This window comes from Struthio camelus, chromosome 24, assembly GCF_040807025.1.
Source record: "Struthio camelus isolate bStrCam1 chromosome 24, bStrCam1.hap1, whole genome shotgun sequence".
Classification (NCBI taxonomy): Eukaryota; Metazoa; Chordata; class Aves; order Struthioniformes; family Struthionidae; genus Struthio; species Struthio camelus.
Genome location: NC_090965.1, coordinates 9,720,727 through 9,838,285, shown reverse-complemented (window position 1 = coordinate 9,838,285; position 117,559 = coordinate 9,720,727). Strand labels below are relative to the sequence as shown.

Sequence of the window (117,559 nt, the reverse complement as noted above, 5' to 3'; positions counted from 1 at the left end):
GTCCTGCTGTTTCAGTTAGTAGCATCCTTTTTCAAAGAGCTCTGGTGCTGTACTCACATTTTTCAAATTTGCGCAGCTGTCTTCAGAGCTCTTTTCGGAGAGATCATCATCATACATTGATGCATTTATCTGAATGGACTGAAGAATCTTTCTCTACTTAAAAAGCTCAATGTGCTTTAGGCTTTGCCTCTTTATCCTGAGCTACTGAAGGATGCAGTGAAATTCACTCTGCATGAGATGAACATTGCCTCCATGTTGACAGCTAAGCTTGCAGCTGCATAGCAGCAGTGTAACAGATTCATGCTGAATGGCTTTATGTTAGGTCTGCAAATAAATGGTCATTATTTTTGAAAAACACTAGTTATATGAAAATAACCTTACAACACAGACTACAAGTAATGCATCTCTCAAATAGAGAATATTGTTGTTTTCATTCCTGTAACTCCTCAGCTATGTTTATACTGATGATGCTTTTTAGGTTTTTCATTCAACGGGCAGTTAATAGCTTGTGCTAGGTACAAAGGGCATCCTGTCATAACCTCTTCTGAGAAGCAGCTTAACTCAGCGTTGTGAAAAGCTGTTGCAGCTTTGCACTGCAATAGTGCCTCACATTGGAATAACAAAGAAAAAGATCTGTCACGGGGATCAGGTAAGTGGAAGAGCCAGGACAAAGAATGTCTTCCTTAAAAAGTAGATTATTGTTTAGAAATGGCACAGGAGATAAAATGTTTTAGTATGTTAAACATGTTTTCTTCAGTTTTGGTAACTGCTATCTTGTAGTATATTAGTAGTGGGGAAAAAAGAAAAAACAGGACCTTTTTATAGCTTCATTCTTTCACATAGGGGGGTAAGACAGAAGAGGAGATTTGGTAGTAAATTGTTTACAATTATTTTCTGCACAAGGAAAGGTTGTAAGTTGTAAAAGGAAGTGACAATTTTGGATATCAAAATGTACAAATAAACCTACGGTACAAGTATTTCATCATACACAATTTATACTACATGATTTGATGTTTTTTATAATACCTTTGTTGAACAATTGTTATCTGAACAAGGAGGCAAGGAAACTTCCAATAATAAATTGCATTTGTTTTCCAGAAGAGTATTAATGTTTATGGGTAAAACCTGGGTCATATAGTTAGCTGTTTAAATGCAGGTATCACACCACTGAAAGTCAACAATGAATATATGTTATACAGTGCAGAACCAACAGACTATGAACTGGAGTTTCTTTTTAATATCTATATAAAAAATAATGAGCGATTTACAGGTCTTTCTCTAGTCAGAACCTCAGAAGTATATATAAAGGTGCTGTACAATATATAAACATTTACACCCAGTACATCCATACATTGCTTAGCATTCCAAGGCCACATTGCTAAGTCATCTGATACAGTAAGTACAGACACAAGTCCTCTGGAAGGAAGAATCACAGACAGGTAAGACACTAAATCAAGTCACATTAACAATTAGAAAAAATATAGTGGTAGTTTATGACAGGGAAATCATTTCAGTGGTGCTAATTCATCTTTATATTAAACTTCTGAATTTGTTACTGTACTCAATGGTAGGGCAGGGGTGTGCAACAACATAAAAACAGTCTTCTGTCAAGAATACATGGTTAATATCTACATAGGCTACTTCGAAGTATTAAATATTTTCACAGTCATACTCCACAACATGGAGCATTTGTACATACGCTACATCAAATCAATGGATCATCCACTGTGAAGCAGCAGAGTGCAGTTCAGATCTGCCTTAAAGCCTATTTAATTTTCAAAAATGTTTGTTTAAAAAGCTGCTTGAGTAGTCTTCTGTACCTCTAAAGAATTGTCCAAGTCAGAACTCATCCACTGTGCTTCATTAAACTTTAAAACCATTAAACATTTCAAAGCCAAACAAGATGCTCAATCACTTTCAATTAGCAAGTTGTATTAGTTTGGATTTTAACATAAGTAAAGCTTGACTGTCTGTACTTCCTTCTGCTTCTGCAAACTGGACCAAAGAGCTGCTTTTACCACTTTTTTTTTTTTTTTTTTGCAATCATTAAAAAAAACACCTAATACATCAGGAAGTCATCACTAAAATTTCAAAGAAAATAAATCCCTTCAATTTTTTCAGTTCACTGTACTTAAAGCTAATTATGTGACTGGTGTGTAAGTAGATTCTGATGGTAACAGTCCTCAAAATTACTTTAAAAATATGTACTATAGCCCAAACAATAGATATTACATCTCATGTACCCCGTATTAGCATTCTATTTAGCACTCTTAGATCACACACTTACTTAAAATATGGGAGACTTCTTCTAATATGCACAGGTAAGATGAACTTCATTCAAAAGCTGACTACAGTAGTTGGTTCTGTCCTAAAGACCAACCATTATCTTTAGAGAGGAGAAAAAAAAAAAAAAGAAAATCCAATTCTTAAAAAAAAAAAAAGAAAAAGAAAAAGCCAGTTCTTAATTAACATTGAATAATGAACAAAGAATTTCAGTACACAGCACCAGAAAGAGGCGGAAAATAAATACACGCTTGCTGCATATACTTACAAAGAAAGCCTGCCACAAGTGAAGCCAAAGGAATTATGCTATTTAACAAAAACCCAGACTTTTCTCTCTCTTCAAACAGCTGTTTGTCAACAACAACTGTCTAAAGCATCCTCATGAATCAAAACAATAAAGCAGGTTTGCTGTGTTCTTAAAAAAGCAAAAGTTGCATCATGTCAAATATAATTTTTTTTTTTTTTAAATCTACATGCTTTTAATATTAGGTTTTAAAAAAAAAAAACAAAAACAAAACCCACATCTGTTGGACCAGCATTAGTGGCTCATTTGCTAGCCTAGAATTGATAGAACCAATCTACCCATCTTCTTACAGCAACAGTAAGAACATGGGTATTTCCTTATGTAAACATGCAACACGCTCTTGAGCGACTACTCATTTCAAACAAAACCTTGTCTTTTCTGTGACTGGAATATATATGAAAAGGATTAGAGTGGCTGGATACAGTAGATAACTTGGCACAAGAACAAGTGAGTCATGATCACATTGGCAATATAGGCATTAAATAATTTTGTTCAGAAACTCACAATACTATCTGAGAAAGCCGTAGCAGTGCAATGTTGAGAGCAGCAGAACACCGCCTTCAAAAGGACAAGGGGACAGCAGCTTATGGAGGAGTTTCATTTAAGCAATCCAAAAGGTCCTTCATGCAGCTTAGATAATTTAAGACTAACTCAAATACTTTCCACCCTCAAATCAGTTTCTGAAAAAAAAAAAAAGACAGCTTTATGAAAAGAAATGATGCTTTGAAAGGGCCATCATTAGAAATTTGATTAAAACTTTTTTTTTTTTTAAAAAAGTGTCTGTCAGTCAGTCAAACCTGTTTTTCAGCCATACTTGCTGTTTTGGTGACTTTACATGCACTTGGTACCTTCCAAGGTCCAGGAGTTATTGGTGCTTTCTTGACTGGTGAACTGTTCTCAGATTTTGAAATTCCAGCATCTTTGGTTTCAGCAGGTGGCTCCATGTGTGTGTCTCTGTGGTGTCTGTTCAGAGTAACAGTCTCCTGGATTTCTAGCCGCCTTTGTTTCTCCATGGAAAGCAGTGGAATATTGGAAAGACTTGACGTTTTGAATTTGATGGAACTTGGCTCTCCAGAGTTTGAGTTCTTTATTTTTACATCTTTGGATGTGTTTGTCCTAGAGTTACTGGCCTTACTGAACGGAAGTGTATTTTCATCAAATGCTGGGTATTTCCTCTCTGGAGCCCACCCTCCTTTCGTTTCAGAACTTTTTTGTTTTGCATCTTTACTTGTGACTCCTATTTTACTGTTTCCACCTTTCACTTGCTCAACAATCTTAACGTCACCACCAGTTGGTCTGTCTTGGTATTCTTGTAACTTGGCTAACATTTCTGTGTTTCCTAGCTTACTGAGGTACTTCTGGGGACTGGCAGACCTTTCTTGTTTTTCTCTGGAATACTCTCTCTTATTACTGTTGTTCATCCCTATTTCTGTGTGTTTATTCTCATCTTTTCTGGAACTGTCAGATTTATGTGAGAGGTTGCCATGGATTTTTTTAGGATCCCTCATTCTAGGGCTGTGGAATCCTGTTTGATGGTATCCCTCTGCTGTCCCTACCTTTTCTGGACTTGCAGATGTGTCTCTTCTGGTAAGACCACCAGTCCCTAATTCCAAACTACCTTTTGTCATTTCAAACCCAGGACTGGAAGGATGACCACGTCTGTTCTTCAGTCTCTGGGGAGAAGACATAGGCTTAATCTCAGACTTGTTTTCAGTTAAAGTGCTTATCTTTTCAGGCACAGTGTTCTTTGCTTGTTCCAGTTTCTCAGACAGCTGAACTTTCATTAAAGCTTCTCCTGATATTGGTAAATAACATACTTCGGATGGGGAAGCAGAATGTGAAGATGAAGATACCGGTGACTGTTCTTCATATATTACATTTGACGAAGACGGATTATAACTATCCCAATCACCTGGAAGTGAACAGGGAGAGATTTGACTAAGTCATTACAGAAAAATCAGCTTAAATATTTTTAAAATGTGTTTACTACTGAGGTTCCAGGCTGTTATGTGAAATTTTCAACTTCAAAAAGATTACATAGTGACGTATTCTCAAAGTCTGCTTAACCAGTTTTCTGTACTGCATTGTTCTACAATGCTACAATCATAAGGATGTGATTTTTTTGGAAAAAAATTTGTGCTTAGAATGCTGGCATGATCTCTGCAGGACTGACGGGTCTTGCATCAGCATAACTTTAGAGCCTACATAGCACAACTGCAAAATAAAAATTTCCCTGACCCCACATTGTTATGCTTTATGCTAAAGAAAACTGAAACAATGAAAAGCTGAGGTTATTGATAGCTTTGCACTTTAATAGAAAGAGATGAATCACAAGACATGCAGATTTACCAAGTCTTTAAGGAAAAACCAAGAAAAGCACTGAAAGCCCTTAATGTTGCTCAGGTTTCACGTAGGGACACAGACTGGAAGGAGCCAAACCTGAAGGAGGAAGAGAAAAAGCCCAGAACTACATACCAAAATCACAAGAGTACAGCAAGCAAGATTTCAATCAGAAATGTACAATTAACACCAAGACAAGAGGCAACACAGCCCTTCCCCTTCTCCCCAGCTGCTGATCTAATCTAAGTTGCTTAACCTAATCTAAGACCTTGCTTTTGACAGAAGGCTGGACCAGATGATCTCTAGAGGTCCCATCTGACTTTTCTATGATTCTGTTTTTCTGTCTTGGGTTCAGGAGATTTCAGTGAACAAGACATGCCAGGAGTGATTCCAGATAACTATTGCACTTCTTGGTGAATGTTAAACACTATTTATCACAGCTGAAATTATGCTGACCTTAAATAGCTGTTAGTAAGGAGAAAATTGGAGCTGCGCACACACCAGCTCCTTCTGTTCCAGCTAGTATATGCTAATTTTGAAGTGACAACAACCTCTCTGAGAACTTCAACAGAAACTCATCAGAACACAAAGGGAACTCTATCCTTCAGCCTTAATGACCAGGTAATTCAGTGTGAAACACACAGTCAGCTAGCTAGGGATCTAGCGAGATGGCATAGAACAGATTTTGTAGTTTACAGATAGACTGTTTCCATGCTATGTGCTAATTCTGATTTTACTGTGCTGTGCAATTTGAACCAGATGATGTTAAGTTGTATCTTCTAGTTCTCTGGACAAAAAAAATGGAGAAACTTCTGAGAAGATTTCATCTCCTGGTGGATGTCAGTTGCTGCCTGTAAACAACTGAATGTGACAAACTACCTGAAAGTTCAAACTGTGTGTTTTGAATTTGATTTTCAAAGTGTAAATCTATAGGTCATTACTATTTTTGAAGAGTTCTTTATTGGAAAAAACAACCTTAAAATTTAAGAACTTTGCCATCAAAATCTTGTTGTCAGCATCAAGGATTAAAAGATCAAAATGCTTACTTTAAGAAAGAACGTTCTCTGCTTTAAAATACTGCCACAGCCACAAAACTCTTTGATTTGTAATTTTGGAGCATGTCCTAATAAGACTCAAAATAATTAGTTCTGTGCTCTGCTTTGTAGGTGAACTCAGAGGTCTTGTAAGCATTTGCTTTTTTCTGCCCTCCTTCCCCCCTTCCCCCCCCCTTTTTTTTTTTTTGCTTATAAAGTTGTGCTTTCCTGTCATAAATGTAGAAGTCATGACTATAAACACACAAAATCTTATACTTTGTGAGCAAAGCTTTCTCCCTTGTTTCAAAAATTTTCGCTTTGAAAAAACAAAAACCAAACACGCTAGAATTTAGAAGGCTAAAAACAGGGTATTACATCTGTATAGAAACAACATACTTGCAGAAGCATTTTGAGCTGAGCACTGTATCATATAGAATCTTAAATTAAATTAAAAAGCAAACAGTGATAATTATCATATTTGCATAGGAGAATATAGGAGATTAGTTTGGACAGAGCAAAGAAACTGATTCCAACTGCAAATATGCAATAATTTCACACTTCATGTAATTTTCTTAGGTACTTGTCATGTATTAATTTTTACCAAAAACATTCCTTATATCTGAAAAGATATATGAGCAGCTTGTATGGCTATCCAAAAGGGAACTGCTAACTATTTCAGTGAATCAGCATAAAAGTGTCTTTATTAGACTCTATTCCATTGTCTTGGACCCTTAAAATGAATATTTTAGATGACGTACTGTGATCTGGTATCAAGCCAGTCCCTGGTCTCAGCAGCAGCAAAACTTTATTCCCGCCAGCCTGAATCAGCTCAATGGCTCGTGTGTGAGTGATTCCTTGGGTGGGTTCTCCATTTATTTCAACAATTTGGTCACCAACCTGACAAGAAAATAGCAACCAGCTTAATCGTTATGAATGACTGCCACCAGAAATTGTTTTTAATTTAGATAGAAAAATTATAGAGGCAGATGAGTCTATTTTTTTCTCTCACACTAAATCTACTCAGCAATAACAATACCATTCCATCATTGCTGACTAATACAATACAACATTGTGGCTGTTCAGAGTTCTTCACATAGGTCTTCTACTTAGCCAGCTCAGTAAAAGACCCCAAATTACTTAAAACACATCCTCCATTTATTTACTAGTGAGTACACAGATATAGCCATGTTCTTGAATACCTTTTCATCCTGTATCGTCTTATAAAGGGAGCTTATTGATGAATCATGTAAAACCTTGCAACATGCATCTGTTTAAAATCATGTGAAATTAGGTAAGTAACACAATCACTTCTCTACGTTTAATAAAAGCTGAATACTATTATGGCAGAACGGGCTTCATATAAAGGAAAAGACTTTTTATTCTAGCTAAGAAAGATCACAAATATTATGCAGTTAACAGTAATGAGGTCTCTGAGGCCAATTAGCAAATTAAAGAGATAATGGGCATGTAATTACAATTCACGATAACTTTCTGCTACCAGAAAGTGGGTGAAATAGAACTCTTGCAAAAAGTGTCATGAAATCTATTTTGCAATACGTGGATCAGCCAATGGATGTCACTAGTGCATAAAATTAGCTGCTTAAAGAGACTATCTATCTGGGCTCTGTTAAATAAAATGTCTCTGCCAAAGAAAGTCACTAGTTGGTTACTCATCTGATAGGACAGGAAGCTCCACACCACACTAGGTGCACCACGTTGTCCTCAGCTGCCATTAAGTGGGTGAGAAATTCCTCTTAGTTATTTAAAAGTATAGCCATGAAATGACAGCATTTTACAGCTGAAGAAGGAGAAACTGAATGTCATAAAAATAATGAATAATCTCATACTGGGTAAGTACATACTCTCTGTCCTCACTGGGACCTGTTGGGGCACATGGCACTAAACCCCTCCCCTGGTTCTGCTCCACCACTCCCACTAGTGCCTCATTTGTGGCTGTTCCAACACTTGCTCCATCTACCATCCACATCCACCAGCATCATTGCAGCGAATACATTCACTAATGAAATAATAAAAGCACTAAGATAGCTGGGGCTGGTGTCCAGTGTGCTGCAACAACCATGGGAGAAGTAGTGCCGACAGCAGCACATTTTACCTACTTTCTCACATTATACTAACATTTTTCCTGCTATTGCCACTCATAGATCTGCATTAAGCAATATTTTATTCACACAGATGCACCACCAGAAATGAAACGATGATGAAAAACAAGTCAGGCCTTTCAAACACTGGTGGGACAGGCAGCTGTCTCCGCTCCAAATCCCTTTTCTGATGCGATTGCACTAATTTTACACACAATTTCAGCATCCAAACAGCATGAATTTGTAGTTGAACCCCGCTATATTGTACGGTGTAGGTATCTATTAGTCAAAAGTAAGGCCTCTGGGAAACAGTAAGCCAAGAACTGAGCCTGTTGCTCATACATGGTTGAATCTTGCTCAACATGTTTGCCACCTACAATTAGAAGGCACCCCTAGTTTACTGGCCAGAAAGTGATCAGTAACTAATGGATAACAAAAAAGAACTGGATGAGACCTCATGAGAAGACCCACAAAAATAACTCCAGGTTTGCTTTTATTATTTACTTTTTAATCTATCTGTTAGGATAGGATTTCTTTTTATTAAGAGAGGAGACTGGAGAACCCAGGAATATGCAACAAGAATGTACTTTATTGTACCAAGACTGGATGGAGGAGGAAGAGACTGTGAGCATTTGAGGAACCTCCTGCAGGCGTTAACACATATTCCCTGCACAGTAAGGTACTCCCCAATAAGTGATGGGAGTGGGCTTTGCAGAAGACTGCTGAGGAAGCTGCCCAGGGTCCCTCCCCCTGACCCTAGGGATCTATTTTTGGACTCTTACTTGAACACAGCTGTGCTAGGAGAGACCATTAGCCCCATCAGGCCTGTCCTGTCCCCTGGAGGAAGACGACATGCACATGGAAGACAGTGAGTCAATATCTACGACAGTGTGAAAGCAAACACTTGGGAAATAGAGTGTTTTCAGTAATATCTTGCCATCACATTCCCCACAAATAATCTATGCCTTGGCACAGATGATCCATGTTAAGTAGAATACAGCCAAAGCACATCTGAAAACAGAGACTAAATGCTGCTGCTACACTCCAGAGCGTAACAGGAGCAGAGACAGGGGAGTATCTCCAGAGATAGAAATCCATAAAGCTGAATGGTGCCAGAGTTAGGGAACTGTATATTTTTGGTGATGTTTATCGTTGTTAAGTTTCTCCAAGCAAAGACCCATTTTCACAGCTGGGAACCTTTTGGTTGCTGCCGCCTGGAAAGCAAAGCTCTGGAGCTTAGTATAACACCACTTAAAGGAGAAAATATTAGTACTAAAACACTCACTTAGTCTCTCAAGCTTTAGAGAAAAAGTTAATTATTGTAAAGAGTTAGGATAATAGAAGTTAACAATATTTAGAATTTCTCGTCCAGATAAGCCTCACAGTAGCCCCAACAAGTATCTGCATACTGTAGTACAAGTGGAGGCAGAGTTGTGTCATTGGCCAGTATAGCAGAATGGCCACAGTATAACTGCAGGAGTTTAAGTGGGACGGCATCTCACAGGTACCTGGACTCTCAGTTCCATGCTCTCGTCTGTGAAAATTCAGCTTTGAACACTCGCTACAGATTCTCACACACCATCATTCTTTGCCATTGCACCCATGTGTTTTGCTTTTAACATAATACTTGAAAGTAAATTCCTTACACAAACGTAAGACTTAATATAGCAATCTTTGAAAAAAATTAGGCTTAGATCTTCAAACAGTGCACAGAACAGCAATAACATAGCATGCACAAAACTTTTTTTTTTTTTTTTAAATAAGTTCACTGACTTGGATGGTGACTCTTCTTTCAGTTTTCTGCTTCACTGTGCAATTTCTTTTCAGGGCTTCTAAAATATCATCCATCTTAAGTAACTGTTGCTCACAGCCTGGGACATGTACATTACCATAACTCAAGCATGTGGATGGACGGACAGTTTATTTTGGAGGGGCAGAGCTGCTCATATATTTTCTTCTTTGAAAACCAAGCCTACCACCATAGAATTTGCTATCACTGTACAATAATAGCTGAAAGACTGGCAGCTGTCCAGATACTGTTCTGCCTGCTGGGACCCCACACTCAAAAACACAAGATTGTTACCATTACAGGTAATTAAATACATCCAAAGGCCAACTTCTGTACTAACAAATTGATCAGAGAAGACAAACTCACATGTATTCTCCCATCCTTGATTGCTGGCCCGTCTTCAGCAAGTCGAAGGATGAATAAGCCCATGTTGTATTCCTTTCCTCCACGAAGACTAAATCCAAACCCTCGTGGGCCTCTTTCCAATTCTACTGGATAGCAGCCAAGATTCTGTGTAGGAAGTGACACACAAAAAAAGATGAGGAACTGTAGGCAGATTTAAACTTCTATTTTTCTGGAAAAATGTTTCATACTTTATGAAGAATGTGCAATACACAATTTAACTTGAATTCATCACAAATCATGTATGATTAGGTATAGTAGTGTCATGCTAAGTCAAAAAGTATAGAACATTTTTCCGTCTAAGTTTTAGATATACATGGAATTTCTTTACAAAATCTTGGCAAAGAGTCTGTAGTAGCCCAGTTCCAAAGATTTGCTGTTTGTTTTATAATGAGTATTAAACTACACTAAGAAGATAATCAAATTTAAAACATTAGCAAAAACATTCCCTCTAACGCTTTAGTCCATTTTTATAAGCAACTTTTATACTCATGTCTGACAGGAAAACATTTTACTATCCTGCTCTTGAATACTCAGTCGTAACTCCTCTGTCTTGACAAACCAGTATTTTGCATGCGTCTGAATCCTCTGGATTGTTACCTGTACCTGCGAATGACGGCTACCAATTACTGAAGCAACACCAGCATCAGATTGTGTCAAGTGCTTATGCTCGGGCCACGAAAGCCTGTAACTATTTGATACTTCTTTTCCAGCTTCACCTTCCATGGCTGCCCTACAGAGGTAAAAGGAAGTGGATGTTACCTTTGCATTTAAAGAATTATCATCATAAGTTTTATAATAGATTTAGTGTGGGATCCAACACACAGTAGTTCAGCTGACAGTACAGGCTTCTTACATATTGAGCATATAAATGACTTCATGTAAGGCTGCTTCTTGATCATCTACAGCTTATAAACAAAATCAGTATAAGCACACTAATGACACGTAATGTCAGACTCCTGGTGCAATGGCAGAGTTATAATACTTGCTTCATTCAGAGTATGGAGACTTCAATCATATTATCTGAGAAACCAAAGGAGAGTAAAACAAACAAACAAACAAACAAACAAACAAAGAAGAATACAGACTTATTCTCTGTAGCTCAGCCTCAATCATTTCCTGGGAAAACTTCTTCCCAAGTCCTCTTTCATAAAGACCTGCTTCATGTTGAGTTCAGAGCATCCCCAGTTCATTCACAGAACATGATGAAGTATTTCTGAATAATGCCTCAAACTTCCAATTTCTAGGAAGTCAACTCACATTTTTAATTTAATCCCATGCCATGTCACCACCACAATGCTGAAAGAACCTCCCTACTGATTTTCCAGAAACAAGGACTCACTCACAGAACTGCCATACTGCAGTGACCACTCCATTCTGACACTGCTCAAAGGCAGCTTTCTGTTTTAATATTAAAATAAGTGTTATGCGATTATTCTTACAAGCTGCAACAACCCCACTGGTCGAACTTTTCTTGTTCTCGGTACCTTTTACCAAACAAACAAACACACACACACTCTGTACCTCTCTGCACTGTTCTGTGCTGTTTCCAGAGGCCTGTGCTGTGGAGCTGGACTCTGTTTGGCGGAGTTTGTTCCTGACGGAGGACCACGATGTTCTAATGAATTCAAACAAAATCAACAGTCAGAGACCTTCCTATATATAAAAGTAGGTCACTGTGGTCTCACGATAGTCTCCCCTCAGCGCTGTCTCCTGTTCTCAGCTGCCTAGAACAAGGTGGCAGGTGTGCATTTCAGGAAAAACGGTCGGTTTTCTGAGAATGAGCTGAAAGGCAGGTCTGTGTAACAGCTGATACATTGTTCATAATGAATGCTACCGCTACAGCATCTTAGATTAAGTCTAACTCACACCAATTAAAAAGGGGAAGAGGATTTTCCTAGGTCTAATGCCATAAGCCAGGAACTATAGCGGAGTTCATTGCTTCCCCTGAAATACCATTCCTATGAATTTTATTCTTACCTACATTTTTTTTTCCTCAAACAACTTATTTTTAACTGAACCAGACATGAACAGAAGCATTTCAGATTGTATGCACATAGAATAAAACTAGAAGCTACTGCAGCTAGTCAGATCCACAAAGCTGGTTCACATATTCACTACAACAAAAATACATAAGAGAGGAAGAATAATTTGAGAATATATCCCTTTTTGAAAGTAAGAGAAATTTGAGTATCTGCAGGGGCCATCAGGATTCACAGGTGAAGATGGTAATGATCGGAAGGAAACTGTCAACTCTTCTAAGACACAATGGAGAGTGCCACAGGAAAGCTGCAGGAAAGGCTATGAACTATTCCCACAGTGAAATCCATGTGACTTGTTTACTGGCATATTATCAACAGGAATTTTAGGGCATTTTGCCTTCTCCCAAAGGCTAACTAAAAATTAAAGTGTAATGGCATTTTATGAAAATCTTGTAAAGCAGTTTTTAAGACGATTTTTTCCCTTCCACACAAAATACAGTGATTGGACACTTACAGTAAATCCATTGCATTTATGGAAAAACCTGTTTCCAAATACAAAACGTCTCTGTCACTTAAAAGAGCAATGAATCATACTCTATGCAGAAAGCTGCCTGTTAGCTAGAACCTTAAATGGTAAGTTGTAGCCCAAGATGGACTTATGTACTGAATTATAAACTAATGAACTCCTTTTCCTTTCAATGTTTTGAAAAGGCATCCCGAAGAGCCAAATTAGAGATGCTCCAGTCTTCTGTTAAGCGCATCACAGTAATCCATTTTTGAGTCAAAACAAACAAACAAGCAAACCTCACTAAAACATACAAAGTACACATGCACCTTAAGGTAAAGAAAACATAATGCAACTTTGTCTGTTGCACATTATTAGACTGAATTTCTCAGGTGTGCCAGACCTCAGAAGTCCTTCAGAGGACTGCTTGGCGCTACTACTATGACATGCCTTAAAGAGATTTTTTTTCTCTAGAGATGAAATGTCAACTTTTACTCCTGCTTTATACTCAGAATTTTAATTTATAAGCACAGCAAGGAAAAGGCCATCTGTTTGCATGAATTCTCCAGTCCTCTATTCAGTCTGCTCTCTTGCATTTCTAGCTAATACATGACAGAAGCTGACAGGCTCCTGCTTTTGTGAAAAATGTTAAAGAATGTCCTCTGGAGCACGAAGTGGAATTCGTTTATTCATATGAAAAGCAAAGATCTAACATCTGTGAAAGCTAGGAGGAAGGAAGGGATAGGTAGAAGGGATACATGGTAGTATTTTCATTGCCAGTCTCTGAGGATAGCACTAAAGATGAGGCACTGGGGAACAGTAAACTCCATTAGCGTTTACATTTTGTGATGCTGAAGAGCTTCTGGCAAAATAGGCATTTTTCTCATTGGAGTTGCATATCATACTCTTCCTAAGGGTTATCCGCTATCTTGTGAACAATCTCAGTAAAGCTCAACTCTTTCCCCAGCACCCCAGTAGGGGAAAATGATTGAAGCCCTGACTAATTTACATCCACTCTGGCTTCCTTCCCTAAGGGATTTTGCTGCATTGTGGGTTGTGTTGTGAGATGAACTATATTCTCCAGCTTTATAAAACAATGAGAATTTTGAAACAGTAACATACTCTTGTTTCTGTGGAATAGGCTCTGCTTATATTTCCTCCATTGTCCCAAAATTCTCTACAGCCAAAACATGCCAACTTCAGCTCCTTTAAGTCATGCCGTTTTTCTGACTGTGCTTTTCAGCTTAGTTTTATCAGCTGCTACTGCCTTTTTTTTCTCTCATCGTTGATTCTCACTCAGATTGGTATTTTATCTCTACATTCTGGCTACAAATCTGTAAATGAGGAAATGGAAAAAGCTAAAGTTCTTATACAGAGTCCAGGTAGGGTCAGGAAAAAATAAAGGACAAAAAGGTTATATTAGGAAAGTTTATTCCAAAGACAAAGCCGATTAAGAGCCCCAGAGAAATAGATCTAATGCAACCAACTCAGACTTCAATTGCATTACGAACGTTGCCACGGGCAACAGCTTTGAGGTGTGTCCCTTTTCTCTGGAATGAATTTGATTTGAAAAAATGAAAATTTTCATAGAAAAATAACAATTTATAGAAGTCTATCTGTTTCAAGCATTAGAAAGGGAAAGCAAGTCTTTAGTATTCTATATTGCAGGGTGAGCTAGTGTGTTAAATATTTGCAACGAATCTGAAATTAGAGAATGATCTGTTTGCTTTACTCACATTCTGGCTTTAGGTATTTATTATTTAAAAGGTGAGAAAAGCCAAATTTCTGGCACAATAACGATAGCCAGTTTAATTAAACTCACAAGCAGCAACCCAGAAAAATGCAATGGTAAGCAGGGTTGGAAAACAGTTTTTTCTCATCAAACGATTGGATTTTACATATTTATAGCAAATTGTTTGTGTAGGAACAATATCGTGTTGAAAGCAATGTTGCATGAGAGCTTTCATTAGAAAAAATAATCTCTGAAGATGTAACTTTGCAGTCACAAATATCCATTTTGCTGTTCAGAGGCTATGACTGCTGTGTGCGAAGAACTTGCTAGCAGCCTGGAAGGCTCTGCAGGAAAATAGCTGAATAGGATTTTTATGGTGGGACGTGACCATTTTTCAAAATGCATTTTTAGAAGACACAAGAACTACAGAATGTTTCTGTTGTATCCTAGGGATGTGGTACTAGGCAATTTGTATATTTTCACATAGCAATAAAAAAAGACACAGAGTGCCTAACTGGAGAGGATCTAAAAAGTAGATGTTCACAGGCTTAGGTGTTCATAGCACCTAACTTCTGCGCAGCAGCAGAGTTCCTGAAGGACAGCAGTCTGGCAGAGTTGCATCAGCCTGCTCCACAGTGTCCTGACAGACTACCTCGTACCCTTGGAACGGAGCCTTCCTGACAATGACTACAGCAGCGAGACATATGTGTTGCCCAGGAAGGTGAGAAAATTCTCTCTCCTAATGTAGTCTTGCTCATCTGCTGTAGTTCCCCCAGAAGAGATAACTTCTCTTTAGCTGAAGAATATGAGGTCTGGATAGGACATGTTTCCCCATTAGCAGCAGTCCCCTTCTCTCATGTGAGAAACCATGAGAATTTCTCTTCCCCTACATCACATCCTCCATACATCTTATTTTTCAATATAACCATTTCAGCACCTGTCTCCTTCTGTCCCACTTGTGCTCAGTTCCTACTGTGCAAATGAATGAGCTTCACTTTCTTTCATTCAATGGGAGAATATGTTCTTTAAATCCCAAACATCTCGCAATACTCCATTTTGTGTATTAACTTTAGAAACTATTAAACGTTAGACTGCCAATTTGGTAGGACATATTCACTCAGCTGTGTTATGCATCTTCCTTACCTTCCTCAGCAACGACAGTCAGAGTTACCACATTGCCTGCATCTTTAATCAGCTGTACTATACTGTCATGTGAGAGCTCAATGATTGATTGACCATTCACTGCCGAGATGCGGTCTCCCACTTTCAGCTTCCCACACTGTTCAGCTGGACTCCCATCTATAACACGCCCAATCTTGTGAGGAATCACTAGGAAACCAAGAACAGGCATATCAGCTTTTTCAGAACACAATTAATATTCATTTAAGTTAGGAATCTTACAGACCCAGAAGCACCTCACAGGCTGTTCCTGCTCTAAAGGGTAGCATTTTAAAATGAATTAAGTATTGGGGGGGGGGGGGGGGATGGTCACCAAGAAGCTGATGTGTATAATCAATAGAATAGTTCTCCTGACAGTCAGAGTACCTAAGCTAGGCTCCTGCTTTGAATCTGCACTAGAAAACCAAATCTCTCTCCCTCTGTTCTAACCATACGAGGAACCTTGATGTCCTGCACCTAAAACTAGTGGAGGAATAGTCTGCTGCAGTGCCACTTGTCTGCATGGCTAACTAGTGCTACAGAGAGGTGAGGAAGGTAAAGCATGGGTGGTCAACCTATTGCTTCTGGGCTGCAAGCAGCTCCTACAGGGCCATGTCATACCATGTCATGTCATTTTGGCACAGGGACTGCTTGGTGATCCAAATCTCTATCTGAGAAAGGGAACAAACCAGACCTGGCTGCTGAGGTCCCTCAACATCCAGCTACACCTCACCTGGCCTCTGCAGGGAAGGGAAAGCAGTTAGCTCACCAAGAGTGCCCCTCTTCCTGAAACATGATATATCTTGTGGTTTTAGGTGTTATGAAGACTTTTATACGTGTTGGTGTTATTAGCCATATCCTAGGATTAGTACCTGAAGATAATAATAAGATAGCACTGCCTCCCAGTGTCCCTCCTGTATACGTTGCTCCATGGAGCATTCAAAGGTGCTGAACCATGAACCCAAAGAAAGTTCACTGAGTACCAAAGAGAGGGATGCGCCTCTTAAATATACTTTCCTTCAGGCTTCTCTTCAGCTGGAAGTGCATCTCCACACTCTACCAGCTAAGAGCTGTACTAGTGCTTGTGGAGAGCTGTCATCAACCAGTGAGAAGCCATTGCAACAGGAGGAACATACCAAAACCTTGGGCAAAAGAAAGAGGCTCATTGTGTGCTTGCATACTGATACTGAAGGACATTGCATTAAATCAAAGCACATCACCATGCTTTCCCATGCATCTAGAGCAATCTTTCATTCGAGTCCCTAAAGCATAGCAAAACCAGATCCTGTCCTTACAGAATCTCATTAGGGCTCTTCTGCCCACTGTGCAGACTTCTTAGTAACTCCATTTCCAAGCAGAACTGTTACTTCTCTCCACTGACCTCTATACTTTTTCATGAATGCTCTTCCTGTTACTTCATGTAAAAACCTGTTCGTAGATCCAATGCTTGAAGTGGGTTTGACATGTACCTGTTTTATTAAGTTTATTAGTCCTGTTCTAAACATGCTTCCTTTTGAGGGATCAAAGAGGTGAGGAACATTATGCACTTTTCAAGATTATTATGAGCTAACATTTCAAAATCATGTCAGCAAATCTGAAACACTTTCAGAAAGAGACATCAGCTGAGATCATCATTCAAGATTAAAAAAAACATCAAGGTTTGTTTTAATGAGCAAACACACACAGCAGTTACTGCAGAGGAACAGACATTAAAGTCTTTCAGCATTTACCATGAGTTTAAATTTTAATTACGCTTCCTTTAAAAGACTGCTTTTTTAGTATTATATAAACCTAAGAGCCAACTGTGAAGAGAAAAACAGTGCAGGGTTGCAGACTCGCAACTGCTGATTATTTGCTTTAAAATATCCCAGCTTTACAAGAACACAGTGGCTTCACTTTAAACTGTGGCAAAGAAAAGTTCTGCATAACGCAGCACATTCACGTACCTATGTCTCCTATTTCTGTGTGTTACAAACAGCCCAGGACCACAGTGCTTATATTCCCAGTGCTGAAGTAAGCTTCAATTATCTTCTACTATTTCCAATTGTAATATCAAGCAAACATGGATTTGCAGCAGACTCTCTGACAAAAATGTTGTCTATAACAGCTTTACAGCAATATAATACCAGTATGTTACAGCAGAATTCTGTTTATAATATATTTTCTTAGTATCCAACCGATTAGACAACAAACACATCAACCCACAGTAATTCTAACACAGGACACAAATACTTGCACAGCGTCAGAGGGTGACAGTTCCAGGCCCGAATGTTACCATGGGAACTGCTTTTATGAAAAAAGTCTGCAGCTCTGCATATTGACCTCGTATGGCAGCAACAACTCACCGCTCTGCTGAAGCTCTGTCTTTCATAGCCTAGGCTGACACTGGGCGCTTTCCAAAATGGTTGGTTTTAGAATTCTTAAAAAAGGTATTATCTAAACCAAGACTGCATCACATTCAAAATACGTATCATATGAATTCAGCACAATGTTATTTAGAAGAACTATTTTTAGTGTGCTTCTGCTGTTTTTCATTGTACAGTAAAATGAAATGGAAAAGCAGAAGAAAGTGTCTGAGTTTATAAAAAAGGGACACTCAAGCCATCGTCATTGTATCAGCCTGGAACCACTTGAGCAGGTTTCAGAAATGTGATTTACATCAAGGAACTATGGGAATTGGGTAAGGAGTTCAGGAAATACTCAATTCACTGCTATTAAAAAATGGGTTAGTTGTGGGTGAATTCACAGAGCTGGTTTGTATTTTAAGGGCTGACACAGATAACTAACTCAATTGACAAAGGGAACGAATCTCAACAGGATGATCCTACTCATCAACTCATGCAGAAAATGTTCAGTAGTTTATACTTGGCACTGCTAGATAACTAGTAGCTATCAGCACATAGAATACAAAATGCATTTGATTACACAGAACAAAACTGCTTTTGTGTAGGGGGGCACAAATCTTTCCATTAATGGAGTTGAATTCCAGAGCTTCCTGCATGCAGCTTCTCTTATTCATTTCTGCTCACAACCTATCTTTTTATTTTTGCTTTTAACCTTGGTTATTTTGCTGTTTATCTCTACAATTATGCCTGAATCCAAATCTATATATCAGAACTGTAATACAAGACTGTGCTACCTTTTCATTTTGAGGATCTTTCCAGGCAAACACCCTATCTTCCTGACAATAACAACTTCCTTGCTTTCTTCCGAGTGCTGCAGTTTCTACTTTCTCAAATCCCCAAAATAAGAAAGTTCTTCCCGAATAGGGCATACAAAACCAAGACTGACGCTATACTTCAATTAAAATGCCTATGAATTAATGAAGTGTACAGAATTTACAACACTGCCACAGCCTGAAAACTGTCCAAGTCCTGACGACTACCCTGTCACAAATGCTTCACACTCCCATGCACGGACTGGTTGAGTATGATTCATTTTCTCCCTGCTCCCCACTCCTCATCCACAGTTGGGTGAAAGAGAGCATAGACATGAAGCAAGACAGAGTAAACTTCAGCTGTTTGGATTGTAAAAGTACTGCGGGTGAAACAAGACTATACCTACACAGACTGCTGTGTATGTAACATAACCACATCCTAAGGAAAGATCAATGAAGAACCTACAACCCTGAGTACACTTGCTAATGACAACAGCAGCACTGGTACAAACATCACACTATAACACTCAAGCATCGATGAAGCCAGGCGCCGAAAACATTGGCCAGAATATAGCACTTACCACCAGGTGGAGGTTTGTTTTTTGAGGTGAGAATGACAAAGCCAAATCCTTCATTCTCCTTCCGCTGTAGGCGGACATCATAGACCTCTGGGGACTGCTGGCTTGCAAACTCAACCCGATTCAGTCGGGGAGATCCATTTTGGGCTGAGATAGGCTGTGACTCTTCCTCCTCTAGTTGCTTTTCTCCTTACAGGTAACAGACAAACACCAAATAGGAAAAAATAATACTGCTGGTTTATTATTATTACAGCAAAAGCGTACATATCAGTACCAGCACAAAGAAACTGCCTGCCTGGGAAAGCACTGGGCAAATTTAGTAGCAATATAATTAAGATCACATAGAAATCAGATGCAGGATAAAGCATTCAAAAGCCTGATGATTTAAAGGTTCAATTTATCAAGATGTACTTGCTTTCATTTCATTTCACATATATACATTTCTCTACAGTCTTATGAATCATGTAAACCTCTCATTTCTCCCCTTCAGTCACCTTTTTGCTACAACTGGTGAGTCCTAGTCCAGTCAGTTTTTCCTAACATGAAAGCTTTTGTATAGCTCTTATCACCCTTCTAACCTCTGTCTGAACTTTCCTAGCTCTATTATACTCTTCTGAGATGGGGCAATCAGAATTGCATGAAGCATTCAAAACGTGGGTGCACCATGGAGTTCTGTAACAACGTGTTAAAATTTAAGTTCTAACGTCTATTTGACGTTAAGATTTCCCCTAAGCATTGAAATGTTGTTTCCAGAGAGCTATCAAGACTGGCTTATTGGTTTTTCTTGTGCATTAATAACCACTTTAGAGCTTATCAATTGTAAATGAACAGGTTATGTTATATTTTCCCTTGAATGCATTACTTTGTGTTTATTAACACAATTCCATCTGCAATTTTATCATGTACTCAGTAATAAGGAATCTTTTGGTAACTCTGGGCCAAAGTATGAGCCTGCATTGGGACTGAGCCTGTAGCTCACGCGTTCTTTCATCTACCTGAAAATGAAGAGACGCTTATGAGAATTTCACAGTTAGTGTTTTCATAGTTTAGAAAGGAATGTTATTCTACTTATACAAATTTGGAATTTATGGCTGAATGATGCAATGGAAAAGCAATACTAGTTCAGGGGACACTGTATCAGGACTTTGGTTTTCTGTCCTAGATCTGTCACTTATGTGATCAGTGCTATCAAATCAAGGATAAACACTCTTCTGTACACTGCAGATCTGGACACCATTGTAAAATTGTAGAATACAAAATGCTGCACTGAATTATCTCTGTTTTGAACAGACTTATTCTTGCTACACATAGATCCCAACAGACTTCAGAATATAACATGTTCTACAGAAATCAGGTTGTGTTATTATTCAATTTATATATATAGCATGAGTGACTGTTCTAACTAGTATCTGTGAAAAGGTTTGAGGAAAACATCAACCTCACATTAACTTTCAGAGCCTTTACCTGTGCGAGCAGTGCAAACTAGTAAGCACCAAAAGCATCAGCTTATTAAATTCTGCTTTTCCCCACCTACTCAGAATTACAGGTGACAGCCTTTAATCTCAGAAGTCACTCAGTTCTACTATGATAATTGATATGTTTCAGTGCAGCTTTAGTTGATATGTTTATAAAACTGAAGTATTCCTTTAGCCAGGCTCCATTTCCCACAGTACACTCTCCTGACAGACAGACACATACCACCAAAGAAGATCTTCCTCCGGACTGTGAGCAGCACTTGACCATTCCGTGCAGCACTGGTCATTAAGTCCAAAACTTGTTTGTGTGATTTCCCTTTTACAGGCACTCCATCAATGCACATCAGTTCATCAGCAGCTCGAAGCCTGCCGTCTTTTTCTGCTGCTCCCAGTGGGATTATGGCTCCAATATAAATCTATCAATAAAACATAGTGGGTTTGAACTGTAGAATATGAATATATCAAAATACTTAATGTTTGCAATCCATATGAACTCAGATAGATAAGTGCTTTTGGGAAGACATTTTTAAAGATTATCTGTTTATCATATTCTAGCAGAAACCATACATAGTCAGTGAGTATAGCTTATGCAAGCTGAATGAATGGATACAATTTGGGACTCAAAGCTACAATCACATTAAGGTTACATGAAAGATTAAGAACAATTATGGCCAATAGCTGTTTGAGGTTAAGCACTGGAGAGCAGATCACTGTACACAGCATTCATGACATTAGCCTGACACCTACCAACAGCTACTGTTGTTATAGAAACAAAAGACGATAAATACTATAAAGTGCAACAGAATTAAAATTGCTTGTTCTTCCTCAACAGGAGAAACATTGCTCTTCCTTTTCTTTTAACTGCATGTTAGAAAAAGGCTGGCACTGGATCACAGCTGTGAATGGAAAAAAACATCTTCCTTCAATTGCAATCAGAAGGCAATCTACCAGTGTATCTATTCCAAAAGCTTTTTCTCTTAACTTGACAGTTAAGGAATCAGTCTCTGACAATATGGTATAAGTTTAACAACTTCTTTCTAGGGAAATTGTTTGGCCTTTTAGGAAACAGAGTGAATCCCTCTTAAAGCCTGCCATAACAGGAACGGACCACCCAGGAGTTTCCACACAAGCATTTACCAGTCTACCTCCATCTTTGCCATTCCCTCACAAGGACTTAAATGATATCTCTGCTTGAGTGCTCAAACTATGCAGCAGCTCTGTAGGCTTAAATCAGGAAACGCTGTTACACTGAAGACTTAAAACTGTAACTGAATTCTAGTCATTGACCAGATTAAAACAAACCAGCTTCTAACCAGTGCTCTTCCTCTTGTACAAATGTTAGAACCACAGTCTGATGACAGTTATGGATGCAAAACACTACGAACATCCATCTACAGAAGGCATCCAGTCTAAATAGCTTCTGCTTCAAGGCTGTCACGAAAATCCTGAAGTACCACATTTTCTATTTTCCCAAGATGAGAGAGAAAAACACAAGGCAAGTAACAGCCTGAAAGAATGCACCGAAAGGCCATTCTCACATCCCTGAGTGGAACCCACTAGGAGGCAGTCTGACAGACAAAACAGAGCGTGCTTTTGAATATTTTCAGGTGAAGGGAAGGACACAAAACCCCCAGATTTGCCTCATTTTATATGGCTGCTTTTGAAAGTGAAACTTGATGGAATTTTTCCAGGGTAAGCAGAAGATTCCCTCCATGCATCTGCTTCCCAGTAAGAACTGGCACGCTCGCTAATACTGAGCATCATCATTGCTCATTCTGTGCCAAGACCCTAACAAGATTAGGTGGTATAATGTGCAAAGGCTTAGTGCCAACACTATCCTTTAAAGTGTTCCCAAGATACAGCAACAATTATAGAAACATAGATGAGTATTATAAGCTTGATGGAGAACTACTGATGCCAAAGAAAGTATCTAGACAAACACAAAGTGAATTGGAGTCTCTTGGACCGAAGTCAACCATGAAGAGGAAAGGAAAGAAAGGTAACTAACCATTTTCTTCCTTTCATTTGAATTTGAATAGGACAAGAGCTTAAACACTGTGTTTATTTAGAGCTGTTTCCCTTGTCTGCTCTCCCACAACTCGTATGAAAACCTAAATCCATCCTTTAGCTCTTCAACTGTTGGTTTCTCACAGATGCTCAAAATGATTACAGAGACTAAGGACACCTTTTGGAGTCCTTGGGTTATGATCAATGCATTTGTGCTCCCCAAGAAGGTACAATGCTAGACATGACACTAAAGGTCTTTGCTGCCTAAAGTAAAATACCATGCAAAAAATACCAAAGTGCATGCTTTGACCAAAAAAAAAAAAAACTACAACTCATCACTGAATACATATTAAGAACAGCCAGCTTGCTTGCTTAGACTAAGCACTGTTTACGTTACCTAGCTTTAACCAGAGCTGATTACATCTTCCAGCTTTAACTGGATTACTCGGGAATCTTTCACTGACAAAAGATGAGGCAATTTTCCTCTCAAGAACTGGACTATCAAACCAATTCTTAAATTCAGTATGAAGCTGGTAATTTGAATCTCCAATTCTTGATCTTTAAAAGGCAGTTGCTGAATTGATAAATTTTTCCATCTCAAAGCTTTATAAGCTATGCTGTGCTTGTTTCTGAATACAGAGCATGAAGAATAATTTCACAGTTCTCACACTGCGAAAATAAAAAGGTTTTTTATTCTAAGTTTCTGCAAACAAAATGTTTCCCCATGTCATTATGAAGGTTCAGCTGAGCCATACATGTTACTTTCCACAGCAACAAGCCAATGTTCTGCACCATTTTTTTCAGCTGTTACAAAATTGTAGTTTGAACACTGTTCCTCTCATGCTTAAATAAGAAACTAATTATATGATTACCTTCTAGTATATTGTTTAGTTTAACCTGCCAGTATGTAATTCACTCTGAAAAGACTCTGGGAAATCACTGTGAATAGGAGTGAAGCTGTGTAAACACATACTGGGTTAGATAATTGTAAAAAAAAAAAAAAAAAAAAAAGGTACTAAGATAGTCCTTTTCTGATTCTGACAGAAACATCACTGAATCATTTTGAATGGGAGAGAAATGAGAATGACAGAGCATGAGTCATTCTAAGAATAGTATTGTAAGATGATATGTAGGCAAAGGTAAACAATTTCACTTACTGGTTGATCTGGTCCATCTCCTCCAAGCACCCGGAAACCAAAGCCTGATTCTTGTTTTCGCAGGAAAACATCCAGATCTCTTGTGTTTGGAGCTAAGATAAAATAACATTTCAAAAACACTTAAAGAACTACCTTTGATTTTTGAAAGATTTCTTTTGTTGTGCTTTCTGATTCTTTTTACTGACAGAACACAGTAACCAAAAACAGTAAATAATTTGAACTGTTAAATCCTCAGTGGTTCTCCTCTCAACATGAGAAAAGTTTTATTTCAAGAAAAAGCTGAAAAAGGAAAGGATAGGCTGATGAATGCCAAAGGACAAATCAGAGCTGCTTTCATAAGCAGCACTTGGACAAAATTCAGACTGTAATACAGCTCAGAACTATACCGTATGAACACTGAAATTATCAAGTTTCCTTCAGATATGTGAAAATTAAAGCAACTTGAGCTTGAAGAGTGGTCAAATTGCTGTAAAAATGGTGCAGGTTCCTTTTTTCATGATCTCATACTAAGATATAAGAAACACAAATTTCCTACTGTGTTCCAATGCAGCTACTGTAACTGACTTTTGGCATGCTAAATTATTTGACATGTCAAGTTTGTTTAGTTTTATTTTTCTCTGATCTCTGATGTTACAGTCTTTAATGACTTAGCTTAGTTTGTTATAAACAGTATTTTTTTTTTTAAACTGTCTGTACAGTTTTGCTATGGAGTCATTTACACAAGTCTATCTGTAGCAAAACTCAAAACACTAAGAAAGAGTTCTTTCAGAAAATATCCCAAGGAATACTATCAGCCTCTTCTGGCCTGTCACTAGAACCTGTACTTACAAAGCTATGAAAAAGTGCTGCTAAAAGCATTGAACTTCTTTAACAAAACGATGTTAATATCAGCAAAACAGACTGTTTATGTTCTACTTCTTATAATCTTTATTGCTGGCTAATAAATGTTGCTCGGGAGAATACTAATATCTGGCTCTTGTCAGATATATTGAGATCAAGTAAAAGTAGTTTGATGAAATTCACTTAAGTAAAGATGAGGCTAAAATAGGCTATGTCTCCCAAATGGAAAGGGAGACATTTTGGAAAGGAAGTCACATTTACTTTTATCAGGCCCTCAAAGTAACCAATTCGTTCAGAACTTTCTGGATAGCAAACTATTTTTAGAACATTACATTATTTCTATAAATAATCATTTTATTGCAAGTATGGTTGGGGAATATGTTGGAATATGCACAGAGGAATACATTGGCTGATGATCAGACATTTAGAAGCAACGTATCATTTGCTGATAGGGGTCTCTTATGTACATTGTAATGACTCCTTTGTAAGTCTGCTTACCTTTTATACCTCCCTTGTTGTAACATCAGCCCTCTATCTTAGCAAGGTAGCCCATATTATTGATTATTCATATCAGGGAGTAGCTGTCCTACTGGCTCTTCCAGGATACTTATGGAACAGGTTTGGCTGGCACTCTTGGCACAACAAAAGGTTTTTGTTTATCCTATGTATTGTATTACATTTGATTTAATGAGTCAGTAGTTTGTATAAAATGTACTTGTTTTCATTAACTGATTATATATCTTTGTTAGTAAAACCAGATAATGTTATAAATATAATGCTGAACTATAATTTCCAATGCAGCTGTATGAACCACATTGTACAGTGTTCTTCCCAAGTGTGCCTTGAATAGTCACAAGGTTAAAGACCTGCAGTCATAACTGGACAAAAACAAACATGTATTTTAGCAAGGCTAATGGACAAAGCAAAACTTTTTTTTTAAAGGGTTCCATTTTTTTTTTTTAATTTCTGTATGAATTATTTCTCAAACATTCTCAAAATGTTATCTACATACAAGATAAATGACTAAGATGAAAGTCACAGTAGTTTTATCACATATATGACTTACAGGAAACATTATTTCATAACTGAATATTTCTGAGTTGAAGTTGAAATACTCACGCTTGTCCTCATACATAGTCTTAGACTTCAGGTAGACTTCTGAAGGGTCTAGTTTAGGAGAACCTGATCTCACAGCAGTGGGTGGAAAAGGCATAGGCTGTGGAATGGGGTCGCTGATAGCTTCTAAACTCCCTGAATTGTCCTGCTTATCTTTCTGAAACAGATCCCCCCATCCCCACAAGATCCATATTAAACTGAAAGCAGTAACTCACTTGTTTACATGTGTGTGCAAAGGCAATAAACATCAGATAGAGTTGAAATGCATAGCAAACCAAGGGAATAAGGAAAAAATATTACAATTTCACTTAGCTTTTTCAACATATAAGCTATGTTCACAGCACGGGTCTAACCAGACTACTAAAGGCTTCCAAACATGTCATAGAACTCTACTGAAGTCTGGGCTTAGAAAGATAAAGTGACTGATGCTCACAGACAAGTAAACCTATGTGATTCCTCATGATTACAAGTTTACTCTTCCCTCAGCTAACAATAAGAAATTGAGGGATCTCCTAGACCATCTCTTTGGTGGACACCTGCTGAATCCTTGCTTGTGATTCACTCATGCTGGCTACAGGGTGCTAGCAGCTCAATATGCAGATGCCTCCTCCCAACTGCAAACTGCTGAATTATATCAAAACAACAGAGAAAATATGAGGTATGCCCAATAACAGGATGTTTGCTGCAGATATCACAATAACATTATAAAATACTGAACAAGAAGAATATACTGGAGTATTATGAGGCATAAATACAATTAGAAATAAAAATTCAGTATTTGCATTTTTCTTTTATGATGTGATATTTGCTGCAGCACTCCTTATACTATTTCAAGAAGAAGGACACCAAATATCCTGGTAGTCTCCCATCGTAATTTGCAATGGTTTATGCAATAAAGTAATTCTGAATATTGATTCTGGGCTGAAACCCAAACTGGAAAATTGGAGCACGGTAGTCTGCAAGCCTCTGCACATGTTAAACAAAAACACAGTTAGAATAGACTTAGATGCCCTTTTAAGAAGGGTGGAAGAAAATTCCCCCAAGAGATTTAGTAGTTTGACACTTCTTGTATGTTTATAAACATAAGAACTCGCCCTTTTTAACTGAATTAGTTTGCCATACTGCTTAATGCCACTGAACATTGAGTGCTCTGTGGGAAAATTGCTATTGCATGTATGCTAGAATGTGAGACCTTAAGTCATAAGTATTTTTAGCATGCCTGCATAGAGTACATTGACATAGGAGCTTTGCTGACAAGATTTGTGTTCTCAAACTACACAGATTTATGCAGTGATTTATTTGGTTTAGGCAGCTGTATTCTCACAAGGAACTGAACCTGCACATTTTATAGAGTGCGGTCTGTTTTTTAAGCATAGTGAACTTGTATGCTCAGACTGCTGGGATATGACTTCAGTACTTGCACAACAGGACCAAAATAGAGAAAGAACTTGCACCTGCACCCAGATAATGGGGGTTTTCCTAAAATTAAATAATTTGTGGTGTCCAAGAAATAGTCTTAAAACATATCTGCTCTTGGGGAGATGAGCACCGACTAGCCTACTTCATAATAGACGTGTTCGTGACAAAAATATGAACACTATTACTATGAACATTATTCAATCTCAGGGTATTTTATTGATCCCAAGGATTCTTTACAGAGCTAATATATATCAAAGATACCCCAATAGATCAAACTTCCAAGAATAACGAACATCAAAACCAGAAATGTATAGCTACATAGAGATTTTTTCAACATATGGATTCCAGATAAGGAAGCGTTTTAAGAAGGGGGTACTAACCAGTTCATTAATTTTATGTTAGGATTGAGAAACAAAGTATCTTAAGTATCATTTAGAAATCCCATTTTACTTTAATACAGGATAAAGGTAATTAGCAAAGCAAAAAATGAGATGCTTTATTTTGTTTCCCCTTCAATGGGTACTCTGATAGCAGTTACTTAGACAATTAATTTGTGCCAGCTAAACAGAGATGGTTTTGCTAAATCATCCTTGCAGATTACCACAGGAACTAAAATCCAGAGGTGAGATTACAAAAGCAAGCCAAAGTATGCACACAGATAAATATCAAGTTACATATTTCTACTAGTAGCAATTTCAAGCATAGTGCAAAAAAAAGGGAATCATGAAAGAACTGGCATAGCAGTGTCATATTTACAATCATGGCAAATCAACAATACTAGATGCATTCTCATAATCAAGACCTTTGCTGCATTCTTCGTATTTCAGTAGTAAGAAAAGAGAAATTCACCCCCACTAAACAACTCAAAAAACTCACATGACTCTATGGAAGAACTATGTTAAGTAGACCATACTTTTGAGTCTGTTTTGCAACCAAAAACCCCTGAAATTCTTCTGTCAGAAATAGGCATAAACACATCATTAATACTCACCACTTTGGCAGTTTTAGTAGGAGAGGGTGGACCTAGAGGACAAAGAAGGAAATATTTATGTGAGAATGAAATTTGAAATACTAGATCATCATAACCGCAACAGCACTAAGCCAGTATAATTAGCTCCGCTTGGGTTGAAACTGACTCCTGCTCATTCACTATTCTTTTAAAAGGCAAAGTGAACATGCAGTTGACCAAAAATATCATTTAGAGGATAGCTCGAGTTAGAACCGCTAGTTGTACAATCATGAAAAAACATCTATTTCTCTGTTACTAGACACCAATCAATTGAATCACACATCAGTTCATGGAATAGTGAATTTGGCTGGTGGAACTTCACTTATTACCAAAGGTTAATTTTACTCCTTAGCTGATTAAACAATAGTAGCATTTATATAGAAAAAGATCTGGGGATTTTTGCAAATCTGACTGAAATGACACACTCAGGGTTGTAATACAAGCTTAAAGGGACACTAAGCAGTCACGTGCTGATTTATAATTCAGTTCCTTCTTGGCAAATGCACATTCAATTACTAGTCAGACTATTGGGAGAGGACGGCTAGTCTGTAAATGACAGCCAATACAGAAGTATAAATATGTAAATGTGAAAATAAGAATTTTATTAGCAATTTCCAGTGATCAGTTCCAACATACTGCTGATGCTTCCTCCTGTCATTTGTAGTCACCTGACCATTACAGTTGAGGTTACTGGAATACATTTACAAAGCCTCAGAAAACCCCACCCAATCATGCTGTTTGCATTACGCTAGAGACTACATTTTTGCTTTAACGTTCCCCAGATGTTTGGAAGGGATAGTGCATAAACACCTCATAATAAAATATTTGTAAAAACAAAACAAGCTGCATGCTCCCCTCCAAATACTCAGGGGTGTAAATTAAACTTAGAGTATGACATCTTAGAGACATAATAAACTGTTATTTAACTTTAAAAACTGGACAGAATTAATGTATCACACTGAAAAGGGACTTCTAAAGAGCATGTACCTGTATATGATAAATGAAAATTTACATATGTACCTCCTCTAAAGATAAGCAGTGGCACCTCTGTTCCTACTGGAAACTGCTTCAGCACCTCTACCACCTGCAGATGTGTCAAGTTCTGTACATTCTGATGGCAAATCTCTTTGATTACATCTCCTTTCTGAAGGCCTTGGCACCACTGGCTGTCTAAAATCATTTTCACCTTCTGTCCTGTAGGACTGTCTGCAATGGCAAACCCAAAGCCTTTAGGACCTTTGACTAGAGGAATGGTGACCAGCTCTGGCTGAGAGCCTCCTGAAGATGCAACAGAGACCCTCTGCTCATTTGTATCCATGGAAGGGCCATTCAGACGACCGTTGACTAACATAGGACTCGGCTTTCCATTCTGGTCCAAGACAACTGTGCCTCGTATTAAATCTTGGCTGGCCACACAAACATCTCCTTTGGTCACAGGTAGTCCATTGATAAGAGGTGTAGCTGTCACTATATCTACAACAGGGTCTTCATTGTCATCAGGAAGAGGATAACCACGACACAAAGTCATGTTCACATACTGGTTGACAGGAACTAGTTGAAACATCTGGACAACATCTGCATGAGTATGGCCAAGGACACAATTGCCATTTATGTCTACAATGACATCACCTGTTAGAAAAAGGAAATTCAAAAGCATCAAACTCACAAATTAAACTAGTCACATCTTTGCAATGTTCCGAGGCTCAGAACAAAAGCCTAACTGGAGAAAATCATTGTACACGCTTTAAAAATAACGAACAGTGGTTGTGCTATTACCTCTTGGCTATCTGTTGCCAAAAAAGCCTAAAGGATTCCCTCTTTGTATTTATTCTATCTCAGAACACAGTGTGCTAAATACATAGTTTAATCTGCAGCAGATTTAGTAAGTGATACTATACAGATACAGAAGATAAAACAGTGCATACACACTACTGCAAGCAGATGTCTTATGCTTTAATTCATATTGTACAGCATTCTAAACTCAATCCAGAATAAATCAGATTTTTTTTTGTTCCTATAATTATGTTAGGACTGGCTGAATTTAAGCTAGGGCCCACACATATTCCACGTTCTTATACTGTTGCTATACATGGTTAAAGATGTATTTTCAGTATGAAGTGGAAGTAGGTATCAGATCCTGAAACCTTATTTCATAATGATAAAGTGTATTGTTTTGATGATGGAACTTTACACATGTGCACTACAATATTCCCAGGGAACAAAGTGCCTTTTCACTTTAATCCCTGGACATCAGTAAAACAGTAACTCTCCTACAGCATTAACTATAACATGAATAGATATGCATCTTTTTACTTGAGCATGTCACTATAAAAGTGTGCAGTATTGTGTCCATTTCTATTCAGATGGAAGATGAACTGCGTACAAAAAAGATCAAACAATAGACCAACACAATTATTGTTTCATTTTGTAAGTAAATAGTATTAAATCATCAAAAGCATAAACTGTTTTCTTACCAGAAGAGTAAGAGAGCATGTCTGATATGCAAACGAGTATTTTGCCTTCTCTAGTATGTAAACCATATGTTACAGCAAGCATATAAATAATTAAATTAAACCTATAACAGTGAAAATGTGTTTTAATTCATGGATTACAGTTTCTCTCATCTCTCTTGCTTCCCCACTTGCCTAATTCATATAGCTTTGCTTGTTCTTTCTTACTGCAGTTTTGACATTTGGTATTGCGCTTTTTTGGCAGCAACCAGGAAAACACAGACAAGGTTTCAAATGTACTATTTTTACTTTACATATACAGTGAACAGAGACTATTAAGTAAATGACACCAAGTTCTAAAGTTCTGACATTCCCTCTATTAGAATTAATCAAGTAAATATTTATGTACTACACAAAAACGTTTAAAAGACCTGAAAAAAAAGAAAAAAGAGTCAATTATGAATACGTGTTAATGAATAAACAAAAGCTGTAGCTTCAAAGCACTTTTAACCTGAATGCCTCTTGCAAGGTCTGTTGCAAGGCTTATTGAAAGCTTTGGTACTGCAATAGTATGCAACCAGAACAACCACCCCTCTCCCCCTACAACACTAAAGGAAACAACGAAACCTGACAACGTTGGTACAGCAAGATTTCAAGCGCTCTATACAGTCCTCATACGTGAGAATCTAACATACTCAAAACAATATGTAGTATCACATAAGCCTACTACCTGAATCTAAAATTATAATATCTTGTGAGAACGAGGAAAAGCTGTGACTTATCCCACTCAGGAGCTGAAAATTGAGCAACCCCCCTTCCCCAAACCCAAACCAACCTCCCAAAGCAAAACAAGAAAAGGTATTAGTCTCAAGAGACACACTCATCCTCTTCACATACCAGACATATTTCTTTTTTCCAATGCAAAGGTCCCAGAGGGGCCCCCAGAAGGGCCTTATCCTCCGCTCTCTCATCTAATTGTCATTTATTAATCTCCTCTCACAGAAGCCTGAAGCAAAATTGTATCTCCTTGTGGAATACTCTTCCAGGAAAGGCAGGATTACTCATTTGCATGGCTGTTCTCAAACTTCCAGGTGCATGTGCATGAAATATTTTGTAATTAGAAGGTATCCCAGAAAGCTAGGTAGCTGATGACAAATTCTTTCTATTAAGAAAAACCCCTTTTCCTTGTTCATACAGGACAAAACAACACAGACTTACAAGGGCTGTAGCATATTTATAAATACATAAGCACACAGCTAGATGATAAATCAAAGCATTTTTCACTTGGCTGTAGTTTTAGCTTGCAAACCTTTCCACGAGCCAAAAGTCTCCACTGAAGCAGAACTACTGAAATCTTCAGAAGTGTCCTCAAAGTGGATTTGTATCTAGAACATTGTTTTCCATTTCAGACACTGACTTTCAGACATTGCTCTCTCAGATGTTTCATAACTCTGAAACAGCTTCACTTAGTCAGGTATTTCATATTCAAAGTCAGTGGATGAAGGCATCTAACTTCCTGTGTTTCAAAAACTGCATTGCTCTTAGGTCTGACAGCACCACAGGAAATGGAAGTTGAGAGAAATACTACTTTACCTGGTGCAATTTTCCCGTCTTGTGCAGCAGGTCCATCTTTTAACACATTCTTCACCTGCAGAAACTCATCAGGCCTGTCCCCTCCAATGATTGTAAAGCCAAATCCCATTGTACTTTTCTTTAGCGATGTCTGTATGAGGGCTCCAGTCAGCTGGGCTGGATCTCTAGTAAACAGAGACTTCTCTGGTCCTGCGCATGGTAAGATTCAACATAAGCCACCATCAACAATGCTGCTAGGAGGTGGGCACTAAATCCCCAATGGATGTTGACTACAGACATGTAGTATTGATAATCAGAGAAAGAAGGAAAACAATGTTTTAAAGGCTGAGGAGAAAATCTCTTCAGGAGTTTCCTAAATTATTGAATAAAAAGACCTGAAGATAGAAAACCAAGGTGGGTTTTGATAAGTTGGTTTTTTTTTTTAAGATATCATAAGGGTTAATGCTTTCTTTTGAATAAGAAGTTGCCTTTTATGTCTAAGGAGTAATTAAAGATGGTGTTAGGCATGCAGCATTCTTATTAAAAACATAGGTCTGAACTCAGCCATCTGTATATGCCTGGATGTCTACTAAACATGCAGGAAAAGTAATTTCATGATATTTTACATGCTCAAAAGACACACATTAGTTAACCTCTGCAGCACTGTTATGGAATAAAGCAGACAAGATATTGCTGCCCTTATTTCACAGTTGAGCTGAGTGAGTGGAAAATTATATGATTTTTCAAGACAACAGTCAGATTACAACAGAGATGGAATTAAAGCTCCCACCTATAATCTCCAGTTTCACGCTCTAACCTTTGAATACCAAATTCAAAGTAGGTGAAAAGCAAATAAAATTTAAGGTGTAGCTTTACCTGCTTCTTCCAACTAGCTCTTGCAACCTTCACATTTTCAAAAGCTGCTTATGACAGCCAGCTTTAGAAAGATCAAAATGCTTTTAAATCAGTCTTAGGTTCTCAGTTCAATTTTAACATCAAAAAATAAACCCAAACACCATACAGATTTCGGAGGGCAACACACAATGGCCAGCAGAAAGATAAGGCTACAGTCTTGATGAATTCTAAATTCAGATAATTACTATGTACAATTTCACACAGAGAATGCTGCATATTTAACCTATAGTATAAGCAGACGTTATCCGAGATGTGATCAAAAATGCTGATGATATGCAAGTGTTTTATCGATAACACCGAGAAATAAAAGCTGATGAAATGATTACGACACAGTGAGCCACCTATTCTGAAAAAATATATATTATGACTTTAGGCTGCAGAATTATGTACTAAAAATTCTCCAAATATGAAAATGATTAAGTGGATTTTTCCAACTTAACTTCTGCAGTTATTATACATATTGCTTTAAGCAAAACAAAACAAAACCATCATTTTAAGCATCAGGACAAACACTAACTAGAATATTTAGAACTACTAGCAAAAAAAGCCAGACTTATTTGAACTGATAGTCACCAAACCCTTCAATTTCCAAGCTATTTTTCATTGTTTACCTACAGATATCGGTAACAAAGAACAAAATATTAAGTGATACCTGATTTTGAAGTGCCAACATCAGTCTGTCCTAACTGTTTTTTTCTTTTGGCTTCCAACACTGGGTTTTCAAACTGAGTTTTCTGGTTAATATGACTGTAAACACAAAAGAGAGAACAGAATTTCATAAGAAAGCATTCTGGCTATTTCATAAGAAAGACAACCACAAAAAACACATGTACAATACTGTTTCTCTTTACCTCTGATTGATGCTCTGGAGAAATGAGCACTGAAGTATCACAATCAACATTTAAAGCCTTTTTTTTTTTTTCCTTTTCTATCATCAACTTGATTTACTTTAAAAGCCAATGCAATTTTACTTTCTGGAAGCTGTCTAAATGTAACAATGAACGTTGGTCTGAAACTTTAATGTTTCATAAAGCAAAGAAAAGAAATTGGCATTTTTTTAAAGCAACATTTATGATTTAACTTAATTTTAAGAGGGCAGTACAATGACTGAAAGATTCCATTTATCATCAAATGCCTAAGTTCAAGAGCTTCTTGAAACATACAGGATTGTTTGTCCTTAGGTGGGTTAAATACAAACTCAACTCCCTCTATAAAAAAATCAACCAGAAAAAGACTATGTGAACATTAACTGTTCTGTAAAAGTCTCTACATAAATATATGCAATCTGAGCACTGGATCAGCCTTCCCCTTGTTTGAGCTGTAAATTAAATTCTTAAGATGAGAAGCTTCAGAACCCAGATTCTTGGCAGCACACCTACAAGTGCTTACATTACTTATTTCTGCTTGAAATACTGACCTAGAAGGAAACTATGCAGTTTTGTTCTGGTTTGTTATTTTATATAAAGTTTCCAAGACACTCTCCCCTATGCTGTTCATTCTTGATTTCTATAACTGCCCTTGAAGTGACAGGATAAATTGAATTATTAGGTAGGGTAAACCTTAACTCCACTCTGCAAATGTTTAAAAGGCTCGAATAGGGAGATTAAAAAAAAAGGGGGGGGGGGCAGGAAAACCTGCTTTTTCTCTTGATGCCAACTATGTGTGGCCTCCATCCACCTATGATGTTCATAAAATCAGTCTTTATCTTTTCCTACCAAGTGCTAGAGTAGTATAGCAGAGCCAAAAATCAGTAAGTTTGGACAGGATTTAAATGCCTGTGTTGGCTTTGCAAAGCCAAAGTTTACTAGCTTGTTCTCTGAAGCTATCATTTTCAGCTTTGCTAATTTTCTTCTCCATGGTTTAAGACAGATTTCATTTACCCTGACTTGAAGAAGGTTGAGAAAAGCTGCTGCAGCAGATTAGTAGTTATTTATTTGTGATAGTTTTTTAGAGACAGCAAGGAGATATAAGTTACTCTTGCTCTTTCACATTTAACAGGAGCCACTCCTAAATCAAGCCACCGCATTTTTATTAGAGCTGAGAAAAATGAAATTATTTGCATTAACTAATTACTGTGACTGATATTCTCCCCCTCCCCCATAAGAGAAATACACTCAAATAACTCAGTAGGGTCACGCCATGGGTATTACTTCAGAATTGGGCACCATGTATTCACTGTCTCTAGAAGTATTTCTGCTGAGCATGTTTAGTACTTATATTGCATTCCAACCTATACATACGGACTGCTTCATTATTTTCTGCTCAAGTTAGCAGTTACCACTTACTCAACATAATATGTTCCATATTGAGGGTCTTCTATTTTTTCCCATCCATAAGGAAGTTCTGCAATCAGAGAGAACAAAATTCTCCATTACAGTGGGAAACTATCTGCAAATATCAGAGTTCTTATGAAATAATGAGATATTACAGACTCATGAAAAAAATGGAGAAAATGCAGATCTTTTTTCTTTCCTTTATTTCTTTGAGGTTGGTCCTTCTAAATAAAAGACTGTTAGCCTGTTGCAAGGAATTTGGAGCCCTATAGTTCTAGCTCTTTGTTCTACTAGATTAGGAGACTTACATTTAACGAAATCACATCACTTCAGACATATTACAGACAAGGCACAAACTAATCTCTTTAGAGAGGAAGAACATATAAAGAGGGAAGAAAAATATATTATTTAAAACTAATCTACCTATCAATCATCAGTTTGGTTTGATAGATGTTGATTCTTTTAACTACATGGCATGAATACAATCACACTGCCTGTGTCCCCAAATACATCACAAAAAGAGAGCTATAAATACCTCACTACATCAAATCCCAAACTTGAAACATCATGTGTCTCCATTCCTCTTTTACTTTGAATTCAAGACCACCTGGCAGGGGTAATGCCACCTTTATTCATTCTCTCAAAAACACCAGCATATTTCACCGCATTCTGATAACGTTTCAGTTTTCAGTCAACTCAAAAAGGCTTCAGTCAGAAGTATGACAAGCATAAGTGATGAATAAGATGACAGCCCCCATCACAGTAGGCTATTTTAATGTGATTATTCTGATGTTTACAATATAGTGCAGACATTCCAAAACTAGCTAGCATGCGTTTAGCTCTGGCAGCATCAAATTCAGCACTAGCACATCCTGCTGAGAAGACTAAATGTGGTTCTGTGCAGCTATAGTTTGACTGTTCTCTCAGCCCAGAGCAAGTTAGCTTATAGTGACCAGTACTCAGATCTTTAAGACATCCTAAATTAGGGGTCTAAGATTAAAAAAAAGTTACATGTGAAATAAAACTAAATGCTACAATCCCCCTCCCCCTGCAACATTTAAACTGACTGCAGATTTCAGAAAGCTTCTTTTTGTGACAAATTCACGTTCTAGTTTGATGATGCCCAGAAGCAGATCATTATTGACTGCAGGTGATAAGCAGTTAACCCAGAGGGCAGATTATTCTAGCTTTACTGTTCTAGTTACCTTGACCACGGAAATTTAAATATTAGAATAATGGATACAGTTAGCTAGCTAGACATTTTGAAGGATAAAATTTCTACATAATCTTGTTTAAGGCTGCTCTAAGTTTGAGGGTAAGAGCAATTTTCCCAGCATATAACAGCATGTCACCAATTATTAATACCAACATCACCCCACATAATTTGACAAGAGACCCAGGGGGACTATTCATTTAAGTACTGTTCATTTGGATATCCTGCATCTCTCTGTTTAAAGTACTCTTTTTATCCCGTGGTGAGCTCTACATATGTTTAATAAGCAGCAGTACAAGGCAGTTGCTCCAGCTGGCTTCATTATGAATACATGATTGTTAGGCTATGCAGTTTAGAAAGATGATAGGCCATTCTGAGTTTGCCTCAGCTTTTGTAACGTGTCAGATGTTTGCAGGAGATGGAGCTATTTGTTACTATTTTTTAGCTGACTAAATTGCGTGACTATGTGGGAATTGCCTGTAGGCCAACCATGAACATTCTGATTATGAACGTGACCTGTACGTAAGGGGATGAAGATTTGAAGGGAATCAGATTTTTCCCTTTATTTACATAATCACTTATTATGTCACATGCATTATGTATTATTATGTATACTGTGCCGTATCTTCTTTCATTATTTTTAAATTCCAGTACTTATGGACTCTTCCCTACTGCTGTATCCCACCTGCACAACAAGTTCCAGTGAGATCTTCACTAATATATCCAGCTCTCTCCTTAGCAATGACATTTGATTAGAACAAAATATGTCATTTTCTTCTCTGGAATGTAGATATATCCACAATTCAGTCCAATTCCTCCACTCCAGGTAAAATACTCTATGGCTCTTTCCAGTCTTTGATAACCTCTCATTACCACCAAACCATGGACACTCAACACTATACTCTGTTCACTCCAGAGAGTCATGCGTATCAGGAAGAAGCTCCCATTCACCACTAATGCATCTTATCCAACTGTGATGAGCTCAGATACTTATCAGTCATGGGTGACAAGTGAATTCTGAACATCTCACCTCCATCTTCACAATCTTCAGGAGCTTTGGCTTTCTTACAGAGCCGAGGATCAAGCCACGTGGTTGTCTTGGTGTTATGACTGTGGAGCAAAACATAGGCCATTAAAAGAAGAGAATTTCCTCTGACTGAAGAAACTTTATTGTACTTTACCTTCTAAATATTTCCTACCACGGGCAAACTGTAGCCTTTAGATAATTTAACCTCTATTTGCACCTCAGTCACATAACAAAACGCTAAAAAGGCAACCATGATGCTCAAAAGTATCAGCACACTGGAGACTCTCTAGCACAGATATGAAAAGAAATGTGAGAGGTACAAACACTCTCCTCTGCCCTCAAAACCATTTGAGGGAACATCAGCTGTTTCTACCTGAAAGGAAAAAAATTTTGAGCTTCTACTTATGCTTAACTCTCAGTAGGATTTTTTTTTTTGCCTTACAATTCCTAAAAGAGGCTATTTCACATTTGCACATATGAACTGCTTTCCTATCTTGGGCTTTAAACTGTGGTATGTATATTTTTAAGCATGCATTCCAAGTCAAAGAACACATGTAGAGAAGAAAGAATAAGCAAGTTCTCATATTTCAGAGAAATTTCACACAATAAAAGCTTATATGATGCTATACCTTACCAAGCAATATCCACACCCAGCTGTGTATTTTGTGAAATAACACCTTCGAAATAAACTGACTTTGCACATAGAATCATAGTGCTTTCCTGCATCACAGATTCATAGAAAACTATCCAAAAATATATTATTCACTGTATTTACATGGATTATACAGATGACATTCAGCACACAAGAAAATATAATATTGAAATCCTCCCGTACAGTAACTAAGAACCATCAATAAAGAATAGTAAGAGCTGCTTAGATGAAAACACAGTGAAGAGGTTTGAAACCTGTCTTACCCCTGAAATTATTTATCTTCTCGGAGACATACTAGTAAAATTGCTGCTCTATGGAAATTAAATCAGGTACATAGAATAAATGATTATCAGCAAAGAACAAAACAGCAGGAATACATGAAATGTCATACAAATATCAAAATAAGAACAGATAAAATGGAGCATAACAACAGCAGACAGATAAAATGGAGCATAACAACAGCAGACATCATCTTAGACTGCAGATTCTCTGGACTTGTTACTTTCAGAAAGGTGCATTAACTCTTCAAGAGATGTCAGTCTACTCACTCTATGAAGTAGATCATGCCAGTGTCTGTGTAGGCCATCTCCCAGTTCTTGGGTAGAGGTTCCAGCGTTTCGTCCCTTGACAAATAATTTCTGAAATCCATGGAGCTGCTTGTCTGGTTGTAACTGGGAACAGGTTTCATCCAGTCAGAAGAATCTGAATGTTTTTCTTTGTTTTCTGCAGTTGTTCAGGGAAAGTGTTACTATTTGTCAGATGTTTGTGTTGTTTCTCATTAAGAACCACCCTCTTATTCTGGCTATGAGTGAAGTCAAACATACCCCTTCATTTGATGTGCATTTTTCTATTTTTGTTTTTAAACTATGAACTTTTAAAAGCTAACATGAACACTGAACTCTGTTTTGCCCTTGCCAAACAGAATTAATTTTGTATTATTTGTCTGAACCTGGGCTGCAAAATCAACACTGCCAGAAATCCAAATTGAGTACTTCATTGCACTTCCTACATAGAGAACAGTGTTTGTAATACTATTGGAAAAATCCCACTAGCACTTCTCAAAGCACCAGAATCAAAATGTGGAAAAGACCCAAACTGCCAGAAGAATAAACAACCCCCACCACCCCTCTCTGCAAGCAACAACCAAAAAAAAGCTCAAAAAAAGCCACTGCAGAAAACTTTAAATGCAAACCTTAGCCCTTTAGTTTGGAGGATATGCTTAGTATCCTCAATCACATGATGATATCTGTGACATTAACATAACCACCAGCCAGGCCACGAGGGCAACTTGCACCACGGTGTGTCAGTCCTGAAGCCCAAGATTAGGCCCAGTCGGGTCAATATAAGTCTTTATTAAACACTCATACATAGGATCTTCTGCAAACGTAACGTGACTGTTTCTCTTCACTATCAGTTCTTCTCCCTCCCTTGAGATGAGTAACAACGACAGCAAAAAGAAATGGGCATCATGCCAGTCTTTAAAACATCCTACTGGACACTGGTCCAGCCTCAGTGCACTGTGCAATTTTTTAATTCCCTGCAGTTAGACCCCTGCATGCACCACTGCAGTTAGTTTCAGGTTTCTGATAGTTCATTTAACCAAAATAATCTGAAAATTCTTCAGTAAGAGTTAGTGTTCTCCCTTAAACCAATTGCTTCATTAAAATCTCCTACACACGAAGGTTATCTTATCAAAATTAAATGGTAACATTTACAGGGTATGAATTATACTCTGCAAAGGGATTCCATTACTTGCAGAGTGGAAAAATTTTTTCCTTCCTCTTCATGTAACTGGCTGATACCCAGCACTCCATGTTCTCTATTGAGTAATGCCTTTTATGATGCAATTGCACATCTGGCTGGGAGAACAGCTGTTTCTTTTTAAACATCATTTCAAAATAGAGTAAAAACACATTCAAAATCCTGTCTGAATGGAAAATCATCTTCAAACTTCACCAAAATTAAGGGTACAGTTCAAACTAGCACGAATGCTATCTGTATACTTTTTATTCATTCATAAAATACTTCAGGGAATTTCTCCCCTTGTCAACCAACCTATCCCTCCACTGCCATTAACTGCTTCCTTTTCCTCCTCTTCCTCTTCTTCAGGGAGAGAACTGTCCATCCTTTGCATTTTGCTGACTGATGTGGTTCTTTTCCTCTGTGATTCAGTATCAAAATCATTGTCAAAAAGAACTTGATCCACTGGATCGGGCTGAAAGGGACTGGGCTCTGCTGGAGGCTTTGGAGTACCATAGAAATTACCTGACCAGGAAATAAAAATCAAGATAATTAAAAGCATATATACCTGCTGAAAGTGCTGGCAGTTGTTGTGAACATTTCATTGCCTATGTAATGTTGCCTATGTTTATTGGTGAAACACCTGAACTGTAATTTAACTTTTTAAAGACAACACTAGTACTATAAAAAAAAAAAACAATGCTCAAGAATTATCTATTCCTACAGCATATTTTTTCTAACAGTGCTATTGTACATCAGAAAATAACAGGCTTGATTCAACATTTCTATCCTGCCACAGGTCTCCAGAGAAAAAGATTGATTTGGTTTTTTGACTTGTATTTACTAATGCACCAGAAACGAACTTAGAGAACAGTTCGAGAGAAGTAAAACAGTGAAAATCACCTGCTCCTATTGTATTGTACAACATGTACTGATTATCTGGAATAACATGCAGCAATAGAAACACACTAAAGTCAAAAAGCAAATTGATTTTGCGCAGAGACATAAAATATCTATTTACATAAACACAACTAGAAATAATTGATTTAAAAACTATAGTCCCACATTGTCAGCTGGCAACACACTTGCCAAAGCGAGCTGCTCATATCACTTGGTCTCAAAATGATTTATACCTGAGAAAAATGAACAGATTTTTACTTCAATATTTTAATCTAAACCACAAAGGTTAGGAATCATCTGTTGTTCTCTGGAAAAGAATTTGGGCAAATGAATTCTCTGACTGCTCATGTGATTTTTATTAGGGAGTTCACTATGGAGCAACAGAGCTTCCCAAAATTCCTGCTTAGTTAATGTTTGGTGGCTAGACTTTGTTTTGACCATAAAAATAATAAAAAAACCCTTCTGAAAATATCACTGAAGGCCAGGCTCAAAGTGATAAAATCCAGATAAAAGGGAGCTAAGAAAAAAGAAGTGCTAGTTTACTCTAAATTTGCTTAGGAGATTTCCAGAGACAGGGTGATTCTGCAGACTGTATGAGACACATAAAGTAGTACAGAGCCTTTCACAAAATTTTTACTGTGGGTTCTACCCATTTTAAAAATTTTGGTTTTTTTCTTTTTTGTGAACTAATTTCATTCACATGCCAGATAAAACCAACACCTAAGAAAGAAGTCCTGGATATGTATGTTTTTTGTTTGTAATATATTTCGAAATCATGCTGGATCATAATCCGGTAAATGACTTCAGTTTAACATCAACAAAAGCTGCATATGCTCAGCATTTCTGAAAATATGGCTGTAATTTAGTTGATCTCCAGTCAACTACATATTTAAAAAAATAGCTAGCTAAATCATATTTCAGATTTTATAACCTTACACACAAAAAGTAACATGAGAAATCTGCAATGAGTTCTATTCAAAAGGTAAGTTGTATAATAGTAAAAGACAACAGAAAACAAGCAACTGTTATTTGAAACATATTTGCAACCACAGTATGCTCTACAGTAGTGCAAGACATCTGAGAGTTCAATCAAACTTGTCTCTCCTCTCTCCCATTTTAAAAAAGGTGGGTTTGGGGTTTTGCTTCAGGGATGTGAGTTATCTAACCCTTTAAAACAAAACAAAACAAAGCAAAAACCCAGGGTAAGACCGGTTGGCAGAACTGCTCATGATTTAGTGGCAGAAGTGATAAAGAGCCCAAATAAAGCTTAAAAACAAGACTGCTACTTCTCTTCACAGATACTCCAACTACAACACAGACATAACATTGCTTCTCTACTCCTGTAATAACCATCAATGGACAGGAAACGTGGCACCTCCTGGATTCACAGAGCTACACTTAGGCAAAGGTATTAGACATGAGTCCTAGATGTATTCTCATTCTTATAAACATGATCAACATACCATCGTATGTCCCACTTTCTAGCAAGGCTCCACTTTCTTCCAGTGCTTTGAACTGCTCAACAGGAATGAAGTTATAGTCTACTCCAGGGACCTCCCCATCTCTGGGAGCCCTCGTAGTGCCTGAAAAGACAGAGAAAAAACACACTGTCAATACTTAAATGCTGCCTGTTTATCAAATGCTGCCTGTAAAATTCAGTAAAAAGAGTAGATGTTTGAAGCTTTATGCAACGATGGTATCTATCCAGGAAGATAAGAGAATACTTGCAAGCAAGCAAACAGTAATGTATAAAAACTAGGGCAATAAATTATGTAGGAATGACAGTTACAGTATCAAGGGAGGAGGAGAAAGAAAAGCAGGATGAAGTGGTAATAAGAGAGATTTTTTTCATCTACTTTGTGAACCAAATACTAATTCAGTGGAAGCTGGTGGTGACCTGGACTAGGCAATGCTAGTTCGTGATTTTGGGGAACTGTTTAACAGCTACCGTATTTTAACACAGTTGTGTGGGTGCTTTATCTTTTGCCATTTCTTGAGCACCCATACCAATTCAGTAATTTGCAAAGAAGTCAGCGTGACTACAAACATTTGATTTTTGAGTCACCAAATCCATAACTAGGCACAGAAACCATTCTTAACCTCACAGTTTAGAGTGCAATTCATCTATACTTCAAACCCTGGTTATAGGTAAGCTTTTTTCTGAAGGAAAAAAGCCACTAGCTGTCATAAAACAAAACTTCAAAGCAACTAGTAAACCGCTGCGTCAATGTAGAAGTTCTCCAAGAGTTTAAGTCTATGAATTAGGGTCTCCCATAGTTGTAACAGCTTAATTAAAGCTCTCCTAGAAAGGACTTTAGCACTGATTATAACCTAATAGCATTTTAAAGGTACGTGTCAGTTTTTTTAGGGAGTAGCCTGAAAAAGAAGAGCTGTTAGTAAGCAAACTGCATTTCAATATTATTATTTTTTAAGAAAGTCACAAACTCCTGGGCATGCTCAATATTATAATGTTGCTAAATTGAGAGTGGAATTTCTGTAGTTATAAAAATGTTAGCTGACAAGCTGTTCTAAATTTGTTATTCAATGAATATGTAAACACAATAGGTAATGAGTCTTTTTAATCAGTAAACTTGCAAGACAAAGTAAAGGATGATTTTATGATAATTCAGAAAATAAATGGGGCAGAAGGGCAAAAAGCACAGACAGGATGTTTGGTAGCTGTCATTGTCCTTGAAAGGGGCTTTCTGTAAACTGAAAGAAATGTTTTTTTATCTATGCAAACAGTTTGAGATGCTTTTAGAAGCTATAATTACTCCACCAGAACGGCCCAACCTCCCAGTAGAGTAAGCAAAACCCTTTATACTATATACATATAACAAGGGAAAATTCCATCTAATTCCATATTCAATTTTAAAAAAAAGATGGGTGTACTTTAGACTTCATGCTCAGAATTGTCCTAGGTCAATCATTTAGTAAGTGCCATCTACAAACCACACACGGGATTCACCATCACCAGAAGTTTATTCTCTTCACTGGAAATTTCCCCTCAGCCTATCTGTAAAGTAAATGGTAAATTTTCTCGCATAGAAGGCACACGGAATGCTTTAAGGAGGTCTGGTAATTAAATAGAAGAATGATCTTAAGCACACTTGCTCCAATGAACAGTTTTAGAGTGAGAAAAGTCTAAAATCATTAACAGTCTGATACTGATAGGCACTCAGAGTGAAAGGTTTCAAACCTCTTTATAAGAGCCTTTGAAGCTAATCAGTGATGAGCAACTTAAAAAAAAAAAAAAAAAAAAAAAAAAGACTGACAAAATGACTTTTCATTCTCAGAAGTGGTACCTTCAGGTACCTAGTTAACACCCGCCTTGGCTGAACTGAGAGATGCTGACAGATGCTCAGCGTAGAAGGGCTGGCATAACAGATGAGATAGGTCCATCCAGAATCTCTAATTCCTGTTATGACACTTACATTTGTCCATACCCTGCTTCTTCCTCCTCTTCCTGGGCCACAGATTCAGTCTCCCTCTTGCCACTGCCAACTCCTACTTTTTTCAGGATTAATCAGCAACAGTTCCCCTGTATCTTGTGTCATTGCAGCAGTTGGGTCTCCTTTTTTGTATATAATCCCTCCTGCGCCTCCCCCTTCCAGCTGCGCTGCTCTGTCTAGCTCTATGTGACAGCCTGAGGGATCTTAATCTCCTCTTTGTGCAAAAAACAATACATTGACCAAAATCATGATGTGTTCACTCTGCTTAATCATGCTGAGGAAGATGTATTTCCCATGGTGACTATGGTTATTCTAACGTCAATAATAAATTACAAACTTCCAATGAGTTAAAAACTGATATTGTGAAGGTACTGAAATACTCTGAGCTTTGAATTCTGAAGCTTTTGCTGTTTTGTCAGACCATATTGGTAGTAACTTTCCATTGCAACTTAAGATACGAGACTGTTCTGACAAAGCCGTTTACAGAAACTTCTACTGTGAAAAGGTAAAAATATAAACCAGACTAAGAGAGAAAGAATTTAAAGCTCTTGAATTATGTGACGTTTAGCACATACAGACCAAATGAGGCTGACCTTTATATACTTACACGGGATGGTTCTCAAATAGAGATTGTCTCTGATCACTTGCTGTAGTTTATGGTCTATTGAGCCTTTCTGGAACTGAAGGCTCAAGTAGTGACGCAAATCTTTGTTGATGACTTTTCCTAAAACAAACAAACAAGCAAGCAAGCAAATAAAACAAAAGCTGTGCAGGTGGAATTCCTGTGGCAAAAAGATTCATTCTTTCTAATGATAAAATTTTAATACTTCAAAAATAGCAATATGGAGGCAAAAGTATTTTTAACCACCTCACAGCCTCACAGTTATATGTTAAAATCTATTTAAGCTGAGGAAAAACATTTTGACGTTGATCAAGTTTCCTGCCGTAAGGAAAAAAATAGATGGAGTTACTAAACAAAGAGCTTTCTAGTTACAGAGTATTAACAGGTCTCAACTCTCTTTGTGGAAATTGATGATATAGGACAAAATCAGTATAACAGAAGAAGACTGAACGATAACACAGTGCACGGTCTAGTAAGCAAACACAGGCAGCAAAGCTAAATCGTGTTACAGAGTATAATATTATCTTATTGGTTTTATAACTACTTCATAGCTGCAAAGAAAATGTCTAAAATTTCGATATCTTGACTATAAATATGGTCATTCATTTATGTATTCACCATTAAAAAAAAAAAGAGGCACTTTTTGCTTAACTATGATCTTAAATCCAGACCTTTTGTTTCAAATTCTGTTCAGATGCTTTTTCCCCCTCGAGTGTTGTTATGCAAGCTTTAACCTAACTTCAGATTTGTGATCCTAATTACTAAAATATTCAACTTGCTCATGCAGGGAGAAACTGGATATATAATATTTAACTACAATTTACAAGTCCGAATATGGATCTGTAAATTTTTCTTGTTCAATGGGCTTAGTTTTTTTTTTTTTTTTTCTACAGTAGGAGATAAACTATTGCCTGTCAACAGGGTTCTGTACTAAGATATACCATGTTTATATAAGTGTACAAACTACATACCCACTATTCCGTTTTTGTAGAACACCATTCTGCAAAGCATTAAAATGTGAGTGCTGCATTCTTGATGTACCTTAAGTGAACATTTCACAAGATTTTTATTGAATCTTTTTCAAAGGAAATATATGAAAATGTACCGCTAATATACTTATTCTGACTATGAAAAGAAAAATCAGCAGGCAGGTCCCATCTTCCAGTAAGAGAACAGACCGTACAACCGAGTAGAGTAGTTCTACGCTGAACTACTGTAAAGACAATCAATCTGTAACTTCAAACATCTAAATGTTTATGACTATTCTCTTTTCCAGCACTCACATATGCATGCACTGGAAATTTCACAGCCATTTGCGTACCTCATATCTGTGGTTTTAGTTGTTAAATGCCCATAACTGAACAGTAAAAAAATAGTAATATTATAACAATACTCCATGATCTGTGCCTTGTAAAGTATTTCCTATGGAAACAGTTAATCTATTGTAAACTACCTAAAAACTGATGGAGATCCTTCAGAAAAGCAAAGGTATAGTTCATGTTTCAGGCTTGCAGAAACTAAAATACTATTTACAAAGCTTTCCTCATATCACACAAGTAAAAACTACACACCAACTGGAAGACTAAATACTGAGAGTTACCACTGGTAGAAAAACATGCATGCATTAAACTATCTGCAGGCAAGAAAACAAAGTAAAATCTACTCCTCTTATATAAAAGGATATTATGTCGATATTTTGAAAATACAGATCTTTTTGTATCCACATAGTCATACTCTTGCAATAAAACAAGCCGAATCATTAACTACGTTTAGAATTAAGCTAACTCTTTTTTCTATAGGAAAAGAGACAATTACAGCCACGTTTTGTAGAGACAACTATAGCTTAATAGGGAGAACAGAGCAATAAAAAGTGAATTTATGCGCAACAACCTATCTCAGTATCCTCCAAGATAGACAGTGACAATATTCCTGAAGTGTTCTGAAATGAATAAATAGTTAAAATACAAAATCTATTACCAAATTAAATGTCCGCTCAGATAGAACATTGCTTCAAAACATGCATGACATAACGGTAATACTTTCTATTCAATTTTACATCTATCAATTAGGCACCTGAATTCAGTCTTTTGTCACATTGGAGTCTACATTCTTGATCTTATAAGAAGAAAATATTTTCTTTTTTAGAAATACTGCATTATAGAGGAGTTCTTTACAATTATTTGTTTGCAATACTTCTGTCAGGTATCATTAGCAAATCTGTCATATCACTAGATCACCATTGCCCCTTTAGCACACAAATAACTGAGCTCTTGTATTACTTCTACATCCTTCTGACAGAAGGGTACAAAACAATCTTTTGTACCCTGTCATCTTCCCAGAAAGCACATTACATAGGGTTCAGTGACCTTGATAAAGTTACGTACTTTAGCAGAACACTCAGGGCTTTAGGGAGAAAGACTTTTAGTCTTTGTCTCTAAACAACAACGTAGGAGATGGCCAATAGCGTGCTTATGCTGGTACATCACAGCGAGCTGACGCAAAATTGTAACAGACAACAGCTCATTTTAAGTTAAGTCTGCAACAGGCTATGAAGCACCCAGTGCAATGATAATTTGACTTATTTTTGAACTCAGAGAACTGGAAGAGCTCCATCTATATAAGCAAGGGCATATCTAACACGATTCTCTGAAGTATTTTTCCAAACTAGGGATTTTTTTTGCAGGAAAAGGTAATAGGTTGACCACATAACGGTCAATTTAGAAAGGAAATTTAACGAAATCGTCATATGAGCAATTCTAACAGGAGTCTGTGAAGTTTGCTGAGACCCAGCCCTAGAAGAGACTATCTCAAAATGCCTAAGGGAATGAAATAGGGTATCAGACCCACATTAGTCTTAATACAAAGGTCATCCACACCTTAAAATCAAGGTAACTGTACTATTATGAAACGTCAAATTTGTAAAAGATAATATTTTTTCCACCACTATTAACCAGTGCTAGCAGCACAGGTGAGTTTGATTTTCCAAAATCATGTGGCACTACTGCAAAGTGGGCTGTGTGTTTGGCAGGTCTATGCTTCCCTTCTTGACAGGCAATAAATTAGTAATTCTATGCATTACCTACTAATGCCAGCATTATAGGGTTTGTTGTTGCATTAAAAAAAAAAAGAAAAAAGAGAGATACCAAATCTTTAACAGGTTAACTACATAAGATGGGCCAGGGAGCAGAGACTATTGTGATCTGTTCTTCAGAAGGAGTATAACTGAACACCAAAAAATACAATGTGTATAAAATAACATATATATTTATGTTGCTGAGCTGCAAATAAAAGGATGAAAAAATATGGTAAAGATAATTCTTAATCGTAGAAGCTTGCTCAGCAAAGAGGAATTTCTGATTTAAAAAAAAGCTAAAATTGGCTCTCAAGAACTGATATCAGACTATATATGTAAAGTGTGGGGAAAATTGAAATATTCACACACCTATTCATTTAACAAAATACCTTGCCCCAAGAACGGAAAACCAAATTTTCAATTTTGAAACAATTCTGTGTTGAAAACAATCTTCAGCATTTTCCTATTCCATTTCCCTTTATTTTATAATGTGCTTGCAAGGCTAAGAAGATACAGGCAATTCTGTACATCTTAAAATATCTACCCCATTCAGGGTAGATAAACACTTTACATGCATCTCTCAAACATCATCTTATTTATCATCATTCATTAACAGTAAACAGTCTTCCAGTTATCACTCTCTGTCATCCAACTGAAACAAAAGGAATGATGGAAAACATTCAAAAGTGGAACCATGTGAGACTATCAACCAGCCCTTTCTTTTTATACGTCTGCATTGTCCTGAAACAAAAAACTAACCATCCACGTCCCTGTCCCCCTTCCCCCTCAACAACAAATGTCACACATACAGTGCTTAAGCACTAGTCTTGAGCTCCGCATGAAGTCCCGTTTTTCATCTTCATTTAATGCTTACATCTATTACTTTCAGAAACAGAAAAAGGATTCTACAGTATTAAGAAGGTACCAAAGTACAATCCTCAGAAACAATACAAATGATAAAGTAATTACCACTAACGTGGGTGGGGTGAGTAGCATGCTCCTCTATCCTCCCATGCTCCTCCCCAAACATGAAACTCAACATAACTTTCCAGTGCTCTCCTGGGTTGAACGTTCTTTGTTGTTATGACAGCAAACCCTGAACTGAATTCCCTGTTTTGCCATCGCGAGCTGTTCTTTATAAAGCTTCGGATTTGCTTCCTGCAGCGCATTGAGCAAAACATGTCATAAAAAATGAAAATAAATGGCGTAATCCCTAGTCAGAAAAAATATTTTCCATTTGTTACTACAAATTGCTTCATTGCTTGTAGACAAGATGGTTTCTCAATATTAAAAAAATGTTTTACCACTCAAATGGTCCATCCATCTCCCTGTCAAAACCATAGCTATACCATTTCACTTTAACAATACAAGCATATTTCACTTCGGCACACGAATACTGTTGTTAACTAAGTTCATAGTGCTGCACGTAGGAAAACCTTGGCAAAAGGTAAAAATCTGTAATAGACATAGAATTAAACAGACCTTACTTATTCACTGATCTTCCTCCCTTTATGTCTTAAAACTTAAAAGCTCACAAAAACAACCTCATTGCAACAAATACAATGTTTTTTAAAACAATTTTCAATAAATATCAACTCAGTCAAAAAAAGTAAAAACAAAGCTGTTACTAAGAATATGCTGTCATTAAAGGGTTTATCCTAACACTAAAATCCTTAAAGATTGGACTGCATTCTGAGACCAAAAAGACTAAATTGAAGATTGAAGGACTGCCTGGGGAAAACTGAAGAAAGTCAACCAAAATACTACGCAGAGAAAAGGACAGAAAGCCACCCAGAAAATGGCATGAATTAGAAAGTAGAAAAATAAAGTAATAGTAAAGATGCTTTAGGCAACTTCTAGAGCTTGTTCTTATGTAAAAAACAATTATTTCCCCCTTAAAGAACTGAACATGCTTCTTTACACTGCCTCTTTCAGACAGGCTTTTAGGAAGACCTCAAGTAGCGGACTCTCTGAAATGACCTAATAAGTTTAGGGTTTCTGCTTGTTTCCCTGCTGTACTGTCCCTAATGGATGACACATGAAACACTGGAATCAGTCAAGATGAATAACGTACTTTATACTATTCATATTCTCCAAGATGAATGGGCACAAGTCTCTTGTTTTCTAATTTAACTTAAATTAACCACAAAAGGCACTATTTAAATGAGGATACATGCATACTGCAGTTCAGTAAGGAAAACTAAGCTTAAAAAAAAAAAAGACTCAAGTCATTTGAGACTTGAGTCTACAGCAAAATAAATTACTGTGAAGCACAGATGCAAATCTGAGTGACAGAAATGTGAAGAAATAGGCGTATTTCCTTTTAAATTTCAGGCATGTCAGTTGCTGAAGTCTGTTACTAGAATTCAATACAAAAAAAGTCCATTTCTAATTAGCAATGTTGGTAAAACAGCAAAACTGAAAGTTCAACAATTTGTGTGCATCCAAGTATGCAAATACTTTTTAAGAGACTCATTCAACCTGTAAAGGATTTTATGTTACTGCCTAATAATATCACAGCAAAAGAATTTCACAAGCACTTGATGATAATGCTGCTAAGACATGGAACATTTGGTAGATATTTCCCCACAAATCACTTTGAAGACCACATCAAAACTCTCCATCTCATTTTGACACATATTTCCTTTTAGACAGACACAGGTGACAACCCTCTAAAGGTACGATACATCTTATTTACCATAGTATGCTGGGAGCTACATTCTAAAGTTTAGTTATCAACAAGCCATAGAGAAAATGACATCTATAAGCTAATGGCAGCTGCCACGATGATGGGAGACTGAATGACTGCATATTTTTCTTTCAAACTTTTCCAGAAATACTTTACAGTTGACTAGAAAAGCATTTTTTCCAAGTTGCAGTTTAGTAAAAGAATGTTCATTTCCTGTGAAATGTGATCATTTTTATTTTCATTATTAGGACTTATACTTTCACTGTAGCATTTAACACACAAATTCATTTTAAGGGAACAGATGCAAGAAGAAATCTCATTCCCTCATTCTTTGTATTAAAAAAAATACCCCAAACCATCCTCAATTCTTTGTATGTTTCACTAACGAATTAAAGGGCAATAAAGAGAGAGAGAGATCAGTGCAGGAGTTACTGAGGTTAAAATATTTGCTCGACTTCCAAAGCAAATACATTACAAACGAAACGCATATAGCATCCTCATTTCACATGTATTCTATAGTACAAAACAAATCCTAGGCAAATTACTGCAGGTACTCAAAATGTTTGCTCAGAGTAGCCAGCCAGTAGGCTGATACTTCCAGAGACCTATACAAAAGTCTTCTTTTCCAGTAAGTCTATTCTTGCTAAAGAAAAAACGCTAGTCTTCCTTCCCCTGAACATATGGGGTAGCATAGATAAGGAGAATTGTGCCTTCTGTATCGAAAGCATGTCTAAAGAGTTAAGAGCTTCTCTCACTGTACATGTTTCAGATTTAGAGACACTGATACATCATTAAAATCCTAGTTGAAGTTTATGGTTCAGTATCATGTTACATATTGCCTTGGAAAATAAGGTATCTTTGGAAACACACAGTGCCACATTCTCTCATTGACACCTCCAGCATTCTAAATATAGAAGGGAATCTTCTTCCAGTGACAGCAGAAATACTCCAATAGGGGAAAGATACTGAAGTTATTCCAAGCTTTTACAAGGCTTGTCATTTCCTCATTGCACACTCATTCCAATTTATCAACTAAGCCATAACATCTTCTTCAGTTCTTATTCAAAGCTAATGTACAATTTTGCAAGTCATAACTTAAGCATTACTTAGGACATGACAGGAAGCTGCACTCATAAGCAGTTCACTCCTTAAGAGCTAGCGTTACCATACTAAAAGTATTCAGAAGGGCACAAAACCCAGACTTGCAAATGTCAGGCTGAAGCAGGCATTTTTACTGGTATAACTGAATTAGGAATGTCAGATTAACAATGTGTGGAAAACGGTTTGTGAAAAGCCAAAACGATCATTACCACTTACATAGCAGCAGCACCCACAGGCCTTGGTCTGGGAAAGCACCACACCGTACGAGGCACTACCTAAACGCATCATAAGCCAATTTGTCTCGACCCAGTCCCAACCAAACTGGAACAGGTAGAGAGGCCAGTGCTCTCCCCAAACACCAGCACCTTCCCCAGCTGTTCTCACCGCTCCCCATGCAGGCAGTGCCTTGGCTGGTGGCCTCCCCATCACAGTCCTCTCTGCTCAGTGCAGGGAACTGGATTTGGATAAGGAAAGAGCACGCGTTCAGTGGGGAGGTGAGGGTGGATGGGAGGAGGAGGAGGGTGCACAGGAGGAAGGGCAGGGTGAAGCCTGCCTGTGCAGAGGAAACATGACCTCTGCAGTCCTTGCTGGCAGCTCCATCTGTTCCCCTGCCTACGCCCACACACAATGGCAAAACATCAGCTGTTTCATTTCTGCGTCTTATCCCCGCAAGGTAAAGCTGCAGCATAAACTTAATTCCATTTGTTACATTTCTGACAAATGCAAGTTTATTTTATTTTCTGGTGGGTACCAGAGCACTTCAGGTGGCTGCATCACACCAGGAACTGTCTGCCAGGTAGTCCTATTTCATGACCTGAAAATCCAATGGTTTGCAGACAGACAGATCTCGGTCTGTTAGCTCACCAGTTGACTCATGTCTATCAGCAATGGATAGGATTGAATCAGTGCATATATATCATCACATGTGTTAAGCTGTGATTTCAACAGTCTACAGTAAAAGCAGTTTGCAACTGTGTTTTGCTGCCATCTTCTGGAGTAGCTGGTGGCTCTAAAGTGAGGGATTTGGTTTTCATTGGTTTAAGAGGTGGCTAAAAAAAAGAACAACAAAATAAATTTTGTATGTGACACCACCTTTTTGCTTTGATTTGCTGCTGCTGTATGTAGTGAAAACCTACAATAAGAGAAAGACTACATAATATCACAACCAGAGAAACATTCAACACTGTATTTACAACAGCTAACAATAATGAAATCTAATTGCAGACACTGACCATCAAAGAATTTGTTACAAGGACTGCAGACAGAATGAATCAAAGTTAAAAAAAAAAAAAAAAAAAGTGATTTATAGACAAATATTGAGGCACATCAGAGCCATAATTCCAATTTAGCTGTGCTAGTGAAGTATAGCATCAGCCCAACAGAGCTTACTTACTTACAATTTTCTGTAGGTTAGACTTTTGTAAAGCTACCAGATTGAGCTAAGTATATTTTAAAAGCTAGTAACAGTTTAAAAGAAAGAAAATATTTTTTAAAGACCAAACTTTAGAAAATAATCAAACATGAAAGCTAACAAACTATGCAGATCTACATACTAATTTTGAACTCGAGTTCAAATCCCCAAATTCACACCATCCACTAGTCCTCATTCTATATTGCCTCAGCCCTCTTTTTTCTTAGATTAATCTTGAGCAGTAGGGTCCAAGTTTTTTCATTTTTTCTTGTTTTCAAGATGGAAGGAAATAACGAAAAAGTGCAGTTTAGATACCTCTACCAAATTTTAATTTTGTTTTCTCAATGGAAATAAAGCTGATGAGACAAATTTAAACACAACGTCAGAATTCCATATGGTTCAAGGTTACACTAGGCTTTGCAATATGTTACACGAGCAACGATTCCGCATGACTTAAAAACTTACGCATGAAAATTCCATGTAAGACACGTTAAGGACTAGTAAAACAGCTAAATGGCTTTGCTCAAAAGCATCTAACTAAAATAAGAATTGTCTAGGTTGATCAAGAGGGAAACTATTTACTCTTTCATTAAAACTAGGTTATTATACATGAAGTAAGATTAACTCTGACACAACTAAGCAAAGCCATTTAAAGAAATATTCAGCTACATAAAACAGATATATTGCATTAGAAAACCAAAGTTATAATTAGTGTGCAAAGCATTAACGTCACAATATTCATCAGTAATTACTCATAGATTTTAATTTTGCATGAGTTGTAGATTTGAATATATGCATTCACTTGGCAAAATAAATCCTTCCTTAAAAACATGCAAGAGAATCACACTACTCCCAGAACAAGAAAAACAAAAAATAGAAAAGCCTTTTTTTATATGGAAAACAAAACAGTAACAGTAGTCTTTTAGTATTTATGCAGCATCGCACTTCTAACAAACATACAACTATGTTTCCAGTAGAACAAGAAACATGTAGGAGCTTGAAATTATTTCAATTATACAAGAAACAGAAGGCAGAATTTTGAGAATGTTCTGACCTAGTCGGCAGGTTAAGTTTTGCTCAGATTGTAGGATAGAAAGATACATGGATTACTGTGGAAAAGCGATCTTTTCCGTCATGGAAAAAGAGGGGCAAGCAGACATGGGACTGCAGCATTTTATGCAGAACATGCATTAATACTACATATTTATAGCCTTACTTAACTCACAAGCGGTTTGCAACCCAGTGCTATAGACCATGTTAATGCAACACACACACTTCTGTTTATGTTTCCCTTTTAATGAGACTCAAACAGTAGGAGGTCCACACTCCTGCCCAGAAAGTCTAAATTGATCAAGTCTTTTGATTACTAGAACATACATCAATAAGAGCCAATCATTTCATAATTCAGCTGAATTTCTCCAAACAGCCATAATGGCATTTTACATCTCTGACATGCAGGCTATTTGGTTGAGATATCATAAGGGTACCTTGATTTTCTTATATCACTTTTAGGTAGCTACATTTGTCCTAAAACAGAAAGCTATTACAAGACAAAAATTTTCCCCTACACAATGAACAGAACAAATAAGGTTAAAAAAGAAAAAAATGAAACTTGGTTTTATAGAACCAACTAGAGACATGGGAGAAAGGTTAAACCAAATGCATTAAAAGTTTATTTTTGTATTTGAAACGCAAGTGATTTATTTTACAAATATAAAAATCAAAACAAAACTTAGATTTTAAACAAGGCCATAAAAAAAAAAAAAGAGCAAAACCACATTTTAATCTGTTCTGGCCACACTGACAATCCTTTAACCTCCTCCCTGAACACAAGGTTATTTGTAGACCTCTGGGTTTAGAGTAGATGAACAGATGTCAAGAACCAAACTCCTCTGAAATTACCACCACTGTTATCAGCAGAGGGAGAAGCAAAGAGCAACTTGGGAAAGCTGCTTACTAAAGAAAGGAAAAGTCCTGAGAATAAGAAGCTGATGATCCCAGATAAAAGCGAACCAGACTATTTGGAAAAAGGGACAGGTATCAAAGCAGGTATTAAGATTCAGAATAATGCTGTAAAGGTTAAGATATTTTTAAAATATATTTTAAATTCCTAGATAAAGAGGTCTTACAAAAGCTTTCAGATGTTCATTAGGACTAACAGTATCCCTAAAGCTTCCTGGGCTATGTGAATTTTCCCTGTATTAAACATCTGCAGAGAATAAATATATTATTTGACTGAAGACTAGGGAACAAAGATACTTTTATTAAACCATACAATGCTTAACAAGTTGTCCGACTAGCCCCAAAAGGAGGGCTTGAGACAACATCAAACTCAGTGAACTGAAGCCCCAGCATAATGTTAGAGCTAGCTGCAACAATATCACAGAAACAGCAGACGTAATCCACATTTAGGTGATAAAGAGCATATATGGATGAGTAAAGAGGCAGGGGAATATAGGGAAAGAATAATGAGAGAATAGAGAGGGATAGAGAAGTGGTCTCACATGACATCCAAAAGCAAGTCCTAGGCCCTATGAGCAGAAAATCTAATCAGGCCCGAAACTTATTTCAAAAAATTAAAACAAAAAAAGGATTTTAGAGATTACCAAAACTGTCAGACAAATGACAGCTAGAGAATATTCCTTTCAACTTTTTTCCCTTTTCAACATGGACTTAGGACCTCTGCCTACCATTGGCCTTTTAATGAAGACTTAGCTTTTATACGCAGTCTTCCCTAGCACAACTCCACCTTCTGAATGCTTTGACGTAATTGGCATCCATGTGCTTTATTTTACCATACTTTTTAATTGTATTACATGAAACTATTTCAGAAACACTAGCCATATGAAAATCATTACCCTCTTGCATGCCAGTGTCTGAAGGAGGAACATATTCAAGGCAGGAGTGTATAAAATCACAAATTTTCCCCTAGAAAAATACTTGCATCATCCCATTACACTCTTTGGAACGCTTAAAGGAGCTTTAATTCTTTCATATGACAGATTACAGATTATCAATACATGTTTTGAACTTTCAATAAAATGTCTACTTCCTTGTTCCAGTATTAGAACTACCTTCCCCCACATAGTATATCAAGTTATCATACCGTGCTGCTTATTTTCCAGGAGGCTGCCTGCAGCCAAACAATATCAGCCACAAAATGTGAGCTCAAAGTGTCAGTCTCACAACCTTATTTAAATGGAGGCATTCTTAAAACAAGGTGATCTAGAATTTAAAAAAAAAAAGTGGGAGGGAGCGTGGATGAGGCTTTCTTTGTCAGATTTTTAGAATAGGACTTCTCGAACAAACTATTCAAAGGCTGCTGTATGAATGCCTCTCTTGCCTTTTCTCACCATGAACTGGACAAATTATACAAAAAAGTTTCAGAGTCTTAAAGACTAACTGCTAAAGAAGTACAACTGCTCGGACTCTGAAAGTAATGAGCTATTTATCAGCCTGAAGCACACTTGGTGCCCTTCACAGAAACATATGGTTATTACTACTATTTCACAATTCTTCTGTTTTTAGAACAGAACCTTTTTCTTCTGACATCGCCACAAAAAATGCCCTTTTATGGCATGCATAAAAAACGCATGGACGCACGGAAACTCGTATCTACCAACCACTAGCGTTCATCACTGAGATTCTGTGGTGTGATTTAATGCCTTACCCTTTCCTTCCTCAGAAAGGGGACCACGTGCTTCTTCAGAACTCAATGCACTCACCAGCTGTAGCTCTTGTCACCGGTGCCTGCACAAAGACATTTGCTGCCGACTACCCAAAAGAGCCAAGGCATATCTAGATAATGACTGCAATCCTGAAAAGATCAATAGTAAAGACCAATAGTAAAGATCAATGACCACTACACATTAACTTTTAAAGTGGCTGCCAAAAGGCAGAGATGGAACATAAGAAAACATAACTAGAGTAAATCAAAGCTAAAGAGTCAGACACCAAGAAAATAGTTGAGGAGAGGAAAAAAAAAAAACAACCAACCCCCCCCCCCCCCAAACAAACAAAACTCAGCAACTGTTTGATACTTCAAATCAGAAGCAAATAAAGCCAGCTTGATAGCCCTGCTGAGAAACCATTCAGCTCCAGCTCAGGCAAAAGTGCTATTTACTCATAAGATGGTGGCACATGCCACATATGAAAAAGTTGCCTGAAATGAGAGGGGACAGGAGTCAGAGCCTACAAAAGTTGCACAGATACAGATGAAGCTTGCTGAAAAGATAGGGGAATTGGCCTCGGGACTTATCTGTACTAGAAAAATGTTAAGGTGAAGAATTGACATGTGCAGCTCACATTTACAACCTCTCCCTGAAATGTTTTATACTTCAGGTGCAAAATAGTTTGATTTGAAATGGGCATTTCTATTAGTTACTCACTGTCACAGACCTCCACAGAGATGCATTTTCAGGATCCAACTTTAATTATATCAACCTGTGATTGCAATCAATTATGCAATCACAGGTTACAACCAGGGGCCTAACCTCTTATTTTCAGCCTGAGAGTAAACTGGTGTCTTAAGCTTACTCCAGCAAAGGCAAGAAAACCAAGTTCAAACGCTTTGGCAGGTGTAAGCAGCAAAATCCCAATAACACACAGTAACAACAGAATTTGTGAAAGTTAAAAAATACTTTTACTAAAAATGAAAAATGAACTCCAACAGATTCCCCATCACTCATCCTGAAGAGAACGGACCTCTTTCTGAAGAGGGTCTCAAACTGAAATAAGACATCTGCATGCAGGAAGTGCTTGAGAAATCTAAATTGTGTGTTATACAGGGATTTAGACTAGATTGCAAGGGCTGCTGGTAGCTTTAAGTCTCCATTAAATTTTACATCCAGCAAAGACTGGTTTTAAAACAATGTAACTCTATAATTAGTCTTTTTCTCCCACAAAATATTAAGTGAATGACAAGTCCCGTATTTATAAAACAATTTATATAAAATAAATTCTACTTTTAGAAGATTTGTCATCATATTTGCTGAGAATAAAGAGAATAAATACATCATCTTAGTTTAATTACAAATGGTAGCTAATAAAAAACCTTTAAATAGTCCTAAATGCAACTTTTTTTTTTTTTTTAAACTTGGAACATTACATTTGTTCCACTAATTCTACATTATCAAGATAATTCTTTCCAAGTTCTTTTTACGGTGAGAAAGGCATACTATTTTACCCTTCAATCTGAAATGTGCGGATTGCAGTAAGAAAAGATTAATCTAAAATTAGAATACAAACCAACCGAGGTTTTTATACAATACTTCTTTTAAAATAAAACATTTCCACGAACAGCATAAAATTTGAAAACTGAAAGACAAGATATGAAGGTGAAATGCACCAATTCTAAATCTCAAAAAAAGTTGTAAATTAAGATCAATTGCATTTGGAAATCCATATGCAGGAAAACCACAGATAAGGGTTCTACTGGACTCAAAAACAAGCTAACATTCTTCAACAACACTGTTATAATTGCAAGATTATCTTCCATTACAGTCTAGGACACTTTGGTGAAGACACATTTATCTTTTTATGCAAATAAAGTACATACATTCAGTGCGGCTAACATGAAACAAATATGCATGTAAAAAGCCACAAAATAATATCTATTAGTACACTGAGAGTTGATGAGAAAGGAGTAACTAGTGGTTACATTTTTCCAATGTATGCTACTTGTTCTTTTGTGTATCTCATTAAAGCCATAGAGATTCTCAGCCTATACATGATTTCTGTGAAATGACAGAAGATATCATTTTAGGTTTGCTTTGTGTAATGCACTGGTAGCAAGAAAGCTTGCACAGCCTAGTATTTTTTCTGCCTACAACCTCAAGGATTTTTAAAATGAAAATCATTCGAGTGAAGCAGTTCAAGCTTCTAGTTGCCAGCTTCAAGTATACTAGTATAAGATACGATGACGACGATATATTGCGCGCACACACACACAAATCCATTAACCATGCAAATACAGTCAGGAAAGTTATGAATGGGTAGGATTTTTTCTAATAATGCCAAGTATTTCAATGTAGCCATTATTAAATAGAAGAATGGCAAAGCACAAAGAACTATACAGCTGTTTCTGATATAAGATCAGACACTGAAGGACATATGAATACAACTCAAATTATTAAAATAATGAATGGGTCTCAAATAAAATGCAAACTTAACCATTTTCTTCAACTTAACAGTGGGGAATAAAAGTGCAATGGAACTTTCCACAAGAGAATAGCTTGATCTTTTATATTATATACGGAGACTTTTCTTTCCTCTCTTTGATTTGGTATTTTCTTGAGAAGAAAAAAAGAAAAAAGCACTGAAGGCACTGATGATCAGCAGTGCTTATGTATAAAGTATAATAATTATCAGTATAGAATAAAACTTAATCAGAACTATCATCCTAGATTATGAAGCCTGAATGGTGACATTGCAAACAGGCTCTAAACAAGCTGATGTTAGAAGCGTATACTTACAAAAATCTACAGGGCCAAAACAACTATTAGAATTTGCAATACGCAAACATGCTCTAAAATTTAAAAATACAAGGCTGTTTCAATAACATTGCTGACAACATTTTATTAAGGCTTCCTAATTATGCACTCAATCTCTTGCTGAGTTTTAATCAGTATGTAATTGACTATACCTACAGAGGCTTTCTGACTTTAATAATACTTGTCATTATTACACTCGTATTTTAAAGTCAAATACAGACATTGCAACTATGAAATCAGAATCCTCTGTAGCTATTACAGGTTATAATGATACGTAGTACATTTAGTCTGGTCTTAACTGAGCAGATACAGAACCAGAATACTTCAAGACAAAGATAAGCAACTCTTCTGCTAAATGTAAAACTTCCAAAGTCTCTGTAGATGACAACTTATTTAAAAAAACTGAAAATATTAGTGAAAAAGATGATGTCTGCAGCAATCGTAAACTAGCTGAAAATCTGAACTATGAGCAATCAAACTGCTGCAGGCACAGAAAAATCTAGTAGTTGACAGTTCAGCTATAGTATATAACTAGCTTATCACACCAGAAAAACACACAACACAAAGGCTATATCGATTTACATAGCCTAACATTAAAATTCACTTAACAAAGGGAGGGTATCTATTTTTTCTAGCCGCTAGAACAAAGGTTTTCCTTCTTATATTTGTCCATTCTATCCCAGAAGAGTTACTGAGACACAATAGTCGGAGCTGATTTTCCTCAGTGCAACCATGGCTTGTTTTCCAAATTTATAAGCAATCTTCCATTCATTCCCTACAGTTTTTGTGGGGCATTAGAATATTCGCTTTACAGAAAATGGTTTATTGAGACCACCAGCTAACTGATTTGCTCTAGAAGGCACAATTAACATGGCAGAATTGAACAAAATGTATTTGATTCCCCAAACTCTGTTCTAATATTAATGCCTTTAATGCTTCCCTTTGATAATCTGCAACTAATGTGTAAATTCAGTATTACCATATACTTAATGAGTACTGTTTAAATAGCATATCCTAGTAAGGGATTACTAAGAGGGCACATTTACAGGTTAACCTATTTTACTGTATGACAAAAATTGTCTGTCCTTCTGTTTTCCTTAAGATAGCATCACATTTCACATACCGATATACATATAACATAGCATTCCTTATTGCTTAAGCAGTATGAAGTTCTATAGAATGACACATTTCAGTCATATCCCCAAAGAAAAATGTCTTTGCAGCTGTTCTGTGTTAGATAAATAATTTAATCTGCTTGGACCATGCCATTATTTTCAGGCAGCAGGGAACATGCTCACATGCCAAGACTACTTCTTTGTAGTGTTCTGATTAGAATAGAACCTATTCAAATTAAATACAGGTTTATTTTTAGCCTGCTTTCCATAGAAAGTAAGACACGCAATCACACAGCATATAATTTCTAAGCCTACTAACCTATTTCAGCCTTGAGTTTGACAGGGGAGGAGTTTGACAAATATACTATACTCCCGTTCTCATGAAACATTGAGCAAATCTCTTTTAAGTTACCAACCAACACAGGCAAAAGAAAAAGCTTACTGTAAAATAAGTAAGCTACTTCATCTAGCTAAGTTCATAAGTGGAAGTCCAAAGTCTTTCATTACTGAATCCCTAAATACAGTTTTTCAAAGACATAACAGCAAACTTTCAAATGTCAGATCCACTTCAAACATCTCAGCATCACACTGAATGTTTTAGAGTATAGCTATTTTCTTAACAGTAGAAGTTCAATTCCAAAAGTTAGCTCATACTGAAATGCAATCACTAAGCTTTTTTGGGAAAACGGTTAGGCTAGAGATTTGCTCTTTTACCACAAAAAACCTACATGCACAGTTCAGCTTTACATACTGGAATTACATTCACCAAGAAAAATGAAAGAGCCATCATGAACTGCTGCCAACTATAGACATTCATCATTCTCTCAGATTTCTCTGCCTACCATTTACACTTGCTTCTCACCACTCACTAACCATAGTGGAGCAGAACCATTTATACAGTTCCTTCAAAAAGGCAAGGAGAGCGGTCACCTTATTTTCCGTCTACTAGATTCTGGATTTCTTCCTTTGTTTTAAACTCTGAACCATTTTCTTGGCAGAGCCTTCTATCCAAACACCATGCCAGTGGGCAGCAATAATATTTCAATTATCGTGTTAGATTACTTTAAACGAAGACATACTGGACACCTGGTTTTACTGCAGCATACCCCCAGAGCTCCCAGTTATGACAGGGACCCTAACACTAAGCATTAGACACATTTACAAAGAAGCAATTCCTGCTCCAAGGAATAAAGTAATTCTGTAATTTTTATTAAATAATTGAAGCTTCTCAAACAGGATCCTCAATGAATTCAGGAAATCCCAATATTTCAAAATCACAAGCCGTGACATTCCCTAAAGATAAGTTATGCTGTGCCAGAGAGAGGCAGTTCAGTAATAAATTCAAGTTTCAGAAAACATAGCTGTGTTTCACTGTGTTCTCAAGGACTCCCAGGAATTTAAAATATCAAAATCAGGGTTCTAATGTGCCATGCTCACACCTATATTGATTAGAGAGTCAAAGCCTGAAAGTTTAATTAAAAAAAAAACAACAAAACTCACAAAAAGCTCTCATGCTCCTTGTGCAATATGTACAGTCAGCAAAATCCTTGTAACTCCAGATGTGCATTGGCCACGACTAATATTAATGCATGACTTGCACAGATTTCACATGGTATTTCTGAATTGGGAGAAGCATTATTTAGTCTGTTACAAGAGCTAAGAATCAGAGATACACAGAAGTAAACAATATGCAGGCATGCATTGCAGTTCTTCAGATAAGAAATGAAGAGTATCTACCAAAGAAAAGTCCTCGATCTCTGCTAGAGGACAGAGTATATGAAAATACACACTATGCACACGTAACAAAAGAGAATGCTGCAAGGTATTTCTCATAGATAGTATGATCAGTACTCCCCCTCTCCTCTTTCATGTAACCATGGTTGGAAGGAACTGAGTTTATGTTTCTCATAGATTTTTCAACACATTCCTAAACAAAGACAAATTTGTTATAGAAAAGTGTAAATGCTGACATTTTAAAGTTCTGGTATAAATGGCACTGCAGCTTTTAGGATTGCCTAAGTCACATCAATTTCACAAAAATAGTATGTGAAAGACTTCCTCTCAAAACACACATACATAACAGTATTTACTATCAGCTGTATTTAAGTTAAACCTTTAAGGAATCTTATATCATTTAAAATTTTCCCCGGGATGCATGGAGGACGTATCAGATACCCACTGCAGTGTCTTATAAATGTATCCAAACCACACAATGTTTCTATACAGCCAGCTGTATGTAAGAAGAAAGAATTCAAGACCTGCCAACATTTTTCAAAATGCTTTAAATATCTTGCAATTCAGAAAATAAAATTATTCTCTCTTTCATCTGCATGAAGATTTTAGTAAAGAGTCTTTTCCACCACTCATTTGGCACTACAGCTACAAATCAGAAGTATACAAAAAAGAAACAGGAGAAACTGACATACCCGTAATAATAGAAGACTCATCTCTATTTCCAGCAAAACATGGACCAGCTATCAGCAAAATTCATTAGGAGATATAAGTAAATTCTTACCTTGACCGCAGAATGACTACACATTAAGCTATCACACACACGAACCTCACTGGTTTCATTCAATAAATTTGAATTTTGTTATAACTTAATTTTGAACCATCTTTTCCATGGAAACCTGTATTTATGATCTTAAAAGTATATTGTTGTTGAAGTAATCACATAAAGAAAGAAAATTTCCCTACGTGTTATGTTTATCATTATGTAAGAGTAAAAATGAAAGGAATTTATCTTTTTGCTTGCACAGTCTATCCTGCTGTTTCATCAGTATTCATTTAATAAGATTTACTTTCAGCTATGACACCCTGGATTTTCAGTTAAATATGAAATATTGTTTTCTCCCAGAACAGTAAGTATGAAGAGCAAGACAGATCAGAAAAAAGAAACTGCTCAGCTTTTTGGGTTCTATCACTTTCTACCAAAGTACAAACAAGAACTGAAATAAAGCAGACTACTAACATGTTATATCACAACGCTTGGCTGAAGAAATCCACCTACAAAGCAAGGCACAGATCAGAGCAGTTAACCTAGTGTAATTATATGAAAGGTGCTGATTCAGGAACACCAAACAAGTAGTGGGAGTGGCACAAATACATTAACTCTGTCTGCCTTTTCCTGCTGGAAGTTATAGCGCATTCAGAAGAGCTGTCAGAAGCAACTGCATGCTCCTCACGCTCACCTCCATGGTGTGGCCTATTAATTTATATTAATAATAAACTAAGGCAGCTGAGGCAGATATGCATTCCTTATTGTTACTTATGCTCCAGGAGAAGCAAGGTAAGATAGACACTTGGTGTCAGAAACTACTGCAACTAGTACTGCAAGAACCCCTCTACCGAACCCCGAATCATTAGGATCAGAGAATCCAGGCAGCTTCTGCCTTGTGTCTAACAATGGTGCTTTTTTTTTTTTTTTTTTAATTTTTATACCTTTAGCTAGTTGTTGCTAAGCAGAACAGCTGTCTAAGCCACTGCATATTCACAAAAAAATAGAAATAAAGGAGGTATCTGGCGTTCTCTAAAGCCTTAAGCAAAAGTCTTATTTAAAATTGTTGTATTTGCAGTTCTACACAAAAAGTACTTCTAAAAAAGGAGCCTAAAGAAATCCTTATAGGTACACCAACCAGGTCTAAAAATGTTACTAGTATTCCTGTTTTACTGGTTTCAAAGTCAGCAAAAATACACAAAGCCAGGTATCAGTATACCTGTCAAGGTAAAGCAATGCACCAGGGTTGGCATCTGTCAGACTGCCTGTGAACACCACACAGAGATTTCAAGCAGCGAGAATGGGAAAATGGGATGGGTTTATTTCAATTGATTCAATAATTGATAATAGAGGACTGATTTAAAAGCACTTGACAAGGAACAGACTAACATTGTAAGGCTTCATAAATTAGCACAACAAGTATGGACACAGAATGTTTTAACAGAGGGGGTTTCATGCATACCTTTTCCCAAAGGATTTTTAATGCTCACGAAAAGAGCTTCAACTTCTGTATTCTTTAGAACAGGGCTGGGTAGCAAAACGTTCAGTGACTGAGGGCAGATTGGTTTTAACAAGATATCATCTAGCTAGAAGAGCATATTATCAACCTAACTTGAAATGCAATTACTAACTACCCATTTGTAGCAGAGATTGAGGCAACTTAGTATTTTAGCAGATGAGTCTGCTCTGATATATATGCTTCATTAGGCGTTAACTGACTACATTTCCTGTTGTAAGCAATTGTTCAAAATTTATTTTCATAGTCATGCAAGCAGAGAATCTGCAACATAAAGTAGGAACCACTATGCTGATGTAAATCAATTCAGTAGTTTTAAATTGACAGGAGGACATAAATACTGAAGATTTCCGATCTGAACTGAGAATTAAAGTACAAAAACTCAACCAGAGAAAGCACTTTCGTAGCAAGAACATGGTTTACACCACCACAATCATGCAATGTTTCATGACCATGCTCTTTCCCATACATAAATCATCAAATTTACTTTGGATTTAAATGTGCTCTTATTTCAGGCAGTTAAAATAACAAAAATAGTTATCTTTCCTACCTTTGCATGCCCCAGACTATTATTGCCACTTCCAAACCTCAGCTCCTTTCCCTGTCAATCCATCCAGCAGTTACTAAAACAACATAGAATGGAGTTTGTCTCTCTGAATTCATCATGATAGAAACAAAACTGCTGAACATAACTTATTATCATTATACAATACCTTGTTATTTGGATATTTATTGTACTAACACATTTAGTTTATTAGCAAGTGGTAAAAAAGAACAACAGGAGGAAGGAAGCAAACACACAGGATGGTTAAGAGCCATCCTGAGTCTTAACTATCAACCAAATCATCTTAGCTGCAGGGCTCTAGCCAGCACAGCAATCTGATTCACCACAACAGGCAATGCTGGAACCTGGAAAAGAACCACATACTGATAAAAAAAATTTTTCTATCCACCAGCTACACATCTCCACAAATACCAAGCTTCTGCTGGATAAGCAAACAGATATACAGAAAACACAAAAGGAAATGCAATATTGTGAACTGGGGTAATGGAACTGCAGACTTAGCAATTTAAAGGATGCATGTGCAGAGAAGACCTTTAAAGGGTCAGAGTAAAGCTTGCCCTATAACAACGGCAGTCATGATAAAGTTGCTAAATTAAAATACTATGATTATAGGAACAGCTAAATTCCTACAGATGCATTTCTTGCCTTTGTTCTTTGTGCAAATAAGTGATTATGGGTTTATCAGGAGAAACAGCTCAGCTTCTTAGACAATAGCTACTTTGAAGTACCTTTGATAAATAGTACAGCCACATTTTGTTCTTTTCCAGATGTCGCATACCACATAAATCTTTGACATCCGACAAGAAATAGGATTTCACAGGGAATGATTAGGTTTTTCACAATATAATTAATTTAAATTAGTTCATTTCTTTGGGCAGAGACTTATTGTCTACAGAAATGTCACTGTCCTGGATTCAGGCTTTTCAAGGAATGTATTGCCAGGCTTACAGAAACATTTGTGGTTAGGTTGAAACATAACATAAACTCAATATTTGGTAATCTAGTATATTCTTGAAGTATAAGAAATAATGCAGAGACAATACAGTAAGCAATGGTGTAAGCAGTGATAAAACTAATTGGACAGGAATACAATTTTTCTTTTATTATTTACATATGCTCTAACATACATGAAGTTACTAAGAAAGTTTAAAGACTACTTACATTTTAAAAATAAAAGATACTGTAAATTATCTTAGCCAATGTGCAATGTGGACATATATATATATATATATATGATACATTCAAAGTAATGCTACAGAAGAAAACCACAGTACTCAATACTTTCCGTCCTAACGCTGAATGAAAAAACCCGCTATCCCAGAGTATTCCAAGATAGCTGGCTGTCAAAGCCTCCAAATGCAGAATCACCTATCTAAGCTAAAATATGAATCCAGCCATCCAATACTGAGATAAACAACCTAGGGAAAAAGAAACTCAGTCTGATTGCAGAACTACACTTGAAACAAAAACACAAAATGCTCAAACTCAATACGGAAAACACATCTTGGTATACCAATTTATGCCTTATACACCAGATCATATACATACTACACTATCTTCAAAAATAAACAAGAAAAAAATCTGAAAATGGAAAGCCTTACGATTCTTGTTACATTATCAGATGAGTGCTTCCAATACCTTGTAGAAAATTTAATGCCTTAATTCCTTATGCCATTTCCTGCATATGCTCTATTGGTGAAAGAGCACAAATAAAACAGCATAAGTGAGGACTAAAACAATTTAACTGTTATTTTCAGAAAAGAGCCAGTAAACAAAAGAAAAGAAAAACCAACCAACCAAACAGCACCCTCCACTCAACAGTTTTTCCTTTATAGGAGTATCTCACACCTTTAAGCAAAAAATCTGATTCAACTGAAATCTGCACCTATGGAAACTTCCAGACGGACCGTGCAAAGTACTTCAGCACAACATACTCAATATGCGCAATTGACACAGCTGCGCTGTCAAAACATGGATTAATTTCAGCATTTAACTTTAAAATCTAGTGCACTTTTTTTCTCTACTTGCATCTAAATACATCTAAAAACCAAGCAAATTGCCAGAGTAGCTATTACAGCATCTTCCTTTCTCTTTAGTGGAACTGAAGAATAACTAAGAAACATCCGCAATAGCAGAAGCCATATACAAGCTAAGAAGGGCAAACAGTATAGCGCAGTCACCAGTTAATTTCTGTGCCTCTGTAGGGAGGAAAAACAAGGTCTAAGTAACGATGTAATACATTAATACCACAAACCACACAGCATGCTAATAATGAAATTTCAAAATATATTTAAAAATGAGAAAATGCATACTTATTCTTAAATCACGAATTTGAAGTTCCCTTCCACAGTTATTTCAATAAAATGCTAAAACTTAGCATTACCTCAGTCTGATATGTCTTCAGAAATGCTGACACTAAAAACCAGACCCTCTGAACAATACGAACAAAAGGCTCTGTTCTATTTTTTTGGTAGAGAAAAATATAATATAGAATTAATGTTTAGAGATTTTTCTAAATACTTCTTCGCTCAAATAAAACCCCTTATACCCAAATGCTAAAAAGCAATGTTCACCACTTACATGCTTCCAGGAAATCTGCTTATCAAATTGTTACTGTGATGAGTAACTGATTAGAAAACACACAATTGCATCATTTTGTTGGGTGGCAGGGGCAAGACCCGCATGTGAAGGGGGTAAAAGGGGAGCGATGATGACATTCACAGACTAGCACATGCTCGTGCATTTCTCTAATGAGAAAATAAAGGCACTGCAGAAAAAATTTATTCCAGAGAACATAATTTTGTAACAATAGCCACAGCTTTACTAAATTATATAGCCAGAAGGTGATAATGATCTTAATCTTTCTCCTTTACATACTCTTCACCTGTAAATACAAAATGGCAACTCCATTACAATAATTAACTTAAACTTTAAATGACTGCCTGTCTTTTCAGTTCTAGTGTTTTACTAGTTCAGACTAAACATTTTATCTCAATAGCAGGTAAACAAAACCCTACAGTACTAACAATTTTCCTTTATTGACAGTTTATGTTCAAATGTTCACAGTGTGGCACTCATCACTTAAATTACCATAGACTTCATGCTTAGAAAAAAGAAATGGTATATTCTGTTACCAAAGGGTTAAGGACTTCTATGTCAGTTCAACTGACCTTGGTATGACTTACCCACAACACAGTCAGCTCTTCAGTAACACAGATGGTTGACTTGATTTTGCCAGTATTTTAAGCTTAGAAATGCTTTTAATTTTTTGTTATTATTATTTCCCCATGCTGTGTTTACTGTTTTACATATGCCTCTGACTGCCAAGGAATTGTTAACTAATCACCATGAGATTCATTTTGTCAGTACACAGCTGGGTACTTGGTCATACAACATCTGCTTCTCAACATTTCTTCTTTTTCTTATCTATCAGTAGTTTGTAAGAAAACAGTCTCAACAGAATATAGTAAACAGTACTTGGAAACAGAAGTTGATAAACAAGTTATTAACTAATGACTAGCAATACTTAAACGTGCAGATTACTAATGAACCTATGTCTTACAGAATGAAAGGACCAGTTAAAACAGGCATGAAATACAGAGACATTCTGATTAACTCATCTCAAGGCATTTATTAAAGATTATTTCAACTTAGAACAATAACATCCTCAATGGAAATAACATACATTCTTTGGAGTAACATTCTCCAAGACGTAATCTCCCTACAGCAGTTTCACGTTTTAGGGAAGCCTCATCTGAAGTTCAGCTAACCAACTTTTCCCACACATATGAACCTTGGACTACCTCCTCAGCCATGTTGTTCAAATGCAGATACAACAGAAAAGCACATCTAGACTCCTGCAGTACACAGGTACTATCGTGAGACTGCTGTTACTGGAGAAGGTGCAGCTCTCACACACTTACTGAACAGCATAACGTATAGTATAGTAATGTATAGTATTGCACAAGTTTCTAAGAAGATTAAGTTCTAGATAGCATTTGTTTATTTTTATAGGTGCCATTCTGCATCAGGAACATAATGGGTAAATTTTCCATTATTTTTATCTTCAGAATAAATTTATTTCACTACTTTAAAGCACATTAGAAACTAGAACTAGTTGAAACAGACAGGAAAAACAAAGAGCAACTTCACAGCAAAGTAATTGTTTGTCCTTTTCATTTTTACTTTGTGCAGTCAGTCATAAAAAATGATGCCGTCGTGTACAACCATACTTAGAAATCTAACTAACCTATTTTTTTTCCTCATCATCCATGACTGTAATCAGATAGAAAAGGCAGGATACGGCATCATTTATGATCAGCTTCCAAGCCACCTACTCTCTCTTCTTTATGCACAATACAGCATCACAAAACTGACGTATCAGCAGTCACTCTACCAGAACTGTGCGGATGATAATCTGTTAGATTCAGTGATTAATTTTCACTTAACTGTAACTAATTGTTTTCAACTTAATTTTTGCTTCCGAAAGTTCTGCCCAAGGTAGGTAGATGTCTTAAGCAAAATAGCAACAGTTGTATGGCCTATGAGACAGAAAGAAAGGTTGTTGAGTTACAATAATAAAAGTTTCACATTTGGAGTGCTTAGCTCTTGGATTGTGGTGCATCCAGTATGGGAAGCTTGCCAATCTTCGTCTTTATGCAGCTGTCTCTAAAGGCTGGACTCATTTATTTCTGCTTAAAGAGCTCAGTAAATTCAAGACTGACACAGAAATGGAATTCTCATAAGAAAGCACTTCAAATAAAAAGATAGCTTTGAAGGCAAAGCCAAATCTAATTTCTGTTCTCAATTTACAATCAATCAGAAGGCAGCTACGTATACACACCCCAATAGGAAAACCAAATATGACAGCACAGTAGGTTTTTTTGCTGTATTTATTGCATCATTCCCTTTACTGTCATCCTTTTCTGACCTAATAGATTCTGGAGTAATCTCTTGGAAATGGTTTAGTATTGTTAGAGCAGAGCATTTCACAGAGCAGATATTCTGTTACCCACAATAGATACTTTTTATTAAAATGTTTCCTTATTCAAGAGTCTATACTGGGTACTTCACATCTACCTTCTCTATACTTTCTCTTTTTTTTCCTTAAAGACAAATGAATTCAAGATTAAAAGAAAAAATTAGACCTAGATTTTGAATGCTCTGAAGTTTTTATCAACTTTGTCAAAATTCCATAGCTGAAGCTCCTATGCCTCACTGTTCTCTCCCTAGTACCAAAAAAAACAGAGCATTAAATGCAGCCTCTCCAGTTGCATGATCCCTCCAGAATATGACTCTAGTATATATGTATCGCTTTGAAGTAACTAGTAGAAGAGCATAGTAGAACTAGGATTATAAATTTGGTCTTGAAATGAACAGAGGCCAAAATTTCATTTGTGTTTTAGTCTGGGTGGGTCAGTCCAATACATTTGTCTACTGACTTACAGGTAAGCAAATAAAGTGACAAGGTGTATTTGGAAGAATCCTGACTTGACTGCTAGTCTCAATATTATTTGCTAATCAGCCTGTGAGGTCTCACCTACCTTCAGCTATTTTCCTCCTTTTGAAGCAGTCAAAAATAAGTCAGTTTGTAATGGAAACACAGACAATTAGTAGAGAATTCTCACCAATTTTATAATCCCTGCACTTCTGTCATTCACTTCCCCAAAAGACTTCTCCAATCCAATGACTCTGTTTAACAGTTTTCTTTCCTAAAGGACTCTTAAGAAATTTCCATCTGGTCAGATCTTTAAAAACAAGCAGAAAATCCAGTAATTTAAAAGGGGCATGTGAGTCAAGATAAGAATTAAATAAATAACTAAGTTTCTATTTTTCTTGGTTAGAGAATCAATTTGGTGCATGAAAACAAAGACCGAATGATTGCCTTTAAGTTTTGAAGACATTGGCATGGACAGAGTTACACTAAGATCTGGAACAATCTTCAAGCAAGGTTTAGGAGGACTTGAGAAAATATTTTTCAAAATAGCAATAGCTTTACCTAAGATCTTTTGGAAGATCAAATAACGCTCCATTAAGCACTTCAGAAAACAAACCACCTTTTTTCTCTTAGCTTTCTAAAGGCCTGATACAGCTTCTGCTATACTCTCAACTTGAAATGTAACATTTACATCTACATGTATACAGGTTAAGTTTGAGAAAATATATATAATAGAGCAGAACTCCCTAGTCACATTAAAGGAAGTACCCACTATAACTGTTTCAATAAGATCCTGACCATTCATAGCCTCTACTGCAGGATTTAAGTTTTCCTCCTTGACCTTACTTCCATGCCTTTCTGTGTCACTGTATTTGATTTTACAAGACGTGCTGTACTACCAATGCATGGGTTGGTGGTTCTTCCTTCCTGCTTTTGGATTTTGTCTAAACTGTCTACCATTTTTCTTGAAAGGAGTTATGATGGAATGAAGCATTTCACAATTTCTTCCCTGAAAAGATTTTGCTGATCAGAATATCTCGTATTTTACCCAGCATCCAGTGAAAAGCTTAATTTTAAAATGTATTTCCTTCACAGCTGTAGAGTAAAAAAACTAGAACTGCAAATGCAAAATGATGGCTGTCTACTGTCTCTAAACACTGTTTAAGCCATTTTCTCCTTGTTTCCAGGATACACACATGAACCTGAAGACACAGCTGTAAAAGGTTACCTTTTTTGTTTGAATAAAAGTATATGATGAATACTATCATATAGAGTAAATCCCAGTCATTCTTTCAAATGGACTTCAACATAAGGCAATAAGACATATAGATAGATGCTGTTTTTTTCATAATCTATCAAAACAATTACATCAAACAATTCTGACAGCAGGTACCTTCCTTAACAATACTTGTCACAGAATCACAGAATGGCCAAGGTTGGAAGGGACCTCTGGAGATCTAGTCCAACCTCCCTGCTCCACCAGGGTCGTCTAGAGCACATTGCCCAGGATCGCGTCCAGGCGGGTTTTGAATATCTCCAGCGAAGGAGACTCCACTACCTCTCTGGGCAACCTGTTCCAATGCTCTGTCACCCTCACAGTCAAGAAGTTTTTTCTCAGGTTCAGATGGAACTTCCTGTGGTTCAGTTTCTGCCCATTGCCTCTCGTCCCGTTGCTGGGCACCACGGACAAGAGGCTGGCCTCATCCTCTTGACACTCCCCCTCCAGATACTTGTACACGTTGACGAGATCCCCTCTCAATCTTCTGTTCTCCAGGCTGAACAGGCCCAGCTCTTGCAGTCTTTCTTCCTAGGAGAGGTGCTCCAGTCCCCTCATCATCTTTGTAGCCCTCCGCTGGACTCTCTCCAGAAGTGCCATGTCTCTCTTGTACTGGGGAGCCCAGAACTGGACACAGGACTCCAGGCGAGGCCTCCCCAGGGCTGAGGAGAGGGGCAGGATCACCTCCCTCCACCTGCTGGCAACACTCTGCCTGATGCAGCCCAGGAGACCATTGGCCCTCTTGGCCACAAGGGCATGTTGTTGGCTCATGCTTCACTTGTTGTCCAACAGGACTCCCAGGTCCTTCTCTGCAGAGCTGCTTCCCAGCAGGTCAGCCCCCAGCCTGGACTGGTGCTTGGGGTTCTTCCTCCCTACGTGCAGGACCCTGCACTTGCCTTTGTTGAACTTCAGGAGGTTCCTCTCCACCCACCTCTCCAGCCTGTCCAGGTCCCTCTGAACGGCAGCACAGCCTTCTGGTGTGTCAGCCACTCCTCCCAGTTTAGTATCATCAGCAAACTAGCTGAAAGTGCACTCTGTCCCTTCATCCAGGTCATCGATGAACACGTTGAACGAATATGTTGATGAATACATTACCATGTCACAAAACTGTGAATGGAACTTAGTTAAGATCCCTTATTAATTTTACTTGATTGTGAACTGATGTGATAAGTAATAGTTTTGTGACTAGCATTTAGTTGCTATTGAATAAAAGCATTTAAACCTGAATTCATGGTTTAGTCCCTTTCAGTAGCTGTTTTATACAGAACAGCAAAGAAAAAAAACAGGCATCTTGCTGTTCAAATAAATATTGTGCTGAAACAAAGATTAGTTTGTCTTTATCTGCCATTTTAAATTCTTAATAAGAGACTTACTGAGCTTTCCTGAAGGCATGGTCAGAACGATCAGGCAAAACCAATGCTGTACGTGTTTGATATGAAGGACATCGACATATGCTAATAATGTTCAGCACCTCTTTATATTATGTACAGCAAGGAGGATTGCTACGTCAGAAGGAATACTGCTGAAAAGAGCCAGCTGAATAATTTGTTACAGTAAAAAAAATCCATGTCTAACATGGAGACTAAGAATAAATTTTGAAGAGCAAAATTTTACATACCACCTACTAAATTTATTTTGTAGTATTTACAGCAGCACCGAAGTCTGAGTCTGCAGGCAATGCTTAAATTTCCTGGTTTTGAACCAGATATTTTATTGTTACTTCAAACAGCAGGTGTTATTCTTATCCCCATATGCCTGTTAAATGTAAGAAAGGCTTCACACCTAGCATTTAGAACATGCGCATCCAGGTAATAACGAATACTAAATACGTCCAGACAAAAGGAATGATTTCTGCAAATATGGTGTCTTGATTCAGTTGTTTGCTTGCTTGTTTTTTAATCTTTCTTAAAAACTCAGATCCTATAGTGCGGACATATTTTACTAATATTCAGCTTCAAAAATTTTAGGCTACTACAAAGCTAAAAATCATAGCCAGTCCTTAAATCTATTCTCCCATTTTCTTACTGTAATGATTAAATCTGCAAGAGGGAAAGAACTCATCTCTCTCCCACTTCTTTAAACAAACTTTAAACAGTTTTTAAAGTCTAAATAATAACAATAAATATGAAATAGTATTAAATCCACAAGTGCATGAACAGGTATAGTTTTCCCTTGCAGTCTCCCTCTCTGTAATATCGTTAACACCACAACGGAACCTCTTAACAACAGAGTTCCAAAAAAAAAAAAAAAACCCCACCACCCAACAACAACACAGATGCATTTGCCAACAGCCCACTTTGAAACAACTGAGGATTTCAGAACAACAAATTTTGTGCCCCTCAGGGTTATTCAACAAAACAGAAATTGATTTAAAACCTTTTTCTCTCTGCTGCATTTCACTCAACATAAGAAAAAATGGTCAACAGAAAGAACTTCCTCAAGTAAAAGCTCTTGTACTATTCCCACAATATGACACTTTACATTACATAGCAGAGTTTGATGACTGAATGGAAGAATATTCTATTTTTAGTAGACTTTAATTTGAGAGAAAAAAGCAGAGAACAGTTGGTAGTTTCTGAATGCTTTAAAACTTCCCTGCGGAAATACTATTTGCACTTGTGTAAAAACAGAGGCAGATACAATGGCTAATGAAAAACCCATGACCCAGTATCTCAGGGCTACTACTGCCCCCAGAGAGATCCTCTGAAGACTCTCTATGTACACTGACAAGAGGCGTGCCATTTGCATCAATCTTACTCCTCACTGGCTGAACAGAGATCTGTTACAAAATATAGACATTCAGATTTTCACTTTGCTCATCTCATTCTGAAATTAAGCATCCCTTCACCCTCATTCCATCTCTACTTTATTATTTGACTCATATTCTCTGAGAGCAAGCATTTTTATGCTAAAGTATCCTCTTACAGAATTGTGATGTCTTCCTTCACAACTTTCAAAAACTGAAGTAGCACTGTGACAGCTCTTAACTGCAACCATTTGCACTACTTCAAGTTTTTGTTGGACTGCAGATTAAAACAATTTTGAGGGCAGACAACTAATACTGGAAAACAGCCTTACTCAACTCCCCATTGATTTTTCTGTTACTTGTCCTGCAGTAGCATTTCCTACCTTTATTAAAGGAATGAATGAGTCTGAAGACCATCTTTTAAATAGCTATTTTCCAGTACCAAAGTTCACTCAAGATTCTTTTGTTTCTAAGATCATAAGTAGGTTCCAGTTTCCATTTGGATCTTGCATTAAGTTACTTCAACTTATGTTATAAAGAGGAGGGTTTTTTTCTAGTCATTCCTCAGTTTCACTTCTGCTGTACATCAGACATGAATCTATAAGTACTGTAATCTCTGCTTAGTAGTTAGAATCTTATTCTTTTCAAAATGAGGATACCAGGGAAAACTGAAGACTTATACAAACCACTTTCAATGAAAATTAAGCAATTGGACAGTAAGGAGTTCTATATGCTAGGAAACAAGTGCAAAAAAAGAAAGTGTGAAAACACACTCTACCATACGCATGCAAGAACAAAGGACAACACAAAAGTTATCTAATACAAAGCTAGATATAGTCCCAGAAAATATCAAGCAATTAACCACTACATGGCCAATACTATTAAATTAAGAACTGTGCAGACCATTTATCTATGCTTAAATCTAATAAATATGCTAAGATTGTTTCAATAGCAGAAATAGTTGTGATTTACAGTGACAAGTATTTATAACTCAAAGTTCAAATCACAGACTGTATATATGAATACATGGCTACACAATATTCCACTAAACCCAAAACAGATCCCGATACAGATCAGGACTTATAAATATCCATCTACAGGAAGACATCAAATACATCTGAACTGTGATCAGTGCATCTAATCAGCTTTCCGAACCATCTCTGAAATATAGTTACGCTCTACCCATTCACCTAAGACAAGTTACTCTAAATGACACTCTCAAAATGCAGCATTTATTTACACGTTAGCTTACACGTGGGTGACGTTATTCTTTATGCATCTATATTAATGGACTGTAGATTTAGTTAAACTTGCCTTCATACAATAAATACAGTGGCCCTGAAGCAGAAGACAAGTAGTCTTCTACTGCCGTTTGCACAATGTTTACTAAGGTAGAAAGATTAATATGAAAGATTCAGATTAATAAGGCTCTTCAGCTACCAAAGCTAAGTGACAGTGAAATATTTTGAGGTGCAGTATGTTAAGGCTGAATCGAAAAATGCATCTTCTTCCACTTACGCTCCTCAATACACCATGGCAACAAAGTAGCCAGAGATTTAGAAATTTATGATCTAAACCTCAAACTCATTTTCTATATATATATACTTTACTTACAGGTTAGAAGAGATTTCATTGGCTCAAGAAGACACATATATCTTAAAATATTTTGCAGAATAGGGCAGAACCAAAAGGCATAATATGCAGTAAGGTCCAAACCACATATGGTCCACTGTAATCATTTGCTATTTTGATCAATGTTAATTTTAAGTGCCCTGCCCTATTAATTCTTTTAACTACTAGCAACATCTGCTAATGGTATTAATTAAACTTTTCCAGCCTCTCCACCTTCACTAGAGAAAAGTAATTACTCACCACTGTCCTAGAGAGAGGGAAACAAAATCCATGGGATTAGGTATTTTTATACAGAGCAAGTAGGACAGATAGGAAAGCCTGCAATTCAGAGGCAAGTTACTATAGTACTTAATTCCGCTATATGAGCAATACTATAAGCATTGCATCAAGAAAAAAAGGTTTTCCTGCTGCTGTTAAATAAGCTACAAACCTGATTTTAACATACCTCTGGCTAGGTCTGTGAAGGACGTAAGTATTTGTCTTTTTAAAATTCAGAGGATAGCATAAGCAGGCTGTTAGCCAGTCACCTCACTATTTTGTATAGCTTAACCACCCATTATATATACCCATCAACATTTCATACCTTATCTGCCAATTAATATATTTTAAAAATAAATATTTATAAATTTAGCACATTAATGCTTCTACAACAATCCTTTTCAAACAAAAAGCATGTGTATGAATGACATCTGAAGATCTCAGAAGGCTAGAATAATGGACAAGAATAATTTTCATTTATTCATAGGTAGCTTTTTATACAAAAGTTTATCAACTTCCAATATGAAATAAAATCATAGCAATTTTGGCCTCAAACTTATGTTATTAGGATTTTTTGTCACACATCAAACACAATGCATTAAAGTCTGCATTAAAAAGTTATCTTCCAAAGAAACACTGCAAAATATGAAGCAAAGCCAAGGCAATAAATATTTCAAAACATTATTCAGCAATTGAATACCACATCTTTGGAGTTATTGGTACTTCCTTTCTACTTGATAGTACCCACAGTGCTAAGCAGTTTTCACAAACACAGTTCTCCCTGCACCACAGCATTTACAATCTAATCTCACTGCAAAGAAGATTAGTGAAATTACTGAGCGATAATGGTTTCGGCAACCGAGGTAAAAATACTTCACTGGCACTTTTGGTCAGCTGATTTCTGAGGAATTCTTTAGACCAATAAAGGATGAAACAAGCCATTAAGCATCATTCCACAGGATTAATATAGGATTCTGTTTCTCTCTTACATAACAGGATTTTGAAATTCCTCCGAAGTACATGCATTAGGAGGAAATCATTTCTACAGATCTAAAACTTCAGGGTTTAGTTATTTCCTGATAGTTCTGCGGTTTTAGAGGAAATAAACTGGATATTAATCCTCTTGGATGTAATGAGTAGTACCAGCAAACTCTGTTTCTGTTTATTAGCAAACCTTCAACTTGGAAGAAGGTCACTGTAAACTTGGCACATAACCAAAACAAAGTTCTATATACTGGCAATGAAATCTTTAAACAAAGGGGAAGGATTAAGTAGTTTGGGATTTGGATGTTTTTTGTTGTTTTTTTACTTAAGTAAAAACTGTGTCAAAATGATTTAACAACTCACCTATGTCCTTCGGTTTTTTTATACATCACTTAACACAGGAGGCAAATTCTTAATCAGCATGTTAAACAAGCTACACTGACTTCAAATTATTTGTGAACAGTTTGATTTTTTTTTAATAATATCAGCAGCAGAAGAAATAACATCCATCCATCCATATATCTCATTCAGCTGCAGGATACAGCTGGTAGGTCACCAGCTGTGAAAAGATAAGAAATGTGCCAAACTAAAGCAGCCTCCATTTCTACTTCAATCATATTTTTGCTGTGATCTTTTAAAGAGACTTGCAAGAAAAAGGAAAACTGATGTTGAGGCATGCACTTTTGCTTTTTGTTTTGATTCATTTTTAAGAGAGTGATTTTCTTATTCAGACTCATTAAAGTTTTACTCTGGACACAACTCAGCTGCTACGTGCTTTTTTTTTTTTTTCTGAATTCAACATGCTTGTGCAAGACACAATGTAAAATCCATTAACTAAAGAGTGGCTATAACTAGAGCAAATAATCAACAGACAGTACCTTTAAAGAGGCTTTCTATATTAAATTAGATAGTAAACCATCTAGTCATCTAAAGATAATTTTGACTTCATTTTATCTCTAACTTGATTTTGTTAAGAACAGAACACACAAGCACAATTTTTTCCAGATTTGTGTATTAGTTGCCTTATCTCTTTCTCCATAATTTTTTACTAGTTTTAATCACCACAGTAAGTTTATTTTCAAAGATTTACAAGAATAATGCTTTACGCTTTACACTAAGTCAGGTAATATTTTTTCTTAGGCTACGAGGAACTAAAACTGGTTTAACTATTTGCTTCCACCCAGTAGCTTGATTTTATGAGCTGAGAAAGAGATACCTGCACTTACTGTAAGACCCACTTATTTGTACTGAGGCAGGTTCAAATATCTTAGCCCTTATTTTAAGTTTCCTCACTGAAATCTTATTGGTCAGACATTACAGGCTGTGCATCCTCTCTCAGTACAGACACTGTGAAGGACAAGTCCTCAATTTGTGGCCAGTGAAGACTGAGAACTCTTAAGTGACCTCTAAGGTGTTCACAAAACACAGTTAAGAAAAGCAGATAGATTTAAAATGGGCTTAACTTTGCTATACTAGATTTAGTGACACTGACACGGGAAAACAACTAGAAAACAACTCAGTGACACCGACATGGGAAAACAACTAGAAAACAACTATGAAACCACATACACAAACAAGTTGAAAGTGCTTTAAAGCAAAAAACTCTTTCTGCCCTAACATCATTTCCACTAACAGCTTAATTTGAAAAACTACATCACCATATCAAGCAGTAATTAGGCAGCTACTTTAGACGGATTTTTTTTGTCTCATCTGTTCTTTAATCAACATGACAGATTTTTTTAAACGTGTTTCTTCTAGCTAAGCATAAAATTGCTGCATATTTTACTACGTGCCACTCCCACCTTCATAACAGCATCTGTTGAAATAGCACTCTGCCAGCATTTTAGATCTGCAAGCATTCAGTTTTGGTATTAAGCAAGGACCCTTGAGGGGGCACAGACAGCTATTTCTTACCTCCCACCCCGAGGCAGTATTTCCTAAAACACTTGGCTCTGTGCCCAGAAACCTATTATTCATGCTCCTGCCCTCCCAGCATTTTTCAAGACCCCCACACCATGCCTTAACACCTTTTCCAAACAGAGGGAAGGACGAGCCAAGACCACAGCCTTATGCCATGGCTGAAAGGGATTCCAGAACGCTACAGGAAGAAATTAACAGCCACAGACCCCCCCCAAGCAAGGCCAGAGGCTAGTCATTACATCGGACTCTTTCCCAAACACTGGCATGCCTGACCGCACACAGAACACGTGAACGCCGACAAGCTCTTTCAAAGGGCCAACAGATGAGCCCTGCCTGGCAAAATGGATCTTCAATCATATGCTAAGATCCCTCCTGAATACTAACATAGTCCTTAATAGAAGGGACATAGATTGAATCCCAAAATGCAACAGCAATCACCGAAACACGCTCTCAAAATCTAACTATTAAACAATCCCAGTCCAATGGAAATGAGTTTCTCCCTAAACATTTTAGCAAAATCCTCTAGCAAAGGCATTAGGGTCATTTCAGTAGAAACTGAGCACTCAATACATGCTTTTATGTTTCTACATTCAGAGCTAGCACATACAGGCTATACCACAAGGTACCCATGGTCATTTTTCAGCACAGTTTCTGGCTGATGACTGCACAGACCTCCTGACTTACATTTTAAAATTCAAAATGGCCTTAAGTGCCCTTCATAGCTCACAGGAACTGGCAGATGTTGTATACCTCAAACTGTATTTGGTTACCAGAATGTAAACAAGACTGGAACAAACCAACCATTCATTTTTATTTTCAAGAAATCAAATCTTTATTCAGATTTGTATTAAGTGAAACGTCTAATGTCTAGGCTTTAAAAAAAACGGTGTGGGGTTTTTTTTGGGGCGGGGGGCAGGAGACAGGGAGGGCAGGGGGATTAGCTATTCTTTTAAATGTCTACAAGGTCTAGTCTATGATGCATCCTAAGATAAAGACTTCTGAAAGTATTTTTACATCAGCCCATAAGGGTCCACAGAAACCTACTAAATGTTTTAAATCTGCAAACCAAGAATCCAAGATGGAATAAACCACTCATAGCAAAGACTCGTGTTTTCCAAGTGCATTTTTAAATGACATGCATTTTTTTAGTGATCGTAAGAAATTTTTTTCCTTCTTTAAAAATATTCTTTATTTCCTCAGTAAACTTCATAAATCAACCATAGAAACACCCAGATTGTCTCATATTATGCAGTTATCTTCTTTATAGTAGCATTTGCAGTGGTCTTTGAACAAGGTCATCATCGCATGCCATTGAAGTAACCTAGCACACTACTACTACATATTATCAACTTGTGTGGGAAAATGCAATGCTTTTACCAGTATTGAATTAGACACAGATATTCAGAAATACATTTGTTGCACCTGTGTCAAATGTCACACTTGAACAACTGCTAGGCATATCACAACAGAGAAATAAAAAACTCACTGTGTGAAGCAAACATTTCAGGCTTCACAGCAGTTAAGATTTTGCAGAGCACACCAACATCCCCATGTGGTTGCAGCCTTCTGCAAGCATGCAAGTATACCGCACCACTCCACCACACCAGCAATTACAGCATGTTCCAGTAACTCCTGCATGTGGCTTCCTCCTGGCTACCTGTGCAGTGCCAGCCACAGAGGAAGGCCTCCGCGAGGAGGCTGCAGATACTCTAGTGAGTTATTTTAAGGGCTTCCCTGACAAGCTGGTCCTTACACCCTTTACGATTTCCATGCTCTTCAGTCCTGGACAGAGCCATATGAAGGACAGACGGAAGGATTTCCAGGTCCCCACTGAGAAACTTAAGTGAAATCTAGTGGTGTATGGGTATTCACAGCTGTAGTGTTTTCTGAGCAAGTTTGATGGAAATGTCTAGAGAACTCAGATTAGGGGAATAGATTTTAATATTTACAGTCAAAAGTAGACTGCTCACACTCTCTCCCCTCTATGCTCTGACCTCAACTGAACACACTTCAAGATTAGAACTTTACCCTAGCAGACATGCCTGCATGTGTAACGTCTACCTGGCCTACAAAAATAAGTTTTAAGTAATATACAGGACATGAGAAAAGAGTTCCAATGTCTTCACTTTGGAGAGCAAACAAGTCAGATCAAAAAATTTAAGCATTTATGTCTCCCTGTGCACAATTCTTAATTAGCGCATACATGCCACTAAAATAGTGAATGTTGTAAAGGGTTAGGCAAAATCCAAACAATTTCTGAATCTTGCTGAACATAGACTTCAGTGTCTTTTTCTGCCACATTACCCATGCCTGAAAAAACACCTCCTGTTATCATTGATTATTTGCTGTCATTTAACTCCTTTTACTTTTGTGTAGCAAGACAAGAAATAAATTCCTCATCATAGTCTTCCATACAATTAGTGCATACTCTTTGTCATCCCTCTTACTTGTTTCCTTTGTGATTTAAGCAATTCCAGCCTTCTCTGTCTCATTTCATCTGAGCTTTTCCAGGCCACAGATCATTGTCTTCACATTTCCTTTGCTTCTGCATTATTTGAGATGAAGTAAGCAGTTATCCTGAAAATACTGTGTAATAGTATCGCAGTCTTCTGTGAATAATAGCTTGTTACTTGCCTCCTCCATGTTCCCTACTGGACCCAGCCTGGCCTGCAAATGTCAGCTCAGGTACATGCAGCATAATTAGCCTGCAACATGGACAACTCATGTATAAAAACCTCAGTAGTTAATTATAGTAAGAGTTCTCCAGCACAGACAAGGTTATTCCTGCTGGCTTCTTCTAAAGCATCTAGTGCTAGCCAGTGTTAGAGAAAGGTTATGAAATGGGTCCCAGCCCTACCTATTTCTGTACAAATGCAGTGCAACTATTATTGTATTAAGGTTTTGGTTCTCATGTTAGAGTACTACCTTGCACTTGTAAGACAGCGTTTTCTCCGTTTCCACACACAGCAGATTTAACAAGAGACAACTTTAGTAGTAGATAACTCGCAAAGATCACATTAACCTTGTTGATTGTCTTTAACACCTTTATGAAAGAATATTATCATACAGATGTAAATAATGCATTTCCAGACAGTTGTACAGCAAACAATACTTCCAATATTTATATAAAATCTATAATCCATATAAGACATCAGCTGTTACAATCTGATTGTATTCATTACTGAGTCAGTAATGAAACTGCACTGAAGTAGAACACAGTGAGACAAAGAATCAGTACTCCGGTGTACCATGATCTGATAGAGCTAGAATTCAAGTTTTACAATTTGTCAATTTGCTATAGATAACCAAAAAGATATGGTGATCCAGAGCTTAAAGGAATTAACTGTTCTACTTACATATATCATTAAAATAAATTGCTCCACTGTAAATTATACAAGTGAGACTGCTATTCAGCAAGTGAAAGTAACACAGGACTGATAGTAAGCACACTAATGATTTTCAACTTGAAGAAGTTAAATTCATTAGGAAGCTGCCAACAATTCGTGAACAATTACTTTTGTGAAACAACATTCATCTTGAAAAGTAGTTATAAGCAAGCATTTTTGCAGTTAGCTATGAAAACATGCCTTAATTGTTGTCAGAGAAAATCCAATGTTATGTCTGGCAACCTTGGTGTGCTTTGCAAATGAAACTGCATTTCTACATGAGATTATTACTTTTACACTTTTACATTGCATTTGCATATGACAAAAAAGCACAATGACATAAGTTTGAAATAAAATCACGATAATTTTCTGTTTATATTGAAACTGAACTGATCACAGAACATGGCTACATGCAATCACCAATATTTGCATCTCAAACAGCAGCACTGAGGGGCAGCTTGTACATAGATTTTAGTAGCCAACATGGAAAAAGTTAACATAAGCCTCACAGCGTCCTTGGACTTGCTGTATAGCGGCAATCTCCTTTCCTCCATTAATGCCTGGACAGTCTCCTTATTATAGACAAACACCTTCTCTAGGATACTCTCCCTTTCACCAAAAGGGTATGCTCTGGCTCTTAAAAATGACTGGGGCTTGGAAGCCACCCCAACCTATTCAACTACTGCCAGTACGTCATCAGGGAGCAGTTCCCGTTCCCACTGTGACCCACGGAGTCTGAAAAAGATAAATTCAATATAGATTCAAATACCAATTAGCAATTGAGAAGATGAATTACTTAGGATTCTGCTTTCAATGACTGGCAGAACAGATCAATATAAGTCTGCAGTCTTCCTACTGCATTTTACCCTCACTTTCTGTTTAGCACTGAATAAGGAATTTACTCTCAAATACAGACAAAGAGCTCATACACCTCAATCTAGATCTGGTACTCTTAAGAAAACTGTTTCCACCCAGGGAACGGAATATGTGATTTAAGTAACAGCCCATGAATATGAGATTTCTTAAAAGGAGACATAATTAAGCAAAAACAAGAGCCAGAAGAATGAATTTAAAGACCTTAAAACAGCAAAAATGACAACTAGAGTAGCTCTGTCAGCTGTCAATTTGAATGGGAAATTCTTGTTACATTTTTAAATTTTCGTACCAATTATCAGCTAAAAATATCTTGAGGCAGGTGCTACAATAAAGGAGCATAGTATATAGCAAGTTACACAAGTACAGTTTATTTCATGACTCTTCCATAGAAGACAGTTTAGCTTAAAAGAGTGCTTCCTAAAAACAAAATACAACTTAAAATCAGAAATTGAATATTCTGAAAAGGATAAAGAAATGGTCATTTTCTGCAAGTGACATTCTTGGCTGCCTTTAACAAAGTACAAGACAAAAGTTAAGAAATCTGTGGTTGAAGTTATGGCTTCTAATAAGAGTTCATGTTTTATTTCATTCTTGGCTTCATTCATGTGGAAAGTAAAGCATCCTGCCTTTGTAGAGTAGCAGCAAAATGACAGTTTTAGGATTTTAAAGTTAGTTTTTTGCTGGCACATAAGCCTCTGCCTTTTCCTCCCCCCTCCCCCTCCCTTAAACTTGCCTTATTGCAAGCAATGTAAGTATATATTTAAGACTTTCAATTAAAAAAGCCTACCTGAATGAGAATGCTTCCTTCCAGGAATAACTGGAATACTTAGTTGTACTCAGGTGTTTGACTGTTCAGTACTACTGAAATTTCATCTCCCTAAAATGGGAGATATGGACACAGAAGAGGTGGTTTTGGAACCTGGCCAACCAGAAGAACAGACTGTACTGCATGGTCCACTGCCAGCTCTAAATAAATGCTAGGTCTTATGCTGTGCTATTCTACTAGGTCTCTCCTGAGAAATGTCATCAATGAATGATACAGGGAAGAGAATGTCTCTCCCAAAGCGAACAAAAAAGTACAAATTAAAGCCATGGTGGTAACCAGCACAGTAGCAGAAGGCGTGTGATCCCTTGTTATCATTCTGAAGCCAATTGTTACTATGAAAGAATGAAATAATTTAAGAGCATGTATGGTGAAGTCATGAACACAATACTCACTGAGTAAAATTTAAACAAAGGAGTACATTCTAGGCTAAGAATATGTTTACATAAAGATTAATATGAGAAACAAGATGACAAGTTACATACACATACTAAGACTCCATCCATTGGCAAGTGGTTGATAGTCCTCTGCATCCACACATCTGAAAAGCAATCTAACAGCTTTTTATGCAAGGTGGTTGTAACAAATTGCTATATGACATAACTTTGCTATCCCCAATGCTCTGAAGAAGTGACTGTATAGCAAAAAGTGTTTCCTGTTCATTATTTCTTTTTAATAATCAGACTTCTGCCCAGTTTCATTAATCTAGGATAACCTACAGATTTATGAATGGAACCTTCAATGCTTTTTTTTCTTCTTAACCTGTGGTAAAGTGAATCAATATTTCCATATTTTGATTTAAAATGAATCAACAGCTAGAGCATTCTCAAACAGGAAGGCAAGCTTTTGAAGCCAGCATCCAGAAGCCCACCACCTAATGCATATCAACAGCTTAAGGACTTGAGTTGACTTCCTCAGATCCTTAGACTTCCTCCGACTAACAGAGTAACACAGTCTGTTTAATCACTGAGCTGGCCTACTGCCAGCTTTCTGAGAAACACTGAATTAGGGTAATGCCTTTCCTCAGAGAGGCAAAATTATCCTGGTGCGTATTCTGATCTCTGTTTTAACATGGCACATTTAGAATTCATCTGATTTTGCAAAAACAGCCTTTCAGTGCTGGGTGCCCTCCTCTCTGCCTTAATTGCCAAACATGCAAATGTTTACCCCCACATGGAAGCTTTGAACCTAGCTCAAGCACAAAAGAAAATGTAAATGAATCTTATACTCAGCTTCAAGTATTATGTCTCAAGTGCTGATCCTGGTCTGAGTCACTGTATTTGTCATCACTGTTTTCATTCATTCTTCAAAGAAAGGACCCCATGCACAAGCTGGCTTTTAAACATACCTATTAACTCTTTCTAGTAATGGGCACTTTATGGATTAATTATTCCTATGCAGTTTCATAGTGATGTGAGAAAACGTATCCAGTAATAACTTTGAATTGCCTTATGGCCTTGAATTGTCTTACAGTCTTTTGGAAAATTTGTACTAGATTTTGATCTTCAGAGAATTTTGGTAAGAATCTTGAAAATAGTAAGGCTGTATCTTAAGTCCCAAGAAGATTACATGATTTAGTGAAAGATACTGGCTCAAAAGAAGAAAAAAAAATCAGCTTAGTGCTCAGAAATTCAGTTCCATCTGGATGCAGGTAGGCTCATCATCACATCTCAGTATTTTTTTGGCTAAATTTGAATGCCATACCTGACTAGTAGGTACATTTATAGGATGAATTTAGTGCTCAGAAAGACAACAGTTTGACTTACTGTAAGCAAAACACTATTTTTCCCCTAATGGAAACAGAAGGGCCAAGAGCAGTGTCAGCTAGTTACAAAGCTTATGGTACTAATTGAAATAACATCAGACATGGACACCAGCCATCATTTGGACACATACACAGGTGAGGAGCTTGAAACCAGCATTTAACAAACGTGGCTAAAATACAATGTGCTGCATTATAAAGAGGCCTATGCTAGCATGCATGCACATACACACGTGCAGCACAAAGAAACCTTATTTCTTTGTATTGCTATTTTCCTCACCCGACCAAGATGAATTATTCCAAAAGGTATGGTTATAATTTTAATCACTGACTGGAAGGAAACCTAGAGATATTTGACTTTTATTTAGACAACTCAGATCCCAACATCAGTTTAGGCATGTTGGCAGAGAGCTTAGCACAGACATCAACCACCTGTGTTGAAACCTGGCTTCCTGCAGATTTTGCTGCTTTGGCCTCTACTGTTAGAGTTAGTACCAGAACTAAGAAGCTTATAACTAGCCTGTACATGCCCAAATTAGACCTCAGTCAGAAGAATGGCCATTACACCAACAAATCCCTGCACTGATAAGACACTAAACCTGAGTCTGTGGCATATAAATCATTCTCCTCAGCAAATAAGAATAAAGATAGGAAAGAGAAGGACAAATTCCTAAATCAACAAAATGGTCCGTGATTTGTGATGTGCAGTTAACAGATGGCATTCAAATTAGCATTCATATCTTTCAAGTGTCTTATCAAACAAGACTAAACAGCATCTTGAAATTGCCATTTTAAATTCACTACAAGCTTGTTAAAAGTACCACAGACAGATTTCACTGCTGTCAACTAAAGCTGCTGTCTTTACTGAAGGACATCACTGCTTGAAATAAGGCATGTCCAGTCTACCAATGTATTGTTAAGCGCCTCTGGAACACCTACAGTAGACTTTACCTCAAAGATGAAGCCCACTCTTAAACACAGAAGTTGCATTGCCTGAATTATGGAAGCAGACAACGAGCATCAAGGCCTTATAAACGTCCTAAAATCCAAAGACAAGGTGACAAGTTCCTCACTGTCAGGCGGAGGACAGTAGGACACGGTACATACCCCTCCACAGAGTTGAAACTCTCTCAGGCTTCTGTCCTAATAGCACTCAAAATTGATGAGCCATCAGGCACACTAACACCTACTGACAAAGGCACTCTTTCTTTTAATAGGTAGACTGACTTGTAAGACAGCAGTTTTGTTTTCATTTGCATGACTGGAGAAGAAAATAACATGAAACAGCACATTAAAAATCAGTAACCAACTGAAGAGTTTGTGAGAATTCAGACATACTATGAGGATACCACAGACCCCCACCTCCACAGACCTTAACTCGTTTCATCATAAAGATCTACGTAAATACATGCATCTTCAGGGCTGTATTCCAAAGGTCATCAGATCAGGATTATTCTGGATCACAAGGGATAGAAGGGAAGCCAAATTCAAAGTTACACATCTTTACATAGAATGCCTTGTCAACAACTTTCCTAATTACAGATACCCTAGTTGAACCACTTCCACTGAATGCAACTGTGACATTAATGAAAAAAGCTTTAAAATACTGTATTTAAGCAAATTATAAGCCTAACACAGTAAGTTACTGTAAAAATCATCTGACGTGATAAGTAAACTTGCTGTATGTTTTAGTATGGAAAAAACTACTCTGCAGCTTGAATTTGATATATTCTAAAAGTTATAGGAAATAAGCATAAAATGCTAGCTCTTTTTACTACTCAAATTGAACTAGCCACATGCAAGTTTTGCTACCGTCAAGTCACACATTTGGCAAAATAATGCATTAAGCATGAGCTTAGAGGCATCTTAGCTCTAAAAGAGAAACAACCTCCCCACCGCCCAGCAAGAGAGCACAACACTTTCTCATGCCACTGATAGAAAAAACACACAGGAAATACTGGAAAAGAATAAAGATTTTGTGAAGGTTCATCATGATCAAAAGATTTTGACTTTCCATAAATGAAAGCTTCAACAGTATTGTGAACACAAACAAGATGCAAACAATAGACATTCCAAGGTTCATTTCTGCTCCCCAGCTTTCAGAGGATGTTGAAGGGTACATTTTGCAAACAGAATTCAATAGCAAGTGAGCCAGAACAGGTCAGAACAAGGGCCTCGCTAGTAAAACTCCCATCTTCAAGGCCAGTAGTAATGAATACCAAGGGAAAGGAAAGAGCATAAGCAAGAGGCAACAGACAGAGCAATCGTATCCGTAATACAGGCTCCTAGCAATCTGCTGCCACAAGCTTTTGGGTTCACGGTTGCATCCAACAGCACTGTACAATAACCAGCAAACCTAGCCTCCGTTAATTCGTCTAATCACTTTTCAAATTATTATGCTTCTTATAGCAAATTCTACAAAGTATATTTTATTTAAAGTTATAATTTCACAACATAGCACCTGTCTTGTACTGGAAGAATCAGTTATTACTCTCTACTTATTCTCTTTCCAAGTCATTTAGACCTCCATCTTATTCCCCCAGCCCATAGCTTTAGAAAATAAACAAAGGAGGATAAGAGCTACAAACTATTAATCTCTTCTCCTACCGACAACATTCTGTGTTTGATTGTCCTCCTTGCTCCTCTTCACCTTTTCTAGTTCAGAAGTCATTCCAAAATTATTTGCTGTTAATTTAGTTTTCAATGCCCTAAATATTTTGTATTTTCAATAAGAGAAAGTAACACACCACTGCGCAGTTGATAAATTTGTATGACTATGCTAAATAATAGGTCTTTGTAAGATTCCAGTAGTAGCTTCCTTCAGTTGAGGAAACTATTCATAAATTTCAACCAGTTATTAACCCACAGGAGAATTCACCTCTTATCTTCAAGCAATCACTGTCACAGGAACATTTGACAAGACCCTTTATTCAAAGCCTTTTGATACCTCGTTGAAAGTCTATCTGAAGATCCAGATACACCAAATTACTTTGATTTGATGAAAGCAACTGGTGAATCTTCAAAGAATTCTAACATACTTTCCTCCGCAGGAGCAACGCTAATTCTCATTACGTGATGCTTAGTTGAATGCCCAACAGTTTTGTTCTTTAACCCTAGTTTTAACCAATTTGCTGGAATCAGAAATCAGCCCTGCTGATTCCCTGCACACCCCAGAACCCTTTTTAACCTAGCACCATATTTCCCATCTTCTATCCCTTCCATAGGAAAGATGACTTAAGGAACAGACTACGTATTACCATTTAAAGTATTTTAGCATCTCATATTTGAGTCCCTAGAACTCCTAATGAATACCACCTGGATCTGATACAACGAATAGTAGCAGATTGCCAATTAGTTCTAAAATCTTTTCTGTCAGTTTTAATTTAAAAGTTTGGGATTCTCCACAACAGAGGGAAGCCTCAAAGTAAAAACCTCTCTATTTCCCTTCCAAGTAAACATATGGAAAACTGATTTGGTCATCTTACTATGGTTTCATCTTCCATGAGCTTTCCCTTTCTCAGAAAGTTTCTATTATTGTTTTATATCTTAAGCAGTATGCTCCTCAAATTTTCTAGCCTTTCATTTTACATTTAGCTTGCAGCAGGTTGTGTTCTATTTTCCTCATTTGGACAAGACTTCCAATTTTGGAAGTAAAAACATCTCCCAAAGCCTACCAGGCTTCTGTAAGTGCTTTTTTTTTTTGCAGGTGATATAAATCAGGACTGAGTGCTCCAGTCTCTATATAGAGGGTAATTTTTACAGGTGATATAAATCAAGACTCTGACCACTAATGAAAAATTTTCTTCTACATACAGATTGGAGCACTCAAAGGAGGAAAATCTGACATAATTAAGATATGCACTACCTAAAGTCAAACAGTACAGCCCAGCAGTTATGAAAGTACAAGGAAGATAGGCATTAAACAAGCAGAAAGTATAATACTATACATGTCAGTCATGAATACTGATACCAGTTTGAGAATCAGAAAAAAAAAGGCTTTAAGAAAGACAGTTTCTTTAAAATGTATCAAGCTCACACATGGAGCACGCTGACTTGGAAAGCCTTAAATCTGAAGCCAGCTATACTGCGTATGAATCATGAGCCCACGTGAAATGCAAGCACCACTATTCAACATTGGCTTGACTTTTAGTAAGAGTGAGGATGGGATTTTAACTAACAATAGCAGATCATTGTGGTATCTGAGGTGTACTAAAAATTAATACAAATCTAGGCAGAAGGCTTTAGTTTGTTTGTGGCGTTTGCTCTGTCTCCGGATGACTTCCTCATTTTCCAGAAACAGGCTCACCAAACCCGTTCCCATTCTCCTTAGCCCCGACCGCGTAACACTTAGGATTTACCTGACCCGAAGCAGTTCGCACAAAGACCCCGACAAGCCCCTGAAAGAGCCCTTCTTCAAGCGGCGAACGCTGGAACCTACCGAGACCGGCTGCCACAGGCGCCGCGCACCCCGCGCCCACGCGAGCCCCACGCCGCGACTCCGCCAGCTCCGCCGAGCCCGGTGGCGGCGGCCCCCTCACGGCCGCGCCGCGCCCAGGCAGCGCCACCGCCGCGGCAGGCGGCGCGGGGCAGGCGGCCCCCGCCTCAGCGACGCCCCCCGCCCGGGGCCGTTACGGGGGGGGGGAGGGGAGGGAAGGGCCCGGCCGCGCGCCGTAACGGTCGCCGCGCGCCGCTCGCTCGCCCTGAGGCGGCTTCCCGCCGCGCGCGCGCCGCGGCCACCCCGGCGCGGCCTCCCGCAGGGCCCGCGCGGCCGGGCCTACCGCGCGCCGCGGCGAGGCGAGGCGGGCCGGGCCGGGCCGGGCCGGGGGCGGCGGGCGGGCGGGCGGCGCGGCCTGCGGCGGCCGGCTCACCTGGGCGCACGGTCTTGAGGCGCACGGGCTCCCTGAAGTGGCGGATGACGGCCAGCGTGTCGCGGTGCGTGAGGCCGCTCACCGGCGTGCCGTTCACCTCCAGCAGCACGTCGCCCGGCGCCGGCGCCTTGCCCGAGAGCAGCGCGGGGCCCGGCGCGCCCTCGCCGCCGAGCGCCAGGCGCCCCGCCAGGTAGGGGAACTCGCCGCGCTCGGCGCCGCCGCGCAGCAGCTCGGGGTCGGGGCCCGCCGGGCCGCCCCACGACACCACGCACTCCTGCACCTTGCTCAGCCAGTGCCGCTTCTTCCGCAGCGTCTTGGACATGCCGCACCATGGGGGGGAGGGGGGGCGCCGCCGCCGGCCGCGCCGCCTCCCGCACCAGCCGCGGCTGCCGCCCGACTGCCGCCCTCGGCGCGGCGGCGCCCGCCCCGCCCCGCCCCGCCCCGCCAGCATCGCCCCGCCCCCGCCTCGCCTCGCCCCGCCCCCGCCAGCATCGCCCCGCCCCCGCCAGCATCCCCTGGCCCGCTCCAGCCCCGCCCGCGCCGCCGGCTCCGGGGGGCGGGGCTTGGGCCCCGGGGGCGGGGATTCTGCCGGAGCCCCGCCCCGCGCCCCGCCCCGGGGCCACCGGCCCGGCACAGCTCGGCACGGCTCGGCACGGCTCGGCACGGCTCGGCACAGCTCGGCACGGGCTGGTACGGCTCGGCACGGCTCGGCACGGCCCGGCACGGCCTGGCACGGCTCGGCACAGCTCGGCACGGGCTGGTACGGCTCGGCACGGCTCGGCACGGCCCGGCACGGCCTGGCACGGCTCGGCACGGCTCGGCACGGGCTGGCACGGCTCGGCACGGCCTGACACAGCTCGGCACGGCCTGGCACAGCTCGGCACAGCTCGGCACAGCTCGGCACGGCCCGGCACAGCTCGGCACGGCTCCGCACGGCCTGACACAGCTCAGCACGGCCTGGCACAGCTCGGCACAGCTCGGCATGGCCTGGCACAGCTCGGCACGGCCTGGCACAGCTCGGCATGGCCTGGCACAGCTCAGCTCGGCACAGCACGGCTCAGCTCGGCACAGCACGGCTCGGGCAGGCCCAAATGCTGCATGCATTCGGCAGGGCATGCAGAAGTTCAGTACAGCAATTAGCTGCTGCCTGATACGAGATCATGTGCAAGGTGTTCAATACTAAAATAACAGTTTTTGGGAGCACAGCACAACTGTTTAACAAATTAACTGTTAATAACTAGTAACCACAGGAAGGTTAATTCAGAAGCAGTGTCACCACCACTCTAAAAGCTGAAAGCCTTTGAAAGCCTAGTGGTTCACATTTCAAATGTCTGTGCCCATTCCCCTCAAGCTGCTTTTCTCCTGCTCGGAGGCGGAATCGCACTGCAAACCTTGACGACGCGGGCTGCAGCCCCCGCTGAGTCTCGGGGCTGTGTCACAGCCCGGAGCCCTGAGGAGGTGCCGCCATGCCGCGGTTTGCAAATAAAAGAGGTACGACTTCGCATAGCTCAAATACTTCCTTCTGCGGCGCAGGAGGAAATGGAGAAGCAGGTCTCTGCAGAGTCCAAAGGATTTGTTTGCTGTGTTATAAAACAATGGGTGTTTGTTTCTGTTACTGTGTCCCTATTACTGTGTTCAGCTCAGTTTGCACAACAGAGCACATTACAAATAATTATTCTGAACACTGAAAGTTTTGCAGCGGTAAACAGCAGCAAGCAGTTAATTTCCCTGTTGTACAGACACCATTAAGAAACCTCCCTAGAAGAGACAAGTATCAGTAGCTTCTGCTACTAGGTGTTTTCCAGTCCTTACAGACTGCTCTACCTCTACAGGCCTGCTCCTCTCTGACTTCTACAGCAGCGCTTACCAGAAAACCAAAAACGCTTCCAGAGAAGTAAGAACAACTCCAGTCTTGCAGTAAAGTCGTGCTTCCTGGGGTAAGTAGCATAATCCAAACTTGTTTGGAGGCACTAATCCGGCACGACCTGTTCACACTGCTCCCCGCACATCCGAGGTGTAACGCCTGCAGCATTAATGGAGTTACACCACGCACAGATCTGGCTCATTGTACTCAGTGCTATTTGAGGTATATTGGGCTGTCTGCCAACAGATGTGAAAAAAACTGCCGCAGATAGATTTTCTTTCACACTTGCAGAATGAAAGCAAGAAGGCTGAGAGCTGCATGGAGCTGGGGTCTGGACATTAAAAGGGACACGGTCACATCATTTAAAACAGACCTCCAGTATTTTCTATAGGAATTGTGACACCAGAAATGATCCATAATTTATTACTTTGAGAGTGGCCTATGCCAGATGCTGCAGAGAATGCATGCAGTCGTTCACTAATTTCTGTGTACAGCACAGAAATTTCAAGGAGGAGACTGGTGTCTTTTTTGGTTCCAGAGTTAGTAGCTGATCTAGCCCCTTAAATAGAAGGCTTATACCCCCTTTATCTTATGAAAATGTAACTCAGACTTTTCACTGGTTGAGATTTTCAAACCTCGGAGTAGGATCCCCACTGTACGCAGCTGAAATGTGTCCAGCTTTCAGAAACGCTGAGCAACTTGAGGTACCACTAATAACGAAGGCAGGTGCTGCGGCTGCTGTTCCTTCAGTGAAAATCCTGTTATCTTCACCGATATACTTCAATATAAATTTGAAAGCCAACAAAAGCTGTCTAATCCTTTGTAAATTTTATTAAGCTCCTCACTTTGCAATGCCTCATGCCAGTAAATTGCACAGGTTAATTGTGCTTTGTATGGAACAATAATCTTCTTTTGGAGTTGCAAGTTTACCTTTCGGTTTCATTGTTGTATTCTGGGAGAGAGTAAATAGTTTTGTCAAACGTATTTTCTCAGCACCATTCACTAATCACTTGTCTCCTCTTCAGGACCTGCGGTGCAGACGCATTGGCACAATGCATAGATTAAATACATAGGCGAAGCCTTGCTCAGATGGTGATCACAGCCCGCCCTGAGTGCCCTGGTGTCACTGCTGCTGGGGATGGTGCACCCTTCGGGGCAGATGTTGCTGGGGCGTCAGGGCAACCCAGCCCAGGGCACGGCACTGCTTTGGGGCAGCCCACCCCACCCAGCACATTGTACTCCAAGGACCTGCTTTGTTCTGCTAAAATGCAAGATAAAGCATAAAGGTGCTTTGGCTCTCCTTTGGCTCTCCCCAAAGCACTTATACCTCCTGTCCCAGGTGTCTCCTGCCCTGCTTTGTGGGGCTGCACTTCTTCCCTCCATGCTTCGGGTTTCTTCATTTAAGAAACGTGCCTGTGCATCAGACATTAGTTCTTGCTACGGGGCAGGCTCCCGCTTTTCCTCGTACGCTGGTGGAAGGAGAGGCTGTTTGAGCGCCTGTCACCTCTCCCTGGACACTTGCTCTGCCATCTCTGTGGAAGACTTTGCTACATGGGCAAAGTCTAGATTTTTTTCCCCATCCAGCTCCAATCCTTCCTAAGATTTTGTTTAGCCTTTTTCTCACCATGGCCTGGTAGGAAAGGCTTTGGCTGGCATACCTACAGTGACTCGTAGATCATTTTTTTTATTGAGTTATACTTAAATTATTCATCCTGCTGTACATTCCCTCGAGGCTGTGAGTGTTCAGTTTCACAGGGATCCTGCTATTTAGCTCTGCCCGAGGGTTTCTTCCTTGGTGTCCTGCTTCCCCTCTCTGCTCACAGGCACATGAACTGTTGAGATTGGAGTAGAGCCAAGTATTCAAACCGTAACACCCGAAGTCCTAGATGGATATAGTTGTATGTATATAAACACCTACGTGTGTGTGTGTGTGTGTGTGTGTGTGTCTTATGTATATGAGAAAACAGTCAATTTAGCATCTACTCTGTCCCCTCTCTTCTTTTTTTAACATTAGGATTCACAATTGCAAGCTTATCTCTACTACCACTACCACGATGGCTTGATATTTGTGGTGAATCAGAAAACCCTGCCGATGTTCCAGTGTACGCTACTCACATGACCTAAGGATTTTAGAGAAACACTGCATATTACAAGAGCTGGTAATACTGAATCTAGGGAGATGTTTAAAGAGCTTCTCATACTAACTTAAATACATAAAGATTTTTATATCGTCACTTCTGACCTCCAGCTTATTTGCTAACTGCCACGTTGTGACATGCTAAAAATACTCATTAGCATGAAAGTCTCTGGCCTCGTCCACTTCTCTCCTTTCCAGGAAATTAAACCAACCCAGGCGTTCTCAAAACTAAAAACAGGATAGAGAGGCACAGAGCAGATTGGTTGGTCTCATATTTCCAGGGTTTGTGTCGGTTTCTGTCATCTTTGAAGAAATCTGCCATGGAAGGTGTTCAGGAAACGAGTTCCTAGCAGAAACTAATACCTCTGTGAAATCCAAAATAATTCAGTGATTCTAAATTATTATTAACCAAAAGCTTTATTCCCCTCACAGGTATCAGTAAAGACAGCTTCAAGAATCTTAATAAAGATCAATGGCCTCAGCAAACCCATTTCCACGATGGCCTTCTATTCTATGCTTCGTGCATGTGACATTTGCTTTCTGAATTCGTTCATTACAGAAGTAGAGCTAAACTTTGAAACATGAACAAACTGCTTGGGAACTGACAATTTTAATTCTGATTTATGCACGCTGACAGCAAGTATGTTCATTCTGCGTTCCTTCTTCCTCTCTGATCACTGACTGCTGCTCACAAACATGTAAAGTATCTGCACCACCTCCCAGTGATCAGATGAATGCGTCCTGCACTGCCACCACCCAGTCTACAGACCTGTGAAAAATTACATGTTTACTGAGCACTAATGTTTGAAATCTCAGCAAGCTTAAAAGGGCCATCAAAGAAATGTTGGTGTTCCAGCATCCCAGTTCATCACACATCACACCGTGGCAGCTGCCATCCCTCTCTGCTCTTGGCATGCAACACCTGTACAGATCCCATGAAAACGAACAGCCGAGCCGCTGCGGTACGAGAACTAAAGGGAGAAACCGGCTCAGGACAGCAGAAGTTCTCGGTAGGCGGGGGAAGCAAAGTTTGTTTACCACACTGCCAAAGTTCAAAGGCAGTAAAAACAGCAAAAACACGTCAGACTGCTGCTTAGTTACAGTGTGGAGACACACTTTCACAGGGAGGACAAAAGGGGGAATTGTGGTGTTACATCTGGACTGCCACAAAGCCCTTCTCCTAGTGCCCAGCACTTGCAATGCAACTGTAGGTGCTACATGCAATTCATCAGTCCTGTGCCTAAGGGGTCCAGACAGAGACTAATACTTATGCAACACATGCACATAAGATAAGAACTATTGCACGCTCGGCAAGGACAAAATGAAAGCAAGTTTCACCAGTAAGAGCAATGTGTATAAATTTGTTATTCTCTCCCAGGAACTGCCTTCTCAGGAGCTCAGACTGTCCCACAACAATACTATCTGACCATAATGCTGTTAAAACTTTTGTGAGAACCAGCAGCGATGGTTGACTCCACTGCATCAGCTGAAACCAAAACTGCTCAAAGGAAGCACTGTCAGAGAGAAGCACTAGGCAAAACGTCCCCTGCTAACAGAAGTGCTCATCTCAAAGACAGGGTGACAAATTGTTCAGCAAGCGAGGTGTCTCTAAGGGAGCCTAAACAAATCACTGTTGGATAAGAGTGGTTCAAAGTCAGACACTTGCTATTCTGTGGACAGACATATGCAGGATTGCCTATTTGAAACTTGTGTGACTCCAGGATACGGTTATCTGAAGTCAAACTTTTAAACACATCATAAATTAGCTTGTACTGGAGCAGGAGCTGCCAGCAAGCAGATCTTACCAGGGGATTTCATCAAGCTCCCAAACAGCTTAGAGAATAAACCCAAGACTTAATAGAGATCTATGTCAACTTGGGTTGACTAAGCCTCGGTGTCTGGAATCCTCACCTGGGAATGGAAAATGCATCAGCCCCAACAGGCTGTAGATCAGTATCAAAAAATGCTTCACAGATACAAAACTGCTCCATAAATCTGTGTATATTTAGGACATACCTCAGCATAGCATGCAAACCCAGGCAGTACCAGCAAGAATAGGATTCATGCGGCGTTGTGTCCCTCTCTCCTCTCTCTGCCTCCCCTCTGCAAATAAAAAGAAAACCACCCTTAAGCATTGCAAATATTAATTAGTGATCATCACATGCAATAGGCGTTTGGATGTCTCTCATAAATAATCATGTAAAGTTTTCAAACAACAGGAGCATTTTTCTGGGAATTTACTATGTTTCGGCTGAGACTTTACAGTAAATTAATTCAAGTCCGATCCTTTGTATTCCTCAATTTCTCAACTGCACATTCAACAGTATTTCTTTTCTAAAACACTACAAATTCCTTTAAACTAAGGCTTGTACAATGTAAGAAACCTCCATGAAAGGGGCCGTGTATAGCAAATCACTGTTGCGGGGAATATGAGAAAAAAAAAAAAAGCAGTAACTGTCAGGGCTGGGTTGATTTGTTTGCTTGACATGGGCTTCTCCTACAGGTAAAATGCTTGGACAGCTGAGGAGTCTGCCCCGACTGGCGTCGTACATGCTTGGTACACGAGAGGGGTGCTCAGCTGTCTTGGGTCTGGCACAGACCTGGTGGAGGAGAACAACAAACGAGGCAGTGCTGGAAGAGGCGAAACACTTCCCATCAGCAACTGTAGTGCAGATATGTACAGAGCTCTCAGCAATACGCTCACAAGCACTTTGCTCTTTCCTATGCAGCTCACGCTGAAGAGTCAAAACTTCAAAAACAGAAGAAAGAGGTAACTGCCGAGATCACTTCACATATGCCTGCTAGAAGGGCGGTTAGCTGCTGCTGTAGCTTTCTCTATAACAGAGTTAAAAAGATGAACTAAGAAGACTTGTCAAAGTGAATAAAGAAGGAGCCTGCACAAATACCCCTCAGCTGCTCATTCTGGGATGCACATTAAAGGTCTTCAATGCAATACAATCAAGCACTGTGGATGCCGACGAATGCAAAGCCAGGATAAAGGCCCGGGCAAACAGTGAACTGAGAGTGCCGCAGTTGTTCTGACTCACGGCTAAGCAAGTGTTTGAAGTCTGCATACTGGATTTAGAGCCAAAAGTAGTAGCGGAGCATTTAAGTCTGGATCTAGAGCTTAGTGCTTTGCCCTGGAGAAAACCAATGGGTTGCTCTGCTATGGCTCCAGGAGAAAAGCAGGACTGACGTAGTTTGACAGTGAGGAAGCAAGCGCAGCAGGGCCAAGGAAGCGTTTGCAGGGAGTCGTAATGACTGGCTGCTTGTAAAAGCCATCTGGTCATTTACAGTCCGGGTACAGGCACTGCCAGGATTACATTCAGAAAATGAAACGATATCCCAGCTCTTAGTGAGAACTGACCTGATCTCAGTGCTTAACCTCTTGTTAGGCAATTTCATCCCATACTTGGTGCTCTCCCTTCTGCATTACGGCGGGGGGCGTTGCCCTTTGCCGTGCTGAGGCACGTTGCTGCCTCACTAGTAGCCACAAGGCTTTCCTCACATCCAGCTCGTGTGCCCTTCTTCTACTACATCAGCAGTTATCTGCACCTTCCCGCTGTGTCGGCGCCTTCTGAGCATGTGTTGCTTCTACCGAACCTGTTAATGAAATGGGCTGTGCTGTCAATAGCAGGCAAAACCTGGTTCACGGATGTCACGGGCTGGAAGAACAAGTCTCCCCTGGATTCAGGGCGCTGGCACAGCGAAGGTCCGCGCGGGGCAGTTTCCAAAGCCTGGCGCGTGCTCGGCCTGCTGAGACAAATCGTTACTCTTCACAGCATTTCGGTCTGCTGCAGTGTTTAGGCTACTGCAAGCTCAGGAAGTACATTTTGATTCAAACAAGCCAGTCTGAGAAGTCAGAAAACTGGTTTGTCTTTTGCTCTTTCCAGCTAGGCTTGCCTGGTTTGTCTACTCGCATACTGGAAGGAGGCCTTTCAGTCTGTGAATCCATAACCACTCGTAGGAACGTAATGACCTCTTGCAGACATTGCCTCTAAAACAACTCAAGCTTTGACTAGCAAGTACGTTATTTAGACCATTTGTCATGGCAGCAAAAGGCTACTGGTTTTACCATGTTCTGCCATGTTTAGGAATTCAGCCATTTCTCTCTATCTCAGTGTGTTGCTGATCGTCACTGACGAAAATCCCTTGCTTGAACCTTCTCCCTGGCGTCAGCCTACCTCACCAGAAGCTGGGTTAGCATCTGTAAGCGGTTCAGCTCTGTCAGTGGTTTTACATCTTTAATGGGATCTGAAATATCTCTAGCAGCCTTGTCAAGGTTTATAGTCCCGTTCGCATGGATTTGGGCTAGCTCACATGGCCCAAAAGCTGATCCCAGCCTCTGCCTGATAAAAGTAATCCCCAGCTCCAGCCTCCTGAGTAGGATCCCTGGTACGTTTCACCAGTCCCTTCCTCCCTCCTCACTGGTGCCGCTGCAGGAGCAGCTGCAGGAACAGGGAATCCGGGCGCAGGGGAGCAGACCAAGCGCAGAGGACGGGGCTCCTGCGTGCCACTTACGTACATCATCAAACCTCCTTACACACACTGTGGAAGGAAAACCCAGTTTCCTGAGAGCAGTTGCCCACTCTGATAAGTCTTTGCCTTCCGTGCTTCAGACCCTGATAGCCCTACAAGTATTTAAAGGCTGTATTACAGTCGGCTCTTGTCTTTCAGGAACAAATGATTTCTATCACAGTAACAAAGCTGGGTTTCAGCCGGTGGTGGAGCAGTGAGGGGCTCCTTGTCCAGCCCTCTCCAATTACACTGTTCCTATTGAAAGAGGAGCCACCAGGGAGGAGAGGGTGCTTAAGCTGCACCAACACACTGTCAGTTTTCTTTATCTCTAAAAAATAGGGGGAAGGAGGAGCAATGAATAGCTGGGACCAGAAAAACATTTCTCCCTTCCCCTCTTGCCTCTTCTCTGTCTGGAAGGACAACTATTGCCTCTTCTGCAAGCCAGCAGCGTGCGCTTCAGCCTTTCCAGGGGGTCACTCCCTGGTGTCCGGAGGGGAGATTTCTGACACAATCAGCCTCTTCTGCTGCTGCTAGTGTACACTTGGCTGGCTTTGTCATTTTGAGGCTCTCTTCCAACTGTACTAACGTTTCAGAAAGCATCTTTTGAGCAAACAAGCCTTGCCTCGCTGAAGAATGCTGGCTGAGCTGGTTATTGCTAGCATCACAATAATTCATGTCTCCCCATATTAATCGGTACACAGCCATATGGTTAATACATTTCTTGTCTTTCCATGATTAGTATTTAAGCAGCAGCAATGGCATGCAAGGTTTTTTACAGCCGTGTTTAGAAAAAACTGTCCCCATTCTTCCTTTTTTTAATGTTAATAATGTAGTTAGAGTCTCAGTAGATCTGTCATGAAAAATATTATCAAAGAAACCAAGATAAGTGCAGAATTATTTGCTGTTTGGAAAATCCAGACACATCACAGAAAGCAATAATAACACAAAATAACTTTGATAAAACTTTTAAAGAAAGCTTTTTTACAGCCCTAGCAGTAATTACAGCTCATATTGAAATAAGCTTCTTACAGTGAGTTTAGGCTAATTTACATTTCAGTACAAGACATCAAATAAGCAGTCCGACAGAACAGACTTCACCTTAAGGGAGGGGCCATCCAGGTCCTACTGCAGATGAAGAACTTGGCAAAAAATATGCTTAGGATACAGAAGAGATCTGCCAAAAGATTTTTCGGTCTGTTTCGCTTCTCGGCAAACTGCAGGGACGTAAGATGGCAGGAAAGGGTGGAAAGGGGCCCGCAGGACAGCTCGAGCGCGTGAGTGCTAACTGCCCGCGAAACCCTCTGCGAGGGGGCAGCAGCGCAGGCGGCGGGGCCTCGGAGACCCTGCGCTCCACCGCTGCTCCAACAACTGCTGCCTCGCCTCCTGCCCACCACCGAATGCTTGAGAAATGAAATCTTTCCTTATTTTCCACAGCCATCGTGGGAATCTTACTGTGAGATGTAATGGCCGACGATCCATTAACCAAGAAATAAACTGTGACCTTTCCATTGCACCTTGTTCAAGTCTCAGGTCGGGTTTCTCCATCTCCTCTTCAATTATTTTCAGTGACACAATGCACTGACTTGAGACTAAGGTGATGGATGAGCTTGTGCGGAGGAATAAAACAGGACTAATCAGGCCTGGGTCTGCTTCTGACTCTGTCACGGATGATCTTCGAGTTGTGAAATGCCCAGATACTCTAGTATACGGGTCATATAACACCACGATTCGTACAACGCAATTCACAGAACAGAAGTGACGGCTTGGGGCATGTTTAAGAGGTTGTCTCGGATTCACAGGTCATTTACCAATGTCACCTTCCTCGAAGAGCACTGGCAAGACACCTATCTCCAAGCTGTTTTTTTACTTTCCTCCTTCCTCTTTCCAGCAAGTCCTGCTGGCTAGACAAAAATATTGCCGCTAGCTTATGACAAGCTGCCGTGTGAGAGCAGTTTCAGTTAAAAAGGAGGCAGTATGCAGGGATTAGAGCTAGAGGTGACAGAAGAGACCCAACGGTCTTCTGGCCCTGGAGCTGCCTAGCTGGCCAGATGCATTTAGCTCATGGTCCAGAAGCAGCTCATCTGTCATCATGAAGTTCTATTTTAATTCATTTTTAAAAGTAATTGCTGCTCGAAACGTAATGAAACATATTTTTCCAGGTTCTTTTTTCCGTCAGTGTTTATATGGCAGTACATGGCACGGTAGGCCAAAGCCTTATTAGTACTCCTGGTTTTTGCTGTCAGGTTAATAGTAAAGAACTGTTTTGGAATAAATGGGATATACTAGCAGCTTCACAGGTCTGCAATTATAATTTACCATCACCATTTAGAGATGGTTTCTTTTGCAGTCATTAATGAATAATGACAATATAATAATAATCTTCAAAGATCACTATTTCAGCAACAACCTTTCCTCTCACTTATAACTGAGATGTCAACATTAATTTCCCTTTCAGAAAGCAGGGACTTTTCTTTCGTTGCTGATGGACTCCAAATTCTATTTTACAGACATCAAGTCTCAGCTTGGCTCGACCTCACTGTGAAGGACAGTGTGGTGGAGTATACGGTTCTCCTTTTTTCAGTGTCAGTCTTTTAAAATCAGCTTCACTAAGAAAAAAAGAAAGGAAAAGGGAGTGACCTGTTGGTAGATGGCCTGCAGAAGACTTTTGGGCACTATTTGTTACCAAAAATAAGGCTTGAGAACTGCCATGGTCTTTTGCTGCTCTGCAGAACTCGCTGCCCTTCATTTGTAGGTGCATGAAATAAGCTGCAGGAAGGACACGGCAGAAGTGTCCCAAAGACCCCCCAAAGCAGGAAGGCAAAAAGCATGCTCTGACGAGCTGGAGCGGGTGGCCCTAGGGCTGCTGAGCAACGACTCGAAACGCTGCGGGAATTACCTGCCAGAGCCGCGGGGGTTCCCAGGCGTCGCGCTCGCCTGCGGCGCTGCCATTGCCACATCCAGCATGGCCACGCAAGCGGCAGCGACGCGGATGTCCTCGAGGATGCCCTCAGCCAGTTAAACACTCATGTCCTCTTGCTGCTGCTCATGTATTTTTACTACTAACAGATTTCTCAGCTGATAACACCAAATACATTATTCAGCCTAGCTTACTAAGTGCCACGGCTGGCTGTCTCCATTACACTGCCGTCCTCCAACATTTATGGCCCTTTCTCTGTTCCCCCACCTGCATCAGGAACATAGCAATTGCCGTTGCATCTCACAGGGGGGCCGTGAAGCTTAATTAATTTGCAGCTTTCAGTGCTTTGTGCTCTCAACACACCGTGTGCTTAATCCCTTCATTACTGCACAGTTAATAGCGTGATTTATTGGGGTTCGGGCTGCAAAGCCCGGCTGGAGCCAGCCTCCGGCTCGGCCTGGCTGCACGAGAAGGGCCGGCCGCAGGCGAGCGCAGGGATGCTGCTGCACGCGCCGGGCGCTGCCCCGACCGGGAGCCCACAGCTCACCTGCCTCCACGGGACACGGCCATGCACCGGCTGCAATCGGCCCGCTGGGTTGAGGGGCACCTTGCCCGGGAGGATGCCCGGTGGTGGCGGCGCGATGCACGGCGCGGGACGAGGGGGACCTGCGCCTGGAGGCAGCGCTGGACCAGGGCTGATCGGAGGCAGCCTTCATGCCTAGTTGCTTATTAAAGATCTATCAAGACAAAAATTAAGCAGGCCATTAAGCAGCACTCCAGTGGATTAACGCTAGGCTGTCTCCCTTACACGGCAGGATTTCAGAGTTCCTTTGAAGCTTGGGTATTAGAAAATCACTTTCCAAGCCACATAACTTTGAGCTTTAGATGTTTCCTAACAGTTCTGTGGTTGAGGAACAGTTGACTAATCCTTTAGGATTTAACGAGGTTAACCAACATGCACGGCTTTGTAGGAGAGCTGTAGGTGGTATTTTGGTGGTGAACATGAAAAACAATGACAATAAGCCATGTTCTGCAAAGAGCTGTTAAGGGAACACAGCCTCACTTCAGAAACTTTTGCAGAAGCTTCTCTTTCCCCCAAGGAGCACAGACAAGGGTTCTGGTCTCGGTAAATAACAATTAACAATGAACAGCGCTATTTGCATGCGACGCTCGCGTAAGTCAATGGGATCACACACTGCTGTTCTCTAGGTTGGTTTCTGGTTGGTAAATACCGAGTTTGGTCTCTGGCAGTCCAGGAAGCCTCCTCCCACGTGGCAGCAGAGTCACAGCAGCATTTCGCCAACAGCCGGTAGCTTTTAGCCTGTGGGGACAGGCGGCAGAGCGTGTCCAGCCCAGCTGGGCCCCTGCAACCCGCCTCCTGCCGCTCGCCCAGCCGAGCCCCGATCTGCTGCCTTGCACCATCTGCGCGGAGCCGTCTCGTGACGGGAGCGCCGAGGGCGAGGACGAGACCTCGGCCAGGAGCCCGGGCCGCTCCGCACTGCCGCCCAGCCCAAGACAGGCGGCTCACTGGGTTTCCGCTTGGTTTGCACTTCTGCTCTGGACTCGCTCGCGAAGGCTGCTGCGCCGACCCGGCGGCCAGCAAGAGCGGGAGCAGCCGGCGATTTGCCTGCGCCCGGGACGGCTCGTTACGGAGCGCCACCGTACCTGAGCTTCACGCGCCTGCAGACTGAACGATGCACTTAATTTGATATTTACAGTGGAAGCCAAAGTTGCACGTAACAAGTTGACACACAAATTCATTAGGATGCAATTACAGCGATCAGAACTTAGGCTACCCAATTATTTTTAGCAAGAACATGCAATTAACCGCAGGTTCACGTCAAACACGGCCTAGCGCCACAAATCAGGTTCAGCGGATTCGCTCACAGAGGAAGAACCAGGGCTGTTTTTCTCAGCGCTGGGAGACGGCACGCCGACGCGGGGTAACAGCGGACCAGGGAGCGGCGGCGCATTTTTGTGGGAGAAACGCTGGGCGGGCGCGGAGGCTGCAGGCCCTTGCCGGCCGCGGCGGGACCAGGACGCCCAGTCCCCGGAGCAGGAAGCCCGGAGGGTCTCCCCGCGCCCAGACTAAGCACCGGGTCCGTCCTGGCTACTCAGCCACACATCACACCCGGGTCGGGTGTTACAGCTTCTGCTCTATTGCTGCCTCGTGATCGAGCGCCATAAATATTTATGATTTATTATAGCTGCTTTGGAACGATCTGTCCGTGACGGCTCATAGATCATGGTAGCGCTAGAGGAAAATAAAACCATGTAAAGCTGTTTGCCTGTTGCTCGTTTATAACTCTCCTTCAGCTCACTGAAACCAAGAGACAGCAGCAAGGGCTGCTCTATGGAAGCACTGTTTTCTCACCGTTTCTGCCACTGGTGAATTATTTCATGGGAAGGTGCCTTTTAATAATAGTAGCAGAAGATTCAATGTGTCAATTAATATCTCAGCCATTCCCAGGCCTTCAGAGACCCTGGAAAAAAAGTCAGCATGCAAGCAAAAAATCCTTTACACAGCAGTAGCCAGGCTGTTGGTTAGGGGCTTTATGTGAAAAGAAGACAACAAAACCAAGTATTTCAGGATTTATGGAGTGCATAAAGCAGGAGGACGGTGTGGGTGAGAGTAGCGTAACAGGGCTTGGAAGACGCGATGCAGAGTGCTGCATGTTGTTGAACCTCGGTGAGATTGGTCCAGGCCTCAGTCCCGCTGCACTACCTGGGATGCAGAAGTCCTCTCTCCCCACTCCTCTGTCCCATCTATTCAGCAAGAGGCTTTTGGACTGCAACTGATCTTCCTACAGCTCATTTGCAACGAGTGTCTTCCAAGTAATAAGTAATGAGCCTTCACCCTGGGCCCTGCTCGAGGAGGGCAGAGCCAGACGCGCCCCGGACTTCACAGGCCGACCTCGGGGAAGGGCACCGGGCCGCGCGGGTCCTGCGCACCGCCTCGAGCCAGCCCCCGTCGCTCGCGAAGGCAGGAGCGCCCCGAGGGAAACGACTGCACGATTCGCGCACCGCTAGCTCACCTTCTTCCCTGTGCGCAATTCATCCCTTTTTAGCAGAAGATAAAAACTTCACCACTGCTAACATGCAAGTCTTTATTAACGTGGAGACTGTCAGAAAGGCCTTGGATTTGGAAAGGGCTTTTGAGAAAGAGCCAAAATCTCTCCTCTGTAAGCAGATTTTTTTTGAAGACTGTTGCCCAGTAGATAACTGACTCCAAGCTCTTCTCTGGTGACTGCTGAGCTACTTCTTCATGTCGAAGCCCCGAAGAACTTAGAGCAGAGGTAAATCAATAGCTCATTTCCTAACACGAAGCTGGGTGCTGATGTGCCATGTTGCTCCTATTCCTCTCCTTTGCCAAGCAGTAAACCATGCACACAAAGCAGATGAGAGCGTGCGTTCTCATGAGTAACACAGATAGGATGAAAAACAAGTTTCAAGTCATGTTCCGTGCAAGGTTGTTTATAAAGCCTGCGACTATTTTTAAACCTGGAAAATAAAGGGCTGCTAGCTGCAAAGAGCCCTGGTGGGCCGGTGTACTCGCTGTCAGGTGAACAGGAACAGACACGTGGCACCCAGCAGCCGGCAGCAGGATGTCCGTGACGAGCCATCGCTCCTCTTCCTGCCGCGTGACCGGGAACCGGCTGCAAGCGGCTCCCGGGCAAACACTCCGCATGCCCTCTGCTAAGGTGACAACACGCGTGACAGCTCCACGGGGACAATGCTGCTGCCAGAAACCCTTCCCAAAGATGCTCTCCAGGATGAGCAGCAGTTTTCAGGGCTCAGAGGAAAGGGGAGCGAGCAGCGGGCTGCCAGGCGCCTGGCACGGCCCACGCAGCGGCACAGGACGCGCTCTCAGCAGGGCTCCTCTGCCGGAGCCAGAGCTGATTCCCGGTGATGTCCTGCCAGGACAGGGACCACGGAGGGGCACCAGCAGCTGGAGCCCCGGGAAGGGCCGCGGGCGGCAGAAACGCTCCGGCTCCGTCGGCAGTGCAAGGCAGGACGGCCAGACGGTGCCTTTCCACCTCCACCTCCACTTCGCAAAAGCGCCAGCACAAATTAATTTTCAGGTGCTGACAGCAGCTATTTTGAACAGCCTCTGACATGGGGAAAGTGAGAAATCAATTTCCAGAGCCAGCATTTCTATCGCTGGCCTTTTGGAGAGATTTGAGGCCACCCAGGATCACGCTATAGGGTGCCTATGCCCTGGCTGAGCTGCAGCTCTGTGATGAACCTTCCCACATCCCCAAAAGAGCAAATCCAACCACACCAAGTGCAGCGGCTGGCCGTGGCACCGCTCGGCTGCTGCCAACTGCACCCCTCCTTCAGAGCAAGAGCCGCCTTATCTGCGGATCAGGGGCTATTTGAAATCTAGTTTGCCATTTCCCAGGGGTTTAACATGTGATTGTCAAATTAAAAGGGATTAAAAAAGAAATGAATATCATAAATATCCTAAATGAATGAGACCTATAAATGCTTCCCTGGCACTGCTAGTGTACTGTCAATATATATATAACATTATTTAAATAATAAGTTAATGACTTTTGCCTGTAAATTAAAGTATCTTATTGAAATGTATGCTGATTACAAGGCAAATGTCTTTGTTCTAATTATCTTAATTACAGGCTTTTAATAGCAAGAAGCTGTAGAAATAAAAACATACGTAAATGGCAGCTTATAATGACGATAGCTGCACCTGCTAGCACTTGGACTGGGCTGTCGGGGTAATGAAAGCATTGATTGCTGCTGATGGAGGGGAGAGCGGTGCCTGGGCAGGGAGGCAGCCTGGCTGGGGAGCGTGCGTGCACGCACCGGCCACGTGCAGCCACCACCGCAGCTCGGACAAACTCGCCTCAACACCCCCTTGCACGCAGCGTCCGCCCCACGGGGGCAAAGCCGAGGGATTGCGCTGCGCAGAGCGAGGAGGGGAGAGTGGGGAGCGTGCGCCCAGTTCCCGGGCCACCGCACCGCGTGCCCGGGAGGGAGCTGCTCCCGGAGCCCCGTGCGCTGGTGCCGCTGGGCTCTCACCTGCCTGACTGGTCGCTGCCGTTTCCGACCGCACAGTCGCATGTGCAGGTCCCTCCATCTCCTTCGCAGGGGACGGGCAGCGGCTCCCTTCTGCAAAGACATGTGGGGAGGGAGAATTACTTTCCTTTTGCTCTGGTTCAGGACCAGCAGTTGCAGTGCAGCTTTTGGGGCTCCCAACTCCACTCCTATTGCCTGTGCCTGGCAAAGCAATGAATTTCCCTTGATTACTCATCAGTGCTGCTTCTCCTACCTTCATTTTAGTCTCATTTTAGCTCCTTATCTTTCTTCACACTCTTTTAACTTTGGCCCGTAAGTGGCTTCAGTCTTTCTAAGTCGCGGTGATATGCCGCTCACCGGCTTATCTCTGAGAGCACAAAAAGCAATCACCCACTTTGGGCTACTGCTGGATGCCGCACAGCCCTCTCGGAGCGATGGGATTCAGCTCACTTAGGGCATAATACCCAGCCGTTTAGCAGCTGGGAAAGCCCCAGCAGTGACAGCCCAACCGCGACGGCGAGGGCCGGGGGCAGAGGCTGGACGGCACCAGCTGCGTCCAAGCTCCCGTGGCCGCTCCATCCTCCAGGCTCCGTGTCCCGGGACACCCCAACAGCAGGGCAGAAAAACACCCGAGCTTCGCATGCTCCCATGACTGCTGGTGGCAAGCACTGGCTTCCCGCGCTGCCAGCTAAGAAAAAGCTGTTGAAAAAGGCCCGGCGGCCCCATGAACAGCTGCGAGAACAGCAAAATCACAGCACAGACAAGAATATTTGACGTGCATTGCCGAAAGGAGCTTCTAGCTTGCATTGACACAGCTCCACGCTCGGGAGATGCCCGGGCAGGACGGCGGAGCTAACGCAGCCTTCGCTTCTCTGGGAAAAACCCCTCGGCCAGGCCGGGCCATCGCAGCGCGTGCTGGGCAGGGGAAACGAGCAGTCTTCTGTTACAACCTGTGCTGCTGGGGGTACGGCTTCTGCAACGCATAAAACAAAAATAGACCAGGACTCAGTCTTATTTACTTTCAGGTTTATGCAGGCGCGACAGTTTTTGCTCTCCAGCTGTGCATTAACCTGCATCGCCTGGGAGCACGAAGTCGCAGCCAAACAATCGAAATGGCGCAATGTCAAATCAGATCCCTGGGCCAAAAACTACAGATTATCCAGCTCTGCTTCTTTTCCTGTGCTCACTGGTTAACCTGCTGCTCTGGCCTAGCTTAGGTTTATTCTTATATTACCAAAGTTCATTCAGAAAATCTCAGCACTACCTACTTACACATAGCTGAACAGAGATATTGTATTTCCTGACAAGGTATTTGAGCGGTGCAGGAACTCAAACAGGCAAAATGTTACGCCTACTATTCAGAAAAAAACAAAAAAACCCTAAACCTAAAAAACCACCTTGTCAAAAAACAAATATAGCAACAGCACTCAAGGCCTGGGGAGCCATGGCTTTGGTCCTCAAGGTGCATGTTGCAAACCTTGTTAGAGGCTCTGACAGGTCATTTGGTGGTTCTTGTCCCAAGCGTCCCGACACCTCCAGCTCCAGCTCCAGTTTGGCTTTTCTTTTAGCAAACGCGAGTGCTGCGGCTGGAGGCATGCACCTCGCATCCATTTCTTCTTAGACGATTTCTATGACTGACATGTGCTTACGGTCGCTAAACCTCAGCTGAAGGAGTCTTGTAGGCTCACAAAATGGTGAGTTTAGTCCTTACATTATAAAGAGGGTTTCTGAAACATCATAGGGAATTGTAACGGTTCTCTCAAAAATAAAGTCTTTTTTCAGTGAGACACTAGCATTAGTATCCTGGATATCAGTGACATTTTGCATGATCCTGTTGCTCCTGAAAACCGCGAGTGTCCTCCCTGGTCATCAAGAACAGCATGTGTTTTGCTTGCCTTCAGATAGGCTCCCTAGAAAGGGGCTCTATCCTTTGCTCACAGCTCTACAAAGTGTTTTGAAGAAAATCAGTTTATTGTGAAAGCAGAAGGGCAGAGAGTATTCAAACTTTCCTTCAGATTTCTTTTCTATCTGGACATATGGATACAGGAAATCTTTAGAGACCTCAAAAGAGAAAACTGCCTCACTTTGAATTCCTAAACTGACGGTGCATCTAAGAATAGACTCCAAAGGGAGATGCAAGACAAGTGACACAACAGGAATTCAGCACCTTTTCTCACTGTGTGACACTCTTCAAGTATAAAGAGTAAAATATGCAGAATGAACAAAAAAGAGGAGTAGCCAGTCACGTTGAGGACATTTGGAGGAATGTGCTATTATGTAAAGCGAACCAAGGAAAGGTTAGTAAATACCACTCCTTCCCTTGGGAGCTCTGCTCTTGCCGGCGTCATTAGCGCGCTGGCAGGATAACAGATCCTCTTTGCTAATGCTCTAGGTCATAAGCAAACTAAGGTGGAAAAGCTGATCCGCTATCAATCCGCATCAGGCATGGCCAACCAGCTCACCTGCCTGGCAGGTACTGCTGGTATGGAGAGGTTAGGACTAGAAGTATAAAACTCTTGTCATTAAACCAAGCAAATTTTGTTCTTGGCTGGCAGCTAGAACAGGCAAAGGGGCATTAGAAGACCACAGGGTGCTTGTCCTGGTTTGCTTACGCCATGGTTTGAGGAGAAAGAAGTGCTTTTCCCTATTCGTGCAGCTGAGGCATCTGCAGGTCGCAGTCCCAGCCCGGCGAGCCAGAGGCACATCCAAGGCGGCCGGCGGGGGAACGCTGCTCTGCTAACGCGACATCACCGAGATCTGTGTGGCCGCCTGGAAACCCAGCACCTGCTCATTACCTGGAAAGCGTTGTTCACTGTTAGATTCTGCTTAAATATGCCTGAATAGATAGTTCCAGAGACCTCATTGCGGGCGCTCATGTGTGTAAGCCGAAGGAGCAGATGTCCGTACACAAGCGTGCGTTTCGGGGAGAGAGCGAAATGGTGAAGCTCTTCATCACGCAACTCCTACACAAAATTTCTTCATCATAACATTTTGACCTGCGTTTTGACAAGCGTTGCTGGTCATCCGAACAGGATTTCTCAGCAAAGGCTGCGATGGTGAGACGGGAGGAGCTGGAGGCCAGGATGCGCACGCAGTGGAGACATCCCACGTTCAGGGCTACGGTCACCAGCTCTAGTTGGAAGTCGACCCTGGGTCCCTCTCATCTGAGATCACCATCCAAAAGCACTTGGCTACAGGTTGTATTCAGGCAAGTTTCTACCCTTAAAAAGTCAGAAAGGCACCACAGTTTCAGTCCACTGCAAATCTCTCCCGTCCTGTGAGCGGGGAGGGCACGGCCCCACGGCAGCGATGCAGGGCTGGGGAGAGGAGGAAGGCTCCTGAGTAATCCTCGTCAAAAGCAGCTTGGAAAGACAAGGAAACTCCTGCGCCCGCTCTGCAGGTGCCGCTGGAGCTTCTGCCTGCCTTCCGGTTTCAAGGAAGATCGTTACTGGGCTGAATTCTCCAAACTGCATAGACATGGACCAGAAGATGTTTCAGTGGCAAACGGCGCATGCACGGGACCCGGCAAGCCCGCATGCGCCGCCCCACGCTCCGGCCGTGGGATGCACGACATGGACGAGGCGCTTCCAGCCCAGCCTTGTCCCACGGAGCACTAGACCCTCCCAGGCCCGCTCGGCTCTCCAGCTCCGTGGCGATCCTTGCTGTCTGGAAGGAAAGAGGGCGTCTGGCTCACGTCGGATCAGCCTGGCAGGCAGCTGGTGGGGAAAGCTGGATTTCAGCCTTTTCCTACTCAGCTCAGAAACCTAATGCCAGCTTAAACGAGCGCACCTTATGAAAAGGGAAGACCCGGAAAATATCATTCGCAGATGTTGGCAACCCCATCCCTGGGCAGAAACGGGGGAGAGAGGTGCAGGGGAAGAGGCTTCCCTCGAAGCAGGCCACCTCTCCCGGCGTGGGCGCAAAGTGCTTTGAACAACCAACAGCGCAAACTGCTCCATGAGATTACAGCAGCCCACTCCGGGCAAGGATTAAACGCAAACCTGGGGCTTCTCTGGCGCGTGGAGTTGCTGCTCCCAGGGAAGAGGACTCAGGATGTGCTCGGGAAGAGATGTTTCCCCTGGGACCGAAGTGCGAAACCTGGCAGGTGCCGGGCTCAGTGCTGCCGATGCACCTCGTATGGAGATTGTCCCAGGCACGAATCCTGGAGGAGATATTGGTGCTCGAGCAGATTCAGCGTCATGTTACATGCTAAGCGGCTTTCACCACACCTGCCTGCTTCTGACTGCCTTTCCCCCTCGCTGAGGGGCGGATCGACTCAGGGATTGCGCCCAGACTTTCGGCCAAACTTTCACCATCTTGTGCCACTTATCGCATTTCTCTTCCAACACAGCTCAAGCGGTGACCTGGCAGGGCTGACAGCCAGCGGATATGGAGCGACCTGGATGCCAGGCCCCAGGGCTGAGCCCTCTGAGCACCTCCCCGAGCCCCTGCCGAACCCTCGTCACCAAACCCACCCGCCACAGCCCAAGGAGGGCAGCAGCCCTTGGGGGGCCGGTGGGGAGGCAGCGTTTGAAAAGCATCATGCCTGTGTTTTGCATGATGTGTGGCTGCTTCTGTGGAGGAAAAAAAAAAAATGCATTCTCCTCCTACCTTGGATTCTGTGAGTAATCGCGCGCTCAAGCTGCTGCAGGACACCCCGCACGTGCACCCAGCCTTGTGGGGCAGCTGACTCGGCTTCAAACAGAAATGCTGCTTGTGAAACCTCCAGAGTCATCTTTGCAGTGAACAACAACAACAACCACTCACCCACACACAACACACCGTTTCAAATCCTGCCTTTAATCTCAGGTTCCAATAACAACCTTCTCCCCATCCAATTACTTGTCTTACAATTGACACTGCAATATCAAACTCCTAAGAACTAAAGCGCTTTGAAAATATAACCTACTTTAAAGGAGACAAGATTTACGCTAGAAGTATTTACTTTCCAGCCCTTCACACTATCAAAGTCACTGATGCCTGATCAGCAGCCACTCAAACGAGGCCTCTAAATGTGCATGCCGGTTGGCATTGGTAAGGCACCATTTGTAGACTGAAAAACAATGCTGCTGAGTGACGGTTGAACACAGGTCCGCGGTGCTGGGCAGTGCTCAGGGAAAGGCACCCCCTGGGGACGCCCCGTCCCCGATTGTTACGGCGCTGGTGACTGTAGTGCTGCGGTGCATCCACATGCCCCGGGCGCCGTGTTGGGGCCAAGCTCAGCCAGGGCTGCAACAGCTCAGCGCCTGCAGCCACAGGCCCTGCAAGCCTGCTGGGGTGCTCTGGCTATTTTAGGTCACAGCCACTAGGGAAAATCATCATTTCACAGGGGCTTTGCTTGCTGGTGACAAGGTGCATTTCAGACAGTGTTTCTCCTCCGAGCTTCCTTCATTACTCCCCAGAGCTACTAAAACAGCTCATGACCACTGCTCCTTTTGCTCGCTCTGCAGCTAAGGTACCTTCCTGTGTGATTTGAAGGTGTACTGAATGCCGTGGTCAGTGCAAACCAGCTATAAAAAGCAGAGGTCCAGCAGCATTGCTAAGCCTGATTACTGGACGTGTTCTGCATCCAAGCTGCGCCGGGGAGCACGCCGTGATTCAGAGCTGAACGGACAGTAAAACCTCAGCACCAATCGCTTTCCAGCAAGAACTGCAGGCTTGCCAAGTGCTCCTGCCCCAAACAAAATCATGTTTTTCACTCCAAAGGAGCCAGTGCCAGCAATAAGCAGCGGCTGGTGATCTGCTGGGAGAGGATAGGGGAGAGGCGACGGCAGCCAGGAAACGAACCTACCTTGCTCACATGATGTCTGCTGACAGACTGCTGCCTCCAACAGTCATTTAGTCGGATGAAGAATTATTACAGAAAGCATACAATTTCACACCCACACTCGGAGGCGTTTGCTTGAGAGTTGCATGGTGCATTTCCGTTACTGGGGTGGGTGCGCACAGTGCTCACAAGCGCAAGCCTTCACGGCCGGTGCAGGGAGAGGGGCTCCGAGGTGCTGACGGACACCACCGCCTATCGCTCCGTGCACAAACCAGGGCTGCTTCTCACCTTGGAGGCAAACCCCTCCAGGGCCTTTGCCTCCGCACCCAGCACTGATGGCAAGCACGCGGCTGCTCACCCAGGCCTCTCCGGCCCAGAGCCTACTGGCTCGCGCAGGGTGTCCTGATGTGCTGGGAATTACATCAGCATGGACAGAGATGCTCCTGACTTTTTAAAAGGAAATGACATATGTTATTTAAGTCTCTTACTGTGGCACAGCTGATGAGCGCGTGTCCCTGCACAGCAGTGGCGCGTCCTGCCAGAGGACCTGGCATCGCCTGGCAGCCGGCATTCAGTCGCTTGCGCTTCTCCCGCAGGAACAAAACAGGTCCCAAAGTCGGGATCCAGCCCCTCCTGCGGCGCAGGAGGCCAACAACCCTGGTGAGCGTCCTGCACAGGTGGAAATGCAGGTGGTACGCTTAGTACACTATTTTTGTTTGCTCTGAAAACTGTGCAGCTACAGTGTGTCCTTGAAACCCATCTCCTGCTGCTGCCTCGAGGCACTTGAGCGCAGGCAGACCCAGCTTGCCAAGACCTTTTAGCCTCCATGAAAGCTGAAGTGTAATCCCCTCTCTTCTAGCTGCTCTCAGAGACGCAGAGGCTGCTGCATGCGGCACTGTACAGCCGGCATTAGTGCAGCAGATTCATTACCACACAGCTGAAGCATCCAGAAGCAGCTCAAACATAAAATGGGAAACGTTTCCACGGGTGCAAACAAAGTCCGAAGACAGTGGTGCTCCTGGTACACATTTCTGCCTGGCCTGGTCCCTAATTAGATATTGCTGCGCTAACCTCAAAGGAGAGGCATTAACTTTCACTCCTGAAGCAAGGTGCAATTAGTTGGGCATAAAAGAACACTGAAGTGATACTAATTACCCTCTAAAAGATGAATAGAATTGAGTCAGAGAAGCAGAAAATTACCTTTGTGGGAAATCGGCTTCGGAGTTTAAACCAAACCAGCAGTGGCAGCAGGACAGGCACTACCAAGAGAGATCCGGCGCTGCTCCTCCTCCTCCTCTGTCCGCGGCCGAGCAGCCCCATCCTGCGCGTCGGCTGCACAGTGTCTCCTGCGGATGGGCCAGATCCACCAGCGTGAGGCAGTTGTTGGCATTGCTCAAAGAAACCCTGGCAGCCTCTGTCTCCTTGGGCAAGGGGCCGATTTTCAGACTTGGGCAAAATTGCAGGACACCAGCAGCTGCCTGGCAATCTGCAAGGGGGGAAGGTTTTCTTCATACCAACCTTTGGGCCTAGGCTTTGCCACGACTATGCAGGCACACTGCTCCCTGGCCGAGGCGTTTGGAGCACCTACTGCTGCCAGGCAGAAGGGGCTTGGCTACATGCTGCCCCTTCTTCATGGGCAGCTGCTCTGTAAAGCGTAGCGTCTGCATAAAAAACACTTGAAGCAGCAGCACAGAGCGGCGGCAGTCCCACAGCTTTGTTCGCAGCTGTTGCAGCGAGTTGCAGCTGAGCCAGCGCCTGCAGGCGGGACAGGCTGCGCTGCTGTGGTTGCAGTCGGTTTAATCAACAGCCCCGTCCAGCAGAGCATCGCACACACGCAGCGCAGCACCGGGGACACTACTCACACCAGCACTGCAACCCAGAAAGCATCACGCTGCAAGGCCAGCTCAAACAGACTTTTGCCTGCAGGATCCTATTCCGGCACAGGTGGATACAGTAGGGAAGAACCACGCTGTTCCAGGCATGAGCACGGACCTCGTCACTTGGCCATCGTCGGAGCAGTGGCTCCGATTAGAGCTGGGCTGGTGTCTGCCAAGCCCCACGTGTGGCACTGAGGTGCCTGTCACCCTCCACGCTGCCATCATGCGCTCTCGCAACGCCTGCACAGCATCCCTTCGGGCTGCGCACGAGCTGCCAGGAGGCCCCGCACTGCAGCATGGCTGCAGCCTGTGCCTACAGCTTCGTGCAGCTCCCATCCAGAGCAGCCCTACTAACAGCAACTTTGCTGCTTCAGTGATTCAAAGCCAGCTCCCCCTGCAACAACTTCCGTGCCTTTCCCCTCCTTGCACAAACTGTCCTGTGTCTGCAGCACTGCTGAAACAACCAGCCATGAAAACCCACTCAGGCTGCAGCAGGAAAACTGAGAGAGGAGCAATGGGTGACCCTCCCTTTCCACAGGCTGTGCGTCCTGGAGGAGCAGCGCCAGTTTGCAGTGCTCACAGCTGCCCTCAGGGTTACTGAATGCTGCCTCTGAGCACTGCCCTTGCGCAGACCCCAGGCGCAGCACAGCAGGAGCCAGTGGGGCCCATTTTGCAATTTAGCACAAAGGCAAACACCAGCAAACAGCTTACGTGTCGTCTTCCCAGCTGGAGAGCATGCACAGGACTGCAGGGCATTTGTGGAATTAGTTTCTATTTTTAAGTTTGAGAAAGTCATATCTGTAGTGGCTGATCCCAATCTCCCAAAAGTGGAGTGAATGCGATGCAGTGGCCTCTGTCAGCCACAGTGCGAAGGTCGCAGCTCTGCTCTCCAGGAGGAGCACAGAGGCAGGAGGCTGAACGGAAGAAACCATGTGCATCCACCGGCCAGCGTGTGGGAGAAGGGCACCTACCACGAAGGGGTATCGCCCCCTCGAGTCAGGGAAGCAGGCCTGGAGCATGCTGAGCTGCTGCAAGCGCTTCATCTGAAACCCCAAAGTGAAGAATTTGTCTTTTGACAATAATTCACAAGTACCCTGACTATCCCATTTTGTTTATTCCTGGAAACCTTCCAGGTTTTTAATTAGCTCTTCACTATTCTCTATTCCCATTTAGCAGTATTCAAGGAGTCTAGCATACTATTTTCTTGTCTATCCAGCAGGTTTCTCAATAGTAGCTCACAGCACTTTGCTGACCAGTAATTGCTTCTGATAGCAGCACATAATTCATCACAGACAAAGTCTCCTCATTGTAGCCTGCTCCAAGATGGACAGCAGCTCTGCAGATGGGCAGAAACCTCACGTTACCAAATTTCCTGGAAAGATGAAGTTCCTCCAAAGCATTGAACAGATCTGCTGCCGAACAACCATGCCCCAGCCCAATGCCCCAGTCCTGTGAACAGGGCATGTGCTAAGGTATTGCCCCTTGAAGGCCACAGCTGCCTTGAGGCGATCCCCCATGGTGCAAAGGGCCCTGGGTCCCAGGCACATGTGGTGCTGGCAGGACTCACAAAGCAAATGGGGATCTGCCCTAGGCTTATTCTCTTGCAGACATTAGAAAATTGGTCCTGATGGCAGCAATCCAGCTGCACTGGAGTCTAAGGCATTTGTCTGACTCATCCTTTGCTTACAGAGGTCTGCTCCACGGCTGCGTGCACGTACAGAGCGAGCTGGGGCATCCACTGGGGCGCTGGAAACCAAATAGCGCAGCTTCAGAGCTTTGTACGAGCAATGTAACATGCAACAGAGACATGCTGC

At 40.5% G+C, this 117,559-nt stretch overlaps 1 protein-coding gene across 15 annotated transcripts; it reads right to left on the bottom strand.

Moving 5' to 3' along the window:
* Nucleotides 1–1,221: 1,221 nt before the first annotated feature.
* MAGI3 (membrane associated guanylate kinase, WW and PDZ domain containing 3) lies at nt 1,222–107,556 on the bottom strand. 15 transcript variants are annotated; one of them, XR_011136241.1, is made up of 23 exons: nt 91,629–91,950; nt 45,188–45,304; nt 42,592–42,711; nt 40,544–40,753; nt 39,037–39,211; nt 37,840–37,919; nt 35,609–35,666; nt 33,976–34,070; nt 32,430–32,618; nt 29,407–30,015; nt 28,369–28,400; nt 25,962–26,115; nt 24,003–24,094; nt 21,062–21,254; nt 19,367–19,552; nt 15,614–15,799; nt 11,776–11,869; nt 10,852–10,984; nt 10,216–10,359; nt 6,720–6,858; nt 3,385–4,499; nt 3,092–3,267; nt 1,222–2,386 (listed from the first exon to the last, which is right to left on the bottom strand). XR_011136241.1 is itself a non-coding variant. In XM_068918628.1 (23 exons), the coding sequence occupies exons 5-23, from the start codon at nt 40,620–40,622 to the stop codon at nt 3,256–3,258; spliced, it is 3,765 nt and encodes a 1,254-aa protein (XP_068774729.1). In that variant the 5' UTR covers nt 40,623–40,753; nt 42,592–42,711; nt 45,188–45,304; nt 97,646–97,732; nt 103,044–107,556; the 3' UTR covers nt 1,222–3,255. The 15 variants fall into 15 exon arrangements, 14 of the variants coding, with proteins under 14 accessions (XP_068774729.1, XP_068774728.1, XP_068774732.1 ...); XM_068918628.1 differs by lacking the exon at nt 91,629–91,950 and adding exons at nt 97,646–97,732; nt 103,044–107,556 and having other exon boundaries at nt 1,222–3,267; XM_068918627.1 differs by having other exon boundaries at nt 1,222–3,267; nt 91,909–91,984.
* Between the last annotated feature and the right edge of the window lie 10,003 nt (nt 107,557–117,559).

Bases quoted from the DNA above. Each gene is read 5' to 3' on its own strand.
- MAGI3 (XM_068918620.1), bottom strand. From the start codon at position 91,950: ATGTCCAAGACGCTGCGGAAGAAGCGGCACTGGCTGAGCAAGGTGCAG. The intron at 34,071-35,608 runs GTAAGTGGTAAC...TTGTGTTTACAG, and splicing joins TATGGAACATATTATGTTGA to TCATATTAACCAGAAAACTC. The intron at 21,255-24,002 runs GTAAGTGAAATT...TTTTATTGATAG, and splicing joins GAGATGGACCAGATCAACCA to ATTTATATTGGAGCCATAAT.